This window comes from Camellia sinensis, chromosome 10, assembly GCF_055761805.1.
Source record: "Camellia sinensis isolate YWXY chromosome 10, ASM5576180v1, whole genome shotgun sequence".
Taxonomy (NCBI): domain Eukaryota; kingdom Viridiplantae; phylum Streptophyta; class Magnoliopsida; order Ericales; family Theaceae; genus Camellia; species Camellia sinensis.
The window spans coordinates 21,413,055-21,556,907 of record NC_138970.1 but is presented as its reverse complement, the minus strand read 5'-3'; the positions used below and the strand labels follow the sequence as shown (position 1 = coordinate 21,556,907).

Here is a 143,853-nt window from a genome sequence, read left to right as displayed (position 1 = left end):
AGTCACAGTCAATGTCCAAGAGAATATGGGCATTCAGGCAAATCCAATCCCACCTCAAACCTCCAAGGCACCAGTTTACTAGATGGAGGCGCCATTTGAATTTGAGGTTAACCCTACTGCATTGAAATTCAACAAGCTAGAAAAGCTCTTCAAACGGGTGCAGGGTGTGAATTCAATCCCTGATATCGAGGATGGCTACACTGACTCGACAGTGACTTTGCCAGACAGATTCAAGATGCAGCAAATAGAACGGTTTGATGGCTCTGGAGATCCTATGGTCCATCTACGGTTATTTTCGGATATCCTACGACCAATAGGTCTCACTAGACTGCAGAAACCGTTGCTTTTTGGCTGGACCCTGTCGGGTATAGCGGCCATCTGGTATGCCAAGCTTGAAGACTCTGCGAAGAGAAGTTGGGAGGAAATGGTCGATGCCTTTATAGTGCAGTACTCCTACAATATCCAGATCGAGGTCACTACCCGTGATCTTAAAGTGACCCGCCAAGAACTAAAGAAGGGTTTCTCGAACTTTATGACTCGATAGAGGGCTAAGGCCTCTATGATGACTATCAGGCCATCTGAAAAGGACCAAATCAGAATGGTGGTCCGCAACCTGCAAGGGAGATTATTACAGAAGATTATAGTCTTTCCTTTGTTTACATTTGCTAAGCTCCATGAGATTGGGGTTCAAATTGAGGATGCAATGAAGCAGGGGCTGATAGATAATGAGAAGGAACAGCCCAAAAGGCCCTTTACGTGTAGTTCTAATGCAGTCACGAGTGGTAGCACCTCTACACGGCCTTCGGATGTGAGCATGGTCACTACCACACCCAAGACTGCAAACCCTTTTGTCAGTACATCTAACATAACTCCATAAACCCCAAGCCACCAAGCCCGAAACCAAAGGGTCTTTACCCCGCTCTGCATGTCTTTATCCAAAGCCCTAGGGGTTCTGATCAAAAAAGGGCATCTTAAACCGTTAGAACAACACCCACTACCTGATCCTCTCCCTCATAAACATAACCTGGCTAAATATTGTGCTTTTCACCAACAACACGGTCATGACATTGATTAGTGCTACAGGCTACGTCATGAGATTCAAGATCTCATCGACAATAAGGTGATAGCACCTCCCTAAAAGCCCAATGTCACTACAAATCCTTTCCCACCATATAACCAAGTCCCTCCACCCTGGCATGTAAACCTCATCTACACACTGGCCGTCTCTTATGACCCCATTATATATATCACCCCTTCCCACCTACCTAAATCTGCATTATTTATCCCTGAGAACATGGATTTGTGCATGATGAATACGTTTACACTCCAACCCGAACCAGTGGTGGTGACAGTGGAAGATAAAGGGAGGTCAACTTTGGTGGAGAATGTCAATCTGATGCCCGAGGGCTCTAAGGACTTATCTGAAGAGGTGTACAATTCGAACTGCTATATTGTACCAATCAATCAAGCAAAATCGAAAGTCGTGTTGCCGACTGGGATGGAGGTCGTTGTAGTTCGAGAGGATGGCCCAAGTTAGGGATTAGATAATCTGGACGACCTGGAGGAGGACATAGACAATTTACAGTTCTTTGATGAACAAGATCAAGGGGACGTGCATATTGATTGGTTCAATCTAAATGAGTCGACGGACAATTCTGGGTGGCTAAGTGATGAACCCGATAGAGATGAGGGAACTGAATTGAAGCCAGAAAAACAGAAAGCAAGAACTGCTGCAATGGCCAAAATGGCCGAGGGAAAGGATAAACTGTCGGAAAACATCAGTGTAGAACAATTGGCTCAGAAACTAGGCATTGTTAGTACTGTACATACTGACCAAGAAGATGCACTGAAGCGTTTTGTGTAAGAAATAGGTGAAAATAACCCGGAAGCTAGAAAAGCCTAACACCCTGCGGGGGAGGTTTGTAATGAAAAGGTAATCCGAACAGAGCTGGATGAGTGCTTGTCAGCTGCCGAAGGAGTCTAGTGGGATGACCATACTGATGAAGATTGGGGTGAAGACCTTCCTGACAACACATGGTACGTGGAAGAAGTCGACCATATGACAAGAAGTGGCTGATATTTCAAACCACTACATCTGGACCAACCCAAGGCATCCGGGAAGGATAAAGAGGTGGAGAAACAGAGGGAAAAGCAGTTAGAGGAAGAGGCTGTGCTGAAACAGTTGAAGAAGATTAAAGCTGACATATCTATCTAGGGTCTGCTTATGGCTTCGCGAGTGCACAAACAAGTTGTACTGTCGGCGATGGATAAAGCCAAGTTGTCCATCGAAACTATTCCTGAACAGCTAGTCGAACTAGTCCTCCCGGGAGGTGCTGCACCGACTTTGACCTTCTCAGACAATGAACTGCCACCGGAAGGCTCTACACATAACAAGCCTCTATATATATCAGTGGAGTGCCGAGAAAAGTGGATACTAGTGGTATTGGTCCACATCGGGTCAACAATCAATGTCTGTCCTTCTCGCACGGCTTATACTATTGGTCTGAAATCGGCCAATTTTGTGCCTACGGCCCAGGTGATCTGGGCGTATGACAATACAAGTAGAGAGGTGATAGGAACAGTACAGATCAAAGTACAAGTGGGCCCGGCTCAACAGGGTATTGAGTTCCACGTCCTTGATGTTCCGGCTACTTTCAACTTACTACTTGGGTGACCTGGCTGCATCAAGTGAAAGTTATTTCTTCTACTCTCCACCAAATGCTGAAGTACCCCCATGGAAAAGGAGTGGCCATAGTCTTCGGGAATTCATCTATACATCCTCCGCCAGAGGTCACTACACTTGTGTTGGAGATTGTGCATGGTGAAGAGGATGTTTTCCTTTCGGGGTTTACCTTGGCTGTGGCCCAGGTAGTGTAGAATATCTTGGCCGTTGATGAGAGCTTATATGTCAGTGCCCAATCTGTATATCTCATGAATAAGCTACAACATATGCCCGGAATGGGATTAGAAAGGAGTGGCTAGAAAAGCGTCACCGTATTGGCCGATGTGCCATATAACCCACATGCCTTTGGTCTTGGCTATACACCCACCAAAGAGAACTGGGTGAGAAAAGGGAAAGAGATGGCCGGAAGAGCCAAAGCTAAGAAAACCGAGAAGCGCTATGAGCTTATGCACTAACCAATCCGAGGAACCCTAAATGGTTATTTTGTTCGGGAGGGTGAAGACTTCCCATTTTGTGGTTTCCCCAAACCCTGGTTCAACTCTGAGAAGCAGCGGGTTCTCGGCTTTGAGATTTTCTTTGCCTTGCAGTTATAAGAGAGTGATACAGAGGAACAGACTGAACTAACTGCTGAAGTTGCAAAAGTGATTCTAACAGCAGGGAACTCAAAGTAAGAGCTACACTGGCATGTCTCCTTTCGGATCCTCAGATCGACTCAGAGAGCTTGGGGGATAACCTGACCGTTTCCATGATCGGGAACCAACCGGGCGTGAACCCTTCTAGCGGTATTCTGGATGCATCTGACGCACCCTCTCTCATTTGGCAACTGGAGGAGGGCTACCTGTCTAGTGGTTCTGAGTCGGTCAGTGAGCCAGAATCTGATTCCACAAATTCTGTGGAGTTGGAATCAGATTCTAGTTCCTCTGAGTCACAGTCTAGTATTCCTGGAGTTGATAACCTAGATGCCGAGGTTTTGCCTAGGTCGTCTTTTTCCTTTTCTTTTGAGTCGATTGTAACCGAGGAATTGGATGAGCTGGACCTTTTGAATGAGAATGTCGCTGTAAATTCTGAGTATTTCTCTATGCCTCTTGATTATTGCATTGATCATGATTTTCAAAATTTTAATGAAATCGATGAGGAAGGAATTCCTCTGGTTTTGAAATATTTAATTAATCGAGAGGAGGAGAGATTTGTAAAACCCCTTGTTGATGAAATCATTGCAATTAATGTGGGTACTGAGAAGGATCCACGTCTGGTCCAGATCGGGTCCACGTTGTCTTCGAAGAAGCGCGAGCACTTAATCCCTTTATTAAAAGATTTCAAAGATGTTTTCGCGTGGTCCTACGAAGACATGCCTGGAATCAATCATAAGATTGTACAACATCATATCCCTCTTTCCCCCGAGGCCCAACCCATCAAACAGAAGTTGCGGAGAATACGTCCACATTGTGCTTTGAAGATTAAAAAGGAGGTCACCAAGCAGATAGACGCAGGGTTCTTGCTAGTATCTGAGTATCTAACTTGGTTGGCCAATATTGTTCCGGTGCCAAAGAAAGACGGAAAAATTCGAGTGTGTATGGATTTCAGAGATCTAAACAAAGCCAGTCCGAAGGATGACTTTTCTCTACTGCACATCGATGAATTGGTAGACTTCACCGCAGGCCAGGCGTTGCTCTCCTTCATGGATGGAATTTCTGGGTCTAACCAGATTCTGATGGCACCCGAAGACAGAGAGAAAACTGCTTTCACTACGCTGTGGGGAACCTACTGCTACAGAGTGATGTCGTTTAGGCTGAAGAATGCCGGGGTTACCTATCAAAGGGCTGCAACCATAATTCTACATGATATGATCCATAAAAAGGTCGAGGTGTACATGGACGACATGATTGTCAAGTCCAAGGAAAGAGAGGGCCACTACACTACCTTGGAGAAATTCTTCCAACGGATCAAAGAAAACAAACTGAGGTTGAATCCACAAAAGTGTACTTTCAGCGTAACAGTAGAGAAAATGTTGGGTTTCTTGATCACACAGAGGGACATCGAGGTAGATCCTTCCAAAATCAAGGCCATCCTAGAAATGCCGCCACCAAAGACTGAAAATGAGGTGCAAGGCTTTCTGGGTAGAGTGTAATTCATAAGACAGTTTATTTCTACATTAACCTTGACTTGTAAACCACTATTTGGTCTCTTGAAGAAAGGAAAGAAATTTCAATGGGATGACCGTTGTCAATTCACTTTCGAGCAAATCAAGTAGTACCTTCAAAACCCGCCTGTGTTGTCGCTGCTAGAGCCAGGGAAGCCCTTGATTCTGTATCTATCAGTAACGGACACAACAATGGGATGCATGTTTGCTCAGGAATCTGAGGATAGGGTAGAGAAAGCCATCTACTATTTGAGCAAGAAAATGTTGGACTATGAGATCCGTTACACCCCCTTAGAGAAAGCTTACTTAGCCTTGGTATAGGCTATCAGGAAGTTGAGGCACTACTTGTTAGCTCAGTCTATAATTCTGGTTTCGAGATTAGATCCCATCAAATATCTCTTTGAGAAACCAACGCTTACGGGTAGGCTAGCCCGTTGGTTGCTTCTCCTCTCCGAATTTGATTTGAAGTATGTCACTCATAAGTCTGTCAAGCGGAGAGCTATAGCAGAATTCCTAGCAGATCACCCAGTGGAAGGGGATGAAACGATAGAATACCTATTCCCAGATGAAGCTATTTTGCAAGTCGAGGAAGAGATTGGGGCAATGTACTTTGACGGAGCGTCTAATCAATACGGTTATTGGAAAAGGGTGTTACTGATAGCACCTAACAATTTCCATATACCCTTAGCCTTCAAACTCCGGTTCTAGGTATCCAATAACAAAGTTAAATACGAGGCATGTATCGCTAGTTTGGAAGCCGCCCTGAAACTAGGGGCAAAAAGGTTGGACGTCATCGGGGACTCGAACCTAGTTATGTCTCAAGCAAAAGGAGATTGGAAGGTCAAAGAAGAAAAGATAAAGATCTATCACCAGACCTTGGATGTTCTAATTCCTAGGTTTAAGAAGCTGACCTTCACTCATCTACTAAGAGAGAACAACAGGTTCGATGATGCTTTATCAACTCTATCTTCTATGATGGACATCCCGCTTAGAGTTCAAATGCGTCCGATCATCATTGAACAGAGGTATACGCCGGCCTACGAGTCTATCGCCGCAATAGATGAAGTTCAAGATCAAAACCCTTGGTTCTAAGATATCTGGAACTTCTTGGAAAAGGAGGTTTATCCACCAAGGGCGAATGCCAAAGACAAAAGGGCAATACGGTGAATGGCCGCTCAATTTATCATCTATAGAGGTAAACTGTACAAGAGGGGTCATCTGGGAATGCACAAGTTATGTGTCGACGCAGAAGAATTGAAGTGCCTAATGGAGGCCATCCATAGGGGAGAGTGTGGAGCACACTTGAGCGGAGTAATGTTAGCCTAGAAGATTCTCAAGCAAGGTTACTATTGGTCTACCATGGAGGAGGATTGTATTGGTTTTGTTCGGCGATGCCACAAATGCCAAATTCATGCAAATCACATGAACATCCCGCCGTCGAAGCTGTACAACATGACTTTACCATGGCCTTTCTCATTCTGGGGAATTGACGTCATTGGGGCAGTTACACTGAAATGGTCAAATGGGCACAAATGCATTCTGGTGGCAATTGATTATTTCACAAAGTGGGTGGAAGCTCAGTCTTATGCAGTGTTAAAGGCAACGTATGTGGCTAAGTTCATCTGAAACATCATTTGCCGATATGGAGTCCCAAATGAGATCATTTCAGACAATGGCTCCCATTTCAAGAAAAAAGTGATCAATTTGTTGGAGAAATACAACGTGATTTTTCATAAGTCATCCACATACTAGCTGCAAACCAACGGAGCTGTTGCGGCCGCCAACAAGAACATCAAGCATATTCTACAGAAAATGGTTGAGACCTACAGGGACTGGCTAGACAAATTTCCATTTGTACTCTGGGGCTACAAAATTTCAATTTGGACGTCTACCAGGGCGACCCCTTATTCTCTTGTTTATAGGATGGAAGCTATTCTGCCAATCGAAATAGAAGTTTCGTCGTTGCGGGTTATGGCTGAGTGCTAGATAGCAGAGGCGGACTGGCAACAAAACAGGTTCGAAGAACTCATGTTGTTTGATGAGAGAAGGCTGAAAGCACTGTACCATCTTCAGGGTTATCAACGCAGGATTGCTAGGGCTTTTAACAAGAAAGTTAAGTCCCGGAATCTCAAAGGAGGGGATCTAGTGCCGAAAGACAATCGGGCTCCTATCCACCCTAGGGCCAAGTTCAGACCCAATTGGACTGGTTCTTATATCATCAAACTATCTAGTTGGGTGAAGCTGTTATTCTCATGGACCTAGATGGCCTAGAATTTTCCCAACTGATCAACATGGACAAGTTGAAGAAATACTATCCTTGAGAGGCTCGCTAGGCCGAAAACCCAGAAGGGTGACCTAGGCAAAAGTTAGAGCACAAAAAATTGGAAACAAAGAAAAACTGAGCTCGCAAGGTTGAAAACCCTAAAGGGCGACCTTGGCAAAAGTTAGAGCGTTAATACTCGAGTGAACCCGAACCGAACTACGTAAGGCCTAATTCCCATCTTTGGGATACGTAGGTAATTTCATCTCGAAATTCGGCCATAAACACCTCCAAATCAACTGTGTCCATATGTTAATCAAGCCATCTTTGTTTATTATCTGAAAGTTTGGCTGTGATCTTTGCTCTGAGAGAAGAGCTAATTACAATGCTGAGCAGTGCCACTCAGACAAGGGGCAATTTTTCATTTTTGGATCTGGGGTTGTACATCTCGAGGATAGATTCCATGCGTGTCAAGTTTTGATCCTTATCGAAAATGGTTTTGAAAAGTTTTGATAAAAGCTTATTTTTGCTCAAATTAATCTTTTTACAACTTAGACCATTTTTGGACCAAAAGGAAAACTTTCAGTGCTCACAACTTCAATTACATTGATTTCAATACAAAAGTTCTCAAACTCTCGATATAAATCAAAGTTGCTTTTATTACATGCATAAAACTTGAAAAGTAAAGATCAAAGCAAATAAACTCGAGGCATAAATGAGTCAGGTGTTGCTGCGTCCCACGCTTGTGCTTGTGGAAGCTTCTGATGCTAAAGTGGGCCCAGTTTGTGCCTCATTTTCGAGCCAAGTCAAGCATTCGCCAGAAAGGGCATAATTGAAACTCGGGGCAGGAGCCAAAATTTCTCTCGTCCTCCACGCAGTGGGATATCTAGCCAATTGTGAACCTCAGATTGGGAATGAAGCTGGGTACCCTACCCCCTCTTCTAGGCAAGTCTGGTCATGTCCAAACTGACTCTTGAACTGGAACGGAAAGTAGAAAACACAGTGTGTCAAGACAATCAACTGAATGCCAGGTTACCAAGTCATGTTGTAGCTCATCTCGGGTAGATCAAACTAAGGGTAACGCCAAGCAATGTTAACAGCAGACCTGTTGCATATCTAATGACACCACCATCCCTCGTTCGGGAAATCCACTAGGCGGTGGCTAAAGAAATAGCCCCATGTTGAGTATGCAGGGCAAGAATCCACTGCCTTTAACCTATCCATGAGCCACACCTAGGGAGGGATGAAAGAAAAGAGAGATTAAAGAATAGAGAGATATATATTGAGAGAAAAGTGAGAAAGGGTCTTTGAGAGAAAAACAGAGCATGAATGCCGAGTGATGTGAGAAACACATATAAGAAATGGTGAGAAACATTACCTGAAGAAGTAGTGGACTCCTTCCGAATTTGGTGGTCTCTCGCCAATAGAAGGCATCTAAGCCCATCAAAGTTTCGGCCAACACCAAACTAATGCAGTTCTTGCCCTCTTTCAAACCTTGTGTCACTTCAACTAGCCGAATGCTAGACCTGCTGAAACTAGGGGCAAGAAGGAAATGTGCTAGCATACACAAACAAAAAGTGTGTTGCCAAAAACCCCGCCAAAGAAGATCACCGTGGTCACCAATGGTAGAAAATCGATGAATTAGACTGGGGATGTCTAGCTCCCTATTGTGAACCAAGGATCGGGCCTCGTGTAGAATAAGCCTGCACATCCGTCCCAAGGCTTGGATGTGGCCAAAACGAGGCTGAGGTATGATTTCCTTATTGCGCCGGGATTCCAATAGTGCTTGAAATTCTTCGATTGTTGGGCATATCTCTTGCCCCCCGAAGCTGAAGACATGTGTGATCGGGTTCTAACATCTGGCCGTGACATGAAGGAACGAAAAGTAAAGAGAAGTGCAGCTCAAAGAAAAAAGGGCATTAAGGCCGAAGCCACAGAAATTCACTTTTTCTGAGCCATCCAAAGAGGTTATCCAGTCCCGAAGCTTGTTGACGAATAATATCTCCATTTTGAGAGCAAAATATCAAGAACTTATGTGTTTGCCAGAAAAGCAGCATGGGAGCCTTATTTATAGAGTCTGGGAAGGAGCTGAGCATGACTCCTGGACAACACTGACCAACATCACATTGATGGCCGGTCATGCATCAGTGATAACCGGCCGTGCATCAATGAAGCCCGACCAGGTCTTGGTGCTGACCTAGTGCAGGTCTGTTGCAATGAAGCCTGGCCTTTGTGTGAATGAATTACAATTGTACTTTTGAGTTTTGTTTTGTTTGTACCAAGTGTTTGTTAGCTTTTTCGAGTTGTTTTCATTTTGTTTTTTTTCATTATCGAGTTGTATTTTATGTTTTGATTGGTTGTAAGTTATTATCCGGTTCATGAATCAACTCAAGAGCAAGGCAATTACTGTTCCGAAGATTGCAAAAGCAAAGGCAATGCAAAGATCATATTGCACAAAGAAACCATTCAACAAAGATCATATTATACAAAGAAACCATTCAACAAAACTTGTTTTTCATAACTGATAGGCCCAACCCCGATCATTGTTTTATACAATCAAAATAAAAGAAAGTTTTTGAAAAACAAAAGGATAGTCCGAAGCTAGTTTTATAAACTACATAACAAAAATGAGAACAAAAGTGAAGAAAAGCAAAGTCATCATCTCCGTCAGTAGCCCATCCTCGCTCTCTTCCTCCTCGGTTGCGGAGGAGGTGCATCATTGTCATCACTAGGGCTACTCAACTGCAGGTCCATCGCCTCTCCCTCATCCTCAGGGGTCATGGACCTATCAAAAGACTCCTCGGAAGGCGAGCACTACATCACTCGACCTCTCCCCTGATCAGCACCTTGTGGACCACCCGAACTCGCTCCGCGCGTCCCCTTTTCGGAGAGGGCGCGAATTGGGTTCTAGCTACTACAGTTCGGACTCCTCTTACAGTTTTGAATCTAATCTCACAAAGTGCAATGTAAGACTGATAAATCACCAAAGAGTCAAAATCCGGCAATGGGTTTTGAAAAATCAATTTTGAATCAAAAAGCGCCAAACATGGACTACTTTGCCAGATTTCAGAGTCGCCACCTAAATATTTTGTTTTGTTGAAATTTAGGAAACCCTGACTCGTGCGTAAGGCCACGTGTCCGTCATCACCAAAGTTGTCTCGGCTCGGGAACTTGGGTACGAGAGGGAAAGGTCCTGAAATGAACACCCCCGCTCGCCCGACCAAAGATCGGCCTCTACTAACATGATATGTTGTTTTTGAAAACACATGTGTTCTTATTCCGATTATTGATCTAACATTACTATGTGATGCGCACAGCATACAAGTATAAACTCAATCACGAGAATTGGAACAAAACAACTCATGTTTATTTGTTTGAAAATGGTTTGAAAATGCTACTCACAAGTAGGCTAAAGCGCGAATTTGCCACCCTCAAAGTGGGCTTAGAAAAACATGATTTGCCACTCCTCAAAATGGGCTTAAAACTCACATTTATCGAATTGTTCCAATTCAAGTAATGAAGCCTTCATCCACAGGCATTCATGCAATTTAGCATCTAAGAAAATAGCCTCATGGCAAGTATGCTATCATGGCAATCACTTACACACATGTAAGGATGCTAAAGCGTAAACACTTACAGTGTACTCCAAGCCAAAACAGAAAACTAGTTAGAAATCATGCATGATCCTAACTATGTTAGATGCCTAATGCAACGCATGCGAAAATGTAACTAAATAGGCTCGGCTATCTAAGATGGCATATGAATGCAACACTTGAGAACATGTTGTTAAACACGTATTCAAATAGGTGTATTGAAATACAATGTAATTTGAATGATGCGCCGAGCCCGGTAAATGCAAGACAAATGAATGATGCAAACATGCAAGCATAAGGTATGCTAATCAAAACGTGCCCTAAACTAACCATCATAAGCTGATAAGTAAAAGGGAGAAAGACGTGAGGTTGGAAGATATTCATACACTCACGCACACTTGTTACAACATTTGCCCTCTCGACGGAGGGTCCGAATAAATGAGCTAAGCTACTCTAAGCTAAGCTACTTACTACAAACCAATTAATTAACTATGCTAAACTAATTAATTACAAACTGAATTGAAAACTAGCTATGCTAAGCTAATTAGAATATTACAAAGATGAATTAAATTAGCTAAGCATATTAACTAATTAAGTACAGAAACCGACAAATTTACTAACTAAGTAAAGCAATTAAAATGGCCTCGAGGGAAGGGAGACATGCATGCTCGTTTGCTTCGCCCAGAAATGCACTACCTTGCCATGAGTTGCCTCTGTTTGCACTTGCGGTGACCCTAGAGCATCAAACACACTTTCAGGTTGCATCTGCCCCAAAACAGGAGCATTTTGGAAAATTTTGCCACAGGTGGCCGGCCACCTGAACTGGTCGGCTGGCTACCTCAACTGGCCGGCTGTCTAGTACAAGTGGTCGGCAGGCTAGTGCAAGTGGCCGCTGGGCCACTTCCCTTTCCAGAATCCCAACTTTGCTACAATAGAGATCAACAAAGGCACAACAATGCATTTGCATGGAAATGTGTGTGCAACTACTCTCCTTATCATTTCTCAAGCTCAAAGGAGCATAGTACTCGGCTCTCAAGCCACCAATCACGTATCTCAATGCATGATAGCCAAAGAGTCAAGCTCGCACAATGTTAATTAATGGGCACATAAGACTCGAAGTGTCGTCACCCTATCATGCATGATCAAGGGTGACAACGACCAAGAAACACAACACGTTTCATCACTTTGAGTATGAAACGTACCGCATTCCTCGTGTTTGGATTAATGTCCGATCCAAACACAATGCAATGCAAACAACATGCTTATCTATCAATGCTAAAGTGGCATGCATAAGATTCCATCATGTAAGAAATGCATGCAAAACATGTTAAGGGGCCAATAGCACTAAAGCAAGTGAAGAACATTACACATGAGGCATGCACTATCAACCTCAAATGGTCAAACCAGCTATGGACAGACCTAAACCATGCTAAAATAGTGGCCAAAACAATTTGAAATGATGGCACAAAAAACAAAAAATGCATGCTCATGTATTGGCTTATGAACAAGGCATAAACCTCACCTCTCAAAAGCAATTAAAGAGCGATATGCATGAGAGTATGACATGGCTACATGCTCTGAAATTACATGTTAGATGATGCTATATCATGCAAACAACACAAGTATAGCATGTTAGGGTCCTTAGAACTCAAAGCTAGTCAAGGGCTTTACACAAGAGGTATGCAATACATAGCCTAAACAACCAAACTAGCTTTGGACAGAGCTCAACCATGCCAAATCAAAGGTTAAAACATGCTGAAATAGTAGCCCAAAAGCTTAGACAAGCATGGATACGTATTGGCTCATGATTAAGGCAAAAGCATAACTCTCAAAATCATCGAAAGAGTGGAATATGTGAGAGTGTGATCATGCTATATGCACTGAAATTACATGCCAAATGATGCCATATCATGCAAACATCACAAATAAGGCATGTTAGGGGCTTCAAAACACAACACTAACAAGGCCAACTATACTATAGCTATACAAAGCATGAACCACATGGCCAAAACCATTCAAAATAGTCCTAAAGCATGCTAAATCAAAGCCAAAAACATGCTGGAGTGGAGCATATACATGCTAGAATGAGAGGCATGAAGCATGTTAGGCCAACAAGTAGGATTGCACTACAAGTGTAAGATGCAAGAAACCAATGACCAAACCAACCCAACCCAAAACAGAGTTATGGAAAGTCCAAACAGTCACAAAAACATGCTTGAGCTAAGTCACAAAAGAGTAGAAAGGCATGCTCAAGTATGAGACCAACAAGGCATGCAAGCAAGACAAAAGGAGAGGGGATCACCCCCTCCTATTTTGACCCTCAAAACAAACTTTTTACCATTGAAATTCCTTTGAGTTTCAGTGGTTAAAAGGCCAAGCAAGGGGTGATTCATAAGCTTAGAGTGTTGGCTTAAGAGGCTTAACAAGCCAAATAGCAAAAGAGGGGGACCACCCCCCTAACCACACAAGATTCAAACCAACATTTTAAAGCCTTAAAATCAGAGTTTTAAAGAGGCCAAAACCATCCTTCAAATAGCATGCAAAGGTGGTTAAGCTATTAATCAAAACAAAGCTTTAAAAGGGACAAGTGCCTTACCCTTGAAGCACAGCAGTAAGGAGGCAACTTTAGCAACAATTCTGAACCAAAAGCAATCCAAAGACCTCAAATGAAGCTCCAATGGACCTCAACTCCAAAATGAAGGTGTTTAACTGTCTTAGTGAAAATGTATGAAGAAAACACACTTTAAGGCTCAATATAACACAATATAGAGAGAGGGTGAGAATTCTAGAGAGAGAGGGAGATTTTAGCTCTGAAAAATCTGAACCCTCAAATAGGGGGAGGAAGCTCCCCTTTTATAAATCAAGAAAGCAAAAAGCTTTCTCAATCCCTCCATACATGTGCATGGAGGATGAGTTCAGTGAGCCACTACTGGCTCAAAAGATCTGAAAATATCTAAAAAGGAGAAAAATTGGCCGCCGGCCAGTTAAGGTGGCCGGCAGATGCCAAAAGTGGCTGGCAAGGCCCTCTTCTCTTTAAGGCAAGAGGCAACAAGGTTTGGCCCAAAACCAAGGCCAAAATACAAAGTGTTAAGATGCTCAAAGACAGGGCACTCGGCCGAGACCTTCGGGTGCTCAAAACAGGCATAAACATGCACAATCATCGCGTGCACAAACAATGACTTCTAAGTCGTAAGGTTGGTCAAAAATGGGGTGTCTACACACCTCCTCGGCCTCTTACTGGGCCCTGTCTCCGCCTACTGGCTACGGAAGGTCCTGTAGGCAGTGCTAGTGTCGGTTCAAGCTAAAAAAGATATAAGATATCAAATAGAGTGATCTGAAGTGTGCAGTATGGCAATGATAGTAAGCTACACACAGAATGTACCTCAATCCCGTGGGTGACTAAGGCAGTCTGCCTCTTCCGCACCATGATGAGTAATCAGTCAATCGTCCAAAGGAGTTCGCCACCGTATGCTCGAGAAATCTGCAAAACAACAGAAACTAAGAAAAGCAGATAGAAGTAATTGGATAGTAAATAGTAATGGCTGAGGATAAGCTACAGTGCAACATGGACTAGCATAAAAAGAAAGTGTACCTGCTCAATTCTAGGGGCAAACACAAGTCTGCGATCCCTCTCCTCGACGGGCTCGAGCGGGATCTGCTCAATCACTCAATCTGGACGCATATACATAATCTCGGTGGGAAGCACAGGCAATCTAGGAATGGGAGCAGCGGCAGGCACACCTCCAATGGGCGCATCATCGGCCCCAGTAGTAGGAGCAGTAGCAACCTTTGGTACAACTCGAGCCACGCTTGGGGTGAGAGGTGCCATCACCCAAGTGTGCAAGAAAGTCATGAAGTCGCCGAGCTCATGGTGACGGTCGACGTTCTCACTTATCATCAAGAGGTCCAACTCAAGAACATCTTATAAATCATCTACTACCCTCATGCCGGCAGGAGGAGGATGTGGAATATCAAGGTCAGCAACACCCCAAGTCTGGCGGATGAATCTCTCTCCCAGGTAGAATGCCTGACCAAAAGGACCCTCGAATAGGATCCTCATCGTGGAAGCATGCCAGGAAGCGATGCAGGTCGCCCTCAACACGTGGGGAATGCCTGCCCAAGGGTGTAAGTCGACCTAAGAAAATCAGTGTAATGTCAGATATCAGGGCAGTGTCAAAATGGCAGTGCAATGTCAGATATCAGGGCAGTGTCAGAATGGCAGTGTGATGTCAGAATCAGTGCAGTGTCAGAATGACAGTGCAATGTCAGAATTGGTGTAGTGTCAGAAGTCAGTGCAATGTGAGAATGACAATGTGGTACAATGTAACGCCCTCAAAATAATAACATAAAACCCATCAATAAAGACATACATTGATATATAAAAGCTCCACATTCTTCCATTTATCAGAGTTTCATTACAAAAAGTATTACATGTTAACGACAAAAGTAAATGCCCTAAAGGCTTACAGCTTTCCAAGTTAACACTTGGTCACAACAAAAGAGTACTAACTTATTTACACATTAAGCCCTTGGCTTGAATTTACATGTAATACACCAAAAAAATAAAACGACAAAAGTGTGTCCACCTCTAGCCTCCCAAGCTATGTCCTTGGAGGTGGCATGCTACCTGTACCTGAAAAGATATTCCCATATAGGGTGAGCCACAGCCCAGTAGAGATATACTAAACCAACCATGAACAATGACTAAAATATTAGCAATTGATAGATGGCCAACACAGATACATCCACATAAAATCACATTTATGTCATACGACTTATGAGTCCAAGTTATCTTTCATTTTCCCTTTTTCAACAGATAAGCATATTAGCTCTATCATCATCTCAACAGATATGTATAAAAACTATATCCCACATTCACAGCTAAGCATATAAGCTATATCCACATTCTCAACAGATATGTATAACAACCATATCCCACATTCACAGATATGCATATGAGCACTATCACACTTCCAATGACAAGCATATGAGCTCTGTCAACATATTAATAGATAAGTATATGAGCTCTATCTATGGAGTCCATCCCCTATCTCCTCCCAACACATCCGGTTTAGAGGTCCATCCCCTATCTTCCCCTAAACCGTGGAGTACATCCCCTATCTCCTCCAACACAACACAATGCATATAAACAACAATTATACACATCATCACACAATACATAAATTTAATGTATTCTTTCAATCGTCAATCTCAATGACATATTCCAGTGATTAGTTTCAGTTTGCCTAATCATCATGCATTGTCTACAACAATCACGACTATCCTCCACCGATAGCCCAAAGCAGTTATTTCTAAACAGAAAATAAATGCACAAATGGATATTCAATCAACATTTCAATTCGGTGAGTGATAAATAATTCAACTACACCCTTTAACCCCATGCATTCCTAGTCTCAACAATTCCATTTCATTTCCTCGTTTCTCACAATTAATTATCCCAATTAATCAAACAATGTAATTAGGTCAACTCCCATAATTAACATTTCAACCCTTAGGTCCTATTTTCATCAATGATTCAACATTTATTCCATTTCTCTATGCCAAACATGCATCTAGGTTTATTATAAATAAAATCCCAATTTTTGTGAAATAACACAAAAGCCCCAAACTTTCACAAATTTACCAAACCAACCCCAGCTTCTCAAAATACTAAAATTTAAAGACAAAATCCATAGAGAGGAGTAGGATATTCCTACCTCAAATCCGGAGCCCCAAAGGAGAAGATGACAAAACCCAACGTGCTCCAAATCCCGAAATTTTCAGATTAAAATGTAGCCCTCGACGATCAACAACTTTTTTGTAAAGGCCAAAGATAAAGAGGACACTCTAACTAGATCAAACCCTAGAGAGAAGGGAGTATCTAGAGAGAGAGGCTCTCAAAAGGGTTTTTAGAAAAAGCAGGAGAGAGAAAGAAAAGCAAAAAGTGATTTGAAATCACCCCGCGGATAACTCATATACGTATGACCCGCTCGAGCGGAGAACACGACGCTCGAGCGCCAAGAACAAAAATCTGGACACGCTCGAGCGCAATAAGGCCCGCTCGAGCGCCAAGACACAAGAATAAAGCACTTCCGCTCGAGCGCGAAAACCAGTCCGCTCGAGCGCAGATTTCCACCTCCCAGAACTTACACCCAGAAAGTACTACCCGCTCGAGCGCCAAACGACCCGCTCGAGCGCCACCGCTCGAGCGTAAACAAACCCGCTCGAGCGCAGAAATCACATCTGCAGAAGCTTTGCAGGAACCTGAAATGCTGGAGGTGTGCAATACCCGCTCGAGCGGAACGCCTAAAAACTGAACAACAAGGAATTGAAACCAAGGCCTAACCAACCTGTAACAACCTTGTTCAAAACATCCTAAAACTCAATCAAGTGGAATTAAAGGACACAACAAGATAGATACCACTAACAACTTCACGGAACCGAGTCCGGAATACAACAGAACAGTAAAGGGATAACCGGGATCGCTATATACAATGCAACAGTGGTACAGTACAACAGTACAATAGTATAAGAATGACCATATGATATAGGAAACAGTGCAATACCTGATCTGTCGTGATAGTGTCGAAGAAATTGCGAAAATATGGGAATGTGCGATCTACAAGGCAACGCCACTCAAATCGCAAGTTGTAGTACCGAGAACGTGATACAAACAACTTGATCGGCCTCACTGGAATTGGGGCCAACGAAGTGAAATATGTGTAGACCCAGAGCTATAAATCCAAGACAGATAGATAACATAAGAAAACAGATCAAATAAGCAGGAAACACAATAGTGAACAGAATGTAAAGCATATCAGAAAAGTGAGCGTAAGATGTACCTTTTAAACCCTCCAGTAGTCGCCGAGTGAATCCGCATTGCGCCACCCCAATCATAATCCGCTACCCGAAGAAGATGTACCAGTGCCCCGAGAATGTATAATCCCACAGTATTTTCCCTGTTTGGAAACAAGATAGTACCAAGAAGATATATGAGGACACCACGAGTGTACTGAGCAACCTCATGTGCAGTGGCTAGCTGTGTGCCGGAGAAGTGCTCCAAGAACTAGCTGTAGCACACCATCCCATGGCTAGTGGTGTCCGGGATTGCCTCGAGAAGCTGGAGCTGTGCATCTCTCCACTGAGTCATATCTAGATCGAAAGGGACTGGGCCCCAACCCGCAGACTGGTCAACATCGAGAAGTCATACGGGGTTAGTGTCATCTCCTTGGTAGAAGAGAAGTGAAATGAGCTAGTGGTGTCCCACCATCTCTCTACCAAGGCCTGTAAAGCCAAGACTCAACCTTTATCTGCATGAGCCCGGAGTAAAAGAGCCCAAAACCAACAGTATCTACCAAAGTGTAGACCTTTGTAACGCCTCGAAATAATCCAACATAACTCTCATACATCAATCCACGTCCACTAAACAATAATAACAATACTCCTTTTATTGCACCATCAATCAACAAGGTTTATACAAAGTTCCACATGCAGATTATACATTCCATGATATAGAAATACATAAATCTATAGCATGTAGAGCATCATGTTCCAAAAATAAAATAATGCCCTCATGGGCTTACAATTTTCCAAGGCCTTAGCCCGGTTACACAAAAATGGCCTCTCGAACCCATACATGAATAGCCCTTGGCTAGCAACTAAATCACAACAAAAATAGAGTCATCTACTCTTCTCAAAATATATATCCACACCCTCAACTTGGCGGGATCACCACATCTTTTCCTGCACCAAAATCTCATAATGGTGAACATAAAGCCCAGTAAAGAATTCTTACAAAGTATATACATTTATGCAAGATTCCAAATGTCAAATGCAAATACCATGCGATGCCAATTAAAAGAGAGTTTCATTTATATGCCCTTTTAAAATATTGTAGGCACCCCATTTTTGACCGACCTTAAGACTCAGACGTCACTGATTGAGCGTTTGGTGATGTTGCATAATGTGCTCGTTCAGAAGTTTCAGAGTTGCGGCCGTGAGCCCTGCCTCCGAACTTCTGAACCTTCTTTTGTACCTTGCCTCGGTTTGCGAACCAGGCTCGATTTTCTCAGTTTCTTTTCCTGAGGGAAGGGAGAGGTCCCGTAGACCATCTCTCAATGTCCGTAGGCTACATTTTGTGGCCGCAGGCTATTTTGCCCATTTCGAAGTCCGATTTCCGGTTTTTCGGGATCGTTGGCCATGTGCCTCGGTTCGGGACCGCCTAACCATCTTCGTTTGTTCTGATTCTTGGCATACTTCCTTTATACTCCCTTTTGAGGGACACTGGGGTCTGAGAAACCCACTTCGTGGCCGAATACCACTTTCGGTGCTTAACAGCCCATTTTCGGGACCTCGAACTGCGCGTTTTGGCCCCCGAACATTCGTTTTGCAACGGTTTTCGTTCATTTTTGGCAGGTACCTCTGTTTTATCACTTGGGAGGATCCTAAAAGTTGGTGGCCGGCCAGTAATTCCACCTGACCCTTTTGAACCCCTCCTTCCGGGCTAATGTTGAACACCTTGGGGTCACATTCTTGAACTTTGAACCACATATTTGTGATGTACACACATGGGAGGACCCTAAAAATTGGTGGCCGGCCAGTAATTCCACCTGACCCTTTTGAACCCCTCCTTCCGAGCTAATGTTGAACACCCTTGAGCCACTTTCTTGGACTTTCAACCACATATTTGTGATGTACACACATGGGAGGACACCATCATGTGGTGGCCGGCCACTAAACCAGCTTGACCCTTTTGAACCCTAGCCGGCCGGCTATAGAGTGTGGCCGGCCGTAATCCTCACACTGTTCACTTTACAGCTGTATAGCTTTATCCCCCGGAAAATATCTGTATCCAGGGGATATTTTGTGGGGGAAAGTTGGCCTCCTTTTCCCCCACCTTTACACCCCCTTTTTGGTCCATACAACCAGCAGGCAATATCATATTTTGGGGTTAGAAAAAATTGTCTTCAAGCCTCAATACACATATCTCCCTCCATCTTCCTCATTTTCCTAAAAATCCTTAAGTCCTACACCTTGTTTTCTTCATCACCACCAAGCTCTACCACCACCACTCCATTTCAGCAGCAAGGGGAAGAATTCCAGCAGCTTAGAGTCATCAAAATTGGTCCAAGAAGCAACAAAAGACTTGTCTCCAAGGGTGAGTTGCCATTTCCCCTTTTTTGAGCTTTTCTTTGCAATATTTCTTAGCCATCTATGCTTTTTTCTTTGAGCTCCGGCCATAACTGAAAGTGGCCTTCTTTTGATCTCATTTTCATGTCTCATTAAGGGCTCAACCCTGTTTGAGCCCTCCATCTTGCACTTGCTTCATTATCCCTCTAAAATGTCATTTTCTTGCATGATATTTTTAGCTTGTGTGTGATTTGTTTTGGAGCATGTTGTAAACTGATAATAGGCTTATTTTGAGCCCCTCTTCAACATTGAAGAAGGTCTCAACACTGTTTGGGACCTCCATGCTATACTTGCCTTTATACTCCTTTTTTGGTCCCATTTTTGCATGCTTTGGCAGCCTATCATGCTTTCGTTTTTGGCCATTTTACAGTTCTGAAAATAGTCTTATTTTGGTCCATTCTTCATGTTTCATTTAGGTCCTTTCATGGTTTGGGACCTCCATATGCCACTTCATGTTATATCTCTCTTTTGGTCCCCATTCTTGCATGTTTTGTTAGCCTATCATGCTTTTGTTTTTGGCCATTTTACAGGCCTATAAATAGTCTTTTTTTGACCTTATTAACATGTTTCATTAAGGGTCTTTGGCTGTTTGGTGAATATTTTGCATACCTCATGTTATAGCCACTTTTGAGCCTCATTTTTGCATTGCATTTCTAATATATTTGTATACTGTTTTTGGGGCTGCCATAAACTGTAAAACATCATATTTTGGGTCCCTCTTCAACATTGTTGAAGGACCCTAACCTGTTTGGGGCCAGCAGCTATGAGTTTCTTTTTAATCTCATGTTTAGGGCCATTTCTTGCATGCTAGTTTTGCCCTATCTCGGTTTGCTGTTTGGCCATGTTTTGTACTGGTAAAATGCTAATTTTGGGACTGCCTTGCTTCTGTCTTTACATTTCATGTACCAATTTTGCATGTTTGGCATAGCTATAGGCCATTTCGGATGCCAAAATTCGTGTTTCGGGACTATTCTGTGCATCGGGTGTGTTTTCGCCTCATTTCGGGGCCGTTTTCCCCCACGTTTCATTGCTGAAAATCCATTAGCATGCTTATATGTCTTTTCCATGCCATTGCATTGCGTATGCCATTGCCTCGGTTTGCGTGCCCGTGTGCACGCATTTCGAGGCACTTCATTTTCACCCATCGGCCTCTTATGTGAGTGTGGATGAGGCTCTCTCATGTTAGTATAAGTCCATATTGCATTCTATATGCCATTTCCATGCCATTGCATTGCGTATGCCATTGCCTCGGTTTGCGTGCCTGTGTGCAAGCATTTCGAGGCACTTCATTTTCACCCATCGGCCTCTTATGTGATTGTGGCTGAGGCTCTCTCATGTTAGTATAAGTCCATATTGCATTCTATATGCCATTTCCATGCCATTGCATGTGTATACCATCGCCTCGGTTTGCGTGCCCGTGTGCACGCATTTCGAGGCACTTCATTTTCATCCATCGGTCTCTTATGTGAGTGTGGCTGAGGCTCTCTCATATTAGTGTAAGCCCATATCACATTTCCATGTCATTTAGATCGCATTCTGTCATTGCCTCGGTTTACGTACCCGTGTGCACGCATTTCGAGGCATCTCATTTTCACCGCATAGTGCATACTAGGTTGTATTTTAGATCGCATTCTGTCATTTTCTCGGTTTGCGTGCCCGTGTGCATGCATTTCGAGGCATCTCATTTTCATAGCATTGTGTATGTTAGGATTGTATCTTAGTCGCATTTCATGCATGTCATGCATATTGCATCGTGTTCGGGATAGGAGTTAGTCCGGGCACGGGAAACGAGGTGCATTTCGTACTCCGAGTGACGGAATGTGTCTCAATTCCCTAGTCATCGACACTCCGGATCATCCATGATGGAGTTAGGTTCTTATTGTGTTTATACGTGCATTCATTCTATATTGAGTTGCACATTTCGACTCCTCGGCCATCATGCATCGATATGCGTGATTGGTGGCACGAGGATCGAGGCATGCATATATCTGTGAAAATACATTGTTATGCCCCTTTCCTGCTCTCTGTTGCAGCAAATGAAGAATTAGCAAACTTTCGGAGTTTGGCGCGCATTTTAAGAAAAAGTGCAAACAGAGGCTAATCGGGGCATCGCCATGGATTTCCGCGCAAGGCAGCCCAGACATGCATCATTCATCAGAAGCAAGGCAGTCCCTGGCTTGCATGCCAGTTTTATTTGTTTTCTTAGTTAATTTGTTAATTAATTAGGAATTTGTATATTATTCGGACTGTAATATTTGGACTGTAATATTCTTTTATTCGGGACTGTATATTTATTCGGACCCTCTGCGCGAGGGCATAACTGTAATAAGTGTGCGTGTGTGTGTTGTATGTCTTCCAACCCCACGTCTTTCTTCCCTTTTATTTATCCGCTTATGATGGTTAGATTAGGGCATATTTCAATTAGCATACAGTATGATAGCATGTTTGCGTCATTCATCTGTTTTGCATGCACCGGGCTCGGCGTATCATACTAACTGCATTGTACTTTCAATTCCAAATTGAATACATGTTAGTTGTAGCATTTCATATGCTATGTTTAGAATAGCCGAGCCTGCTATAGTTGCATTTTTGCATGTGTTGCATTAGGCATTTTTGTATACTTAGGATCATGCATGATTTCTAATGTAGTTTCTGTTTTTGGCTTGGAGTACTTGGTAAGTTTTATGCTTTAGCATCCTTGCATGCGTGTGAGTGACTGCCATGACTAGCATGCTTACCATGAGGCTATTTGCTTATGTGATATAATTGCCTGAATGCCTGTGGGTGAAGGTTGGGTTACTTAAATTGGAATAAATCATCAAATGTTTTAAGCCTACTTGCGAGTAGCAAACCACCTTTCAAAAATAAACATGAAACGTTTTGTTCCAATTCAGGCGATCCAGTCTATACTTGTATGCTGTGCGCATCACATAGTAACCTAGGCTAATAACCGAAATAAGAACACACAAAGTTTTCAAAAATAGATATCATGGTTAGTAGAGGCCGATCTTTGATCGGGTGAGAGGGGGTGCTCACGAAGTGACCTTCCCCAATCGTACCCAAGTTCCCGAGCCGAGGCAACTTTGGTGATGACGGACACGTGGCCTTTGGCACCGAGTCAGGGTTTCCTAAATTTCCCAAAATAAAATATTTAGGTGGCGACTCTGTATCTGGCAAAGCAGTCCATGTTTGGCACTTCTTTCAAAAATCTGTTTTTCTCAAAACGATTTGCCGGATTTGGACTCTTTGGTTCAGACTTAGAACCGTGACAAATTTGAGAGTCTTGAGCTGTAGTGACCCCAATATGAACAGAACGGGAGCTCGTTCCTCCCGGGGCGTTCGGGGACGTCTACAGTTTCTGGCGACTCTGCTAGGGATTTAGAGAACTTGACTCGAACTCATGATATCTGTTTTTGACTACACTTGTGTCTTTCTTTGCATTGCATTTGTATTGGTGCGCCTAGGACACCGTGTTTGCCATCTGCTATTCCTGAACGGTTTGCCGGAGGCTTGTCTTGTCAAGGCATGACCATAAGGCTGACCGGTTGTGGGCTCTGCCAGTATGGGAACACAAACCCCGGTTTTACCGGGGCACCCTCTTTGACCATTCGACCTAGTACATATTCGGATCCATAGTGACCATTCCTAACTAGGACAGGTTGCTTACCCGTTCATAGGTTGTTTGAAACCGCTCTGTGCGTAGTGAAACCCTAGCTCCTAACAAAATAGGACAGGGAAACCCTACCCCAACATAGGGGTGTTTTTGGCTCTCACTTATCTGTTATGTGCTTTAGAGTGCGTCTCTACAGGAATGCATGTATCAGTATATGAGTTTGGGCATCAGGCCTGCGGGCATCAGTTCAGTATATGAGTTTGGGCATCAGGCCTGCGGGCATCAGTTCAGTATACAAGTTTGGGCATCAGGCCTGCGGGCATCAGTTCAGTATTATGGGTATCAGGCCTGCGGGCATCATCCAGTATTTGAGAATCAGTTATATCTGCGGGTATCAGATTCTGTTTTAGGAGACAGTGATACAGGGATAATAATCAGTGTTTGAGGACAGTGTGTATTCAGCTTATCAACTGTGTGTTGTTATGCCCGGCTGTGTGTCATGCATTTTATTTTAAGCTGTTATGCTATCCGTTTATCTGTTTATTTATTTCCTTTTCGTTTTATTTATCTTTTGCTAGGGTCAGTTCTAGCACAATTGCTTCCAACCCAGCAAGCATTCCCCAAGCACTTTGGACACGAGGTCGTCGACTCAATCGATCTGAGGATCTAATCGACGGACAGCCAGTGTTCCATTCTCTACCCCCTGTTACCAGAAAGAACCAGAAAAAGCGCAGTGTATCTGAACAGAGATCACCAGAACAGTGGTTTCCCCCATCAGTGGACAGTCGGATTGAGATCCCCATTGAGACAGATCTGCCAGTAGTTCAAATAGATCAAAACAGTATGGCAACGCCAACAGGAGTTGAGGAGATGGTGCGCCAAATGCAAGAAACCATGTGGGCCATGCAGCAGGATGTCGTTCGCCGAGATGAACTCGCCAAGCAACAGGCCGAGATTATGACCCAACAGGCTGAGCTAATTACCCGATTGCAACAGCAGAATGCTGCATCTGCTTCACATCAAGTCCCTCCTCCGGCAGGGGCTCCATTACCTGAGCAGGCACCTACTGTTCAGAACGCCCCACCAAATGCCCAGAATACCCTGCCGAATGTCCAAAACTTACAAGAGGACACAAATCTTCCAACGGGGCCAGCTCCGCCCCCGTTTCCACCACAACTGTCCAAGGTCCATGCACCCAATCGCCCCGACTCTCCCTTCGAGTTCGAGGTTGATCATACAGCTCTGAAATTGAGCAAACTTGAGAAACTCTTCAAGAAATCCCAAGGGGTCAAGGCTGTGCCGGATATTGAAGACGGATATACCGAGGAGGCCGTAACACTCCCCGATAGGTTCAAAATGCCACAAATCGACCGCTTTGACGGGTCCGGCGACCCCATGGTCCATCTCCGACTGTTCGCAGACATTTTGCGGCCAATGGGCCTAACATGACCACAGAAGCTTTCACTATTTGGCCGAACCCTGTCAGGTGTGGCCGCCCACTGGTACGCAAAGTTACAAGATGAAGTGAAAAGGAATTGGGATGAAATGGCTGAGGCCTTTGTCGCGCAATATTCGTACAACACTCAGATCGAGATCACAACCCATGATCTCGAAACGACAAGGCAAGAGCCCAAGGAAACTTTCTCGGACTTTGTAATCCGATGGAGGGCAAAGGCATCAATGATGACTTTAAGGCCCACTGACAAAGATCAAATCCGGATGATTGTGCGCAATCTCCACCCAAAATTGATGCAGAGAATGATTGTAGTCCCCTTTCCTACTTTCGCAGATTTACATGAGATGGGGGTGCAAATCGAAGACGCAATGAAACAAGGTCTGTTTGACCACGACAGGGAACAACTGAGGAGGACTTTCAACCGTAATAACAATGCGGGCCCGAGTGGCGCTGCAAATACAAGAGCCTCGGAAGTCAGTATGGTCACCACCACTCCCCCTCCCCCTCCAAGGCCCATAGCTGCCACACCCTTCTCCGGCGCGTCCGGAAGCAACACACAAACCAACAGATTCCAACCGCAAGGCCAAAGAACTTTTACCCCACTATATATGCCCCTGTCCAAAGCTCTAGGGGTATTGATCAGGAAAAAGCATTTGAAACCCTTGGAGCCAAAGCCACTACCGAATCCACTCCCTCCCTCTCATGACCCAGCAAAGTACTGTGCGTATCACCAACAACACGGTCACGACACCGACCGTTGTTACAGATTGCGTCATGAGATCCAGGATCTTATTGACAAGCAGGTGATCGCGCCTCCTGATAAACCCAATGTCACAACCAACCCTCTCCCACCACATAACCAAGCTCCTCCTCCCAATAGAATCAATTTTATCCAGACTGGGGTCGCATCTTACGATCCTAGCATCTATATTATGCCCACCCACCTACCCAAGCCGGAGGTGCTCCTCCCCGATTGCACTGACTTCTTGTGCATGGTGGACATCTCCAAAACCCAACCAGAACCGATGGTGGTGACCGTCGAAGATAGGGCAGGGCAGATTTTGGGAGAGAATGAGATTGTTGAATCTGGGACTGGACAGAGTTTTGCTGGGGGAGCCTATGATCCAAGAGAGTACATCCTATCAACGAGCCGAATTGGGCTAGGTATAGAATTGCCAGAGATAGGAGAGCTATGCATGATCCGGGGGGATGGATCTGGGCTATGGGCAGATGATCTGACAGCCGTAGAGGAGGACTTTGCCAACCTGCAATTTTTCGATGACCAGGAACCGAGGGATGCGTCAATCAACTGGTTCGACCATGAGGAATCGGCAGAGGCCACTGGATGGCTCGAGGATCAACCAGATGAAGTGGGGGAAGCCCAACCAGAACAGAGCCCGGCAGGGGCGGAGGTATCAGCTGTGGCCGGAATGGCCGAAAGTCAAGTTGTATCGCCGGAGAGCGCCGGTGCTAAGAATTCCGCTCGAGACTTGGGCATTATGGATACAGGAATTGTTGAACAAAGTGCTGTACTAATGCAGCTGGAACGAGAAAAGTTTGAGGAGGCTGAGAGAATTAGGAAAGCTAAAGGCCCTGAGGGGACCGAAAGTGCTGTGTGCACGAAGATAGAGAATGCAGCGAGCATGTGGACAGGGAGTACTGCGAGTGCAACTAAACTGGAGCCAGACAGGTGTCTATTGGCTGCCGACGGAATGTGGTGGGAAGACGATGACTTATGTCTTGCCCACACGGACGAAGACTGGGGAAATAATCAACCGGATGACACTTGGTACCTCGATGAGGTTGACCACATGATGAGAAGTGGGCGGTACTTCAAACCCCCACACCTGGACCAACCCGAGGCATCCGGGAAGGATAGAGAAGCGGAGAAATAGAAGGAGAAGCAGATTGAAGATGAAGCTGTGCTGAAACAGTTAAAAAAGATACAAGCAGACATCTCCATCTGGGGACTGCTAATGGCATCACGAGTACATAGGGAAGCTGTCCTATCTGCCATGGACAAGTCCAAACTCTCCATAGACACCACGCCTGAACAGCTGGTTGGGCTGGTTTTTCCGGGAGGAGGTTCCCCGGCATTAACCTTTTCGGACAAGGAACTACCGCCTGAGGGCACAAATCATAACAGACCTCTCTATATTTCTGTGGAATGTAGAGATAAGTGGATACCGGTGGTACTTGTTGATACCGGGTCTGCGATTAATGTCTGCCCGACTAGAACGGCATATGCAATCGGGTTGAAGCCCGTGGACTTCATCCCAACTACTCAAGTGATCAGAGCATACGACAGTACCAGCAGAGAAGTGATGGGGACTGTTAAAATTCAAACCAAGGTTGGTCCAGGACAACACAGCATTGAATTTCATATCTTGGACGTTCCTGCAACCTTTAACCTACTTTTGGGGCGACCGTGGTTGCACCAGGTCAAAGCAGTCTCTTCCACTCTACATCAGATGCTAAAGTACCCTCACGGGAAAGGGGTAGCGATCGTTTTTGGGAATTCATCAATCCATCCGCCGCCGGAAGTGTCCACACCTATCTTGGAGATCGAGCACGGCACGGAGGATGTGTTTTTGTCGGGGTTCACTTTGGCCGAGGCTCAAGTGGTGCAGAATGTCATGGCTGTGAATGAGGGTATGTACGTTAGTGCTCAATCTATCTACCTCATGAACAAGCTAAAACATACCCCCGGGATGGGATTAGGGAGAAGCGGCTGGAAGGGCGTCTCAGTGTTGGCCGAAGTGCCACACAACCCTCACACCTTTGGACTGGGTTATCTGCCCACCAAAGAGGACTGGGTGAGGAAAGGGAAAGAAATGGCCGGAAGGGCCAGAGCAAAGAAGGCTGGGAAGCCATTTGAGTTAATGCATAGGCCCATTTGGGGTACCCTAAACGGACGCTTCGTCCGGGAGGGGGAAGACTTTCCATTCTGCGGCTTCCCAGAGCCATGGCTGAACGCGGAGAAGAAGCGCGTGCCTGGTTTCGAAATCTTCTTCGATTTACAATTACCTGGGGATGACGTTGCCGAAGCGCAGACAGACCCACCAACTGAGGTTGAACAGTGTAGAGCAGTGGATCCTGAGAGCACAGAGCTTGAAATGGGGGTAGCACTGGTGAGTCTACTTTCAGATCCTCCGATCGACCAAGAGTGCTTGGGGGATAACTCTTCGGTTTCTATGATTGGAGATGAAATAGCTGCGGGCTTTCCAGCACCGATCTTGGATGCATCTATCGCACCTTCTCTCATCTGGCAATATGAAGAAGCCTTTTTATCTAGCAGCTCCGGGTCAGGTAGTGAGCCGGAATCTGATTCCACCGAATCTTGTGCGTCGGAATCAGATTCCAGCTCGACTGAGTCTGAGTCCGGTATTCCTGGGGGTGATAACCCGGATGCCACAGTCCTGTCTAGGTCATCATTTTCATTTTCTTTTGAGTCTGTTGTAACAGAAGAATCTGACGGCTTGGAAATATTTAATGAGAATGATGTGGATGTGGTTTCTGAGTATTTTTCTGTGCCTTTGATTTATTGCTTAAATCAGGATTTTCAAAATTTTGATGAAAACAATGAGGGAGAAATTCCCCCAGTTTTACAACGGTTAATTGATCAAGAGCAGGAAAGATTTGTTAAACCTTTAATGGATGAAATCACTACTGTGAATGTTGGTACTGAGAAGGACCCGCGGCTGGTCCAGATCGGGTCCACGTTGTCTTCGGAGGAGCGCGAGCGCTTAGTCGCTTTATTAAAAGATTTCAAAGATGTTTTCGCGTGGTCCTACGAAGACATGCCTGGAATCGATCCTGAGATTGTACAGCACCGGATCCCTCTTGATCCCGAGGCCCGTCCTGTCAAACAGAAACTCAGAAGGATCCGCCCGGACTGGGCTCTCAAAATTAAGGAAGAGGTCACCAAGCAAATTGACGCAGGGTTCCTGCTGGTATCTGAATACCCAACTTGGTTGGCCAACATTGTTCCGGTGCCAAATAAGGATGGCAGAATTCGGGTCTGTGTAGACTTCAGAGATTTGAACAGGGCCAGTCCGAAGGACGACTTTCCCTTGCCACACATTGATGAATTGGTGGATTTCACGGCAGGACATGTCTTGCTTTCGTTTATGGATGGTTTCTCAGGCTATAATCAGATATTCATGGCACCCGAAGACCGGGAGAAGACTGCGTTTACTACCCCGTGGGGTACATATTGTTATAGAGTGATGCCATTCGGGTTGAAAAATGCTGGAGCTACGTATCAACGGGCAGCAACTACAATATTGCATGATATGATCCATAAAGAGGTCGAGGTGTGTGTGGACGACATGATTGTCAAGTCCAAAGAAAGAGAGGGCCACTACACCGCCTTACAAAAATTCTTTCAAAGGATCAAAGAGTTTCGGCTGCGACTGAATCCCCAGAAATGCACGTTTGGTGTTACAGCAGGGAAGATGCTAGGGGTTTCTGATTACACAAAGGGGCATCGAGGTCGACCCTTCCACAATCAAGCCCATCTTAGAAATGCCACCACCAAGGACTGAAAAGGAGGTGCGAGGCTTTCTGGGTAAAGTGCAATTCATAAGACGGTTTATTTCTAAATTAACCTTGACTTGTGAACCACTTTTTGGTCTCCTGAAGAAAGGAAAGAAATTCCAATGGGACGGCCGATGTCAAGCAGCTTTTAAGCAGATCAAAGAGTATCTACAGAACCCGCCCGTGTTGTCACCACCAGAGCCGGGGAGACCGTTGATATTGTACCTTTCGGTCACTAAGACTACCATGGGCTGCATGCTCGCGCAGGAATCAGAAGACAAAGTGGAAAGGGCCATCTACTATCTGAGCAAAAAGATGCTGGATTACGAGACCCGCTATACACCGCTGGAGAAGGCTTGTTTGGCCTTGGTATGGGCAACCAGGAAGCTGCGGCACTACCTGTTAGCTCACTCTGTAATGTTGGTTTCGCGTTTGGATCCCATCAATTATCTTTTCGAGAAACCAGCACTTACGGGTAGGCTAGCTCGTTGGCTGTTGTTGCTCTCCGAATTTGATTTGAAGTATGTAACGCGCAAGTCAGTAAAAGGGAGAGCAGTAGCGGAGTTCCTTGCCGACCACCCGGTTGAGGGGGATGAAGCGGTTGAGTATCTATTCCTAGATGAAGCCATTCTGCACGTCGAAGATGAAACTTGGACGATGTACTTTGACGGAGCGTCAAACCAGTATGGGTATGGGATAGGGGTGTTGCTGATAGCGCCTGACGATTCCCGTATCCCTTTAGCATTCAAGCTCCAGTTCAAAGTCTCGAACAATGAGGCAGAGTATGAGGCATGTATTGCTGGCCTGGAAGCAGCCCTAGAACTAGGGGCAAGACGGTTGGATATTATTGGGGACTCGAACCTTGTTGTGTCTCAAGCAAAAGGAGATTGGAAAGTCAAGGAGGAAAGGATGATAATTTCCCACCAAACCTTGGATTTGTTAATTCCTCGGTTTGAGAAGCTAAATTTCACCCACCTCGTAAGAGAGAACAACAGGTTCGCAGATTCACTAGCAACTCTATCTTCTATGATAGACATCCCGTCCGGAGTCCGGATGCGTCCTGTCATCATTGATCAAAAGTTTGCGCCAGCATACGAGTCAATTTCCGCCATAGATGAGGCTCAAGACGGCAACCCTTGGTATTACGACATCTGGAACTTCTTGGAAAAGGAGGCGTATCCACTAGGGGCAAATGCCAAGGATAAGAGGGCCATCAGAAGAATGGCTGCTCAGTTCATTATCTGCGGGGGAAAGCTATACAAAAGGGGTCATCTGGGAATGCATAAGCTCTGTGTAGAAGCTGAAGAGTCGAAGCGCCTGATGGAGGCCATCCATGGGGGAGAGTGCGGTGCACACATGAATGGGGTAATGCTGGCTAGAAAGATCCTCAGACAGGGCTACTACTGGTCAACCATGGAGGAGGATTGTATTAGTTTTGTTCGGCGATGCCACAAGTGTCAAATTCATGCAAACCGCATGAACATCCCACCGTCAAAGCTGTACAACATGACTTCACCATGGCCTTTTTCGGTTTGGGGAATTGATGTGATCGGAGCTGTTACCCCGAAGGGGTCAAACGGGCATGAGTTTATCCTAGTAGCGATAGATTATTTCACAAAGTGGGTCGAGGCCCAATCATACGCGGTGTTGAAGGCGTCGCACGTCGCAAAGTTCATCAGAAACAACATCATCTGTCGCTACGGGGTGCCAAACGAGATAATTTCAGATAATGGTTCCCACTTCAAGAAAGAAGTGATAGACTTGTTGGAAAAATACAATGTGGCTTTCCATAAGTCATCTACATACCGGCCGCAGACCAACGGAGTGGTTGAGGCCGCCAACAAGAATATCAAGCATATACTGCAGAAGATGGTGGGAACCTATCGGGATTGGCCAGACAAGCTGCCATTTGCTCTGTGGGGCTACAGGACTTCAATCAGAACTTCTACTGGAGCAACTCCATATTCATTGGTCTATGGAATGGAGGTTGTTCTACCCATCGAGATTGAGGTTCCGTCGTTACGAGTATTGGCTGAGTGCCAAATAGCCGAAGCAGATTGGCAGCAAAGCAGATTCGAAGAACTCATGCTCTTTGATGAAAGAAGACTGAAAGCACTGTACCACATCCAAGGCTATCAACGCAGAATTGCCCGGGCTTTCAACAAGAAGGTTAAGTCCAGGAATCTGAAAGAAGGAGATTTGGTGCTAAAAGACAACCGAGCTCCCATCCACGACCCAAGGGGCAAGTTCAAACCCAATTGGACTGGTCCTTACATCATCAAAGCTATCTGGTCAGGTGGAGCTGTGGTTCTGATGGATCTAGATGGCTTGGAGTTCTCACAACCGATCAATATGGACAAGTTGAAGAAATATCACCCTTGAGAGGCTCGCTAGGCCGAAAACCCGAAAGGGCGACCTAGGCAAAAGTCAGAGCACAAAAAAATTAGAAAATATAAAAACTGAGCTCGCAAGGTTGAAAACCCGCAAAGGGCGGCCTTGGCAAAAGTTAGAGCGCAAAAGGAGAGTGAAAATACTCGAGTGAACCCGGGCCTGAACTACGTAAGGCTTGATTCCCATCTTTGGGATACGTAGGCAACTTCACCTTGAAGTTCAGCCATAAACTTTTCCCCGATCAACTCTGTCCATTTTGATCATCTCAGTCATCTTTATCCATCAGCATTTATCGCGATCTCCGGTACAGTGCTGCTCAGACTAGGGGCAACTTTCCGTTGCCACGATGGTGCAAAGTTACTCAGACTAGGGGCAACTTTCCAGTTGCAGGGATCTGGGGTTGTGCATCTCAGTGACAGATCTTCGGCGTGTCCAGTTCTGATCCACATCGAAAATAGTTTTGAAAAGTTTTAATAAAAGTCGACTTTGTTCAAATTAATCTTTTTACGACTAAGACCATTTTTGGACCAAAAGCGGAAAATTTTCAGTACCACAACCTTCAATTTCATTGATTTCAAAATAGAGTTCTCCTGCTCTTGCATACAATCGAGGTTGCTTTTTAGTACATTCATAAAGAAAACTTGAAAATGCTAAATAAGCAATAAATTTGGGGCATAGTTAAATCAAGTATCTCTGCGTCCCCTCCCAGAGCTGGACGAAGCATCTGATGCCAAGCTAGGCCCAACCTGTGCCTCCTCATTGAGCCAATCCAAGCACTCATCGGACAAAGTGCAACTGAAAATGGAAGCAGGGGCCAGGAGCTCTCTAGTCCTCCATGCTGTGGCATATCGGGCAAGCTGTGCACCCTTGACCGGGAAAGCGGCTGGGTACTCAATCCCCTCCGGTGGGCAGGTCTAATCATGACCAAACTGACGCAGGAACCGGAACGGAAAATAAAATACGCAGTGGGTTAGACCAATCAATTGGATCCCAATCAGCCGGGACATACTATAGCTCATTGCCGGGAGGTTGAGCCAAGGACAACGCCAAGCAATGCCGTCTGCAGACAAATTGCACATCCAATCGAACCACCACCTTTCGTCAAGAGCATTGACTAGGCGCTGTCGAAAGAAGTAGCCTCGAGCTGAATAGGCCGGGCAAGAGTCCACAACCTGCAACTTGTCCATTAACCATACCTAGGGGAGGGATGGAAAATGAGAGAATAAAGAACAGAGAGACGTACGATGAGAGAAAAGTAAGACAAGGGTTTTGTGAGAAAAAAAAAACCGAGCCTGAGGGTTGAGTAATGTGAGCAAATATATATGTAAGGTCGGGTGGGAAACATTACCTGCAGCAGCAGTGGACTCCCAGCAAACCTAGTCGCCTCCCGGCGATAGACAGAATCTAAGCCCATCAGTGTCTCGGCCAAGGTCATGGCAATACAGCTCTTTCCTTCTCTCAAGCCTTGGGCAACTTCAATCAGGCGAATGCTAGCTCCGCCGAAGCCCGAGGAAAGTAGAAAGTGAGACAACAAACATAAGCAGAGGGCGTGTTGCCGGAAACCCTGCCAATAATGGTTGCTGCGGTCACAGGCGTCGGAAAAACGATGGATCAAGCCGAGGATGTCCAGTTCCCCACTGCAGATCAGAGATCGAGTGTCATGCGCCGTGAGCCCACACATCCGCCCTAAAGCCTGAGCATGGCCAAAACGGAGCTGGGGCAAGATCACTTCAGAGCATTCAGACTCCATCAAAACCTGAAAATCTTCGAAAGTAGGACATACCTCTTGACCGCCGAAGCTAAAAACGTGCGTCACTGGGTTCCAGAACCTTGCTGCGGCATGGAGAAAAGGGAGCTGTAGTGGAGTACGGCTCAGCGTGAATAGTGCATTCAAGCCAAAACCCCGAAAGTTCAGCTTTTCCGAGCCATCTAGAGAAGAGATCCAAGATGTGAGATTTTCCGCAAGAAACGCCTCCATCTTTGTGTAAAACTAAGATGAAATGAATGTTCCCGAAGTTGAGGCTTTTATAGAGGGAAAAACACTATTCACGGGGACACGTGTCAAAAACCAGGTGGCTGCAGGAATAAGTGGCCGGCCGGCCACCTTTTCTGGCTGGCCAGCCATTTACTTTTTACAAAACTGGCCGGCCGGCTCCCTCTCTCCACAAAATTGGCCGGCCGACTCCCAAAGGTGGCCGGCAATGCTGCAGTGTATCCCCTTGGCCCTGTTTTACCCTTCGAGGGAAAATTTCAAGCATTTCCATGCAACGGGAGAGTCAAAGGCCTTCATTTCCCTCTGTTTCGGATGCGTTCCGGTGCCCAGATCGTCCGAAGTACACTCTGTTGTTGCCAAGTTCTGTTTATCGAGTTGTTGTTTTACTTATCGAGTTGTTTGTCGAGCGGACGTGTTTCGTGTTTTTGAGTCATTGCGCTCTGTTTAAGCAATCTTTGTTTAAGTCTTGTTTATCTGCGTTGTCAACGTTATTGCATTTTGTTTATTAAGTTGTAAGCTTCCTAAGGTTCTATTATATCTTAGTAAGTTGAGTTGCGTAGTTTGTTGCGTCGGTTAACTACCTGACTTGGTGATTACACAATGCACATTACCATTCAATTTCATTTTTGTGCAAAATAAAATGATGCGATACGATGCTAAAGTTTAAAATACAAACACCTTTTCAAAAGCTGTTTCATTCCATCATGCTTTACAACAAACAAAGGTACAAGTTTTACAAAAAATAAAACTGCCTAACAATGTGCAAAGTGCTACAAACTACTAGCAAAAAGAAAAATAAAGCAGGAAACAGGAGCATCAATGTCCTCGGGAGCGGGAATGAGAAGCACTCCTCATCATCATCATCTGGGTCGGAGCTGTCATCCTCAGGATCCCCCTCAGCCTCGCCTCTATTCCCCGAACCAAGACCGGAGCCCCCCTTCTCAGCAGATGTCTCTGACTGACGGTCGGTAGCCTCCTCCTCCTCCTCATCATCCTCCTCCTCCTCCTCCTCATCAGGCTCCGCCTCTACAACGTGAGCCCTGCGTCTGCGGACAGGCCCTCCTCGAGCTCCTCGAAAAGGCCTAGATGGCCGGCTCCTCAGAAAGGCCGGGATGGCCCAGCCCCCTGAAAAGGCCCGGATGACCCAACTCCCTGAAAAGGCCCAGATGGCCCAGCTCCCCAAGGAGGCCCAGGTGGCCTGGCCTGCGGCTGACCGGACCATGAAGGCATCTGAAAACAAAAAGTTCAATTCAAATACATCAGTCCAAATATAAACATCAGATGCAGATACAAGCAAAGGCTACGTGAAGTGGGTGCATGTAAATACAGTGTACAAGTGGGGTGTGTGTCAGATGTGCTCTGCACAAGTAGTCTATCGATGCAGTAGAAATCAGCATGTCATCAGAAGTATGATAAATGCCAGAAAACTGAAGGGTACCTGAATGCCCGCGACAGACAACTGTGCCTCCCTACGCAGGACCATGCCCTCGAGTGTGGCCACCAGTCCAACCACCTCCTCCATGTACCCTCGCGGTGGCTGCGAAAATGAGCTCATAATCATCAGTGAATAAAAGAATGTCTAAACGTCTGAATGATGAATGAAAAAATAGTGGGGCATACCAGCGGTGAGTCAGGATCAATGGCGTACCGATCACTGGGCATCGGAGGCTCTAGCGGGATCGGGGTCGGAGAGATAGCCCCATACTGCCACGCCATCAACTCAGTTGGCATATCTGGCCATCCAGGATGAGGATAAGTCGACGGAATCGGAGGAACCGGTCTACCCCCACCTCTAGATGTACCAGCCCTACTAGTAGAAGGGGCGTCTGCAGCCCGAGCCCGGGCCTGGCCCGAGGATGACATACCAGCAGGCCTCGTCATCGGGGTACGAGCTCCCGTCAATGGAGGCATCAAATATATGTGACGGTAAGTGGCATAGTCCCCCTCCTCAAGATATAGTAAAGCATCACTACCCAGCATGGCGCCGACTACCTCCGAGAAAGAGAGCCTGTCAGCAGTCCGCATACTGACTGGGGGTACTGCGGGAGGATCCTGAGAAAGATACCCCCATACCTGACGTAGAAAGCGTTCCCCCAGGAACCATGCCCTGCCAACCGGCCCTTCGAGCAGGACCCTATACTGGGAGGTGTCTGACCCTCCGGTATATTGATGTCGGAGACCATCACCCAGGAGCGCCCAAGGCTGCCATGAGATCTGCGGATGATAAATGCATAAACCAATCAGAAATCAGGAATATACAGAGCAAATCAAAGATGAAAATGAAAGGAACTGAAAGTTCTGAAGTACCTCCGAATGTCGCACAGTGTCAAAGTACTGTCGTAGGTAAATGAGAGTCTCTCGGGGTCTCGGCCGGTGCGGGCCCTCGAACACTAGTGAATATGGGGTCATGGGAGGCCCTGCCACCTCCAACTCTGGGGCTAATGCTGGGAAGTATACATAGACCCATAGCTGAGAAAAGCAGTGCAGAATGTAAGTACAAAGTGCTGAGAACAGAATACAGACTGTAAAAGTGCGCTGTGTGTGCAATGTACAAATAATGAAGAGCAGAAATGTAAATCAAAGGGACATAAAAGTACCTCCCAGGCTCTCCAGTAGCCCCCAAGTAAATCTCCCCGCCCGCGGGAGGTCGCACTCATATAAAAGTAAAGGGTAGCCAGGCCGGCGCCACCCCAGTCGTATCGACTGACCTGTGATAGGTCAACCAGAGCACTCAGCAGGTATAGCCCGACTGTGTTCCCTCTATCGGCGAACAGGGTAGTCCCGAAGAGGAACATAAGGAAACCACGGGCGTACTGCTCCGTCTCCTCGGGAGTCTCGGGCACCATCTCTGCCCACCGGAAGTGGGAAAAGAACCAAGTGTATCGGACTCTCCCAGAAACCCTGTCAACAGGCGGGCGAGCCCCCAATAGATACATCCAAGCGGCCTCCCACTCGCCCATATCCTCATCATAGGGGATGGGCCAACCTCCTATGTCCAGGCCGGTCAGCACAGCAAAATCTAGAGGCGTCATGGTCATGTCTCCAGTGGCAGAGAAATGAAAGGAGTTGGTGGTGTCCCACCATCTCTCTACCAAGGCTGCCATCAAAGTCCTCCTGGCAGAACAACGTGACAACCCAATGCAGAAAGGCCCGAATCCTGCAAAGTCTACTAAATCCCGGACAGCCTCCGGGAGCTCAGCATACCAATCCCTCGCGGCAGTAGAGCCATATCCTCGTACACTGCGAGAACCAACCTGCATTCAGAATGAATACACGTGTCAATAATGAAATGAATGGGCTGCGTGCCGATGAAATGAAATGGGCCGCGTGCCAATGAAATGAACTGGGCTGTGTGCCAATGGAATGAAATGGGCTGTGTGCCGATGAAGTGAAATAAGCTGCATGCAAATAAAATGAAGTAGCCGTGTGTTCAGAAGTGAAGTGTACGGGTTGCATGTTCAGAAAATTTAAAGTTTGGGCTGCGTGTTCAACTTTCAATCAGTGTGGGCTGCGTGTTCACTATTCTAATCTGGGCTGCGTGTTCAGAAAATTTAAGTTTGGGCTGCGTGTTCAACTTTCAACTAGTGTGGGCTGCGTGTTCACTATTCTAATCTGGGCTGCGTGTTCAGAAAATTTAAGTTTGGGCTGCGTGTTCAACTTTCAACTAGTGTGGGCTGCGTGTTCACTATTCTAATCTGGCCTGCGTGTTCAGAAAATTTAAGTTTGGGCTGCGTGTTCAACTTTCAATCAGTGTGGGCTGCGTGTTCACTATTCTAATCTGGGCTGCATGTTCAGAAAATTTAAGTTTGGGCTGCGTGTTCAACTTTCAACTAGTGTGGGCTGCGTGTTCACTATTCTAATCTGAGCTGCGTGTTCAGAAAATTTAAGTTTGGGCTGCGTATTCAACTTTCAATCAGTGTGGGCTGTGTGTTCACTATTCTAATCTGGGCTGTGTGTTCACTATTCTAATCTGGGCTCCGTGTTCAGAAAATTTAAGTTTGGGCTGCGTGTTCAACTTTCAACTAGTGTGGGCTGCGTGTTCACTATTCTAATCTGGGCTGCGTGTTCAGAAAATTTAAGTTTGGGCTGCGTGTTCAACTTTCAACTAGTGTGGGCTGCGTGTTCACTATTCTAATCTGGGCTGCGCGTTCAGAAAATTTAAAGTTTGGGCTGCGTGTTCAACTTTCAACTAGTGTGGGCTGCGTGTTCACTATTTAACCTGGGCTGCGTGTTCAGAAAATTTAAAGTTTGGGCTGCGTGTTCAACTTTCAATCAGTGTGGGCTGCGTGTTCACTATTCTAGTCTGGGCTGTGTGTTCAGAAAATTTAAAGTGTGGGCTGTGTGTTCACTTTCGAATTCGGGCTGTGTGTTCAACAAATCAGTGTTTGAGCCGTGTGTTCACCTCTTAACTAATGTGTACTGTGCGTTCGCAATTAATTAATGAGCCGAGTGTTCAGAAATTCGAGTGTTTAAACTACATGTTCAGGATGCAAGCAAAGTACTATGTCATAAGCTAAACTGCGTGTTCAAGCATAGCAAAGGTGCAAAATATACGAAAAATGCAGAAAATGAAGTAAATACCTCTCGGGCCTCATGAGAGAGGTGATGCTCTGGCTCTCGGAGAAGCAGATCCCCAGGTGCTCGCTTATCAAAATTAGTGAAATGACGGAAAACGGCACGCGGAAGGACATGTGCTGGCGGATTGTACCTCCCGGGAATAAAAGGGCGGACCCTCGGGGGTAGAGTCATGGGATCAAAATCGTCCCCGACACCCGGAAAGCCTCCACCATGGGGAGAATTACTCGCCATTTTAAAAGAATCTGCAAAAGGAGCAAAAATGAGCGAAAATGAGCCAAAATTGGAAAAAGTCAACAAAAGTCAACTCTCGGGAAAGGAAAAAGTCAACAAAAGTCAACTCCCGAGAAAATCTTCCAAATATTAAGACAAACTTACCTCAAGTGGCGAAAATGAGAAAAGAAGCTCCGAAACCGAAATTTAATCGCTTCAAAGTGTTTGAAACTGAATATTTTTGCGAAAACAACTTGCGTGGGGCGTTGGAAAACGCGTATGGAACTCAGATCTGGAGAAGAAAATGTTGTAGGAGGCAAGAGAGGAGAAGATCTCGGCTGCATTATATAGGCTCCAAGTCTTGGGATAAAGGAGCATGGAGAAAGGAGGTGAAAGAACCAAAATGCCCTCGGATTTGGGCATATGGCCGGCCGGCCACCTTTTCTAGCCGGCCAGCCATTTCCTTTTTGGAAAACCGGCCGGCCAGCCAATTCCTTTTTGCAAAAGTGGCCGGTGGCCTCCCCTTGGGAAGATAAACGGCCGGTGGTGTCCCCCACATGCCCACCTAGCTCTCTGCAAATTTTGAGGAAGATTGGAGTTCCCGGAACCTGAAAAAATTCAAGAAAAGTGCACTTTCTGTCGCGAAATGATCCGCCGGGACTTCAGCTTCAAGTTCTGACATATGTCTCATCATCATTCATCGAAATTGAAGTGTATCCTTTTTTGAATGTGTTGTAGCCATTCCGGGAAGCGGATCGGAGGCCGTGATCGAGTTGCCTTCGCCGAAACACGCGTTCCCATTGCTCGTTGTTTCGTAACAAACGGGCACGTTGACTTATGCTCGCTTTGCACTATCATGCACATAACTTGCATTCTCATGCGCATACTTGCATTATTATGCACATTCCTTGATGTTGACCATACTTCTGTGCTTGAGCATGCATTGTCACGCATGTTCCACTCTTGCATTACGATGCATTCACTCATCGGCACTGCGTGTGTCAAACTTTCGGAATCACATTAAATATATGTTGGTAGCATATTGTACTTGTTGCAATTTCTCTCTTTTATAGGCACGATATTGTATGTACGGTTCAATTGAGGCTGGTGCGACCAGACGAATCGCGCAGGTATCGTATCTTCTCCGAGTGAGACGTGGCGGGGATTGAATAATCCTCCGCATTCTTAACTGCATGAAATGTAGTTGTTGCCTTGCATTCTTGCTTAAAACTGTTGCATCTATTTGCGAATACTTGCTTCATTACAGCTTGCTGCATTTGTATGACCATTGAATTACCTCCGGCTCTGTGCATATCATTTTGCATTTTGCCCCCTTTGCCTGCGGGCCTGCCTGCGGGCACATCTCTGTTTACTTTGTACGCTTGTCTAAGTCTTCGGCCTTGTCAAAAATGGGTCGTCTCTGGGCTTTGACATTCACTCCCGTCACTTGTGACTTTCGAGTTCTGTCAAAGAGGGGCAACTGTAGGCACCCCATTTTTGACCGACCTTAAGACTCAGACGTCACTGATTGAGCGCTTGGTGATGTTGCATAATGTGCTCGTTCAGAAGTTTCAGAGTTGCGGCCGTGAGCCCTGCCTCCAGACTTCCGAACCTTCTTTTGTACCTTGCCTTGGTTTGCGAACCAGGCTCGATTTTCTCGGTTTCTTTTCCTGAGGGAAGGGAGAGGTCCCGTAGACCATCTCTCAATATCCGTAGGCTACATTTTGTGGCCGCAGGCTATTTTGCCCATTTCGGAGTCCGATTTCCGATTTTTCGGGATCGTTGGCCATGTGCCTCGGTTCGGGACCGCCTAACCATCTCCGTTTGTTCTGATTCTTGGCATACTTCCTTTATACTCCCTTTTGAGGGACACTGGGGTCTGAGAAACCCACTTCGTGGCCGAATGCCACTTTCGGTGCTTAACAGCCCATTTTCGGGACCTCGAACTGCGCGTTTTGGCCCCCGAACATTCGTTTTGCAACGGTTTTCGTTCATTTTTGGCAGGTACCTCTGTTTTATCACTTGGGAGGATCCTAAAAGTTGGTGGCCGGCCAGTAATTCCACCTGACCCTTTTGAACCCCTCCTTCCGGGCTAATGTTGAACACCTTGGGGTCACATTCTTGAACTTTGAACCACATATTTGTGATGTACACACATGGGAGGGCCCTAAAAATTGGTGGCCGGCCAGTAATTCCACCTGACCCTTTTGAACCCCTCCTTCCGAGCTAATGTTGAACACCCTTAAGCCACTTTCTTGGACTTTCAACCACATATTTGTGATGTACACACATGGGAGGACACCATCATGTGGTGGCCGGCCACTAAACCAGCTTGACCCTTTTGACCCCTAGCCGGCCGGCTAGGGGGTGTGGCCGGCCGGCCACCTGCAACCAAAATACTTGGCCGGCCGTAATCCTCACACTGTTCACTTTACAGCTGTATAGCTTTATCCCCCGGAAAATATTTGTATCCAGGGGATATTTTGTGGGGGAAAGTTGGCCTCCTTTTCCCCCACCTTTACACCCCCTTTTTGGTCCATACAACCAGCAGGCAATATCATATTTTGGGGTTAGAAAAAATTGTCTTCAAGCCTCAATACACATATCTCCCTCCATCTTCCTCATTTTCCTAAAAATCCTTAAGTCCTACACCTTGTTTTCTTCATCACCACCAAGCTCTACCACCACCACTCCATTTCAGCAGCAAGGGGAAGAATTCCAGCAGCTTAGAGTCATCAAAATTGGTCCAAGAAGCAACAAAAGACTTGTCTCCAAGGGTGAGTTGCCATTTCCCCTTTTTTGAGCTTTTCTTTGCAATATTTCTTAGCCATCTATGCTTTTTGCTTTGAGCTCCGGCCATAACTGAAAGTGGCCTTCTTTTGAGCTCATTTTCATGTCTCATTAAGGGCTCAACCCTGTTTGAGCCCTCCATCTTGCACTTGCTTCATTATCCCTCTAAAATGTCATTTTCTTGCATGATATTTTTAGCTTGTGTGTGATTTGTTTTGGAGTATGTTGTAAACTGATAATAGGCTTATTTTGAGCCTCTCTTCAACATTGAAGAAGGGCTCAACACTGTTTGGGACCTCCATGCTATACTTGCCTTTATACTCCTTTTTTGGTCCCATTTTTGCATGCTTTGGCAGCCTATCATGCTTTCGTTTTTGGCCATTTTACAGTTCTGAAAATAGTCTTATTTTGGTCCATTATTCATGTTTCATTTAGGGCCTTTCATGGTTTGGGACCTCCATATGCCACTTCATGTTATATCTCTCTTTTGGTCCCCATTCTTGCATGTTTTGTTAGCCTATCATGCTTTTGTTTTTGGCCATTTTACAGGCCTAGAAATAGTCTTTTTTTGACCTTCTTAACATGTTTTATTAAGGGTCTTTGGCTGTTTGGTGAATATTTTGCATACCTCATGTTATAGCCACTTTTGAGCCTCATTTTTGCATTGCATTTCTAATATATTTGTATACTGTTTTTGGGGCTGCCATAGACTGTAAAACATCATATTTTGGGTCCCTCTTCAACATTGTTGAAGGACCCTAACCTGTTTGGGGCCAGCAGCTATGAGTTTCTTTTTAATCTCATGTTTAGGGCCATTTCTTGCATGCTAGTTTTTCCCTATCTCGGTTTGCTGTTTGGCCATGTTTTGTACTGGTAAAATGCTAATTTTGGGACTGCCTTGCTTCTGTCTTTACATTTCATGTACCAATTTTGCATGTTTGGCATAGCTATAGGCCATTTCGGATGCCAAAATTCGTGTTTCGGGACTATTCTGTGCATCGGGTGTGTTTTCGCCTCATTTCGGGGCCGTTTTCCCCCACGTTTCATTGCTGAAAATCCATTAGCATGCTTATATGTCTTTTCCATGCCATTGCATTGCGTATGCCATTGCATTGCGTATGCCATTGCCTCGGTTTGCGTGCCCGTGTGCACGCATTTTGAGGCACTTCATTTTCACCCATCGGCCTCTTATGTGAGTGTGGCTGAGGCTCTCTCATGTTAGTATAAGTCCATATTGCATTCTATATGCCATTTCCATGCCATTGCATTGCGTATGCCATTGCCTCGGTTTGCATGCCCATGTGCACGCATTTCGAGGCACTTCATTTTCACCCATCGGCCTCTTATGTGAGTGTGGCTGAGGCTCTCTCATGTTAGTATAAGTCCATATTGCATTCTATATGCCATTTCCATGCCATTGCATGTGTATACCATCGCCTCGATTTGCGTGCCCGTGTGCACGCATTTCGAGGCACTTCATTTTCATCCATTCGTCTCTTATGTGAGTGTGGTTGAGGCTCTCTCATATTAGTGTAAGCCCATATCACATTTCCATGTCATTTAGATCGCATTCTGTCATTGCCTCGGTTTACGTACCCGTGTGCACGCATTTCGAGGCATCTCATTTTCACCGCATAGTGCATACTAGGTTGTATTTTAGATCGCATTCTGTCATTTTCTCAGTTTGCGTGCCCGTGTGCACGCATTTCGAGGTATCTCATTTTCATAGCATTGTGTATGTTAGGATTGTATCTTAGTCGCATTTCATGCATGTCATGCATATTGCATCATGTTCGGGATAGGAGTTAGTTCGGGCACGGGAAACGAGGTGCATTTCGTACTCCGAGTGACGGAATGTGTCTCAATTCCCTAGTCACAGACACTCCGGATCATCCATGATGGAGTTAGGTTCTTATTGTGTTTATACGTGCATTCATTCTATATTGAGTTGCACATTTCGACTCCTCGGCCATCATGCATCGATATGCGTGATTGGTGGCACGAGGATCGAGGCATGCATATATCTGTGAAAATACATTGCTATGTCCCTTTCCTGCTCTCTATTGCAGCAAATGAAGAATCAGCAAACTTTCGGAGTTTGGCGCGCATTTTAAGAAAAAGTGCAAACAGAGGCTAATCGGGGCATCGCCATGGATTTCCGCGCAAGGCAGCCCAGACATGCATCATTCATTAGAAGCAAGGCAGTCCCTGGCTTGCATGCCAGTTTTATTTGTTTTCTTAGTTAATTTGTTAATTAATTAGGAATTTGTATATTATTCGGACTGTAATATTTGGACTGTAATATTCTTTTATTCGGGACTGTATATTTATTCGGACCCTCTGCGCGAGGGCATAACTGTAATAAATGTGCGTGTGTGTGTTGTATGTCTTCCAACCCCACGTCTTTCTTCCCTTTTATTTATCCGCTTATGATGGTTAGATTAGGGCATATTTCAATTAGCATACAGTATGATAGCATGTTTGCGTCATTCATCTGTTTTGCATGCACCGGCCTCGGCGTATCATACTAACTGCATTGTACTTTCAATTCCAAATTGAATACATGTTAGTTGTAGCATTTCATATGCCATGTTTAGAATAGCCGAGCCTGCTATAGTTGCATTTTTGCATGTGTTGCATTAGGCATTTTTGTATACTTAGGATCATGCATGATTTCTAATGTAGTTTATGTTTTTGGCTTGGAGTACTTGGTAAGTTTTATGCTTTAGCATCCTTGCATGCGTGTGAGTGACTGCCATGACTAGCATGCTTACCATGAGGCTATTTGCTTATGTGATATAACTGCCTGAATGCCTGTGGGTGAAGGTTGGGTTACTTAAATTGGAATAAATCATCAAATGTTTTAAGCCTACTTGCGAGTAGCAAACCACCTTTCAAAAATAAACATGAAACGTTTTGTTCCAATTCAGGCGATCCAGTCTATACTTGTATGCTGTGCGCATCACATAGTAACCTAGGCTAATAACCGGAATAAGAACACACAAAGTTTTCAAAAATAGATATCATGGTTAGTAGAGGCCGATCTTTGATCGGGCGAGCGGGGGTGCTCACAAAGTGACCTTCCCCAATCGTACCCAAGTTCCCGAGCCGAGGCAACTTTGGTGATGACGGACACGTGGCCTTTGGCACCGAGTCAGGGTTTCCTAAATTTTTCAAAATAAAATATTTAGGTGGCGACTCTGTATCTGGCAAAGCAGTCCATGTTTGGCACTTCTTTCAAAAATCTGTTTTTCTCAAAACGATTTGCCGGATTTGGACTCTTTGGTTCAGACTTAGAACCGTGACAAATTTGAGAGTCCTGAGCTGTAGTGACCCCAATATGAACAGAACGGGAGCTCGTTCCTCCCGGGGCGTTCGGGGACGTCTACAAATATCATCATGCTCAACAACCATTTGAAGTTTCAACAATTCTGAAATTTACAATTTTATTCAACGGGGGTGGTAAATACGACTCAGTAATCCCTAGGTTGGTGTCTGCAAGTAGGCTTTACAAGCACTACCAAATATCCCACTTTACCGGTTGCTAACCGGAAGGGAAGTGGTACCTCCTCCGCGCGTGTTTTCGGTCTTCCATCCCAGACACTTTGGCCAACTTAACCAATTACATCTATGAGTATTGCTGCAGACCCCTAGTGGGGGTCGCATCCCCAGTGAGGTGGCGAGCCCCCACTGGCTGAAACTCAAAAAAAATAAAAATAAAAATAAAAATAAAACAGCTTTTTTTTTGTCCAATCACGACGCGCCACCTCACTGGGGGTCGACCCCCAGTGGGGGTCCGAAGCATTTTTGTTACATCTATACCTCCTATCAGGACTTATCAACGTATTTACCCCAAAAACGTTTCCATGATCCACTTTCTCATCAATTCTTTCTCAATGTGAATGTTTCCAATCTCAATTCAAAATGCAAATTTATCAATTGAATGAGTATGTAATGCAACAAATTTACCATGCCTCATAGTATTTCTCCATTTTCAAGTTATTCCAACAACATTACCATAACAATCACATTTCTCATTTTCCTCTCCTCAATGTTATTTCATAAAATGGTCCAAAGTTGCTATCATAGATCATTATATGTAACAATGAACCCACAAATTCAAATACTTCTATCATTATAACTATTTCAAAGCTATAGCAATACTTGGACAATAATTTCCTTTCCCAACAATACTCATATATCGCGGGACCCAACAATGTGCTATTTCATAATTACATATGTATATGTATTTAACAAAAAACAAATATTCAAGTGAGATTCCCAAACCTCCATACACCTAAAAATTATCACATTTACAACAACATTATGAAATTCTCACTCACCCTTTTATTTCATTCAAGAAAAATCCATTAATCCCCCACATTATTCCCAAAACCCCCAATTTCTAGGTTTTTCACAAAAACCCCAACATTTCCTTATCCCTTTTCAAAACCTCATTTAAATACCTCAATCTTCACTCATATGATTCAACATTTCAAGAAAATCTTCAAAAGAGAACAAAAGGTGAATTTCTTCTACAAGACCAACAATTTCTTGAGCCAAAAACCCATTTTCGAAATAGACAAAAGTGAGCTCTCAAAATCAATCAAAACTTGCAAAAATATATATATATATATATAATTCAAAGTAATTCCCTACCTGAAGTTTGATGAAGAAAAGAGATGAAATCCTACAGCCAAAGATGAGGAATCTTCGATTTCCACCACACAATGTGAAGTTCTAGCTTTGATCTCCAAGATTTGTGAGAGATGATGACTCTAGACCCAATGGATTGCAAGAAATCAAAGAGTTTTAGTGTTTGATGAGGGCTTTTAGAGAGAAGGAGGAGCAAAAGTGTTTTTAAAGAGAGAGAGATACAGAAACAAATGAGATACAATCAGCCTTAAAAGGAAGAAAAAATAGGGTTTTCGGACTGCCCAGCATCCGGCACATGCGAAGCCTCCTTTCCGTACGTGTGGCCTTCATTCCCGCACGCACCTAGCTCCGTACCTACATATATTGCAGTGTGCTGCCCCAAACCTCCCCTGAATTCTGCACATGCGGCTCAGCCCTCCAGCCTAGAAAATTTTCAGTTCGACTCCCGACACTCCGAGCCCGACTTCGCACCCTCCGAAACAAGTGGAACCCAACACCAGAACAAACAAGAATAAGAATTTTGAGGAAAAGCTTCCGAACACAACAAACCCAAATGATTAACAAGGCTCTAAGTGAAACCTGACACACTAACGAGGCAAATTTGAGGTTAAACAAAATAAACATGACGGATAACACACCAGGTCATCACAACCTCTAGGGGAAGCTGCTCATACCAACGCCGAGGGCCAGAGATAGAGCCATAACCACCTATCCTCCTGGCAATCACCTATCAATTGGGAGTTTTATTAGTATATGTGCAGCACGGACAAGTGTTTTGTTCATCAAAGCTCAATATTTCAATATGTGTGCAAAGTAAAATGCAAAGTAAAATGAGGGAAGAGTTGTGTACCGTGAAAGCGTCGGCAAAGATATGCTCCGTGGGCTCTCGCAGTAAAGTATCCTCATCCAATCCAGGAATGATGCCCTCGAATCTCAAGATGTCGCCAAAAGGTGGCAAATATGTACACGGCTGGTATGTGGCCACATCAAAAGGCCTCTCAGCAAAAAGGAGTAATACAGTGGCTTCCTTCGCCTCTATGTCTGCGCCAAGGGTGGCACCAGCACCTATAGCACGCTCTGGAATGGGAACCTCATCACTAGCCATGGAAAAAGTGAAGGAAAAATGAAGGGGATGAGTCAAAGTAAGTGAAATCTTAAGGTTCAAATCCTAAGAGAGAGAAAGTGAAGAGGGGATGAAAAATCAAAGGAGAATAAGAAAAGGTTGGGAAAAGATGTGAGAAAATGAGAAAAAAACAAAGAAAAAACCCAAACTTCAACCAAAACAATTTTCAATCGATTCAAAATGAAGAGGAGAACAAGTTGTTTTAGGAAATTTTTGTGAGGATTGTTGGAAAAACTCAAGAATGAGAGGAAATCTAGAGAGAAAAGAGGTTTAGAGAGAGAGGGAGGATTTTCGACCTAGGTTGTGATCTAAATGGGAGCTATTTTGTGTTTTAAAGAGCCATGGGTTTGGCTTTTACCGTACTGCCCATCGTCGCTATTAAAGGTCGGCCGTCGCTATCGAAGCCCAGCGCATCGCCAAGGCCCGGCCGGTCTTTGGTGCTTTCAATTATGTGTTGTGTGTTTTTTGTTTTATGTGTTGCTGATTTCTCTTATTTTATTTTGTTTCATCATTATTTTAATTTCTAAGTTATAGTCTCAGGTTTTAATTTTGAGTTTTAATTTTCGGTTTTAGTTTTTGAGTTTTCATCATTGGTTTTGATTTAAATCAAATAAGGAGTTGTATGTTAAAAAATGAGTGTTTAAAAGAAAGCAGAAACATAAAGAAAAAGTGGAAAATATAAATGATGAGTGAAAAAAAAAAGAAAAAAAGAGAGAGGAGAAAATAAAGAATGAAGGAGAAATAACAAAGAGATCAAAGGAAGTGAAGAGATGGAGTAAGATGTCCATTTCGTTTCGTTTTGTTTCGTTTCGTGAGCACATAATTTGATTTATGTTGTTTTTATCTCATTAGTTTAACTTCATGATTTATCTTGTTTAAACTGTTCTAGTCATTGACGACTTGTCATGTTCAGTTCATAATTCATTTCATCATTTCTTACCGCAAGATATTGTATGTGCGGTTCATTCAGAGGAGTTCCAGGTGAAATCACTCGTGCCCTTTGAATTGTATCCACCACCTTTTCTCCTCTCGCATGAGACGCGTTAGCATTGATTACTTTCGGTTAAAAACATTCGGTGTTCACACCAACCCTCTCGGTTAAAAACATTCGGGTGCGTCCCGGTGTTCATACCAACCCTTTCGGTTAAAAACATTTGGGTGCGTCCCGGTGTTCACACCAACCCCCTTCGGTTAAAAACATTCGGGTGCGTCCCGGTGTTCATACCAACCCCCTTCGGTTAAAAACATTTGGGTGCGTCCCGGTGTTCACACCAACCATTTTGGTTAAAAACATTCTGGTGCGTCCCGGTGTTCACACCAACCCTTTCAGTTAAAAACATTCAGCTGCGTCCCGGTGTTCATACCAACCCTTTCGGTTAAAAACATTTGGATGTGTCCCGGTGTTCACAGCAACCCCCTTTGGTTAAAAACATTCGGGTGCGTCCCGGTGTTCACACCAACCCTTTCGGTTAAAAACATTCGAGTGCGTCCTGGTGTTCACACCAACCCTTTCGGTTAAAAACATTCAGGTGCGTCCTGGTGTTCACACTAACCCCTTCAGTTAAAAATATTTGGGTGTGTCCCGGTGTTCATGCCAACCGTTTCGGTTAAAAATATTTAGGTGCGTCCCGGTGTTCATACCAACCCTTTGGTTAAAAACATTCGGGTGCGTTCCGGTGTTCATACCAACCCTTCGGTTAAAAACATTTGGGCGCGTCCCGCTGTTCACACCACCCTTCCTCCTCTTGCGTGAGACGCATTAGGATTGTTTGTTTCATTTAAAAACATTCGTGTGCGACCTGGTATTCGCACCACCCTTCCTTCTCACGCATGAGACGTGTTAGGATTGTTTGTTTCGATTTAAAAACATTTGGGTGTGTCCCGATGTTCCCACCACCCTTTTCCTTTTCATGCGTTCAACACGTTAGGATCTTAGTTGAAGCCTCGGGTGTCCTCGACTGTCGCTCTTTGCCATTCCCACATGTTGCGTAGTTTGCATAATTTTCTTACATCCTTTCTGCATGAAATGTAGTTTGGCTCGGGTTTTCGAACGTGGCACGTAGTCTTCTATTCATGATTGAGGTTGCTGTACTTCATTCCAGTTTGTTTAACTGTAACATTTTCTTTGTATCGCAGTTGCATTTAAAATGTTTCATTGCATAGCCTCATTGCATGATCATAAGTTATGTTTTTGCATCATGCATATCATTTGCATCTTACCCCAGAACTACGCTGGTTTGATTCCTTGCAAAGGGATATGTAGGTAGCCTGCGGCGCTACCATTTTAGTTTATGTCTTGCTTTCTTGTCCAAGTCTTGCGGCCTTGTCAAAATGGGTCGTCTCTGGGCTTTGACATTCACTCACGTCATTTCATGACTTCGAGCTCTATCAAAGAGAGGCAACTGTAGACACCCTCTTTTTGACCAACCGCAAGACTCAGACGCTTGGTTCAATGCACTCGATGATGAAAGTTAAATTATGAATTCGCAGTGATTCCGAATCAGTCGGGCTTCCAAAATAACCTTACATCTGCAACATTTACCTTGTTTGAACCCTTGGGTTTCATTTTTGGACCATTTCTCACCCTGCGTTGAGTTTGAACCAAAAAAATAAGGGAGGCCATCAAGACCCAGTTGTGCATCAGTGATGGCCGGCTGGCCTTTGATGGCGATAAACACTGTTCTGGGCGGAAGGCCGCCAGCTATCCATTTCTGAAGATATTTATCACCTTTTGAGCTCGAATTCTATTAAAACCGAAGCTCTGGGATTGTTTTGAGGGTTGAACAAAATTCTAGAAGAGATATATACACCTTGAGAGCCTTGATTCCTCCTTCTTCCATTGCAAGGCATCCTTTGAGCTAACCTAGCAAGCTTACACCACCTATATACATCATATACAACCTTGTCTTACCATCCTAAAGCTTTGGTTGATCTTGAGGAAGTGTAATTCAAGCTTGAAAGTGCATTGAAATTGAGTTTGAAACTCCAAGAACAAGCTTATTTCTTGAAAGGTATAAATTTGTTTTCTCTTCTCTTGCCTTCATTTCTATCCTTTACTTCATTATTCTTGCTATTTTGGTTGGTTTTGAGTTTGTTTGAAGTGTTAGAGTTGGGTTTGGAGAGTTACCAAAAGGATAGAGAGAGCTTGCTCTTTCTACACCTTTATTCATAACTCAAACCTTCTCCTTTTCACTCTTTTTCTTTTGTATTTACATTGATTTTCAGAGGTTTGAAAAGGCTTAAAAACCATACTTTGAAGCTTCAAAAATGGAGGGGTTAGCCACCCCTCCTTATCCTTGTTTGTTAGCTTCAATTCTCATCTTTATTGGCTAGCTTTTCACCACTTTTCATGCATGTTTTACCTCTGATTTTCATGTATTTAAGACTGTTTTGAGGTTGTCTAGGCTTTTTCAATTGATTCATGCCTTGTTTAATACAGTTGTGGTCTCATAAGTTGGCATACTTATTGTTTAATATACTCTCTTTGCTCATTTTCCATGTTTGGAGCCTTGTTTACTAATCAAGCAATTATTCCATATCTTTCATTCATGAGAATGGTTTCAACCAATTAAGGTTGTTCAATACATGTAAAGGAGAACTACACTTAATGGCTTAATCTCTTCAGAGATTCATCGTCAACGGTGTAGTCTCCTTCTCATGTTTTTAGAAGGACCTCTTGCTTGACATCACTTCTTGTTTAGAGGACTTTAACATCACATTTGGACAAATGGACTAATGAATGGCAATGACTAAAATAATTGGCTTAAAACTTGGATCAACACACTTAAACAAAATGGCTTAAATAGCTTGAACTTGGCCGGATGTTATGCCAAGTTTCTTGTGTCAAGGGTCATCAAGCATCAATCCATAGTGTTTTTGATATCCTTGAAGCGTCTCAACTTCCCTTTTTGAGTTCATTCCATGACAAAAAGGGATGGGTGGTCATTTGCATTACATTTATTGATTTTTGTCCAAAATGATATCTAAGATCATCAAGCAATCATATTGCTCATTGATGGTTTTGGAGTCAAGCCCTACCTTCTCTTGACGCTTTCCTATGACAGAGAAGGAATGAGGGACAAACAGAGCTTGAAAATGCTCTATCTGCACTGATTTCACCTCAGAGCACAGAAACAGAGTTTGCACCAAATCAATGCACGGCCAACCCTCTGTAGGCCCAGCTGACCATCAGTAATGCACGGCCGGCCCTTGGTGTGTGGCCAGCAGTGCAGTTTTGCAGAAATAGAGGCAGTGGCTGAAGGTGAAACAGAGTCAGTCTGGGGGCAGACAGAGCAGCTTTCAGGCGATGCGCATGCAACCTCTATCCATCTTCCTTGGTACTCATGTCAAATGCGTTTGTCCGTTTAATTGTCTCATTAGCATAGCAAATTGTGATGTAATATTTAATTAGTCTAATTAGTTATAGCTAATTAGTTGATGTTGTAATATTAAATTAGCTTAGCCTAGTTAATTTCTTTTAATTAATTAGCTTAGATAGTTAATCAATTATTCATTTCAAGTGTTGTAATAATTAGTTAATTAGTTTAGCTATTTATTCAAGTTTTGTAATAATTGGCTTAATTAGCTTAGCGTAACTAGTTGGTAGCTGGTTAACTTATTCATTCGAACCCTCCTTCGCGAGGGCTAATGTCGTAATAAGTGAGTGTGCGTGCATGTGTGCATGTTTTCTAACCCCACGTCTTTCTCCCTTTTACTTAACCGCTTTTGATGGTTAGATTATGAGCATCATATTTCAATTAGCATATCGCATGCTTACATCCATTCATCTTGTCTTACATGCACCGAGGCTCAGTGCATCATTCAAACTGCATTGCAATTTCAAATAATTCTTTGAATACGTGTTTAATCGCATGTTATCAAATCGATCCATATGCCATATTAGTAGTCGAGCCTATTAATCGCATATTGCATGCGTTGCATTAGACAAATTGCATAGTTAGGAATCGTGCATAGTTTTCTAACTCATATTTTCTTGGCTTGGAGTACTAGGTGAGTTTTATGCTTTAGCATACTTGCATGAGTGTGAGTGATTGCCATTATAGCGATCCCAGTTTTCTCTTTCTGTAATTGTTGTATTCCGGACTTTGGTTCCGTAGGGTTGGTGGTTGTTTATCTAGTTGTCATCCTTTAATTCCATATGTTTGAGTTTTAGGATGTGTTGGGCGTGTTTCGAACAGGTGGGTTGAGTTTTGGTCTCAAGTGTTGTTGCCCATGTTTTTGGTGTTACGCTCGAGCGAGTCATTATGCACTCAAGCAGATTTTGGTTTTTGGTTGTCCGCTCGAGCGGGCCTTATTGCGCTCGAGCGAGGTTTACACACTTCCAGTATTTCGTGCCTCTGCAAAAACTTTTGCTGGTGTGTTTTTCAAGCTCGAGCGGATTTTCTTACGCTCGAGCAGGTAGTGCTTTGTCTGTGAAAGTTCTGGGAGGGGGAAATCTATGCTCGAGCGGACTGGTTATTGTGCTCGAGCGGATGTATTTTATTCTTGTGTCTTAGCGCTCGAGTGGGACTTCTTGCACTCGAGTGTGTCCAGATTTTTGTGCTTGACGCTCGAGCATTCTATTCTCCGCTCGAGCGGGTCATGCGTATATCAGTTGGCAGCTGGGCATTTTTGAATCACTTTTCAACTTTCACTCTCTCTCTTACTTTTCTGAAAAGCCATTTTTAAGAGCTCCTCTCTCTAGAATCTCCCTTCTCTCTAGGGTTTGATCTAGTTAGAGTGTTCCCCTCTCCTTCGACCTTTGTAAAAAGTGTGTTAATCGTCGAGGGCTTCGTTTTGATCCAAAAAGTTTGGAGTTTGAAGCACTTTGAATTTGGTCTTCTTCTTCCTTTGAGCTCCGAATTTGAGGTAGGGATTCCTACTCACTCTTATGGGCTTTCACCTAGATTTTGAGCTTTTGTATAAATGGTTTTGGGTTTTGAATGTTAGGGTTTCAAATGTGTAATTTTGAAAAGAGGGTTATGTTTATTTTGAACTATAAACATGTATTTGGGTTTCAAAATAAGTATATTGATATTGTTGGTAATATTTAGACCATCGGGGTTAATATTAAGAGATGGCGGAGAAAGCCCTAAATTGTGCATAAATTAATTGGTGTAATTAATTTGGGAAAATTATGGGTTTGTGAAATTGAGCTGAATATAACAAAATTGGCTCATTATGAGGTGGGATAGTGGAGTTGGATTTATAAATCACTCACTTTTGAAAATGCGGATAATTTATCTGTTAGTGCTTTTATTATCTGTTTCGAAATAACTGCTTTGGGCTACCGGTGGAAGGTAGTCTTAATTGTTGTAGACAATGCATGATGATTAGGCAAACTAAACCTGATCAATTGATGTGTCATAGAATATGACAGTTGAAATAATACATTAACTTTATGTATTGGTTGGATGTGTATATGATCTATGTTTATATACATTGTGTTGTGTGGGATGAGATAGGGGATGTACTCCACGGTTTAGGGAAAGATAGGGGATGGACCTCTAAACCGGATAGTGTTTTGGAAAAGATAGGGGATGGACTCCGTAGATACAACTCATATGCTTATCTATTGAAGTGTTGATACAGCTCATATGCTTACCTATCGAAATGTTGATACAGCTCATATGCTCATCTGTTGAAGTGTTGATACAGCTCATATGCTTATCTGTTGAAGTGTGGATACAGCTCATATGCTTATCTGTTGAAGTGTTGATACAGCTAGTATGCTTATCTATTGTGAAGTAGGAAATGTTTAATATGAGTTACTGTCTCATTTAAATCGTTTGGCCGGGTTCCGAGCCATAGTTATAAAATTGAGAATTGGAAAGGAAATGGAAAATGAAATGAAACATGGATACATTTGTCATGTAATGGAAATGATTTGTGAATTGATTTATGTGAGTCAAACATTTATCAATTGCTAATGTCTTAGTTACTGCTCATATTATGTTTAGCATATCTCTACTGGGCGTTGGCTCACCCTATATAGGACATTATTTTCAGGTACAGGTAGCATGCCACGTCCAAGGACATAGCTTGGGAGGCTAGAGGCAAACAGACTGTGTTGTTATTTTGCTTTCTTTTGATGTATTACATGTAAATTCAAGCCAATGGCTTAATATGTATTGAGTTAGTACTCTTCTTTTGTGTAACCAAATGTTGATTTGGAAAGCTATAAGCCCGTAGGGCATTTGTTTTTGTTGTTAACATGTAATATTTTTGTAAGAACTACTCTGATAAATAGAAAAATATTTATTTCTCTAGATCATTGCATGTCTAAAATGAGGAGTTTTGTGTATTATTTTGAGGGCGTTACAGCCATGATTAGCATGCTTGTCATGAGGCTATGTGCTTATTTGCTAAACTGCTTGAGTGCTTGTGGATGAAGGCTTGTTGTTTGAATTGGAACGATTCAACGGATGTAAGTTTTAAGTCCACTTTGTTGAGTGGCAAATCATGTTTTAAGCCCACTATGTTTGGTGGCAAATTCGCAAACCTTAATCCCACTTGACGTGGCAAATTTAAATCATTTCGCAAACAAACATGAGTTGAATTCTAAAGTGAGCGAACTAGTCTATACTTGCTTGTACGCATCACGTAGTAAAGCTAGTTTAATAACCGGAACAAGAGCACATAATGTACGTAAAAATCATATCATAATTAGTAGAGACCGATCTTTGATCGGGCGAACGAAGGTGCCCAATTCATGACTTTTCCCCCTCGTACCCAAGTTCCTGAGCCGAGGCAACTTTGGTGATGACGGACACATGGCCTTTGGCACGAGTCATGGGTTTCCTAAATTTTCTCAAAAATAAAATATTTAGGTGGCGACTCTGTATTTGGCAAAGCAGTCTAATTTTGGCATTTTTAACGCAAAAATCAATTTTCCAAAAGATTTGTCGGATTTAGACTCTTTAGTGTTTATTAGTTTCACATTGCACTCGTAAGATTAGATTCAGAACAAAGGAGTCCAAACTGTGAGGCCTTCTTTTCAAAACCTTCCGAAAGGAGGCGCGAAAAAAGGCGAGCCGCAAAGAGTCTTATCTTGGCTTGTGGGCTCACCACTGATCTATTTTGACGATTCAAACCAGTTCAGGCCTTATATATATATATATATATCATTTATAAAAATAAAAATACAAAATTAGATCGATCTGATATTTATATAACCTATTTATTTTATTGTATTTGTACCCAAAAAAATAGATAGTCTATTTTAAAAATATATTGACTGTTAATTTTTTTAAAGACAAAACTTGATAAAATGAATGAATTATGAATATCAAATCAATTTAATTTTTTTTTTATAAATAATATACCCACACAATTAAAATTCAATAAAATAAATAATTTAAATCATAAAAATTGAACCCACAAAAGACTCTGCAGTCTGAACATTAGAAAATTATTCAATACTTTCAGAGCACTGCGTCGTCATCCTCAAAATCAATCATCAATTACTTAGTTTCATGTTATTCCTTCATTCTTAACATAAATTATGAACCCTTACACCTTTCCATTAATCAAAATTTTATGAATTACTTCGTGTGCATACTGTACTGAGTAATCAACCCCAACATCACTCACAATTTTTCAAATCTAGATTTTAGAACTGTACAGTACGGAACTGTTTACAAATTCTCCTAAATAATATAAAAATATTATTTCTCTGATTTATTTCTTTTCAATTCTTCTCCCCCTCTCTCTCTTTCTCCAAAGCCATCAATGGCAGCAGCAACCACAAATCTCGGCATTGTAGACTACCAGTTATCGGACGACACCCACAACCTCTACGACGTAACCTTCTTCACCGATCACAACCATCCATCATCCCCGACTCCACCGCCTCATCGTCAGCTTAGACATCAAGTGGCGACCTAATAACTGTTTCCACGACAACCCCGCCGCCACTCTCCAACTCTGCGTTGGCCGCCGATGCCTCATCTTCCAACTCACCTACTCCCCTCATATCCCCCCACATCCCCCAATCTCTCTTCGACTTCCTCAACAACCCTATCTACTCTTTTGTGGGTGTGGGTATTCACATCGATGTCCAAAGGTTGATTAAGGATTATGGGTCGTCTGTGGCCACCACTGTTGATCTTCGCTCCTTGGCGGCTGACTGCAGAATGATCGAGCTTCGCAATGCGAGTTGAAGGACTTGGAGAAAGAGGTGCTGGGTAAGAAGATTGAGAAGCCCAAGAGGATCACGATGAATACATGGGACAATGAGTGGCTCTACCTTGAACAGGTTCAGTATGCTTGTATTGATGCTTTTCTTTCTTTTGAGATTGAAAGGTGCTTGAATGCAGCTGGGTTTTAGATATATTAGGAGTAATATGGGTTCGAATTTGTAATTAGGAATTTCTTGTTTTTTGGGGTTTGATGGAGATTTGGTATGGTTTTGTTTATATTAGGGATCTCTGTTTCATGGATGGGTTTTGTTTACTAGTTGGACAACCTTATTATGATTTGCAATTTGAATATGCTTGATGATTGATTGATATGTTCTATGTACTTCTATCTTGTTGGGAAAATACATGGTTGTTGATGCCTGAGTTGCATTGTCCTAGCATATAAATGGTTTTTTATTTTTGTCTTTAATTAGGGAAGATATTGTTGTGCTTAGTTACCAAATTATTTGTATAGCAACTGATACCATACAATAGATATTGATGGTAGTGTGGTGGATCCCAAATTTAGAGCGAGTATTTTTACTATTTTTGCACTTGTTGCCATATTTCTATGGATATGGAGTTGAGAGCAGTGGGGGGTTATCTCTGTATCTCTTGTGTAATCTTTTCTAATCATATTGGAACAGCAGAGACCATGGATGCAACTCTAGTTTCGGGTGTATGCGTTTGATTTACAATTTTTATATATTTGTTTTTCTTTGTTTTTTGTGTCTCACTGATCCTAATCAGGTGTTTGTTATGAATTCCTAACATGTGATGTGTATAAAACATTTATTTTTTTTTGATAACGCAGGTATCCCCAACCCTCCAGTTTTTCGGGCAGCCATGTGCTTAACCAATAGACACATGTGTCCTCCGAACGTCCAAAGAGTGTCCGAGTCTTTAAAAAAAATTAAAAAATAAAACACGTTTTGAAGAGTGTAGAACACGACATGTATATGTCATCTTTTTAGAAGTGTCCATAGTTCTTAAGTGAATTCTTTCATTTTTGCTTACGTTGAAGTTTAAATTATTAGGCTATATTAATTTTTATCTATTTTTTTTTACTTAAAAGGTGCCTTACTTCAGTGAAGCGTGCACCTCGCTTTGCGCCTACACCCCAAGAGACCTTTGGCGCCTTTGTGTGCCTTGAGCCTTTAAAAATAAGTGCGATATCAGTAATGGTGATTAAGTAGTGGAACTAGTGGCAGAATACTGGTGTTGTGGTGCCAGGGTTTTTTATGATAAGATGAGGTTATTAATCAAATTGTCAAATATTTGAATTAGGCAATGTGTTAATAATATTACCATGTCGCTCATTGATTGATTACTAGGAATTGATTATGACATCATTTGGAGTAGGGTTATTATCTAAGAACTCGTTTGGCTCTAGAGAGTTTATTAGGAAATGGAAGTTAGAAATCCAGTAAGATTACTTATAGTAGGCAGACCATGGGTGGCTTAGTAAGCCCTACCTGGTTACAGGTGTTTCATTGATATTTTTATTTGTTTCCAAATTGATAGTTTAAATGCAGGGAATTGGAGTAATGAGTTTATTGTGGAAGTACACCTCCCTAAACCTGCTGACAAAGGCCAAAACCACCTCCCTCACTGGACCACCATATCCAACTATAGGGGATATTACGAAAAAGAAACAGAACCTGAAGCCACAATGGTGTAGGTAGATTGCTTGTTTTGGAATTTAATGGAAAAGATGAACCAAGTTTTGAGGAAATCAGTGGATCATGAAGAAAATGATAATCACTTCCTCATCAGTGATGTCGGGAACCTTCTAAACTCAGATTCTGTTTGGAAGAATATTTGATGGAGTGTAGTAATAAATAGATTCCTTATCTATTGGCATATGTGCGTATGAACTAGCTAAGAAAATTAATACCAAAAATAAGATAAGTAAAGAAAAACATACAAATAAATTATAAACTAAACCATATACCTACTTGATTACAGAATATTTGGATCAAGAGAAAAATGGGGCAAGAGTTTGATATTAATATTTTCTTTTTCTTTTTGTGAAGAAACAAAAAAGGAACAAGCTCACACATGTTTTTTGTGTGCAAATAAGTTGTGTGTAAGATTTTTTTCAAAAAAAGTTCTCTATAAGATAAGAATTTTTTTTAAGACTGTATTTGGTTCATAAATTTAAGTAGAAATTTAGAAACAAAAAAGAAAATGTGTATGAAATGTAGTTATATTCTATTCACATTTCACTTACTCTTTTTTTTCTCTTTCAAATTTCTATTTAAATTCATGAACCAAACATAAAGTTGATTATATCATGTTTTTTGAGTTCAGAGTTTGTTCTCCTATGCAATCCTTTCAAGCCATAAGTTAAGTAGTGACTCAAGCAATACCATTTTTTCAATCTAGAATATTCTTTTGTTAATTTAGAAATATTTACTCTCTAACAAGTTACATTTTTATCAATTTTCTCATAACATACAATTCATGGTTATGAATTAGCTAAAGAAAGATAGTAACAGAGGCTAGATAATAAATTGCATATTTAAAATATGCAATTTAAAAAATAAAAAATAATCATATTTAAAAGAACATCAACAATAAGTCATATTTAAAAAAAAAAAAAAAAACAACTCACATCAAATAATAATGGCATTGTTGCAATTACACATAAAGCACACTAACATATTCAAACACAAATTATTACATGGCTAATAATAAAGTGAATTCAGTTGTACCACAAAACAAAAAGCACAATCAACCTAGCAATACACAAAAAAGACACACTAATAAAAACCTAGCAATACCACATAATAGCAAACAAATTATTCAAGTTAGGACTATAGTTTTTTTTTTTTTTTTTGGTTTTGTTTTTTGTTTTGTTTTTTTTTTTTTCAAGTTCGAACAAAAGTTAAAATGAAATTATAAAAACCAAATGATTCTTCATAAATAAGAACACCTTGACCTTGTAAAGTTGTAGCCGGTTTCTGCATAAATATGGCTGTTATCTACTTCTCTAGCTTCTTGATCTTCATAGAAATTGAGTAGATCCTCCCACCTACTAGTTATCAAGAACAACACACCTAGCAAAACATTTGCGATCAAATTTTGAAAACAGATACATGCTAATTAAAAGCAACTACTTTCAATGTGCTTTATACAAACCCAACAATAGATAAATGTAATCATAACAACTAAACAGTTTGTTCATATATAAGAACACCTTGTAGCCTTGGTTCTTTAACACATGGGGCCAAAATCTCTTTCTCCAACTTCTTTATTAAGAAAATCATACCTAGGAAATCAGCAGCAATCAAATTTTGAAAATGAAAGACATTAAAGACTAGTTAAAACCTATTACATTCAACATGCTTGTGTATGTTGGGTGAACGTGTTTTAGGCTTGGCAATATTTATTATCAAGTTAATAATGGAGGTCAAACATATATGCAATATAGATGCTTGGCAATATATATTACATCTTTTGTTACATCTCAAAGGAGGTTAGTGTAATTTTTCCTAATAAATTTTTGTTTTGAAATTTTGAAAAAGTAATTGGGCAAAATATTTATACCAAGAATGGGCTTGTCGGCAATTTTTCCATTTGGATTGCACAGAGCTCTCATTGGGCTTCTCAATAGTTCTCCAATTATTTTTAGGAGTAATGCCACAATGATTATGTCTTTCTATCTCATTTGGTTTATTTTGAGATGTGTCATCATTGTATTGGTAATAAAGATTCATTCAACCAATGTAATTATGACAAATGAGATACTAAACCCTATATGGCATAAAGACATGGTCATTATAGTATTACTCTATGAAGCACGGACACCTCTCCGAGGGCTCCGTACCAGTGTTGAACTCGGATACGCGGTGGACACGTGTCCGACACGCAACAGAGAGTGTCCTTTTTTTCTTTTTTTTTTGCAGCCAGACACGTTCCAACACTTGCGAGACACATTCAGGGGTCAATTTCAAAATTTATAAAACATCTTTGGGGTCAATTTGTAAAAAAAGAAAAATAGAACCATATCTACCCTACATCGAGTTAGGAACAACAGAGAAAGAAAGAAAGAAGAGAACAAAAGAGAAAGAGAGAAGACGAAGAGGACAAAAGAGAAAAAGAGACCTGGTCGATTTTCGGTGGTCCCTCGTCGCTCCTCATCACTCATCGTCCATTGCTCGTCGCTCGTTACCTAAGGCACACCTGTTTTGATCTTCTTCGTTCTTCTTCTGCTTCGATCTTCTTCTTCTTCTTCTTTTTCTCCGATCTTCTCTTTGTTTCAGTCTCTCTCTCTCTTTCTCTCTCTTTCTCTCTCTCTCTCTCTGTCACCCTCTCTCTGTCTCATTTTATTTTTTCTTTTATTTTATTATTTCGTTTATATGCTGAGTGTAGTATGTCTCTCTCTGTCTTCCTTTTTTTTTCCCTAATTTCATTTTATATTTTCTTTTTTCTCTCTGTGCCTCTATCATTTGAGTATATAATTTATTTATTTTTTGTAGATTAGTTTTGTTAATTTTTTTTTTTTATCGGCATTAGTTTTGTTAATTTTTAATAATGTGTGTTTATTAATTTTATTATAGGAACAAATTTTTCATGCATTTTGTAACAAATGATGGTTGGTAGCGTCAAATGACATGTTATGTATTGATGAAATGCAATTTTATGTTATTTGTGAATGATATATATATGATGTTAAATCAATTAAATGTTTATTTTTTTTATAATTTTAATAGTGTTATTTTGTATTTTTTATTAACTTTTAATGATTTTTTAAATAATTTTATGACATATAATAAATAAAATTAACTATATATATTGAACGTGTCCCCAGCGTGTCGTATCCTCTATTTTTTGAAAATTTACGTGTTCGCGTGTCCGTGTCTTGTCAGTATCGTGTCACGTGTCCGTATCCGTGCTTCATACGTATTACTCCTAAATATAATTAGATTGATTTGATAACTATAACATGATTTTATCATCTTTATCTTCAGAAAAATAAATTTCATTTCTTTTGAAAGCAAAGATGTCATGTTGTTATGATTATCAAATAAATTTGAATTTTTATGAATGACTTACCCACCGTGTTTATAAAATGAAAGGTTCAAATCCTCATAGTGGAATCTGTAAAATCCAAAAGGCCAACTGTTGAGAAGCCTATTCATTGTACAATGTTTCTATTTAAGGTAGTTTGGAAAGAAAATTGCTTTAGCAAAGAATTATTCATACAAAAGTTTTTATTGAGAACAATACCTATATGACTTTCAAAATTAGATTAACAGCAATAGATTGTCATTTCTTCAGAAATGTAACCTTATGAGTCACTGAACCTAAGATGAAATTTCGGTATGAAAAAACTTAAGTGGTATTTGATCTAACTAAACTAAACTCATATCCCAGTAAGTTTTTACCCATTTCTTTGGGACTCAATTGGCATTGCTTTTAAAGACAAACTTTTTTCACTGAATTAGTGATAAAGAGTTTACTCTCAATGATTTTGTATATATATATAGATATGAAACACCAGCTAATAAGACTTCATCTTGGCACAATTTCAGATTAATATGTTTGTACTATCCATAAATGTAATTAATTTTATAAATTTATGCTCCGTTTGTTTTGGTAAAATATTTTATGTGAAAAGATTCTTTTTTTTTTTTTTTTTTAAATGTCATGGCTAGAGAATAATACATAGAAAATATTTTCCAATATTTAGTTAGAACTCTGAAATAACGATTAGTGGTGGTAGGATGTTGGGGAAGAAAAAAGAAATAACTTGTACAAACATATTGGTTTGAGAATTATTTGTGATAATTAAATCATCATAATTTGAACAAGATAAACTTACATTAAATTAGAGAATAAAAATAAACTCTTGTATTTGATGTAAGATCAATTTATTTTGAACGTACCTGGCCAATGAAATGAATTTTGTATGTAGTAACATGAAAATTGTACTATATGAAAAGAAAAATTGATGAATTCTGTCTAAAATTTGGCCAACCTAACAGTCTACTAATTTATCCTTGTTCAGGATCCCTCAAGCAATTTTAGGAGAATTGGACATACTGCAAAGGAAATTTCTCTCTTTAATACAATTTTTTCTTAGCTAATAAAAAATTAAAATTAAAATAAAATAAAAACTATTTCTCTAATTCACACAAACAAATTCTGTAAACAACCAAAGAACAGAAAATACAGCCCTTTACTTCACACAATGAAATGGTTTAGCAGAGTGTTAAGCTTCTAAAAGGAAATAAGGTGAATTACACTAATACCCTCTACATTCTACTCTTTGTATCATTTTTGTTACACTTTTAATTAGCTCAATTTTAATACTTAATTTTTTATTTTGGGTCAATTTGCTTCAATTGATAACGTATGTCATTAGGATTTTTTTAACAGAGAATTATCACTGAGTTTATTGAGATTAACTTATTGAGTTAATCTAGTTTACAATTTCACCCCAAAAGCAAGACACACGTCTTTCATGTGTGTATTTTCCATTAAAAAAAAATGCTAACAATTATAATCAATTGGACCAAATTAGGATAAAATTATAATTCCGGATAAAAATCAAATCGGTTGAAATTACAAGAATCAAAATGACACAAGAACCAAAATATATGGACTATCAGTATAATTTCTCCAAAAAAATATTATTTGGAAGGCCACAAACCAAATATAAATATATTCACTAAAAATTTAAAGATATGAACCTAAACAGATAAACCCACAATATATTTATCAACAGAATGAAGAGGCATTTGGTGTAATGTTTTTTTTTTACTTTTACTTTATTATGATTATTTTTTTTATTTTTTATTTTGTGTGTATGGCAATAATGCATACCTTTTTTTTACCAACAGAATGAAGAGGCATATTAATCAACAGAATGAAGATAAACCCACAGTATATTTAAAGATATGAACCTAAACAGATAAACCCACAGTATATTTATCAACAGAATGAAGAGGCATTTGGTGTAATGTTTTTTTTTACTTTTACTTTATTATTATTTATTTTATTTCTTTTTTATTTTGTGTGTATAGCAGTAATGCATACCTTTTCTGTGAAGAGATTGGCGTTGCACCGCAGCAAATGGTGAATATTACTCCTCTTCCACATCACAACCTGCATGTGGCAAGTATCAAATCATTACTAAAACTAAAAATATATATAGCTAACAATCAACACCACCTCTCGAATCGAATATCATTTATCAGAGAAGTGATTTAATTATTAGGTCATTTAAATTATCACTTTTGACCCACAATGAAAAGAAGAAAAAAAATTATCTAACGACTCAACTTTTTAAAAATAGATTGAGACTTCGAGCGTCAATCACCACACTATATTTATGCTTATATAATGGTATAGATAGATAAATTTTTAATTTTTAATTAATCTTCTGCCTAGTGGCAAAAAAAAAAAAAAAGGACAAAGATAACTAAATACATACTTTTGTGTTATATTTGAATCATAAATTTGGATAGAGATAAAATGAAAAAGGTAAATTGAAATAGATATAAAAATAAAATAAAAATAAAAATTAACCTATATTTTCATTCACATTTTACTCTCTTCTTTCTTCCTTCTTTCTTTTTCCCTTCTAAATCTCTATCCAAGACTATGATTTGTGTTTTAGATCATGAATTCAGGTAAAGATTTGGAAATGAAAATGAAAAATGAAAAATGTGAGAATAATCTAAATGAAATATGAGTTAATAATTTTTTAACTTTTCGTTTCCAAATCCTTCTCTAAATAACCAAACAGAGCATAAGTTAATGAGTTAATCTATTGCTAACCAATACTATATTAGTTACAATCACGTTATTAAGAAATCAGTGTATACACAATGCTCAAAATCTGGAGGATATATTATTAATTTCCGAAATATACCAATTGTTGGAGACAATAATTGTATCTTAAGATTAAGAATATGCACATAGTTTATTAAGGGTTTAGCTTCTCTCAAATTAACCATCTCAACTCAAGGATAAGTATTTTTGGAGACATTATTATTATTATTAAAGCAATGCTATATGTAATTTCATTTCTGATCTCTTTTTATCATTCCTAGGCACACAAAAATGAGATTCATATTCATAAATGCATATAGAATCCATTTATTTGTGTATGAGAAAATGAGATAATTAGAAATATAATTATATGTGGCATCTTCTTATTATTGTTAAGACAAATGAAGCCAACAGGTTTGATCGGGTGTAACCGGATGACAACAGCTAAATCGTGGATTTGGATGCTCTCTAGCACTTCTCCATCCAACAATTCAACAATTAACCCTTATCACCAGTTGTGGCTTTTGAATCAACTATTGAATGATGAATGGATAAAGAAAATGTTGGAGAGAATCTTCTTCATTAAACCGCTCCCATTTTGGGAGATGTCGGTGTGGCAAGTATATGAGGTAGTGAAGTTGCTTTCTTGAGAGTATTTTATTTGGAAAACCACTAGAACAAAAGAAGCATATTTGCATGGAAGTATAATTAATTGGTTACCTCGATACTTGGGGCAGAAATCTACACGCAATTTGGAGATACGAATTTGGGATTTTGGAATTCCAATACACACGAGACTAGGAAGATTTTCAAGTTCCGCACTGAAAATATTGATTTTGCCCCCTTCATCATTATTGTTGTCATCGTCATTGTCATCGTCATCTTCATCATCTTTGTCTTCTTCTTTTTCTTCTTCTTCTTCTGCTTCCCTGGTGACAATCTTTTCTACTTTCTCACAATTTTCAATTCTTAGACATTTTAGATACCCAAGGACCTTGACCATGGAAATTGTGAATATATATCTCAGGTTGTCACACCTCTCCACTTCTAGGGATGTTAGATATTTGAAACAATGAGTTTGTTGAGAAACATTCTTCCATATATGCGTCAACTTGGGCAAATACATCAATTTCAAATCTCGAAAGTAAGTACTAGCGCATACCGACCCTTGGAGGTTGAATATTGTTTCAAGTGAATCACACCACCATACCTTCAGCCGTTCTAGACGTCGTAGTCTTTGCATTAAATTTGACGAGATCACATTTGATAATGTCTCACAACATTGGACCAACATGAATCTCACTTTGTCCAGGCGGTCAACTTCAAGTTGGTTGTGCCACATCTCTGTTGATCCATTTATGTCTGTGATAGTAAGTTTTCCAACGTTGAACACACACCAGACATTGAAAATAAACTGCAAGTCCATTAAACTTAACTATTAGTGTTAGTGACATAATTATTTTACCAAAGACTTCATTTTATTCAAGAGTTTTGGGGATAGTTTGGAAATAAAATAAAATTTTACATGAAATTTTGTTGTCATATCAACAACTTTCATTTGATCATAGACTGCAATTAATGGTGGTGGTAAAATTAATTCAAAATCAGTTGATATTATTAAAAGAATAAATGTTAAATTAATTTTTGAGTAATAATTTGATGACAAAATGATATTTTTTGCCCTATAAAATACTTGCATAATGTAAGATACCCAACAATGGTTAAATCTTTCTTGGTAAGTCAACATTTAAAAGATTAAATCATTAGTATCATTTACGCTGCTTTTTGGATTATGAATTTAGATAGGAATTTAAAAAGGTAAAAGAAAAAAAAAATTGAAGAAAAAATTAACTTATACTCTATTCACATTCTCCTCACCTTTTTTCTTTCCCATTTCAAAATTCCTACCTAAATTCCTAATTCAAAACACAACCTTAGTGTTTGAACAATAGCTAAGGAAAATGAAGCGTTTAAACTTAGGACACGACTTGTTTTGTGCATGGAATTTAATAAAATAAAAACAACAACATCCAAATAGTCGTATACTGTGTTTGGTTCATCGATTTAAGGAGAAATTTGAAAAGAAAAAGAGAAAATATATGTAAAATATAAATGAAATATAATTATATTTTACCTACATTTCTCACATATTTATCATTTTCCTTTCTATTTTCAAATCTCTATCCAAATTCATAAACTAAATACAACCTTAAAATAGAATAGACAGACTCAATATGGTACAAGAGCTTGTATGGAATCTGAAAATGAATTTTAGAATACGGTAGTTTGTCATCTAGAAAAACTGTAGTAAAGCAGTGCTTCAAGCCAAAAATTAAATAGAGAAATTGCCCTTTCTATTTAAATTTTACACATCCAACTCTCTCCCCTAACATCTGTTAGACAATTACCATTCACTCTGTGAGTATTATAAAAAAGGCAAAATTACATAGTAGTCCCTAAATTTTGCTACTCCTACCTAAATTTTTTATAAGTTGTATATATAAAAATTTTATTAATAAATATTTTTTATTTTTTTTTAATATCATAGTTAAAACTTTTATAGCTTTTATTCCCCCCTGAAGAAGACTCCACTCATTAAGAAACAAGATCCAATAAGTCATTGTCACAATATCACGAGTAACAATATAAAATTATGGACTTTAGAAAATCAAAAAAAATATATATATATTATGCACTTTGAATGGAGAATTTGAATAGGGATAAATCAGTAAGATTAAAGAGACTTAAAAATCTTTAATAATAGATCTAATTAGGGTAATGTTTTTATTCAGTTGGCAAAATTAATTGAAGGTGTTGTTGGGCTTCTAGGCCTATCACGAGGCCAACCTCAATGATCTGAGCTATTCATATCGAAGAACCTATTTGGACAACTATAATTACATAGTTAAATTACATTTGTCATATAGAAATGAACAATAATTATAATTTTATTATATATCGTTTATTATTTTGAAGACAAATATAATATAATAATGTAACTATAATATTCAAATCAATTTAATTTTCTATAAGAATGATCTTTTCAACTTGTGATAATTTTAACGAATACGGCAAACAAGCTCTGACAAAAATACCATAGGACACATTTTATACATTAGACAAAATTAACACAAATTGAGTGCATGGCATGAAAATGAATTTGTTCATACAATAAAAAAATACGCAAAATAGGATTCCTCTAATATGTAAAACTTTATATCCAAAAAGTGTAATGATCTCACCCAAACTAATAAGTCTTATTATTCTGTATCAATCAAAATATATGTATTGTTTACACATTCAAAAAATGTGAATAAAATCGGACTAGATGGATATTGATTGACTAATTAGACATTTCAACTAGACCTAGCCTAATTGGCCACCATATTTTCCTTAAGGCTTAGTCCCAAGGAGGTCGTGGGTTCAATTCCTTTAGGGGGGTTGAATTAAGGGAGTGCAAACACTTAGCTGTTTTGCCAAGGGTGAGGAGATTTTCTCCCATAGGTAACAACTAACATTTGTCGATAAAAAATAAATAAAAATAAAAAAACTCAACCCGTTCAAATCGTGTGGGAGTTATGATCAAATCACGGAGGGGAATTAACACAATTTATCATCTCATGTATTATCAATATATTAGTTTAATAAAGAACACTCTGGTCAATCATTTAAATTTAAAATTAAAATTAAAATTTTGGGGGCAATTGTGTCAAATTATATTTTTTTTTAATCCATAATGATAACAACAATCTGAAATATCATATAACATTTACCTATCCATCTATCTATTTATTTACAAATATGTCATTTTGTGCACGTGCCCATCTATTTGTCCATTTATTGTTCATCAATAAACTAGAATAGAGAACTCCAAGAATTGATGTTTACAAATTTGTTTACCTAATATTGTTAAAAAAATTGAAAGAGTGGTTGGGCTAGGTAGGGCAGGGGTATACGTTTATCACAAGTCTCACTTTGGTAATTTAAATCGTTTATTTTTATAATAATAGTCTTTGTGTATAGATCATAAAATATAATAGTAATAAAATAATCATATTGATTTAATCATTAAAACAATATAATTTTATCATCTTTATCTTCAAAAAATGGATTCAAAAAACTAGACGATCTTCCATTTTTTTGAACATAAATATGATAAAATTATGGTGAATTTTAAAGTTAATTAATGTACCTTTCCATCCAAGAGATGGTGATGAGATGAGGTTGAAAAGTCTGCCCTTTGTTGGTCTAGCTTGTGCTGAAATGTTGATTGGAGTATCTTCACTTTAGGACAGTTGATTACTTGTATTGTTTTCAACAAAGATCCCTCAAACGTACAAGCCTCGGAGCAGAAACTCCTAAGGTTTGGCAAATCACTGAGTTTGAGACTACTCAGTTGAGGAAACATGATCATATTTGTTATCACTGCATCATCTGCATTTGGTTCACTTCCAATGATTGATTCCATCATACCACATTCAGTTACCTCTATTTCTTGTAGTTTCACAAGAAGTTTGGCTAGAGAGTATGAGAACAGATTTCTTAAACTGCCACAATCATTTACTATTAAGGATATTAGATTTTGAAAGCCTTGAATTCTTGCTGAATTGTCCTTCCAAACATGTGTCAACTTTGGTAGACAGCTTAATTTCACCTTTTTTAATGAAGGGAGTGGCATATCTAATATGCCTTCCCAAACAAGTCCTTCAAGGTCAAATGCTACTCCAATAGATCGACAGTCACGTACTTCAAGTAGTTCAAGATTTTGCATGCCCTTAATTGAATTGGATAGGAAAAGAATGTTTGAGAGCCCATGACAATTGTCAACTTTTATCGTTCTTAGTTTACCTTGAAGTTGTCCAGGCCAAATCTCCATCAGATTCTCCATGTCATAGATGCTCAATTCTTCAATGGCAGTCAATTTGACCTGTGAGTCCATTCACATGCTTACAAACTTAATTAAGCACAACAAATGTTATTCCCATTAAACATCATCCATTTAGTTTCGAAATTAATATACTTCATATTTGACTAATTAAACATAAAACAGTTCTTACACATCAATTACAATACATTTTTAGATCCGAATTAAGCTAAAAAGTCCAATCCATTTTATTATATTCTTAAATTTACCAAATATAAAAATACACATTAAATTTCATTTTGGTATAGTGGAGGGTGATCAAGGTGATGGGGAGTCGAATCAATCAATAGATAATGAAGTACAAGGATTCTCATCATGGTTATCATAATCTTATTATTTTACGATTTCAATTGGGTCAAATGATTCAAATCACAATAAGATCTTAAATTTATTAAAATATGGAAGTGACTAAGATCAGGGGCAACAGTAGGAAAAGGGTGATGGGTCCCATCCACCCATCACCCTACCAAAAAGCCTTGAATTTTTTTTTTTTTTTTTTTTTGTGACAAAAAATTTATTTGATGACTAATTGATCCTATGAAAAAAATAAGAGACCCTATCATTAGAAACCAATACTCAATAGGAATCTAGTCTCTCTTGTCAATTCGGACATGAGAACTATGTGGTTTTCCTTTGTAAGTGGTAGCTTTTCGAATACCGTACTTCTTCTCTGGTTCCTTATAATACCCAGGGATAGGAATTTCCCTGCAAAAGTCCAAATTTCGGAGTGACTTTTGGAACGCCGCATTTTTGCATTCAGCTTCCAGATACTTATAGGCATAAAGAATTCGAGGAACGACGCCAATTGTATTTGCTCCATGTCGTTCTGCAAATCCCTTCTTGATCCGTTCTCCAAGGTCGCCGGGCATTTTTGACCATAACTTAGCAGATAGCTCTTCTCCGACGAACAACCTTCCTGACTTTGTAGCAAGATGAAGGTAGTCATTCAAAAACTTTATGATGTCCTTCACATCTCTACATGAAAGTCTTTCAAGGTCACGATAAGCTTCTTCTTGCATTAGGGTTGAACCTTGATAAGGATCCTCCAAGGTGAACACAGTTCTCATTTGAGAAATGATATTCTGTGTACCTTCATTCCCATCGCCTATGGAAATAAGATTAGCATATTCATCAGCGTATCTCATTCGCCATTGCGTCCATATTAACTTCTCTGTTTCTCCAAGGAGATTTTCCATAAACATGATCTTATCACGAACATCTGTAAATCCTTGGGAGGCAACATAAGATCGTGTGATTGATTCCCATCTCATGAATGCGTCATCAAATCTTCCAAGAGCCTGTGGAATGACAAACATAGCTCCTGTATGATGCATGGCAGATGGTAAGTTCCACATCTCATCTTTGTGACCGCGTCGGAAATTTGATCGTCCTCCTGTGTACGAGGGCCTTTCCGGAATGTTTATGGATGGACCTTGTCCTGTTGCCGGTGGATAGCCTGGGGGACCCATCATTGAATCCTGTGGAGGATTATAATGAGAAGTAACTGCTGATGATGAGGATAACAGATAATGAGGTTGTTGTCGTCGTGCGATCAATTCCTCCAATTTCTTAATCTGTGGATACTCCGTCTCCGCTTCCTCCTCCATCACAGCAATTATGTTGAGGGTAGAGTCAGAGTCTGAATCCTCTGGTTTATACTCTATAGCCTTCGCTTTCCTCGTACTTCCAAATCCTTTAGTGCTCCGTCGAGTGTCACATAGATTTTGGGCATCCTTTTCCACCATTCTTGGCATGGAAACCTTCTCAAATATGATCTGAGCGATTTTGTCTCCAGCGTGAATTATAAAATCCTCCTGATTATGATTAAAAAGAAGTATTTTAACTTCTCCCCTGTAATCAGGATCAATGACTCCTGCTCCAACATCTATTCCATGTATCAAAGCAAGTCCAGATCTGGGGGCGAGCCTTCCATAAAGTCCATAAGGAATTTCCAAGGCTATGCCGGTGGAGATTAACATTCTTCCCTGGGCTGGGATTATATACATGGCTATTGATGTTAAATCATAACCAACAGCTCCGTCAGTTGCTCGAGTTGGTCTGGTTGCATGTGGTAATAGTCTGATAAAGTGAACAGCATCAAAGCCTTCATATTCACTCATAGGGTAGCAAGTTCGACAAAGTCTGTCCTGCTTTTTCTCCTTCTTTCTTGACCGTCGTCGCTGAGGTTGTGATGATTCAGAGTCAGATTCTGGCGGCATGCTTCTTTCACCACCTTTCGTCTGTTGCTGTTGAAAAGCGTCATAGCGAAGACTAGCTTGGTCAAGTGTTTCTTTGAAAACTGCTGGTTGTTCTTCAAAGAACAAAAGTGTCTCTTGCCTATTGTGAGCTTCATTCTGAATAGAGTTAACATCTTCTTCAGAATCCATGATTTCATTATCGTTTGAATCATAGTGGACTGGATCCGCTCGTTGGGCGGCTACATAGTCACCAAATCGTAAGCTGAAATTTCCGCCAGGCAAGTTGCGAGATACAGCAGTAGTGGGCTGTTGAGGATGTATCCTTCTGATTGGTGGACGTATAATCCAATTTCGTCCTCGCAAGACATCAGTAGAAACCTGTTCTCCTGGGATTGCTTTTACACCTCAGGATGTGAGAAATTCAGTAACTCCTTGAATTTCATAGGCAAATCCAACATTAGGAGTGTTAGATAGTCGCCCAACTAATCCTCGTGTAATTAACAGGTTGGCTTCTCCTCCTTGCCAATTTTCATATCCCCGTGTCTGAATCACAATCTGCACGTGATTATAGAAATCCCCGATAGTCATCATCGTATTTGGAATTACGTAGACCATCTGTATTCCTCGCGTTAGATCAACCTCCATGGATGCAAAAGTGGCTTGATCTCCTGTCCATCTTGTGTCTCTGAGAACTAAGACAGCAAGATTTCCTTGTTCAATTCGATGCAGAACTTGAAGTCTTATTTGAATTACTCCAAGATGAATGTACTGCATATGACTTCTTCGTAATTCTTCGTAGCTTTCTTCCTGAATGAAGGGCCTTTCAATCTGCGTGTCGCCTACGCAGAGTAATGCTTCTTCAGATCGATGAACATAAACTCGATGATGTGCATCATCTCGTCTAGTTCTGTATAACACCTCTGCTGGTGCTATGTTTGCTCTTTCCGCCATGGACAGTTGTAGCTGTACTTCTGGAGAGATCTGTTGCTCCAAGGTATTTGTTGTTGAAGGGCGTCCCCTTATCCTTTGAAGTGCGTTTCTGGCTCTTCGTTGCAAGACATAATTCCTTCGTTGGTCTTGCCGATATTCTCTGATCTGATCTTCAAATAGTGGCGCTCCAGGTGTTGCTATTGTTGGCCTGGGTTGGTTAGTAACTCGTGGTAAAGTCACCGTCCGAGTTCTCGAGGTTGAGGCCATCATGAATTTTTAAGCCTGAGTTTGTCAAGCTCTTCCTGTAGCAACTTGTTTGGATCACGATGAACTCTGAGGAGTCCTCTTGTTTCCTTCGGCTTCTCGTTTGCTCCCAACGAAAGATTCTTGAGTTTAGCAACAAGGTCGTCAGTTGCTAATACTGGTGACTTCTGAGTCTCTAAAGCTCGAATCCTTCCTTCAAGGGATTCCACCTGTTTTGCCAACTTAACACAAAGTTCAATTATAGTGTTATTTTGACGGATCAGGGTTTTTACTCCTAATGGCACAGACAATTTGTCAGAGGAAGTTGATAAACCGATTCCTGGTGCTTCAGTTGTTTCAGATGCTTTGAGAGCTTCTAAATACACCAATTCGTTATGACTCATTCAACTAACGCTCTTTTGAGTTGTTGAAGAATCTCTTCAATCGATTTAAACCTTTGATCTTCCTTACTCCTAGACTGGTTTTCCAGGCAAACCTGTGTTAAAGAGTTTATTTCTTTTTCCAATCTTTCTACTTTCTTGGCAAGCTGTTGAACAGAAGTTTCTAAAAGCTGAACTTGAATTTGTTGACTCCTAAATTCTTTTAGATTGACTTTACTGGAAAGACAGGTACGATCATAGATGACAGCAATATTATGAGCTAGTTCTTTAGTACTGGGTTTTTCAATATGGGCTAAATCAAGATAGCTCAGGCGTGATGTATCTGATTTTTCATACCATTCCTTTATATTTTGTTCCCAAATATTTTTCATAAAATGTTAGTTTATTACTGGTCTGAGAAGAATAATACAGAAGTAATGTCAGTCCTCATTTTGAGCAAAATTCTCAGCAATAATGGAGCAGCTCAAAAACTATGGTATCATAGGAGATGATCCTATGAAATATTGGTCACTGAACCAGATCACCTGCAAGTTGGACCTGAAAAATCCAGAGTTCATAATCAATGACCGGCCAATGAAGCATATCACTCCAGCAATGAAGGAAAGCTTTGGGAAACATATTGAGCAACTTCTACAGCTGAAGGTGATCAGGCCAAGTAAAAGTCGGCATCGTACCACTGCATTCATTGTAAATTCTGGTACGTATATTGATCCTGTCACAAAGGATGTCTTGCGAGGACGAAATTGGATTATACGTCCACCAATCAGAAGGATACATCCTCAACAGCCCACTACTGCTGTATCTCGCAACTTGCCTGGCGGAAATTTCAGCTTACGATTTGGTGACTATGTAGCCGCCCAACGAGCGGATCCAGTCCACTATGATTCAAACGATAATGAAATCATGGATTCTGAAGAAGATGTTAACTCTATTCAGAATGAAGCTCACAATAGGCAAGAGACACTTTTGTTCTTTGAAGAACAACCAGCAGTTTTCAAAGAAACACTTGACCAAGCTAGTCTTCGCTATGACGCTTTTCAACAGCAACAGACGAAAGGTGGTGAAAGAAGCATGCCGCCAGAATCTGACTCTGAATCATCACAACCTCAGCGACGACGGTCAAGAAAGAAGGAGAAAAAGCAGGACAGACTTTGTCGAACTTGCTACCCTATGAGTGAATATGAAGACTTTGATGCTGTTCACTTTATCAGACTATTACCACATGCAACCAGACCAACTCGAGCAACTGACGGAGCTGTTGGTTATGATTTAACATCAATAGCCATGTATATAATCCCAGCCCAGGGAAGAATGTTAATCTCCACCGGCATAGCCTTGGAAATTCCTTATGGACTTTATGGAAGGCTCGCCCCCAGATCTGGACTTGCTTTGATACATGGAATAGATGTTGGAGCAGGAGTCATTGATCCTGATTACAGGGGAGAAGTTAAAATACTTCTTTTTAATCATAATCAGGAGGATTTTATAATTCACGCTGGAGACAAAATCGCTCAGATCATATTTGAGAAGGTTTCCATGCCAAGAATGGTGGAAAAGGATGCCCAAAATCTATGTGACACTCGACGGAGCACTAAAGGATTTGGAAGTACGGGGAAAACGAAGGCTATAGAGTATAAACCAGAGGATTCAGACTCTGACTCTACCCTCAACATAATTGCTGTGATGGAGGAGGAAGCGGAGACGGAGTATCCACAGATTAAGAAATTGGAGGAATTGATCGCACGACGACAACAACCTCATTATCTATTATCCTCGTCATCAACAGTTACTTCTCATTATAATCCTCCACAGGATTCAATGATGGGTCCCCCAGGCTATCCACCGGCAACAGGACAAGGTCCATCCATAAACATTCCGGAAAGGCCCTCGTACATAGGAGGACGATCAAATTTCCGACGCGGTCACAAAGATGAGATGTGGAACTTACCATCTGCCATGCATCATACAGGAGCTATGTTTGTCATTCCACAGGCTCTTGGAAGATTTGATGACGCATTCATGAGATGGGAATCAATCACACGATCTTATGTTGCCTCCCAAGGATTTACAGATGTTCGTGATAAGATCATGTTTATGGAAAATCTCCTTGGAGAAACAGAGAAGTTAATATGGACGCAATGGCGAATGAGATACGCTGATGAATATGCTAATCTTATTTCCATAGGCGATGGGAATGAAGGTACACAGAATATCATTTCTCAAATGAAAACTGTGTTCACCTTGGAGGATCCTTATCAAGGTTCAACCCTAATGCAAGAAGAAGCTTATCGTGACCTTGAAAGACTTTCATGTAGAGATGTGAAGGACATCATAAAGTTTTTGAATGACTACCTTCATCTTGCTACAAAGTCAGGAAGGTTGTTCGTCGGAGAAGAGCTATCTGCTAAGTTATGGTCAAAAATGCCCGGCGACCTTGGAGAACGGATCAAGAAGGGATTTGCAGAACGACATGGAGCAAATACAATTGGCGTCGTTCCTCGAATTCTTTATGCCTATAAGTATCTGGAAGCTGAATGCAAAAATGCGGCGTTCCAAAAGTCACTCCGAAATTTGGACTTTTGCAGGGAAATTCCTATCCCTGGGTATTATAAGGAACCAGAGAAGAAGTACGGTATTCGAAAAGCTACCACTTACAAAGGAAAACCACATAGTTCTCATGTCCGAATTGACAAGAGAAAGTATTTGCAAAAGTCGAAACACTGCAAATGTTATCTATGTGGAGAAGAAGGACATTATGCAAGGGATTGCACGAAGGAGAAGAAAAATGTCAAAAGGGTGGCTATGTTTGAAAATCTGGGAATTCCTGATGACTATGATGTCATGTCCGTCCAACCAGGTGATGAGGACTCAGATGCGATCTACTCAGTATCGGAAGGATTTGATGATACTGAACACATTGGTGGAAGTCTTATGGAAACAATTTACATGTTCCGAGAAGCTGATAAACATTATTGGCTTGGAAAAGAAGGAGGATACAGGGCACAGGTTAAAGTCACACCGGAAATTTACCATTGTCAACATGAATGGGATCAACAGCACCCATTACCTGAAGATAGAAGACCGGAGTGCACAACATGCAAAAGAGACCTGACCTCATATTCAAAGGCTTTCTGCAATAAATGCAATGCTTTGACATGTGCATTATGTGCCAAGCCTTACTTCAATCTCACGACGTTTGTCACACGAAAGGCTCCAATTCCTTATAATCAAAAGCCATTACTCCAGGAGCAACAAGAGTACATTCGATGGTGTGAAGCTGAAATGAAGAGGCTTCGAGAAGAAGCAATTCAATATAAGACGGAGCTTGAAGAACTCAAGCTAGTCATGAAGCTTCAGGATGATGAACGAGAACTGAGAAGTAAAGGAAAGTATAAAGAGGATGAACTCCATGATTTAGAAGCAGAAGCTTTGGAGCAAGAAACTCATGTTAGGGTTGAAGAAATTCCGGAAATAGCTCTTGCTCTTGAAGAAGTGATAGCTAGAGGAGAAGTAAAGGAGAAGAGGAAGAATATGCTCTATAACCTCACAGTGGAACTTGAAATTCCTAACCCTCAAAAGATCTCTTTACACGCAATCCTAGACACTGGAGCAACAACTTGTGTCGTGGATTCTGAATCCGTTCCAGCTGATGCCTTAGAAGAAAATTCATATACCGTTGAATTTAATGGTTTGAATTCTAAATCAAAGGCAAACAAAAAGTTGAAAGGTGGAAAAATGTACATAGGGGATAATTGGTTCAAAATCCCTTATACGTATAGTTTCCCATTCCACCTTGGAGGTCGAATCCAGATGATTATCGGATGCAACTTTATCCGAGCAATGTATGGAGGTGTCAGAATTGAAGGAGATAATGTTACATTCTACAAGAATGTAATAACAATTCAGACTCGACAATCAGTAAATCTTCTGGAAGGACTTGAAGAAGAAGACTTGACAGTGGACCATTATTATGATCCTTCATCTGAATGGATATTCCACTCCACTAATGTCAGTCCTCATTTTGAGCAAAAATTCTCAGCAATAATGGAGCAGCTCAAAAACTATGGTATCATAGGAGATGATCCTATGAAATATTGGTCACTGAACCAGATCACCTGCAAGTTGGACCTGAAAAATCCAGAGTTCATAATCAATGACCGGCCAATGAAGCATATCACTCCAGCAATGAAGGAAAGCTTTGGGAAACATATTGAGCAACTTCTACAGCTGAAGGTGATCAGGCCAAGTAAAAGTCGGCATCGTACCACTGCATTCATTGTAAATTCTGGTACGTATATTGATCCTGTCACAAAGGAGGAAAAACGTGGCAAAGAAAGAATGGTGTGTAATTACAAAAGGCTGAATGATAACACCCATAAGGATCAATACAGTCTACCTGGTATAAATACTATAATGACAAAAATTGGCCATAGTAGCATTTATTCCAAGTTTGACTTAAAGAGTGGATTTCATCAGGTTGCTATGCATCCTGATTCTATTGAATGGACAGCATTCTGGACGCCCCTTGGACTATATGAATGGTTAGTCATGCCATTCGGGTTAAAGAATGCTCCAGCAGTATTTCAGAGAAAGATGGATTTATGCTTCAAAGGAACTGAAGATTATATTGCAGTCTATATTGATGATATTTTGGTCTTCTCTCCCGATTAAAAATCTCATGTAAAGCATATCCAATCTATGATTGAAATCTGCAAAAAGAATGGGCTTATCTTGAGCCCAACAAAAATGAAGATCGCAGCAGCTCAGATGGATTTCTTGGGCTCCACAATTGGGCAAGGGGAAATAAAGTTGCAACCTCACATTGTTACAAAGGTAGCCCAATTCCCAGATGATACTCTCAAAGAAACTAAGGGCTTACGCTCTTGGTTGGGCCTTCTCAACTATGCAAGAAACTATATCAAGGATTTGGGCTGAATGTTAAGCCCATTATATTCAAAGATTAGTCCAAATGGTGAGAAGAGGCTCAATGCTCAAGATTGGGATCTAATCCACAAGATCAAAGCCAAAATTCAGAAGCTGCCAAATCTATCAATTCCTCCATCAAAATGTGTCATTATCCTTGAGACTGACGGATGCATGGACGGATGGGGAGGAATCTGTAAGTGGAAGCCAGCTGCGAATGATCCTCGCTCCACTGAAAGGATTTCTGCATACGCAAGTGGGAAGTTCAATCCCATCAAATCAACAATTGATGCCGAAATACATGCATGCATGAATTCTTTGGAATCTTTCAAGATATATTATCTTGATAAACCACAGTTGACTCTTAGAACTGATTGCCAGGCCATAATCAGTTTCTTCAACAAAACAGTGGACCATAAACCTTCACGGTCTAGATGGATAGCCTTTACAGACTACATAACCGGTCTGGGCATAGATGTATCTTTAGAACACATCAATGGTTCTGATAATACTCTAGCTGATGCTCTTTCAAGGCTTGTATATTCACTGTTTTCATTTACAGAATGGCCAACAAAGGTGGTGCCGGAAGATATGGAGGTTCTAGTCGGCCTGCAGCAAATAGAAGAACTTATCCACTTCTGCGAAGAGAAGAAAGAATCATCCTCGCCGAAACTGAACCATCAAGCCGTTGGATTGATCCACAGTTTCATCCCCATGCTGTACAATACCAATCTCTTCTCCAGCAGATTGAAGATCGATTCACCTATGACTCCGGAATCACATTTGAAGAAATGGCAGAAATCCAAGCACAACTCTCTAATGAAGAAGATGACGCCATTGAACAAGCCCGAACCGCTCTACAGCAACTCCTCAAAATCCAACAACTCAAGTTGGAAGCCATTGCCAGAGCTGCCACTAACGACAATCAGTACGGAGATAAGCTACCCGAAGTTCACCAACAAACATGTGAACTAAAGGAGATCGACAATGAATTATTCGACGTCGTCATGCTGATGAGGTTATTCCGTTACTGATAAGATTCGAAGTATCTCTATTATTGATCAATAGTGTCTGTCAATAATGTTGATCAATAATACTTGAATAAGGAAGAATGTGGTGGGTCCCAGTGTCTGTCTCAGTGTCTGTAATAATATTCCACTTCAATCACTACTCAGTCGACCACTGAGAAAAGCTGTTGGAATAATAGTTTGTCGTATGTATGATATTTTTACAAAAGCGGTTTTACATTATTTAGTTCTGTAATGATAAGATTCTTGATAAGGTTTGCGATAGTGCGACGATGAGGCCCAATGAGCACTCGGCACGTATCCTCTACCTTTATTAAGCTTATCTCTTATGAGTCTATAAATAGAGTCGAAGTTTAGTATCTCAAGCATCAAGAGAAGTTAGAACAACTACACTTGTATACTTGAGTAATCAGTCTTCCGCTTGTAATTTCGCACTTGTAATCTCAGCTGTTCAGGTCTGTAAAAGTTTCTATAGTTCTTATTTTACTTATCCTGTTCGGTTGAGATTGTTTTATTATCGATCCCCCATTTTTTCTATTGAATGGACAGCATTCTGGACGCCCCTTGGACTATATGAATGGTTAGTCATGCCATTCGGGTTAAAGAATGCTCCAGCAGTATTTCAGAGAAAGATGGATTTATGCTTCAAAGGAACTGAAGATTATATTGCAGTCTATATTGATGATATTTTGGTCTTCTCTCCCGATGAAAAATCTCATGTAAAGCATATCCAATCTATGATTGAAATCTGCAAAAAGAATGGGCTTATCTTGAGCCCAACAAAAATGAAGATCGCAGCAGCTCAGATGGATTTCTTGGGCTCCACAATTGGGCAAGGGGAAATAAAGTTGCAACCTCACATTGTTACAAAGGTAGCCCAATTCCCAGATGATACTCTCAAAGAAACTAAGGGCTTACGCTCTTGGTTGGGCCTTCTCAACTATGCAAGAAACTATATCAAGGATTTGGGCCGAATGTTAAGCCCATTATATTCAAAGATTAGTCCAAATGGTGAGAAGAGGCTCAATGCTCAAGATTGGGATCTAATCCACAAGATCAAAGCCAAAATTCAGAAGCTGCCAAATCTATCAATTCCTCCATCAAAATGTGTCATTATCCTTAAGACTGACGGATGCATGGAAGGATGGGGAGGAATCTGTAAGTGGAAGCCAGCTGCGAATGATCCTCGCTCCACTGAAAGGATTTGTGCATACGCCAGTGGGAAGTTCAATCCCATCAAATCAACAATTGATGCCGAAATATATGCATGCATGAATTCTTTGGAATCTTTCAAGATATATTATCTTGATAAACCACAGTTGACTCTTAGAACTGATTGCCAGGCCATAATCAGTTTCTTCAACAAAACAGTGGACCATAAACCTTCACGGTCTAGATAGATAGCCTTTACAGACTACATAACCGGTCTAGGCATAGATGTATCTTTAGAACACATCAATGGTTCTGATAATACTCTAGCTGATGCTCTTTCAAGGCTTGTATATTCACTGTTTTCATTTACAGAATGGCCAACAGAGGTGGTGCCGGAAGATATGGAGGTTCTAGTCGGCCTGCAGCAAATAGAAGAACTTATCCACTTCTGCGAAGAGAAGAAAGAATCATCCTCGCCGAAACTGAACCACCAAGCCGTTGGATTGATCCACAGTTTCATCCCCATGCTGTACAATACCAATCTCTTCTCCAGCAGATTGAAGATCGATTCACCTATGACTCCGGAATCACATTTGAAGAAATGGCAGAAATCCAAGCACAACTCTCTAATGAAGAAGATGACGCCATTGAACAAGCCCGAACCGCTCTACAGCAACTCCTCAAAATCCAACAACTCAAGTTGGAAGCCATTGCCAGAGCTGCCACTAACGACAATCAGTACGGAGATAAGCTACCCGAAGTTCACCAACAAACATGTGAACTAAAGGAGATCGACAATGAATTATTCGACGTCGTCATGCTGATGAGGTTATTCCGTTACTGATAAGATTCGAAGTATCTCTATTATTGATCAATAGTGTCTGTCAATAATGTTGATCAATAATACTTGAATAAGGAAGAATGTGGTGGGTCCCAGTGTCTGTCTCAGTGTCTGTAATAATATTCCACTTCAATCACTACTCAGTCGACCACTGAGAAAAGCTGTTGGAATAATAGTTTGTCGTATGTATGATATTTTTACAAAAGCGGTTTTACATTATTTAGTTCTGTAATGATAAGATTCTTGATAAGGTTTGCGATAGTGCGACGATGAGGCCCAATGAGCACTCGGCACGTATCCTCTACCTTTATTAAGCTTATCTCTTATGAGTCTATAAATAGAGTCGAAGTTTAGTATCTCAAGCATCAAGAGAAGTTAGAACAACTACACTTGTATAGTTGAGAAGGCCCAACCAAGAGCGTAAGCCCTTAGTTTCTTTGAGAGTATCATCTGGGAATTGGGCTACCTTTGTAACAATATGAGGTTGCAACTTTATTTCCCCTTGCCCAATTGTGGAGCCCAAGAAATCCATCTGAGCTGCTGCGATCTTCATTTTTGTTGGGCTCAAGATAAGCCCATTCTTTTTGCAGATTTCAATCATAGATTGGATATGCTTTACATGAGATTTTTCATCGGGAGAGAAGACCAAAATATCATCAATATAGACTGCAATATAATCTTCAGTTCCTTTGAAGCATAAATCCATCTTTCTCTGAAATACTGCTGGAGCATTCTTTAACCCGAATGGCATGACTAACCATTCATATAGTCCAAGGGGCGTCCAGAATGCTGTCCATTCAATAGAATCAGGATGCATAGCAACCTGATGAAATCCACTCTTTAAGTCAAACTTGGAATAAATGCTACTATGGCCAATTTTTGCCATTATAGTATTTATACCAGGTAGACTGTATTGATCCTTATGGGTGTTATCATTCAGCCTTTTGTAATTACACACCATTCTTTCTTTGCCACGTTTTTCCTCCTTTGTGACAGGATCAATATACGTACCAGAATTTACAATGAATGCAGTGGTACGATGCCGACTTTTACTTGGCCTGATCACCTTCAGCTATAGAAGTTGCTCAATATGTTTCCCAAAGCTTTCCTTCATTGCTGGAGTGATATGCTTCATTGGCCGGTCATTGATTATGAACTCTGGATTTTTCAGGTCCAACTTGCAGGTGATCTGGTTCAGTGACCAATATTTCATAGGATCATCTCCTATGATACCATAGTTTTTGAGCTGCTCCATTATTGCTGAGAATTTTTGCTCAAAATGAGGACTGACATTAGTGGAGTGGAATATCCATTCAGATGAAGGATCATAATAATGGTCCACTGTCAAGTCTTCTTCTTCAAGTCCTTCCAGAAGATTTACTGATTGTCGAGTCTGAATTGTTATTACATTCTTGTAGAATGTAACATTATCTCCTTCAATTCTGACACCTCCATACATTGCTCGGATAAAGTTGCATCCGATAATCATCTGGATTCGACCTCCAAGGTGGAATGGGAAACTATACGTATAAGGGATTCTGAACCAATTATCCCCTATGTACATTTTTCCACCTTTCAACTTTTTGTTTGCCTTTGATTTAGAATTCAAACCATTAAATTCAACGGTATATGAATTTTCTTCTAAGGCATCAGCTGGAACGGATTCAGAATCCACGACACAAGTTGTTGCTCCAGTGTCTAGGATTGCGTGTAAAGAGATCTTTTGAAGGTTAGGAATTTCAAGTTCCACTGTGAGGTTATAGAGCATATTCTTCCTCTTCTCCTTTACTTCTCCTCCAGCTATCACTTCTTCAAGAGCAAGAGCTGTTTCCGGAATTTCTTCAACCCTAACATGAGTTTCTTGCTCCAAAGCTTCTGCTTCTAAATCATGGAGTTCATCCTCTTTATACTTTCCTTTCCTTCTCAGTTCTCGTTCATCATCCTGAAGCTTCATGACTAGCTTGAGTTCTTCAAGCTCCGTCTTATATTGAATTGCTTCTTCTCGAAGCCTCTTCATTTCAGCTTCACACCATCGAATGTACTCTTGTTGCTCCTGGAGTAATGGCTTTTGATTATAAGGAATTGGAGCCTTTCGTGTGACAAACGTCGTGAGATTGAAGTAAGGCTTGGCACATAATGCACATGTCAAAGCATTGCATTTATTGCAGAAAGCCTTTGAATATGAGGTCAGGTCTCTTTTGCATGTTGTGCACTCCGGTCTTCTATCTTCAGGTAATGGGTGCTGTTGATCCCATTCATGTTGACAATGGTAAATTTCCGGTGTGACTTTAACCTGTGCCCTGTATCCTCCTTCTTTTCCAAGCCAATAATGTTTATCAGCTTCTCGGAACATGTAAATTGTTTCCATAAGACTTCCACCAATGTGTTCAGTATCATCAAATCCTTCCGATACTGAGTAGATCGCATCTGAGTCCTCATCACCTGGTTGGACGGACATGACATCATAGTCATCAGGAATTCCCAGATTTTCAAACATAGCCACCCTTTTGACATTTTTCTTCTCCTTCGTGCAATCCCTTGCATAATGTCCTTCTTCTCCACATAGATAACATTTGCAGTGTTTCGACTTTCTCAAACTTTCTCTATTATGTTTCTGTTCTCAACACCCAAATCAAATGAGAGATCAATGGTTGAATGGTTACTTGATTATGTGTATAAAAAGAGGATATGTTTGCACTATTGACAATGAAAATTTCATGTAATAATTCAAAAAAATGACACCTCGTCAAATACGACTGTAAAAGTTTTTTTTTTTTTTTGTTAAGACTAATTATTTATTAAAGGATAAAAGATAGTTTTAGTCCCTAAAGTATACGTTGTTTTTCACTTTAGTCCTTTAAGTTTCAATTTTATCATTTTGGTCCTCAAAATTATCAATTTGAATCAATTTGGTCCTAGGTTTAACTTCCGTTAACAGAAATATGAATAAAAGATAATTTTGGTCCCTAAAGTATGCATTTCTTGTCATTTTAGTCCTTCAAATTTTAAATTTTTTCATTTTGGTTCTCAAAATTGTCAATTTGAGTTGGGATCAAATTGACTCAAATTGACAATTTTGAAGATCAGAATGACAAAATTTGAAACTTGAGGGACTAAAATGAGAAGAAATGCATATTTTAGGGACCAAAACCGTCTTTTATTCATATTTTCGTTAACGGACGTTAAACCTCGGACTAAATTGACTTAAATTGGCAATTTTGATAACCAAAATGACAAAACTGAACTTAAGGGACTAAAATGATAAAGAATGCATACTTTAAGAACTAAAATTGTCTTTTATCCTTTATCAAAAGTTAATTTTACTTGAACTTGAAGGTGGAGATGGAGAAGTTTAAATGTTTATTAACTTAATTTTTTTTAATAAAATTTGTGAAGTTGAAATTTTTTGAGTGATCCCATTTATAAAAATTTCTAGAGTCATCGACTACTATCCTAATTAAAAAAATCGTATAGAATCGCACTATGAGTCCGATTCTACTACAATCCCAATCCTACTAATTATTTTTCTTATTATTTATTTCTATAGTGGACGTCGTAGGACGAGATGATGAGACCTAAAAGGGAATAAATTATAAATATTTAAGAATAAAATGGATAAAGAAAGTACTTGGAACTTGGAAGATGATGCTAACACTATGTGGAACTCAATGGCCAATTGTATTAGGAGAATCTCAAAGGAAGTCCTTGGAGAGTCAAAAGGAAAGGGACCCAACTCTAAGAAAACTTGGTGGTGAAGGGAGGAGGTTCAAGTAGTAAAGACAAAAAAAATAGTGCTTTAAAAATGATAGAAGGATAGAACTGAAGAAAACCTTAAGAGTTACGGATTGGTTAACAAGGAGGTCAAAAAAGTAGTAAGAGAAGCTAAGTTGAAGCCTATGATGACCTATACACTAAACTAGATAGTAAGGAGGGAGAGAAGAGAATATACAAACTTGCCAAGACAAATGAGAGGAAAATAAGAGATTTTAATCAAGTTACATGCATCAAAAATAAAGACTCTAAGGTGTTGGTGAAGAATAAAGAGATTAAGGAGAAGTGGACGAACTATTTTGAGAAGTTGTTAAATCAAGAACATGGAGGAAGGTCAAAAGGGAAGGAAGTAGCCAGTAATAAAGAAAACTAAGACTATAGGTTTTGTCATAGGATTAGGAACTTTGAAGTGGAGATTGCGCTTAAGAAGATAAAATTGAATAAGGCTTTAAGACTCGATGATATCTCTATTGAAGCTTGGAAATGTTTAAGTAAGAAGGGGGTTGCTTGGTTGACTATGTTATTTATTAAGATTTTGTTAAATAGGAAAATGCCAGAGGAGTGGAAGAAGAGTATTTTAATGCCAATCTATAATAATAAATGAAATGTCCAGAATTGCAACAACTGTAGGGGAATCAAGTTGATGTTTCATATAATGAAAGTGTAGGAGAGAGTGATAAAACATCGATTGCGAGATAAAACAAAGGTGTTAGAGAATTAATTTGGATTTATGCTTGGTAGGTCAACAATGGAAGCGATCTATCTTTTGAAGAGAGTAATAAAAATGTAGATAGAAAAGGAATAAAGACATTCATATGGTTTTTATCGATCTTGAGAAAATATATGATAGAGTGCCTCGGGATATAATCTAGTGGGTGCTAAAGAAGAAAATGGTGACAAAAGATCACATTGGTGTGATTAGGGACATGTATAAAGATGTGGTGACCACTATTAGATCATTTGCTGGAGAGACAAGTGAATTTCCGATTAGTGTGGGGTTACACCAAGAATTAACCTTAAGTTCTTATCTTTTTGCTTTAGTTATGGATAAATTGTCGAGAAATATTCAGGATGATATGCCATAGTGCATGTTTTTCACTGATGATATTGTGTTAGTGGATGAGACTAGAGAAGGAGTTAATACTAAGTTGGAGATTTGGAGAAAAACGTTTGAATCTACAAGATTTAAGATAAACAGAACTAAGACAAAGTATATAGTATAATTTTAGTAATAGTAACAATGGAAGCAGAGGAGGAGTGAAGATTGTGACCCAAGAACTAACTAAGAATGAACATTTTCGTTATTTAGAATCGATTATCACAACGGCTAGGGAGATTGGAGCGGATGTGATCTATAGAATTAAGATGGGGTGGCTTAAATGGAAGAATGCGTCTGGGATACTATGCGATAAACGAGTACCCACTAGACAAAAATAAAATCCTATAGAACGACTATTAGACTAGCGAAGTTATATGGGACAGAATGTTGGGCAATTAAAAAACAATATGTAGATAAGATGAATGTTGTTAAGATGAGGATGTTAAGGTGGATGCGTGGCAAGACTAGAAAAGACAAAGTTAGGAATGAGCATATTTGTGAATGGGTAGAAGTAGCACCGATAGAAGAGAAACTGAGAGAGAATAGATTGAAATGGTTTGGGTATATATAATGGAGACCAATAGAGACAGTGGTAAAAAGATGTGATACATACAGTGTTAAGGCAAAGGTGTAGACTTAGATTGACGTAGACTAGTGTAGTAAATAAAAATACGAATCTCCTTGATTTGACTAACCAAATGGCCATTGATAGACTCAAGTGGAAAAAAATGATTTATGTAGCCAACTCCATTTGATGGGACTAAAGGTTTGGTTTGGTTTGGTTATTTTATTTATTTCTATATCTATATATAAAATTTAACTATAAACTCATTTCACACATCTCCTCTAATTTATGTTAATTTTGAAGATGTATTATATTAATTTAAATTTTTTTTAATAATTTCAAAATTATGTAACATACATTATCATTATCAATAATTTTTCATTTTGAATTGTTTTGTAGTGAAAGTAGAATCTTCCAAAGAAACATCTTCCAAAGTGACCACACTAACAAAAATTCAATAGTGTAAGAACTAAACTGGAAATAAAGTTTACAAACAAAAAAAGAACTAGCAATACTTTAGGGGCACACAGTGTGATTTTATCTTAAAAATTAAAAGTGCATTAACTTATAGATTTTTTTTTTTTTTTTATGATGTTTTTCAAATCTACATGGATTAGCCTTAATTTGTAATAATAATTTTAAGAACCTTCAACATATTAAAAATCTTTATCAAATTCTGACTTCATAAATAGGAATTTTTAATAGAAAATCCCATATTAAATTTGTACAGTAATAAGCCCTATATATTTTCTTATAATCCCTGAAGTTCGATCGAACAGATAGTTCAAGTCTTTCTTTTATGAAGTGTGACGACCGGATCTTTATTTTCTTTCTTTTTCTTTCCTTTTCACTCCGTTCTCTTTTTGCTCTCGTTAGGTTTGAAACGTCCGGAAGTAGTCCTCAAAATTTAAGTTCTTGTTCTGGTTTTCCTTCGAGGTTGAATTCCACTTATTCTGAAGGGTGCATGGCCGAGTCCGGAGTGAACGAGCAGATTTCTGAGCTGCTGGGCCAGGGCCGCACGTGCGGGAGCCCAGGGCTGCACATACAGGATGGGGCTGCACGTGCGGGGGAGGAGGGTGGCACATGTGGGAGAGGAGGAGTTGGGAGAGTTGCACACTGCCTAAAAGGCATGTGTGGGGACACGTGTGACAACCGGGTCTACTTTGTTTTCTTTTCTTCACTCCATCCTCCTTTAGTTTTCGTTGGGTTTGGAGGTCCAGAAAATAGTTTTCAAACAAAACTCTTGTTCTTGTGATGTTCGCTGACGAATTTCACGAGTTCCGAGAAGTGTGGGGTCAAGTCCAGGGTGCCCGAAAGTGAAGCGGAGAATTTCTGGGCAGCTAGGCGAGGGCCGCACTTGCGGGGCCCTATGCCGCAAGTGCGGGGAGTGAGGCTGCACGTGTAGTGAGAGGTGAGGGTCTGAGGGTTGCGCACTACCTAAAAGGCAGGTGCGGGCTGAGGTATGGCAGGACCGCCGCACGTGCAAGGGTGAGGGCCGCACATGCAGGAAGGGTGCTCCGCACGTGCGGGGTGGGCACCGCATGTGCGGCACTCTAGGTAGTCCAAATCTCTGTTTTAATTTCTCATTTTGGCCGAAATGTATCCCATTTTGAGGCTTCTCTCTCTCTCTCTCTAAACCCTATTTTCCTCCTCCTTCTCTCTAGAAAACCACCTCCAACCCCAAAACTCTTTGATTTAGCCATCCATTGGATCATCATCATCTCCCTCTCTCAAGCTTTAGGGATAAAAAACCAGAGCTTCTCTTGGTGTGGTAGAAATCAAAGCTCTCTCTCGTCCTTGAAGCTAGGGTTTCATCTTCCCCTCATCATCAACACTTTGAGGTAGGGATTTCTTGAGTTATATATACAAGTTTTGCTAGATTGATGTTAATTTAAAAGTGTTCTAGAAGTTTTTGTGTTAATTCTAGATGTTGATTCAAAATGTAGAGAGTTTTGAATGTGGGTTTGTATTTCAATCTTTTTACTATTTCTTGAGGGTTTCCCTCTATTATTCTCATGAAAAATAGTTTGATGGAGTTTTTCTTGGAAAATGAGGAAGGTTTGTTTTTAATGAAAACCCTAGAATTTGGGGATTTTTGGAAAACATAAAGATGTCCATGGAATTCTTTCTTCTCTTTTGATAAAAAGATGAGTGTGTGTAGATTCCATAATGTGGTTGCAAAGATGGAAAGCTTTTGACATATGGAAATGGAGAATTTCTTTTAGAAACTATGGTTAAAGACATAATGATATATGGTTGTGAAAATTATAAACATGGGAATTAATGTTTTGGAAAAATACTACTTGTGGTCTTAAAGAGACTAGATTGTTGAGACTTGTGAATGTAAAATTATAACTATGTATTGATGACACATGGTCTTCTTGTGAAAGAACAATGAAGAAAGGAAATGGGAATTGTGATTGTTGGCATTATCGTGGAGACATTTGAAAATGAAGAGATGTTATGAGATATTGACCATTACATCATATTCTCATTTGATATGTTATCATCAATGTGCATGAAATGAATTACTACCATTACTGCATTCTCATCATGTTTACTTGAGAAGGATTATATTGTAATGAGAACTAATGGAAATGTGAAAGGGGTAAATACGTTGGTAAGTCCAGTTAGGGGGTGTAGATGACTTTGATAAGTTAGCCTAAGTATCCATGGTGAAAGACCAAAAAACCGCGCGGATAGGTGTCGAGCCTTCCGGTTAATACCGGTAAAAATGACAGTTTGGTAGTACTTGTAGAGTCTACTTGCAGACACCAGCTTAGGGATTACCAGTGTCGTATTTACCGTGCCTATTGATTAAAATTAGAAGTTTTTGAAATGTGATGAGATTGCCAACTTTTATTGAAATGGAAATTTTAAGAAGAGCATGAAATGGAATTTTCTTTAAGAGAGCATAGTATAGCATGAACATTTATATTTTATTGAGATTTGGCATAACTGTATATACTTTGATAGAATTCTCTACTGGGCTTTATGCTCACCCCTATGGGATTTGGTGCAGGTAAAGATGTGGTGATCCCGCCAAATTGAGGCGTGGATATTTTGTGAAGAGTAAATAGCTCTCTTATTTTTGTTGTAAATTTTTGTAAACCAAGGGCTAAACGTGTATGGGTTCGAGAGACCATTTTGTGTAACCGGGCTATTGCCTTGGAAGATGTAAGCCCTTAAGGACATTTTATTGTTTTGAGACTAGATGCTTCACATGCTATAGATTCATGTGTACCCTTATCATTGAATGTATACCCGCATGTAAAACTTTTGTATAAACTCTTTTATTAACGATGTATAGATGGAAGGATTATTGTCCTGGTTTAGCGAATGTTAAGTAGTGTGGGTAGTTCATGTTGAATTATTTCAGGGCGTTACAACACGTGTCGCACATGCGGGACGTTGGCAGTCCGAAAACTCTATTTTTATTTCTCATTTTGGCTGAAATTATATCATTTTACAACCCTTCTCTCTCACTCTAAAAGCCATTTTTGCTCTTCCTTCTCTCTAAAAACCTTCACCAAACACTTAAAAACTTTGATTTCCTACAATCCATGAGGCTTTTATCTATCCCCTTTCACAAATCTTGGAGAGCAACTCAAGAGCCTCACTTTATACAGTGGAGATTGAATTTGGAGCATTTTGATTTCTAGGGTTTCCTCTCTTTTCTTCATCAATCCTTGAGGTAGGGATTTCTTGAGTTATATATACATGTTTTGCCATATTGATGTTGATTTTAAATGTTTTCTTGAAACTTTTATGATGATCTTTTTTTGAGATTTAAAATGTAAAAAGTTTTTAAAAAGTGGGTTTAAATCTCAACCCTTTTGTTAACCCTAGAGGATTTCCTCTTCATTTGACTTAAGAAATGTGATTTTGGGGTGGGTTTCACCATGAGATGGAAAGTGTTGGGCTTTTGATGAAAACCCTAGAAATTGGGGATTTTGAAAATGTAGAGGGGCCTATGGAGTTTTTTCTCTCCTTGTGCTAAAAGGGTGAATGAGTATTGATTTCATGATGTGGCTTGCAATTGGTAACTTCTTCGCATATAGAAAAAAAAAATGGAGACTTTATTATATATATATTTTTTTAATCTATTGAAAAATGCATGAATGTGTATAATTGTGAGATGATAATTGTTGAGAACCATGGATTATGAGAATTGAAATCTTGGAAAATTGATGCTTGAAAATGTACATAAAATCTTGGAATGACAAGAATGTTAAGAAATGTGCATAATGAGAGATTATTGCTATGTGTTGATATATCGGTTGAGCTCGTGGTTTTTTTTGTGAGATGGCATTGGAGGAAGGATGAATGGAGGAATGTTTGAGATATTAATTGTTGTATCATATTCCCATTTAATTTATTATCATTATTTGCACCTCTTGAATTGAGTTGAAAAATGTTTACGTTGAGAAAAGATTATATTGTAACGAGAACTATGGAAATGCTTAAGGGGTAAATACGTAGGTAAGTCCTGATAGAAGGTGTAGATGAATTGTTAAGTTAGCCTGAGTGTCCGGGGTGAAAGACCAAAAACACGCACGGAGGAGGTACCACTTCCCTTCCGGTTACCAACCGGTAAAGTGGGGTATTGGTGGTTACTTGTTGAGCCTACTTGCAGACACCAACCTAGGGATTACATGAGTCGTATTTAGTGCCCCTATTGATTAAAATTGGAAATTTTCAGAAATTGTTGAGATTGTAAACTTTTATTGAAAAATGGTGATCTTCAAGAAGAGCATAAAATGGGATTTCTTTAAAATGGCATTGACATTTGCATTTTTCATTGAGAGTTTGCATAACTGTATATATTTTGTAAGAATTCTCTACTGGGCTTTATGCTCACCCCTATGGGACTTTGGTGCAGGTAAAGATGTGGTGATCCCGTCAAACTAAGGGCGTGGATATGTTTTGGTGAAGAGTAGATTGCTCTTATTTTTGTTGTGAAATTCTTTGTAAGCCAAGGGCTAAACGTGTGTGGGTCCGAGAGACCATTTTGTATAACCGGACTATTGCCTTGGAAGATGTAAGCCCTTAAGGGCATTTTAATTGTTGAGATTAGATGCTTCACATGCTATAGATTCATGTGTTCTTCTTATCATTGAATGTATATCCGCATGTGAAACTTTTGTATAAAACCTTGGAAATTTATGATGTAAAGGTTGGAGAATGGTTATATTTAATTGATGAATGTGGCTTGATGTATTATACATATGGGGTTTATTTCGGGGCGTGACATGAAGTGCAGATATATATTAACTTTTGTTTAGCAAATCTTTATGGTCGTTAGATTAATCTTCAGAACTGTTTAGATGGATATTTGTCATATATATTGACTGATATTTTTCTTATAAATTCATGCTATGGTACACACTTTCAAAAATGTGTAAAATATGCAACTTATGACATTTGTAGAGTTGATTATCACAAATATTATAACTGAATCGTTTTTAGTCATAACTATAAAAAAGGAAAAAAAATTAATTATAACCAAATATATTTAAAAAAATAACTAAAATAATATCATAATCAATATCACGATGAGTCATTACTAACACCAGTATAACCAACTCATAACTAATGAGTCATACCTAACCACAAACGTTGTTACTGGGCATATATATAACAGAATTTTCCATAAGAAAATGAGATACAAGTCTACTTTCTAAATCCAATAATATGTAAGTGATATGATTGGTTGATGATTAGAAAAAGAAAAATAATATACAAGTCTACTTTTTAGATCCACTTTATAGACCCGGTGATATGTCAAGAAGATGATTGGTTGATAATAAAAGAATATTTAATTATCAACAGAGAAAGCGTTACCTTAGATGTCCTAATTGATTGCCACATGATTGGACTTGAAAATTGGATTTAATTTTTAGACTTGAATAGCAATGTTTTAACAGAAAAAATAAATGAATTGAATTATTAGTATTAAAGTAATTCTGACATAAATTTAAAATAAAATGACACTATGCCTATTTCTAATGGAGGGTCCTAAATTTTATCCAAATTTAGGGCTCAGCTTAGGGTCGGCCTTGAATTGAGCCAAATGATATTATAAATACCAAAATGATACAAAGACCAAAATACAAACACTATTAACGTACTTTGCCCTAAATCTTTTCTTATATAATCACATTGACTAGATATTACTAAAAAAATGCATAAATGCTAAAATGTAGCATACATAACCCAGTTAGACTTCTTATTTTATAAAGTTTAATGTATCAAGCTATTATTAGAACAAAATAAATTAAAACTCAAATTTACACTAAATTCATAATGTTTAATCAAATCTCATTTTAATAAGTTTTAGTAAAGTTAAGAAATTCAAAATTTTCCCCAAAAAGAAAAAATTAAATCTCTATTCATTTATGATCGGTACAAAATGAATGAAGGATTAAGTTAAATGTATAATTTTTAAATTGATGGGTGACCTAGTGATTGTGCAGCATTTTTTATGATGTGAGATCTCAAGGTCAACTTTTATGAAAAAAAGTTTGATTCCTTTTGTGGTGATTGGTTTATTTCTCCCATATTATAGAGTTGACTTTCTAGCTATTATGTACTAATGATCTGTTTGATAATATAAATATTTTTTATAACATAATTATCCTTCGATCTAAAATTTTGTCATTGTTGTGCTCTATGGGTCCCACGTCAATGATCTCAATGATCTTTTACAACATATAAAAAATTTAACAAATATTTTTGTCCTCAAGCAAAAATATTATTACAAAAAATAGGATAAAAGATAATTTTAGTCCTCAAAATATGCGTTCTTTGTCATTTTAGTCTCTAAAATTTTAATTTTATCGTTTTGATCTTCAAAATTGTCAATTTGAGTTAATTTATTCCTATCTCTAATGTCCGTTTACATTAATGACTAGAAATATATTTTATTCTTGAATAAAAGATAGTTTTGGTCCCTAAACTATGCTTTTTTTGTCATTTTAATCCCTCAAATTTAAATTGTCATTTGTCCTGAAATTTATCAATTTGAGTTAGGACCAAATTAACTCAAATTAACAACTTTGAGGACCAAAATAACAAAATTTAGAAATTGAGAGATTAAAATGACAAAAACAAACGCATACTTTAGGGACCAAAATTATTTTTTTATTCATATTCTTGTCATCAATGTAGATGAACGTTAAATTTAGGACTAAATTGACTCAAATTGATAACTTTGAAAACTAAAATGATAAAATTAAAATTTAAAGGACTAAAATAAAAAGGATAAAAAAAAAATGCATACTTTAGGGACTAAAAGTGTTTTTTATCCCAAACAAATATTAGGATGCAAATTTCAATCGTTCGGAAAAGGTGGTTCGAAAAAGTAAAAAAATGATTATTAGTGACAATTTTAAAATGTCACTAGTAAATGTCCTTCTAGAAACAAAACAATTTGATTTAAAAAAAGGTTTACTTATTTGACACAAAAATTTTGTTCCAAAATGATAGTAATTGATTATTAAATGTCAGTTTCATCGCTAAAAATATAATAATGATTTTTATTTTTGCAACTAAGATATTTAATTCCTTAATTTTTGCCTCTAAAAATTGTTGTAGTGCTCCAAACTGTTCATTTTGTATGACCCTCTAATAGGAGTGTAAAAATGGCCCGCAGCTCGCGATAGGCCCAAGCAGGCAGCTTAGGCCCAGGCCCGAGCCCCTGGGTCAAGGCCATCGTTTTAAAGCCTAGCCCGGCCTGCTTGGCCCACTTAAGGCCCACTTAGGACCCAACCCAAAGCCCGACCAGCCCGAGGCCTAGTGTATTTTTTAATAGAAAATAATAAAATTTTGATAGAAAAAATTTTAAAAAACAAAAACAAAACTGGTTAGTCCCACCCAAGGCCAAGCCCATTGGGCCGGCCTGCCCAAGGCCCAAATACCCCTGGGCTTGGACCTGAGTCGGGGCTTAATTTTTTGGCCCGTAGGTTGCCCGGCCTGAATTTTGGCAAGAGCCCACAAGGCCCAAATGGACCGGGCCAGATTTACACCCCTACCTTCCAAGAAGATCTATGTCAAAAATAAAGTTGATCGGATCTCATTTGTTTAAAAAAATTTGATTGACTACTTTGAAAATTCTACTAGTTGTTAATTATTTTTTATTCAAATGTGATATGATTTAGTGACTTGTAGTGTCCGATCAATCTAATTTTTACAATGAATAATCTACTCAACGGTCTAACAAAATGGACTATTCAGATTGTTAATATGGGACCGAGGTAGGCTCACAGTGGGCCGAATTGCTAGAGAGATCCATTCCTTATTATTTATTTGGACGCTCTGTCCAACAGTCCAATTCCAAATTTCTTTTGTCCAAAGGTTCAAGCCCAAAATTATTATGTCCATAAGGACATACTTCTATATAATGACTGAACTACTCCCATATATTTAAAATCACACGTCTTTCTATTTTATCATCAAACATGTTTCTCTCTATATATATATTTGATGTGTCTATTCTCTCTCTCAACTGTATTTCTCTCTATTCTCTCTCTCTCTCATGAGCATCATTGATGACCGGCGCGGGCAGAGTGTAGTGAAGCCGATCTGGGACACGATGAAGCCGTAGGCTGATGATACTGGTAAAGAGGCCAAGGAATAGACTGAGATTCAGATCCGAGTCTCCAGATCTAAGATCTAAGATCACGCCAACGAACAACGGCGAGCTTTGGCCTTCTCTGGACATCAGAGTATCAACGGTAAGAGTACCGACTGCGTTGGCCATGGGTGTTTCAGTCAATCGAAGAAATAAGTACAATAGAGATTAGGTAGCCAGTAAGGAAAAGAGGAAGTCGAGAGAGAAGGGGATATAAACCTTGGATCTGTCACTAGAGGAAGGATCGAAAGGGCAGCTGGACTCATCGCAATCGTCACTCCCGCAACTCTAAGATAGAGACATGGTAGGGCTACACCTTGTTGACTCGTCCTCCTTCTTCGCAGAGGCTAGGGCTAGCTTCAACCGCGGCTGGCATTGGCACCACCGTAGCATCTCCAACGACTCCAATGAGTGCTTCAGACGAAACACCAGCTTTACCACCACCGAGTCGTCAATTAGCGCTGTCGTAACCCACTTATTCGTCATCATCTTCAGCTTAGACACATAACAGGTAGAAAAAAGGCTTACCGACTGCATTGTCGATTTCATCGTCAACAACCACTCGGTAAGGTGAAGAATGTGGTTAGTGGAAAGGTCTTTGATTTGAAGCTGAATGGACATATCAATGTTGTGTGTGTGTTTTTTTTTTTTTTTTGTAATTTTTTTTGTTGTTGATTATTGTAATCATTGTTGTTGTTGTTTATCTGTGTGTGTGTGTGTGTGTGTGTGTGTGTGTGTGTGTTTATCTGTTGTGTTTTGGATAGAAAATGATAGATTATCTATTCAAATATAAGATAAATACACACACAACCACAATTTGAGTAGATCAAAATATAGGATCAAAATTTAAACATATAAAATCACAAAATTGAACAGATAGGATCAAAATTTGAACAAATAGATTTAAAATAAGCTTAGTAAATATAACATATAGATTAAAATTTTAACAGATAGATTCAAAAAAAATTCAACAGATTGAGAGAAAAAAAAGAAAAGAGAAAAGAGAGAAATAGATAGAGAAGGAAAGAAAGGTAGAGAGAGACAGTTTGAAAATAGTGCGAATTTGAACATATAGGAAAAATGAATTATAAAAATTCAATAGATAAGTTAAAAAAATTTAATAGATAGACAAAAAATTTGAATAGATAGAAAATAATTTAAACAGATAAAAAAAATTTTGAACAAATAAATATAAATTTGAACAGATAATGAACAAAAAGTCAAACAGATAAAAAAAAAGGTCAAGAGGTAAAATTGGAAACAAAATGTTCTCTAAAACTTCTCACCAAACTATTTACAAAACATGGACCTCTCATCAACAAAAAATATCCCTTGGATCTAATACCTTAGACAATTGTTAAAATGGGTTTTTCACCAATTTTTTCTACTTATTTTTATTTGGTATGATGAAAGATATATAAACACAAATATGTATGTAAACACTGAACATGACGTAAAAGTAACTCACACGATCTTATTATGCAATTATGAAAAAAAATTAAACCAGTAATAGAGATATAATAGTAAATAAAAGAGAATATTATTTCGCCTCCCAAACTTTTACATATTTTTCAATTTGACCACCAGATTTTGATTAATATCAATTTTACACCTAAAATTTCAAAATTTTGATCAATTTGGCCACTGCCATCACATTCTAACTACAATTCGACAGAATGTGACGTGTGGAGTAAATTGATTTTTAAGATATAGTTTAGGGGGTAAATTGATTTTTAAGATATAGTTTGGGGGGTAAAATGAAATTTCTAATGAACTTTGATGCCATGTTAGCACATTTCATCCAATTGTAGACGGAATGTGACGGCGGGGGCCAAATTGATCAAAATTTTGAAAGTTTTGGTGTAAAATTGATATTAATTGAACTTTAAGGGTCAAATTGAAAAATGGGTGAAAGTTTGGGGGGAAAATGATATTTCTTCAAAATAAAATGAAAAGTAGTTCACAAATTAGCAATTAATTAAGCTCTTAAATAAGAGAACCATACCTTGTTGAAGAGGGGTTGAATGATGGGATCACAATTACTCTCTGAATCTGAAGCAGCCCAGAGACGCTTCAGCTTTGGTATATTTGACAGTGACAAGGAACTCAGTTGTGGCAGCTCAATTTTATTTATCGCTTTGCAGATACCAGTAAAACTTGGCAGCAATTGAAGACGCAATTCCTTCAGTTTAGGAAACTCGATTTTACCTGTTGATATTGCTGCCATTTCATGCTCTCCTCCTTCACTCGAAACAATTTCTTCCATCACATAACATTTACGAATCTGAAGGACTTGCAGTTGCACTAGATCTCTAGCTATGGACAGTGAGAATATACTTTCCAGTTTCTTACAATTTAACACATCTACAGTCCTCAGGTTGCCGAGCCATAAAAGTTGGGTGGGACCTTTCCACAAATTTGTCAGTTCATGCAGGTTATTTAGTGTCAACTCTTTCAATGCACTGAAAGCCTTGTTCGGCAGTCGGCATTCATGACTAGTAATCCCTTTGAAATTATGTAGCTCATGAAGATGTAGACACTCTAACACAGGAAAAGCACTCTGTCGAACCCCATCTGCTGTACTGATGAGGTATTCCAAATCATACAAGTCATTTAGCAATAACACCATTAAGCATTCAAAACCATCTTCGTTGACCAAATCACACAGAATTTTCAAACCTATTATACTTCGGTGTACAGTCAGAATTTCAGTGCTCTTCAACAGCAAATTAAGCCTCGATTCAATAATGTCACACACAATTTCATTTCCGAGCTGCAACCGATTTGATAACGGATACGCAGGGAGAAATGATGAGTTAGAGCCAACAGTTATATCAAACTTTTTTACCTTCTCAACGACCAAACCTCTCGGCCAGAAGGCAATGTCTATTAGAGCAATATCCAAAGCCACTAAATTGGACAAGGACGCCAGCTCATCGATAATTGCTTTAGCACCTTCTTTGTTTTTTTCACAAAAACTATGAAAACTAGACCCAACATACAACTCTTCTAGCTTTGATAAGCTTGACAAAACCCCTGGGTAAACCAGTTCCACTACACATCCCGACAAATCAAGTACCTTCAAATGAGCAAGGTGACCTATTATTTCTTTTGGCAATTCCTTGATATAAGAGACGGCAAAGCTCAAAATTTCCAAATTCTCTAATGCTCCGATTATAGAGATATCATCATCAATAAGTCGGCAACAAAAAAGTGACAAAGTTCGAAGGTTGGTCAAGCATTGAATTGATGTTGGCAATGAGCTGTACATATCGGATAAAGCTAGCACTTTAAGTTCTTTCATTCCTTTGTAGAAACTATCTGGGGTCTCTTGTACTTTGACCTTCTCCATCCCTTTGTTGAGATCATATGATGAGATTGTTGGTAATCCAGCATTGCAATCCAGCTGTAGAAGCTGGAGATTTGGAAATTCTAAATTACTAGGAAGCCAGTACATACCATTAACTTTCAATGAAATTACGGTGTTTTTTTGAAGTCGGCTTTTCTGGGGCCATTCTGTCAATACTTCATCACATCTCACCAAAAACGAATGCTCCTCCCTAGATGCAATTGATATAGCCACGTCACGTACTACATCATGCATTTTGATACACTCTTCATTTTCACTTTCCATCAATAGATAGCATTTTTTTAAGTTATCAACTGTGGAATATACTCTGTTTCTTGCTTGGTGCACACTGTCAATGCTCTGAAACAACTCTATCCCAATCGCATATCTAACAAGATATTCAATTGGAATATCAAAATCCTCCGGATATAAAGAACAGAGTAGAAAGCATTTCTTGGCTTCATCACTTTCAAGCTTATCATAACTCAACTCCAGAGATTTAAACACCTTTTCATCCACTCCACTGATGCTTTTGACCATAGACTTTCGTAATTGTTCAAGAGCAGAATCCCATGAATACTTGTTTTTGCATCTAAGTGCCCTCCCAACTGTAACAATAGCAATCGGCAAGCCTCCACATTCCTCCGCAACTGCGATCTGCGTCAACTGTAAATTAGTTGGGTGACTTGTACCTTCGTCAGAAATTCCAGCCATCTCCTTGAAGAGATTCCATGCTTCTTCTTCATGTAAGACACCAACTTCAAAATTCTTCTGTGTGTCCATTCCGTTGCATACATCTTCACTTCTTGAAGTCATCACAATTTTGCAACCCTTGTGATTATCTCCAAATGGAATTCCAATGTCATTCAATTCTAGTCTCTTCCATACATCATCCAATATTACAAGGACTCTTCCAAAGCTCAATATTTTTGATCGTATCTTCCCTGCTCCAGTAGGTAAATTGTTTCCCCCAAAATTTTGTAAATCCAATATTTTGGCTATTTGGTCTTGAATAGTAATCAAGTTTTGGTTTTGGGACACTACTACCATCACAATAATATCGAACATTTTCTTTTCTTCTGCTTTCTTCGCAACTTCTTTCACCATAGTTGTCTTACCAACCCCTCCCATCCCACATATCCCAATCACATAGATACTATCATCTGTCAGTGCCTCCATAACTTCATTCATAATCGACCTTCTAGATTCAAACCCCTTAAATCCTCCCATGGATATGAATGTTGTCCCCACATGAGATGCAACTGCAGGGATGGAAACTCCAGAGAAATTTCCTTTCACACATAGCTCTTCCAAGCCTTGAGTTTTCTTTGTAGCTTTCCTGCTCAGTGAGTAGCGTGACTTCAGATTTGGACACCACCCATTCAGACACTCTTTGTTCGGTGTGACTTCATCTTCAAAGAATTTGTTGGCATCATTGCTGAGTTCGTCCGCCTGTGTCAACCACCGTTCAACAGTAGTTTTAATACTATCACTTCGACTTTTTGCTGCATCAACTTCTCTTAGTATATCAGATTTTTATCTTCTAGCTTTGGACCTGCTTCTCCAGATTCTTAATGTTTCTTTCATAGAAAATCAAATAACCAAACTGGCGGCCAGCTGGGGCAACCAGATATTCTCCAATCTTCATTACTACAGGAAGAACAAAGTTCACGACCATTTCTCTTACGTTTTTCTTCTGAGGATAGTGAAACTTAAAATGTAAAAGACTAGAACACAACAAAAAGGGGATTTGTACTACAATCAAAATGGAAATGAGGAAACTGAGCTTTGCAAATCAAAATAGAACACAGAGAGTAATACTATTTTGCAGAGGATATGAAGACAAGAAAGAAACACTTGGATGAAACTTGAAAAGGGAATACAAATTTTTTATTTTATTGACAAGCAGGGTTGAATATGGAGAATTATATTGTAATATAATGGGACTAGAAAGGGGAGCTTTGGTACTATAACAGAAATAGAAACCAAGAAAGGGAGCTTTGTAAAATGAAAACAGAACACACAACAGAATATTGTTCTGATAATTGTTCAACAAGAGTTCTACTAGAGTTGAAGTGGAGAAATAACAAGCTCTCTAAAATCAAAAAGGGATACAGAGTTTTTTTTTTTCTTCTGGTAAGCAACACTAGAACACGGAATAAAATTGAAGGAAGAAAGTAAAATTATAGCAAATTGAACACAGAATAATACATGATTAATTGAAGGAGGAAATGAAGAAAGAAAAACCTTTGAGATTTTGTTCCGTCTCTTACAGATAAAAAAATGCACTGCATAATCATTCGCCGGTAGTGAAGAGTAAAGCTTTTGAGAAAATCGAATAGAAGGAGAGTATCAAAAGCCAAACAATGAACTCTTAATTGTTGATGCAGACTAAGGGTCCGTTTGGCAAGGTTGGGGCTAAAATAGTTACAAAAGGCAAAATAGGGTATTTTAGCCACAACAAACAAAACATCACATCTAACCCATAATCATTACACTCTTCTCTCACAAAAAAAGTCAAAAAAGCCAAAAAGTCAAAAAGTCGTTCCCAAACCAAGCTTTTTAGCCCAGGCTAAAATAGTCAAAAAAGCCAAAAAGCTAAAAAACTAACCCACTTCCCAAACGGAGGCTAATTATACTCGAAAGAGGTTTGCCCTTTTGAGATAATACAATTAATCTTATATTTTGACATAATTATATTAATTTATTTTTTAGTATGGTTAAAACTATTAAAATTAATATCAATAATAGTTAGACACTGAAATAAATAATGGTAATTAAATATTTTAGTATGAAAGAAATTATACTATCATTTTTTTTTTATATGATGAAAAAGTTATTGATGAAAAATAACTTAAGTGTTATGTAAATTAAAATTTTGTAAAAAATTAATATAATTATGTCAAAAGTGCAGAATTAACTGTATTTTTTTCAAATCACATGAGAGATACATAAAATAAAGCACAAAGAATAAACTGCATCTTGCCTTAAAAATGTGGAAAATATTGTGACTTTTTAAAGTTTTTTTTAAGAGTTAACTAAAAAGTTAATTTACTAGCTAAAAATTAAAGCCTATAAAAAAAATCAATACTAAAATAATTAGTATGTTTTGACATATTATAGTTTGGGGTTAGCTTCTGGATTCGATCGTATTGTTTTTGTTCGTGGAGTCTATCAAGATTTTGTTTAAATGATTTGAACCGTTTGTTTTTTAGACTACAATATATAGATCATTCATAAATAAAATTAAAAAAAAAAAGTCAATCCAATAACCATAGGCACATTAGTTTATTATATTTGTTTCTTAAAAAATAAATGATCAAGTTTTTAAATATTATTTGTCGTTTATTTTTGTCATAAACTAATATAGTTATAATTATCAGATCAATTTAATTTTTTTATGAATAATTTATATATTATAATTTACAAAGCAAACCATTCAAATCATTGAGACGTGACAAATCCCCATAACCCAAACAACACAATCCAATTGAAGCTTATTGTTTTTGTTTTGTTTTGTTGGGAAGGGGGGTGGTTTTAATTTTCTAATTACCTTTATAATGGCTACGATGAGTTTTTTAATGGGAAATATATAATTCAAATGAGTTATGTTTTTTTTTTTTTTTTTTTTTTTTTGAGTAAAATGAGTTTTTTAGCCAATAAATAGCTGGGAGAAAAATCACTAAGGTTGTGTGTTTATTTTTAAATGTAAGATGAGTAAATCGTACATGGACAAAATTATAGATGCACCATTTAAGTTTCACATTTATTTATAATTTGGATTATTTGGTGTAATATTTTTTAGTTGTTTATATTTATGTATACAGTTATATTGTAAGAGACTATATTATAACTTTTATTTATACTTTATTATTCAAAGTTAGTTTTTATTTTTTTAAAGCTAAAAGTTAATTGAATTATAAAAGAAAAAATAAAACGAAAATACTTGTCATTTAAAGGAAGGGCATTTCTACTTCGATGGACCCCAACAAATACTGCAAACGAGTCGAATCGAATTTTAATATGTTTTGACTTTATTATTAAGATTTTAACAAGCTTGAGCTGAGTTGAGTTAGCCTTGACTCAAGTTGGAGTCTATTCATAAGCCTTAACGAGCCAAAAAAATTATAAATTCATACTTGAGTATAAGATTAAAGTTACAATTAAAAATTTAATTATACAATTATATATACAATACATATAAACATACTAAAAAAAAAAGTCACTATATTATCAAAATAATAATATCTACCACTACTATTATATAAATATATTATCTATAGTTAGTTATTATTTACATTTATATTATTTAAATATATAAAATATCGCCAAATTAGTACAAATTTATGTGTGTTTGGAGAGGGAAAAAATTAGATACGCACCTAATCTTTGACATAGTGCACAAAATAGTTGTCACAAAACTTAAACTCATAACTTCAAATTTATTAGTTCAAAATTTTACCATTGAACCAGTAATTACCTCTATTTTTAAATGAAAAATGCCTCATACACCCACTGGGGGTTGACCCCCAGTGAGGTGGCACTCCATTATTGGACAAAAAAAAACTATTTTCTTTTTTTTTTTTTTTGGGTTTCAACCAGTGGGAGCGCGACACCTCACTAGAAGTATGCAGCAGTGTTGTTTTTAAATATATTTTTTATATTATTTAATATATAAATAATATATTAATTTATTATTTAAATAATAAATATTAAACGAGTCAACTAAGCCAAACTAACGAGCTAAACTTTAATTATTTCAATTTATTTATTAAAATTTTAACAAATTAAAGTACAATAAAAATTTAACAAATGAGCTGAACTTAAACCAACCCTTTTCAAACTTTCAAGCCTATTTAGAGGCAATTATAATTACAGCAATGGTAGAGGGCCCAAATTTTGTGGCTCAAATGTGGCTCAAATGGCCAAAACGACGTCGTTTTGAGTACAAAACAACATTAAAATGGCCAAAACGACGTCGTTTTGGCCATTTGAGCCACATTTGAGCCACAGAATTAGAGCTCCCAAACATTTTTCTTATAATTATGTTCATTTGAAACCCCAATCCAAGGCCAACAGCCCATGTGAAGGGAGTAGCCGACTTTGCTTTTGCTTTACAGCCCATGTGATGGGAGTGGCCGACTTTGCTTTTGCTTTTGCTTTTACTTTTGCTTTGGTTTTTACTTTTGCTTTTGCTTTTGGACCATTCATTAATGAGAACAGAAATGATGCAGCTGTTTAATTTGTGAGTTTTAAAAAAGTACAAGTAATATTGAATATTAAAAAATATATATTACATGGGATCTACACATCAATTAAAATTTAATTTTAGTTTTTAAAAAATAATTTTCAGAAAATTTTATTTTTTTATTTTTTGTATTTTAATGTTTTTAATAAATTTTTTTAATATTTTAAACATTTTTTTTAATTTTTAGACACACCTAACATAAATACACTTAAAAAGTATAGTATTTGTGAAAAAAATCTTTAAAAATTACACTAAATACCAAAAAATACAAAAAAAAATTACAAAAATTCAGTATATTTTCATATTTTTGTATATTTATTAATTTTTTTAAATATTTTTTTATAAATATTTTACTATTTAGATACATCTAAGTAATGTGCATCTAAAAAAGTAAAAAAATTACTTAAAACTTTAAAAATATTCACTAAAAACAAAAAAACACGAAAAACAAAAAACTCAATTTCAAAAAATTGAATTCAGAAAATTGAAACCAAACACACTGATTAGAGCTCTTAATTTAGAACGTTCAATCTTTTTCTAATGAGAAATAACATATCAGTTGAAAAAAAAAAAAAAAAAAAAAAAAAAAGGACAGTAGAGTTAGGTCCATAAGGTAAAATTTGAATTTTTTAATATATAAAATTTAACGAATATTTCATCTATACAAAATATTACATTAATCAGTTATCGATAACCTCTCAATCTAATCATATTTTTGTCAACAGTAAATATAATTTAAAAAATAAATTATTGACAAAAATATATTTTGATCAAAGGGCTATCGATATTGATCAATATATTTTTTGTAAGATGAAGTGCTCGACAAGTTCTACAGATTAAGCAGTTCGGATCATTAAAATAAGACATATGGTGGGTTCTATAGGCCCATCAGTATCATCCAGTCCACAAAGTGGACTAGAAAAAAACCTTGCTCAAGAAAAAATTACAGATTAATGATAAATAAATAAGCAAAAACAATATATTTCCATAAAATTTTAATTAAATTAACGGGTCAAGATTTTTGGAAATCCAATCCAAACATCTTATGTCGTGAGATTAAGATGACATTTTGTGTAAGATGTAAATTAGCATGATGTATCCATTATACAAAATTTCAATACCATTCACTGGTTTGCTTAACTCTTCAAAATTTTAATTTGAAAAATTACTAAAAGAAAAAAAAAATTCAATGTTTTACTTTTATAATAAAATAAATCTTAATTTTTTTTAATTTTATGAATTTAATTATAATCTTTTGTGTTATTTTCAATTTAAATCATTACTTATGTTTTTGGTTCAAAAAAAAATCATTATCTATTTTTATTAAATAAAATTAAAAAGTATATTTTAATTAATAAACCCAATAAAAAAGAGTATCATAAACCTCTTATATGCAATTTACTCCTACATTGTGTTGTGTTGGTGGTTCTTTGCTGGATCAGCAGAGCAGAGCAACGTGGTGGCAGTGCTCCACACGCGTGCGACACGTTTTTTATGCTATGAAACAGTGTACTCCAGGCGTGGGTCTTGGCATTGGTTTATGTGGTTTGTTGAAAGGAAGAGTGGTGTTGCTTTTGGTGTAAATGAAGCGTGCAGTAGTAACCTTAGGCGGTAGCGCAGTTGGCTTGGGAGAGAGTTTTAAGGTGAGGCTATGTAATAAATTGGTGTGGATTTGACTCTACTTTGTTGTGCGAATCTTAACTTAAATGGGACTTATATTAAGGAATCAATGCAAATTCTCATATTATAGTATCTCATTTAGAGCGGGCAATAAAACATCTTAATGATCTCGTCATGAGCACTACCTTAGATCTGCAGAAAGAATGTGAAGATTTTCCTTTAACAAAAATGTTTGGTTTGTTTTTGGGAGAGTTGTTTTAGAAATTTTTTTGGTTTGTTTGGTTGTATATTTTGGGAGAGTTGTTTTTTTTGGCGTTTGGAATGATTTGATATTTTGGAAGAATTTGAGTAGATGTGTATGAGAGAAAAAGTGATTGATTGATGTGTAAGAGAGAGAAAGTGATTTTGAAAATTTTTTGAGAAAAACTCAAACCAAATAATTTTTGGGAAATTTTTTTCTAAAACTCATCTCTGAAATACAAACCAAACATACCCCTTGTCTTTTTTCATTTTGAAATCTCACATCTAAGATGATTTAGTTCCAAACAGTGTTGAAGAAAAGAAAAGTGGATGTGAAATAAAACTTCTGGTATTATCTATCTAAACGCAGTACAGAGTTGAGAATTACAATGGTCTTTCTTCTTCATTGCACCTCTATATGTCAACAAATCCACCAGAGGTCCCTGGCAATCAGTATAAAATGTAATCCACAAAATACAACCGGAACAGTCCTCATAAATGACAATGTATCAAACCTTTTCCTAGCTGCGAACACCAATGGCATAATAGGTTGTGTTGTCCGAGAAGTTGAGGATCTTGGGGGCACTGTTATGGTAGTGGTTTCTGCAAACATGCTCTCTGTGCGAAGCACTGGAATTGGTGTTGCAATGTTGCCGACAATGGAGGTCGGTGGTGCCGCTACCCATGAACAATTGTAGAGAGAGAAAGTGATAAAGAAAAAGTGAGCATGAACAATCGTAGAGAGAGACAGAGAGGTGAGAGATGATCATAGTTTCATTGGTTGCCTTTTGATGCAAAATTTCAAATTTTGATTTTTGAAATCTGAAGCAACAACTTGAAACATTAGAAAATAGTTTCTAGTGTTAAAAGTTAACGTCGGTTAACGAAGTTTGAGACCTTAAGATGGAATGCTGACAAGGTAGTCAAAGTGCCAAAATGCTTGAATGGCACAAGCTGGGAGCACCACCTCATGATGATGACCTGGAGTTCCTGAAGTACTGAATAATTTCCGTTACTATACTTGCACCATGTGATGCTCTTACAATAAAATTACAGCTTAGGTTGTGATATAAAAAGTTCTTAAAAAATCAAAAACTTCATATTATTTGGAAAAAGCTTGTAGAAAAGTTTAGAGGGCAAAATTATTATTTTGTCTTTTGAATTTAACTATCAAAAAATTAATAAGTTAGAAGTCAATAAGGGTAGAATGGTCATTTTTATTTTATTACAATATTTTATTACATATTTTTTCTTAAAAAGTTAAAAATTTATCCCAAATATACATATTTTTTCTTTACTTTTTTAACTAAAAAGTCAAAAAGTATACTTATATAGCATATTTCAAACAAACCCGTCATTTTGGGCTGTTTTCTTTTTTTTATTTTATTTTATTATTTTTTTGACTAAAATAGCATTAAAAGAAAAAATAAATTAAAATAATCAAATAAAATATCACATCAAATTTATAATTATTTTAATTTTTTTTTTACAAATATCATTTGTAATTATAAAAAAATTCAATCATCTTCTCAAATATAATTATTTTAGGAGTTGTTTGGGATGTTCTAAATAAGTGTACTTTTTGACTTTTTATGAAATATGAATTGATTATAGGTTGGGTTTGAAATAATGTGGTAAAGAAGTGATGTGACTTAAATAAGACAATATAAATTAAATAGGATAGTGACTTTTTGATTTTTTTAGATTACAATAAACAAGACCTTAATTTATTAAAATAATCAACTTCCCAAACACTCATAGAGTAACAATTACATGTAGAGAGGAATTCAAAAAATAATATAAATATTAATAATTTAAATTATAAACTTTTTAATTATTTTATAATAATTTTTTAAAATACCTTTCGAACAAATTAATTTTTCGTTGACTGCTTGTGTCTTTGTTGACTCTGTACTTTCAAAATTTGCTTTGCGATTTTTTTTTTTTTTGGAATAATTACATCGATTGATGTCAGGAAAAAAATATAAATTAATAAAAATTTATGATTTTAATTATTAATATTTATAAATTTTTTCATTGATTTATAATTATTTTTTCAATATACCACTGATGTAATTTTTTCCTTTTGAAAAAAAAAATCTTGATGATCCTAATATATATATATATATAAAAAATTCACTGATGTGATTTTTTCCTTTTTTTTTTAAAAAAAGAAAAAACTCTTACTAACGACATGCTATCAATAAAAATTACAATGTAAAAATATTTATGATCCTAATATATAGTTTTAAATGCAGCATATAGTCTCTAGTTAAAAAAGTGACCAATACTGTTAACGCTCGTGGGGTTTGCCACGAATCCTAGCTTAATAATTCAAATTACTCATTTTTATATATCATTTATAAAAAAAAAAATCCCATATTTTATATTTTTTATATATTTTTGTTGGCTATTTTTTATATAAATTTTTTTTATCATTAACAACAACTCTTGTACACATTTCACATACTAGGAGTGTGAGCCCACCTAATGGACGTGCTTAAAATATAAATTTTAATTTTAAACTAGAAACACATGTTTTATATTGTTTAAGTGGTGAAAGTGTTTTTTTATGAAGTCAATAGTCATAAGTTGTGATTGAACCGCGTGTTCGAATAATTAGTGAGAATAAAAACATGATCGTTGAAACTAAAACCAGCAACCACGCAACTTCGTCGGAAGAGCAAGACCACCTAGATCGGAGCAAGAAAAAAGTGAAACCTAGCGATACTAATGGTGGGGAATTGTTGGAAACTCAAGCTAGTAATTTGGAGAAGCCAGACGAACAGATGGGGGAGGAAGTTGATGTCTGTAAGGGCAACATAGTTAAGGGTCAGGAAGATAATCTGGGAGCTCAGAGATTTTTCAAGCAAGCCCTCTTACGATCTCGTTTTAATGAGACTGAGAAAGAAAGAAGTTTTGACTGTGAGGCTGCCTATCTTTCATCCGATGAGGAGATGGACAATGAAATTGAAACAGAGAATACATCGGAGAATTACGGAAACACATCGACTCCGATTATTAAGCTACCTGCTAGTCTCCTAAAAAAGGTCCGAGAACCATGGAAGAAATGCCTTATTGTAAGACTTTTGGGGAAGAATATTGGATATAATTTGTTTGTAAACAGGCTGCGTAAATTGTGGAACCTTCAAGCATGTTTTGAAACTTTAGATATTGGCAATGGTTTCTTCATTGTGAAATTCGAGGTGATGGAAGATTATTCCAAAGTATTCACCGGGGGCCCATGGATAGTGATGGATCGGTATGTGACAGTTCGAAAATGGCAACCGGATTTTAAATCTGATGAGGCGGATGAGGACACCACTGCTATTTGAGTGAGGTTCCCGAATCTGCCTATTGAGTATTACGATGAGAAAGTACTGTATCACTGTAATAACCCTCACCACTGATTACCGTTAAACATTGATTACCGTTAAACTGAACTGATTATGACTAATAATTGGACTTGTTAAAGTACTGAACTGACTGACTGAAAACTGGAACTGAATTGACTGAGTATGTACGTTTGAATTGCATTCTATCTGTTGATTGTTTATTTGATCTGTTTGTATTTTAGTGTTTAAACTGCTAATTGAAGGCCTTATCGGCGGCCGAATCCGGAATTGATTGATGTTTTATGATCATCATAATTAATGTGATTTTATGGTATATTTATCTGAAAACTGATTAGGTATGATTAAATTAGATTGAAATGCGTTTAATTGTAATAGTTGGACTTATTTACACTTAGACCACTTAGTGGCCACTACCTAGTTAACACTAGAGCCTTGCATTGAATCTAAACATCTTCCTCAGCCTTATCTCTTGTTTTGCCGACTTAGAGGGTGTGAGGGAGAGAATTGATGTGTGTTTGAGGAATTGGCTTATTCAACTTGGAGAATTGCTTTCTAATTGAAGTATTGATTTCATAATCGAACCTCTAGACTTGCATTCAAGGAACCTAGGCATGAATTTCATCTTTTTGATTTGTCTTTAAGTTGATTCATGCATGGTTCATGTCTAATTGTAGAGCTAAGTCATGAATTGGTTCATTAATGGTGCATTGAAGCTCATTTCATGCATGCATGTTTGAATTGTTGAGTTGTGAGTTGATTTCATGGTAAAATGGTACATGCATGTCCATACTTTTGTAATGGTCCATGTTTTCAACTTGTTTTTGGATTAATTGGCTCCTTAGAGCATCAAATTGAAGCTTTGAATTGATTTGAATTCATGCATGTTTGCTTGTTCTCCATGTTCATGAAATTGGTTTGAAATTGGGTTTCAATTAAACACCCTTGGGCGTTGATTTCTCAAAATTGAGCTTTGAGCCGTGATATTCTATGTGTTTACAAATGTTTTCTGGAAATTTAGCCCAAGAGGTCGAGTTTTGAATTATGAAAACTTGAGTTTGAGCTTAGAGGTGCAATCTGGGAGAGGTGCAATCTGGGATTTCCAGATTTTGCACTCCCGCTCGAGCGGGGTAAGTGGCGCTCGAGCATGGAATCCGAGCATCCAGTATTTCTCTGCACTGTTTTACAGTTCGCTCGAGCGGATGACTGAGCGCTCGAGCGGAGTCTTGTGTCTCAAGCTCGAGCAGGCGTCGAGCGTCCGTCGAGCGGAGATTTCACCCATTCAGTACTTTTACAGTACGCTCGAGCGGGAAAGTTGACGCTCGAGCGTGTACCTTTGTTGCATATCCGCTCGAGCGGGTAAACCTGCGCTCGAGCGGGACTCTGTCTTTCTGAAACTTCTGAAACTGCTTTTCGAATACATCTTTGCATCCTCATCCTATCCTAGGCATTCTTAGGCCTAGTTTAAGGCATCTCATTGAGGATATAGATGTAGAACACACCAAGGCAAATTAGGGATTAAGTTATGATATTTCCCAACTGTGTAGCTTAGTGTGTGTTCAACCTATGAACTGTGTAGGGTTGGCGACTGGGGAGACACGCTCTAGCATACTGTAGCCCAACTCTGTGAGTAACAATTGTGTAAAGATATGTTCAAATGATTATCTTCTGAATACTGAACTGAACTATTTACGGAACTGATATTGTTTACTGAATGAATGTATGTCCTATATTCTAAACTGTGCTGTGGCATCCTTGGCATCTACTGTTACTGTTACTGTTACTGTTACAGAGATCTCTGTCGGTTCCCTTGTGGAACCACTACTGTTTACTGATTGATGGCCATCATGACTGTTCGGTCTTTAAGACCTACTGTTTACTGCTATGCTAATGGATATACCACATATGACTGAATAACTGTTCTGACTGAAAGACTGAAGTATTGTTTAATGAACTGCTTTCATTACTGTAAGGACATTTCATTCTTAACCTCTTTATGCATTATGTTATTCACTGGGCTTTAGCTCACTGTTTATATATATATGTAGGTGCTCAGCCACCAGATCGGAGCTAGGAGCGTGGGTTAGACTCCAGTTTTGTCAAGCCAGCCTTTGTGCCTCACTGCGAGGTTCCGAGTTGCCATGCTATGGCTTTGGGGTGTTTTGTTTTTCCCCCGTCTGTCCCCATACTGTTTGGATTACTATATAGACTGTCAGCTACTAACTGTATTGTTATCAAGGGATTAGGTCCCTGTACTGTGTGACTGTAAATTTTGTATAGACTGTACTGTTTGTATGTATGAATGCATGAAAAATCTTTTTGGCATACAGACTGTCACAGCTCAATGGACATTATTTATTTACTGTATTGGCTTCCGCCGGGCCCTGAACTCTGTTTTACTATACTACTGTTAAGCAGGCCTTCGGTGATCTCGGATTACTGGCCGGTTACGGTGCTAAACCCATAGGGCCGGGTTTGGGTCGTGACAATCACATTGCGAAGGTGCTTAGAAAGCCTTTAAAAGTAGACATTAATACTGTCATGGCAGCACGGGGAAAGTATGCAAGGGTGTGTATTGAGATGGATCTACGCAAACCACTTGTCTCACATATTACCATTGGCCGTTATAACTACGTGGTGGAATATGAACATCTACATCTTCTATGTTTTTCTTGTGGCCGGGTTGGTCATCGGAAGGAAAAATGCCCCGAATTTCTAATGATTCAGTCGGAGAAGATGACTCAAAATATGACCGTTAATCACCTGGAAGCAGCCTCTGGGCTGAAGGAAACACAGCCCAATCGGCAACCAATTAATGAATTATCAAAAGATAAAGAAGCTCCTGGTTATGGGCCGTGGACCATAGCCACAACTAGAAGGAAATACCCTCATGGAAAGCTTAAGCAGAAGACCCATGTCCATAAGAGCAATCGTTTTGAAAGTTTACAGATGGGCCAAGACCACGGAGAAAATAGTGCAACCCAGGGCAAGAAAGAAGTTAAAGGCAAATATGTGAATCTTGACATGGGCCCTCAGATTTTTCACGGAGAAGGTTCGCATGTGCAACAACAAGGCCCTATAGGCCCAAGTAAGCACATAGCTGGGGCCAAAGACAAAGAGAGATACGACTGTGTTAACCCAGAATCTTCTCAACAATCCAACCCACAACCCAGCTCTTTTGTCCTAAATGCTCCAGGAAACCCTAAATCTCTCCCCGATAATACAGTACCCTCCTTAGATAACAGTCCCAATATCTTGAATACGGCCACTGCCCCAGATAACCGAGTGCAACTCAGTAAAGAGAAACCACCAGACTTGTTGATCAGAAGGGAGGGATGATCTAATGGAGGAAACGGCAGAGAACATACCCATGGCAGAACACAGAGTGGACCAATACAGAGCACCGATGTTCTTAGAACTAGAGAAAGAAGTGTATCACCACGTCGGCATCGACTGGTGGTTAGAAGAGGTGAAGCTCCTGATTCAACCATGGTGGGAGATAGATTCACACAACGTGAGGCACATGGTGCTAGTGAAACCAACGAAGCCAATGGAGGAAGATCGGACAACTGTGCGCAGAATTTTGGGACTGTCTGAGACTGAGGATTGGCCAACCCACAAATTGTCGTCTATGGATATGCTGATATGGAATTGTAGGGGTGCTGGTAATGCTCGGTTCCGGAGGAATCTGAGGGAATTAGTAAGACTTCATAATCTAGACATGATTATTCTCATGGAAACAAAAGTGGAGCTAAACACCATGGGTATGTTTTTCAATAATCTGGGGTTCACAGCCTCAACCCATGTAGACCCTATTGGAAGAAGTGGAGGTATTTGGCTTCTTTGGAACCCTAGTCAAGCCAATGTGAGAGTTCTTGATGCTTCTTCCCAGATGATCACAGCAACTATTTCAAAACAAGATTATCCTGACTGGGTTTTATCTGCAATTTATGCTAGTCCGAATATTCGTATGAGAGATGACCTCTGGAATAATTTGGCAACTTTAGCTCAACATACCCAGGAACCATGGCTGGTCGCAGGAGACTTTAATGATTACTCAAGCTCTGAGGATAAAAGAAGCTTCTCAACTTCTACATCTCAAAGCTTAAGTCAGAGTCAAAGAAGGAGTCAAAAATTCGCTGATAAAATCAGTAGTTGCAACCTCATGGATTTAGGTTGTGTTGGCCCTAGACTCACTTGGACTAATAATAGGAAAGGGTGGGCTAATACTATGGTGAGATTGGACCGTGCTCTATGTAATACTGAATGGCGAACGTTATTTCCGGAGGGCTATGTTCGTAATCTTCCTCGGACATATTCAGATCATTCCCCTCTTCTTCTTTATACTCAAGGTACACATCCTACTAGTCCTCTTAATAAGCTATTTAAATTTCAAGTGGCTTGGCTATCGCATGAGAATTTTAGCACCTTTGTTGCTAATAACTGGCCCAGGCATAATAATAATCTTTTGGGGAAGTTGGATTCCATGGCTTCTGTCTTGCAGGACTGGAACAAACATACTTTCGGTAACATTTTTCGGCGTAAGCGCTGGTTGCTTGGCAGAATTAATGGGATCCAAATTTCCCAAGCCAAGAACTACTCTCATAATTTACATCAACTGGAAAATGAGCTTACTTTTGAGTATAATAAAGTTTTATATCAAGAAGAGTTATTTTGGTTTCAAAAATCCCGTGTTCACTGGATTACTCAGGGTGAGCGGAATACAAAATATTTTCATTTGTCTACCCTTATCAAGAGAAGAAAAACAAAAATTGAAGTTTTGAAAAATGAGGAAGGGGTTTGGGTGGATAATCCCATGCAGTTAAAAAGTCTGGTTAATGCTTATTTTCAAAACCTTTTTGCCCATACTCACACTATTGAACTTGATCATTGGAGTAATCTGACTGTAACAACCCTCATACTGTTTACCGATTAATGACTGATTAACCGCTAATTACTGTTAACCGATACTGATTTTGACTGATAATTGAACTACCTAAGGTACTGAACTGACTGACTGAAAACTGGAATCGAATTGACTGAGTATGTGTGTGTTAAATTGTGTTCTATCTGTTTGACTGTTTGACTATCTGTTCCTGTTTGTATGTTTAAACTGCTAATTGAAGGCCTTATCGGCGGCCGAATTAGAAATCGACTGATGTTCCGTGACCCTCATAATTAATGTGATTTTACGGTATATTTACCTGAAAACTGTTTAGGTATGATTAAATTAGATTAAAATAAGCTAATTGAAGAGTTGGACTTAATTACCGTTTTGCCATTGTTAGTGGGCCCTTATTATAACATGTTAGAGCCTTGGTATGCTTGAATCAAACATTTTTCCCAGCTCATTTCTTGCTTTTGCCGACCAAGAGAGGAGAGTTAGAGAGAGAGAGAATTGTTCTTGTTGATTTTGCTGGTAAATTGCTTGGTAATTGAAGAATTGTTGAAGTGATTGCATATTTGAGCTCCCTTCTTGAAATACAAGACTAAAGGTAGCTCCATTGTCTTCTTATTCATGTTTTGAGTGGATTCTTGCATGATTCATGCTTCCTTGTAGAACTAAGTCATGTTTTGGTTCATTGTTGTTGAATTGAAGCTCAATCTTTGCATGCATGTACATATATTGAAGTTTTGAGGTTGTAGTTCATAATGCCTCACATGCATGTCCATCTTTTGGTCATACTCCATGAGTTCATCTTGTTTTTGAAGGTTTGAGCTCTTGAAACAGCATTGAAGCTTTGAAAATGATTTATGATCATGCATGTCATGTTTGAGGATTGTTCTTGGGAAATGGTTTGAAATTGGGTTTGAATAAAACACCCTTGGGCTTTGATTTCTCAAATTGAACCTTGATTCATGTTATTCTATGTGTTTTTAAACGTTTTCCAGAAAATGGGCCCAAGAGGATTGGTTTTGATGCTTTTGAGCTTGGTTTTGGACCTGGAGCTCGAATCTGGGATTTCCAGATTTCAGTCGTCCGCTCGAGCGGGGGAAGTGCCGCTCGAGCGGGAAAATCGAGCTTCCAGCATCTTGCACTGTTTTACAGTCCGCTCGAGCGGAAGATTGGGCGCTCGAGCGGAGTCATGTCTCAAGCTCGAGCGGGCGTCGAGCGGGGATTTCACCCATCCAGTACTTTACAGTACGCTCGAGCGGGAAAATTTACGCTCGAGCGTGTACCTTTGTTGCATGACCGCTCGAGCGGGGAAACCTGAGCTCGAGCGGGACTCTGTTTTACTGAAAATTCTGTGACTGTTTTCTGATCGCATTTTTGCATCCTCATCCCATCCTAGGCATTTTTAGGCCTAGTTTAAGACATCTTGATGAGGATATCGACGTAGAACACACCAAGGCAAATTAGGGATTAAGTTATGAGATTTCCCAACTGTGTAGCTTAGTGTGTTCAATCCGTTAACTGTGTAGGGTTGGCGACTGGAGAGACACGCTCTAGCATACCGTAGCCCAGAACTCTGTGAGTAACAATTGTGTAAAGATATGTTCAACTGATTATCTTTTGAATACTGAACTGAACTGTTTACTGAACTGGTATTATTTACTGAATGAATGTATGTCCTTTATTTCTGAACTGTACTGTGGCATCCTTAGTACCTACGGTTTACTGTTACTGTTACTGTTACAGAGATCTCTGTCGGTTTCCTTGTGGAACCACTACTGTTTACTGACTGATGGCCATCATTACTGTTCGGTCTTTTAAGACCTACTGTTACTGTTATGCTAATGGATGTACCACATATGACTGTTTACTGTACTGAGCAACTGAAATTCTGATTGAAATGAACTGTTTTCATTACTGTAAGGACATTCATTCTAAACCCCTTTACGCTTTATGTTATTCACTGGGCTTTAGCTCACTGCTCATATATATATGTAGGTGTACAGGCACCAGACCGCAGCTAGAGGCGTCAGGGTTACTCCAGTTTTGTCAAGCCAGCCTTTGTGCCTCACTGCGAGGTTCCGAGTTGCCATGCTATGGCTTGGGGGTGTTTTGTCTGTTTTTCCCCCTTCTGTACTGTTTTACTGTTTTGTATAGACCGTGCTGTTTTGTACAGACGGAATGTTTTCTGTACTGTTCTGTAGGGTTGAGTCCCTAGTTGAATGATTGTAAATATTGTGTATACTGTTCTGCACTGTTTATGTATAAATGTGTGAAAAGTCCTTTTGCATACAGAATGTCACAGCTCAATGGACACTATTTATTTACTGTATTGGCTTCCGCCAGGCCCTGTACTCTGTCTTACTGTATTACTGTTCTGCAGGCCTTTGGTAATCTCGGATTACTGGCCGGTTACGGTGCTAAACCCATGGGGCCGGGTTTGGGTCGTGACACTGACCAAACATATCAGCCCTGAGGACCAATGTGAAATGAGCTGAAATGTGTCTGCTGAAGACATTTGGAGAGCTGTCAAGAATATCAAAGCTTTTAAGGCACCAGGTAGGGATGGGTTCCAAGCTATATTTTACCATACCTTTTCGAAGATTGTGGGACAATCTGTCATCAATTTTGTCCAAAATTGTTTTTCTTCTTGTAGCATCCCTACTGAGATTAATAGAACTATTGTAGCCCTTATCCCGAAAGTGGCTAATCCTGAGAGTGTGCAACAATTCAGGCCTATTAGTTTGTGTAATGTCACTTACAAAATCATTTCAAAAATTCTTGTTAACAGAATTAGGCCTGTCTTGAATGATATTATTAGTCCTAACCAGAGTAGTTTCATTCCGGGTCGTTCCACTCATGATAATATCTTAATCACCCAGGAAGCCATTCATACTCTGAATAAGAAAAAAGGGAAGGTGGGTTTCATGGTTTTTAAAATTGATCTCGAAAAGGTCGTATGATAACATTTCTTGGAATTTCCTTCACCAAACTTTGCAAGAATTCCACTTTGATCCAAATTTGGTGAATCTGATTATGAGCTGTGTCACTAGTGTGAACACAGCTATCTTGTGGAATGGTGAACCCCTTGAAGAGTTCAAACCAGCTAAGGGCTTAAGACAAGGGGATCCTCTATCCCCATATCTATTTGTGTTATGTATGGAACGTCTCTCAGCCATGATTAGCCAACAAGTGCAAGATAAACATTGGATTGGGCTTAGCTTGGCTAAGAATGGACCTAACATATCACATTTGTTTTTCGCGGATGAGCTGATTTTGTTTGCCAAAGCTAATGAGCATAATTGTAACACTATTTTGCAAGTCTTGAATGAGTTTAGTGAAATCTCGGGATTGAAGATTAACCTTCATAAATCACATTTATTTGTGTCTCCTAACATTGCCAGAAGAAAAGCAGCCCAGTTCAGTAATATGTGTGGCATTCCTTTAACCTGTAATTTGGGGAAATACCTGGGGACCCCTTTGTTGCATGATAGAGTGTCCAAAAATCATTTTATGTTTATTTTGGAAAAAATGAAGAATAAACTTACAGGGTGGAAATCTGGGATGTTGTCCTTGGCAGGGAGAGCAACCCTGATACAATCTTTCACTAGTGCTATCCCAAGTTATACCATGCAAACTTTGGAACTCCCAAAGAAAGTTTGTGATGAGATTGATAAAATCAATAGAAACTTTCTTTGGGGTGACAGTCTTGAGAAAAATAAAGTTCATCTTGTTAATTGGGAGCAGGTTTGCAAGATGAAAAAATATGGGGGTCTTGGGATCCGCAAGGCTAGAGATCAAAATCTAGCTCTTCTCTCCAAATTGGGATGGAAAATGTTAATTGGAGAGAATTCTCTCTGGGTTGATGTGTTAAAAAATAAATACTTGGGACAACAGCCTTTCTTAATTAAAAAGAAAGGCAAGAGTATATCACACATTTGGAAAGGTATCCTTAATACCAGGGAGCTCCTGGTTCAGGGAGTTCGCTGGAAGCTTGGCAAAGGTAACAAAGTGAGAATTTGGAAAGATTGGTGGTGTGGTGATGGGGCCTTTGAATTGGTTGTGGACACACTTACCAATCAAACTACAAATTGTGAGCATACTGCTGTGGAGTCTCTTCTTGATACTCATGGTGATTGGGACTTAAATCATTTGCAAAATTCCTTTCCATTACCTATGGTTGAAGCTATTGTAAAGCTACAACCACCTAGGTTTACTGCTGGAGAAGACACTCCCAGATGGATTAAATCCTCCGATGGGGAATTCTCCACATCCAGTGCATATGATTTAATTGTTGATCATCATATGATATATATCACAACGTATATATCATTTATAAAAAAAAAATCCCATATTTTATATTTTTTTATATATTTTTGTTGGCTATTTTTTATATAAATTTTTTTTTATCATTAACAACAACTCTTGTACACATTTCACATACTAGGAGTGTGAGCCCACCTAATGGATGTGCTTAAAATATAAATTTTAATTTTAAACTAGAAACACATGTTTTATATTGTTTAAGTGGTGAAAGTGTTTTTTTATGAAGTCAATAGTCATAAGTTCAAGTCTTGTGACTCTCTTGTAATTATTATTATTTTTTTGTCAGATGGACAAATTGACACTTCACGCCAAGGACAAAAGAGGATGAGAAAATTCATGGAAATCAAGTGACTTGTTCACTTTTAATAATAGTATAGATTTTTATGTGGCATGTATGATGAGTCTTATTATATTTTAAATATAGTGAATTATATATATGATATTATTTTTATTCTATAAATATTATTATAAAATTAAATAAAAAAATTAATTAGATGATAAATATTGCAGTAAATACATTGACCATCTTTCAGATTAAAAAAAATACAATAAGTCTCACAACTTTAACATAATTACATTGAACTCTTTGAAGATTTTAATTTATATAACAGTTGGTCTCAATTTAATCAAAAATTCAATAGTCGTATGAATAAAAAAATAATAATGTCATTTCTTTGATAAGAAATATGCATTTTACATTGTGTATTGTTGTATTTGCACACCATCTGCATTATTTTTTGCCTCTTTAACATTAACTATTAATAATTAAAATTGTGTAATTATGTCAAAATCATGGGTATTATTATATTTTTTTCCCCAAATCTCAAAAACAAATCAGTGTAATTTACCCTAAATATTCGATCTCTATAGAATAATAATTAAAGTAACGGTTTAAGATTTTTAGAAATTCAATCCAAACTTTAAACAGTAGTTATACAAAAAATTAAGGCCAAATTACCAACACCCCACAACGTTTAAACAAAATTTAAAAAAAAAAAAAAAGAGTTACTATTAGTACTTAACTAATTTCTTTAGACCCTCCACTTCTTTGAACCCCCATCCACCTAAATGAGCCTCTCCGTTTTCTATTTGAATCCCCACTTTAATTCCAACTATACTCCTCATCTTTTGAATCCCAACTTTTCTTTGTAATGTTCTTACTGTCTGTAGGAAGCCAACTTCCTACCGACAGTCCCCCTCTTTTCTCTCTCCCTCTCTAAGCTAATCCTCCATAGTCATCTTTGTCTTCACGATCATCAATTTTACTTGCACGCTTCAATTCTTCGCTCGATTTTGATTTGTCATTGTCACATCCAATGGTTTGAACTTGAAATAGTCTTCGACCGGTAACAACTCATTTTGCTACTCTCACTTTTCTATTTTTCGATCATTCTTTTTGAGCTGTTTTAGGGTTTTGACTGTGAATTTGAAATCATAAACTACCCCCTTCCTCTTCGTCACCGCTTCCACCTCTTCATGCGGCTTCGAATTGCCCAATTCCGCCGTTTCCACCCTGTCGTTTCCCTTTGGTTTCAACTCTTCTGCCTTCACCCCTACCACCACTGTCGCTTCATCTCCATTTGGGCTCCTGGTTTGTTTGGGTCATCTTCGACTACAAACTTGTTCGGATCTACTAGGGTTTATGGATGTAGACTTGCGAGGGTTTGGGGTTAGGGAAAGTAGTCTGAGATGAAGGAAATGGTGCCAGATGAGTGGAGTGACGCCGGCAAAAGATGCAGAAGTGTTGACGGAATTAGGGTTGGGGTTTGGGAAATTAGGGTTAGTGGGTTAAAGATGAAGGTAGAAATAAAATTTTATTATTGGACAAAATTGGAATTAAAAAAATAGAAGAGAGGGGTCCAAAGAAATAAAGTAGGTATTAATAGCAGCCCTCATGTAAAATATCCCTTGTGTTTTCAAAAATTACAAAATACCCCTGTCAGATAACTACATTAACGGAGTAGTAAACTTACCAAAGGGGTGTTTAGTTTCAATTTTCTGAATTCAATTTTCTAAAAATTGAGTTTTTTTTTTATTTTTCTTGATTTTTTTTATTTTTAGTGAATATTTTTAAATTTTAAGCAATTTTTTACTTTTTTAGATGTACCTTATTTAGATATATCTAAAAAGTGAAACTAATTGTAAAAAATTAATAAATACACAAGAATACAAAAAATGTACTGAATTCTCATATTTTATTTTATTTTAATATATTTTTGGTATTTAGTGAATTTTTTAAAGATTTTTTCAAAAATATTATACTTTTTAAGTATATTTTATGTTAGGCATATCTAAAAATTAAAAAAAAATTAAATATTAAAAAAATTTCAATGAAAACAAAAAAATAAAAAAATTCAATTTTCTAAATAATAAATCCGAAAAATCCATACCAAACAAATTACAATCTGCAAAGAGAAGTGATGTCACGTTCATTCCCCCATTGGAAAAACAAAAGGGGAATTACATGTGGATGGCATAAAGAAAAAAAAAAAAAAATTCTAAAAATATGAAGATGTAACTCACTCCATAATAGAGTGAAAATAAAAAGTTGTGGCCGGTCCATATTTATGTAAAAATTCTAACTCCCACCGGTATGTAATTCCCTAAAAACAAATTGTACTTTGAATGGTAAAATTACACTTTTGCCCATCAACTTTGAATCTATATTACATGCTCAATGATTTTCCAGATCATTCTACATTGGGTAAATTACACTTATACCTCATAAGATTTGAATTTAATACATATCATCCCTGATATTTAAGAAATTACACTAACTCCCCTGTCATTGTAATTATTTAGACAGAATGAAGACATTAAATTCATGCACTCTCTCTTTTATTGTTTTGTTTTACTTCCTTTGTTTTTTTTTTTTTTTCCCTTTCCTTTCCTTTGCTTTACTTTTTATTTTTTATTTTTTTTATCAATGTAATTTTCTCAGTTTTTCAATTATGAGTTGTTGCCTTTTATACAAGTAGGGGGTTTATGAAAAGAGACTATAAATCACAGGGGTGGAAATGTAATTTTCAGAACGTCAGGGGATGAGATGTAATTGGACCAAACCTCAGAATGACAAACGAGAAGGAAAGATTATTCGGTGCTCCTGGAACACCACGTAATGGTACTCTTTACCAATAACAAATTCTCATGTCATCTCATATTTTTTAATCATTTAACACAAAAACGTGAGTCACACTTTCTCTACCAATCACAACATCCTTGAAACATCATGTGGCAGTGCTTCAGGACCAACCATTAACTTCTTGAAAGAGAGAAAATTTATTGCAAATATTCAAATTAATCAAATAACAAATTAATGACATAAATTGCTTCTTAAAAAAGAATGGCTATGTTTTGTTTGATTTTCAAATTCTTATTTTAGAAAAATTTTCTAAAAAATTAAAAATTAATTTGGTGAAAGAAATAAAAAATAAAAAATACTTATTTTATCTTATACGAGGTTATAAATAATTTTTATTTTTATCTTATGTTATCTTTTGAGAGGTTATAAATAATTTTTAAAATTTTAAATATTTTTTAATATTTATTTTTATCAAATTAATTTTTATTTTAAAAAAAAATTAAGGAAAAATTATTGAAAAGTCCTGATTTGAAAAATGTTGCACCAGTTGGCCCCACGGTCCAAATGTTTGATTGGCAAGTCCTTTGTAATGGTAAATTGTAACAAAGAAGTCCCGTTTCAAATGTAGCTTCGTATGGGTGGGACGATTATGCCCTCTTTAGTTTATTTGCAGGAAGTGAACAATGTTTGGAAGGAATCCGACAGATCGACTTTGCCGATCAATGTTTGGATTGACCAAGCAAACGTGAACAATGTCACAGAAGATGGACTGACGAAGCAAACGAAATAAAAATGATAGATCAACGTGGACAATGTTAGGAGGGAAACCGTCGAACAAATAAAATCGACGTGAACAATTTTTGGAAGGAATCCGACAGATCGACTTTGTTGACGTGGTACACCGACTTGACGATGTTCACGCTAGAAGCAATAATGGCGGACTGTCACAACAATGGCGGACTGTGTGAATCTGTGAGATTTGGTGTTTTTTATTTGGGTGACGTAGATGACGATTACGATTGTGTTGTTGGTAGGTGGTGTTTGGAAGGAATCCAGCAGATCGACTTTGCCGACGTGGTACACCGACTTGACGATGTTCACGCTAGAAGCAACAATGGCGGACTGTGTGAATCTATGAGATTTGGTGTTTTTTATTTGGGTGATATAGGTGACGATTACGATTGTGTTGTTGGTAGGTGGGCGTTGGAGTTTGGGGTTTGGTGGCTAGAGACGACATTTTAGGGTTTACGGTGTGCGACGATTGGGGCTGATGGTGTGCCGACAGTGGGCTGACGTAACGAATTTCTAACCCTGTGATACTGACTCACAATCGTAAGTTTTCCTTCTTGAATCCTTATGTTGGTGAAGTATAATTGCAAGGTGTCAATGTGTATACATGTTGTAGACAATAGTTTGTGAGTCAGATTGTCCCATTGTCTGTCAAGCGTATGTGTGTATGGTGTGTGAATGTCGTCTGGGTTAGGTTGTTTGTTACCTTGTGTGTGTGAAATTATTTTGCGTGTTCACGTCACGTACGAAACAATACTATGACGTTATCACGTTTCATTTCTACGCATGTTACAAACCTACTAAATTAAAAAAAGTATTAGTGCGCTTTTCCGATCAACGTGACACACAAACACTCATTCACCTTCCTTATACATCCCACGCCAATCAACCAATAATATTAATAGTGGCAAAATAGTCAACAAACAAATTAAGGGATCATTTAGTCACCAAGAAAACATTTAGGATCTCATGGATTATAAGTCCACAAAATGAGATTTATTGGTTAATTCCCCAAAAATTAATTCTGAATTTTTTTTCAGAGAAAGAGAAACACTCCACCTGTGCCTACACTTTTTTACTTGTGCTTTTCTTCGATAATGGAAAACAATGGAAATGAGGTCTTTGATTTATGTAAGAATTAGCTCCAACGGCTACAGGTCCACCAGGCTATTTTTTTTGTGTTAGGTCCATTTTTAAATCCATTGGCGACTCAGGTAAACAACAATGTTATATTCTTTAATTTATTATTTTTAAATGACTATTAATGAAGTGATATTGAAATTATAACCCACATGATTAAATATTTAACAAATTAAAATTTAACACATTATTAAGAGTGATTTTTAAGGACTTTTGGATCCTCTATTCCTATACCTATCCTCATCTTTTGTACCAATTCTCTTAGACCGCCACGTGTATATAGTTAAATCCGAACCATTCAAGTGGATAGACACTCTCTCTACATATATATCTAGTGAACTAGACTCCACCTTCGGCTTCTCCAAGTAGCCGTGGGCAAACTATAGCTGACCTGTCACCACCACTCTCACCAATCAGACCTTCGTCCTACCTCACTCTAGAAACATCCCTCTACTGGGAGTCACCCTCCTCTTCTGGTTCCTTCTATCTCTATCTAAATTTCTTTGAACAAAAACATTTACATAGTTTCCCAACATCTACATTACCAGATTGTGATTGGTGATGAAAATATAAAATTTCATTTGTATTCATTGGGTTTAACCAATTCGGAGGGTACGCGTTGGTACTTAGTGATGATGGAGTATGTATTATTGTTCAATCTGATGCTTACATACTTTTATTTAGGGGTGGGCAACGGTTTATTCGAACCGCTCAAACCGCCCAACCCGCCCAACCCGCATATAAATGGGCGGTTTCGCAAACATAATGCGGGCGGATGCGGTTTGAAATATGACAAATTTGCGGGTTGCGGACGGGTCGCTGTTTAAACCCGCAACCCGCAAAAACCGCCCGCACTTTAATTATTATTATTATTATTATTATTATTTTTACTTTTTGTATACCAACTTTGTAATTTTTACAGGAGCACCATTATATTATCTATGACACTATAGGATCCTTATTTTTAAGTATTTCTCAACTTTCTTAATGCCGTAGAATTATCAAGTCCTAAACTTGGTTTCTCATATGATTTTCATTGGTGATCCATCCACTTTTTCCTAATAAAATTTTCCTTCTAATAGTCGATGGAACTTATAGTTTGATTATTGATTACTGAACTGGCAATTCTAATTGAGTACAACCTTTAATGCATTGATATACATTTTTTTCATAGCAAAAATGCTAGTGTAGGGTCTCTTTGTTTTGGGTACTTTCATTTAATGCATTGATATTCAACTTTTATTTGTAAACTCATCAAAAAATTGTTATCACAAATATATAAAATGAATTTGATGCCTAAATTCGCTGGGAAAAAAAAACTTGAAAATTAATTTTTAAAGAAAAAAAGTGTAAACCGCAAACCGCCCGCAACCGCCCGCACATTTGCAAACCCTATCCGCACAAACCGCAAACCGCACTGCGGGCGGTTGCGGGTTGACTTTTTCCCAAACCGCATAGATGCGGGCGGGTCAAAACCGAACCGCAAACCGCACAAAACCGATCCGTGAACACCCCTACTTTTATTTATGATCAATTCGTTGTTCAAATTCTTTGTTTTACCGTTTTACTATGATTCTTGGAGATTGTTTTTCACTTGGGACTGATATTTGAAAGGAGATTAAAGTGATGATAGTTCGTCGGCGACGATGTTAGGAGCTGTGGAATGGAATGGGTCCACCAAATAAGTATAGAGAGAGACGGGGAGTTAAACCAAGGATTGAGATTTAATTATAGACACGTGATAATTTAAGAGAAATTAGTACAGAAAACGGAGACAAGATATAGAAACAGAGGATCCCAAGTCATTTTTAAAGGTGATAAATCTTAAGTTAGGTTTATTTAAATTTCAGGTAAATTATAAACATATCTTTTGAAATTTACTTAAAATATAAATTGTTCTCTATAGTTTGAAAAATTACAAATATTTTCTTGTCAGAATTTTTTATTTAATAGAATTTAACTAAAAAAAATAAAATTTCTAACTGTTCTCCTATATAATAATAAAATTATCTAAATTATTAATTGATTTTTTTTTAATATCATTAAAAATTATCTAAAGTGAACTAATACTGAGGAAGGGATACCGATTGTCATATTTGTTTTTAAAATGAATCTCCAGATTCATAGTCAAATGAGGATATTAGCAAAGACCAAGGAGATTTGGTATTAAAATTTAATCCCTTGGCATTAGCTTGAAAAATATTATTTTGCCTTCATTGTCCTATCTAATTTACTTACTCCGCTTAGTTAGTGTGGTCTTTCCTTCATTATTATTTTTTTAATTTTCATCATTTTTGACTTCTATCATTCTTTATATCAAAATAATTTATATATTAAAATATAACAATATAATACTAAACATTTTAAACCCCCCAAAAAAAACAATATATTAAAATAATATACTACCAAAAAATAATGTATTTATGAAATAAATTTTTTAATATTATTGAGAATTGTAAATGCATGGTTCAAACACATTTGTTTGGTTCTAATTTCAAATTTAATTTTCTAAAAATCAAATTTTTTGTTTTTTGTATTTTTTATTTTTAGTGAATTTTTTTAATATTTTAAGTAATTTTGTTTTTTTACTTTTAGATGCACCTAACCTAGATGTACTTAAAAAGTAAAATATTTGTACAAAAATTTTTTAAAAATTAATAAATATACAAGAATACAAAAATGTGCAAAATTTTTATTTATTTATTTTTTGTATTTTTGGTATTTAGTGATTTTTTTTTAAAAAAAATACAAATATTATACTTTTTAATTGTGTTTATAATGATGAATTTCTCTTTGAACAATATGTGAAATGATATGGTGCTATTCATTTCTGCATGTAATAAATATTTTCCTTTAATGTTGAGCAAGTTTATATAGGGGCCTTGGTAGAGTAATATGAAATATTTGTATATTTTATAAAATTGAGCTAGAGCCAAGATGTGAGTTTTCCCATTGATAGAAGTGGCCCATTTCCACAATTTTGTGTGGCAACCAAACCTTCTTGATCATGCATTTTTTTCATTCTCATGTTTTGGATTCGTGTGGGAGGGGTTAGTTTTTTGGCTTTTTAATTTTTTGATTTTTTTAATTTGGAGTTAAAAAGTCTCGTTTGGGAATGACTTTTTGACTTTTATGACTTTTTGTGAGAAAAAAAATGTAATGATTATAGGTTAGATGTGATATTTTGTCTTATTAGACTAAAATACTTATTTTGCCTTTTTATATCTAAAATAGTTCTAAACCCAACCCAACCCTTCTTTCCAAACGAAGCCATGTCATCTTGCTTGTCATGTTTTGGTCTTATTCTACTTGACTTGATTCAGGAAAGGTTTTATGAAATGATTTTATTCGTCTCATTTGTTTCTTCGTTTTGGTGCAGGTTGCCACTGATGTTGCATCTCGTGGATTGGATGTCACTGGAATTGCTCATGTTGTCAATCTTAATCTTCCGAAGGTGTATGAGGGTGTTATTTTGAATTTTTTTGAGCTAACTTATAACTTTTAACTTTAGAAAAGTTATTTTAAACTGTTTAGTTAAACTTATTTCAAACAATTTATGATTCTAACAACTTATTTTAACTCAAAAAAACTGATTCGGAGAAGCTACTCACCCATTGCTTCTGATTATCAGCTTTTGCTGTGGACATGTTAATTTACGATTTTACTTTTAGATTTTTTTTATTTTTATTTTTTTTAAATTAAAAAAAAACCCAAATGGACTATAAATTATTTTTATTATTATTATTTTTTTATAAAAAATGTAGACAAGTAATGAATAACAAAAAATAAAAATTAATTGAAAAAATTACTTCACAGCTTATTTAACAAACACTACTCAGCAACTTAAATCTATAATCCAACAACAACACCAAACAGATTAACAGTTTCTGATTAAAATCATAATTTATAATCTGTTTTAACAATTACACCAAACAGGACCTATATCAGGCTGCAAGTTGGTAGCTTCTTTGAAACATTTTTCAAAAATTTGAAATTTTCTGTTTTCTGTATTTTTTTTTTGTTTTCACTGAATGTTTTTAATATTTTAAGCAATTTTTAAATTTTTTTTAGATACATCTAACATAAATACACTTAAAACATAAGATATTTTTGAATTTTTTTGAAAAAAATTCACTAAATACCAAAAATACTATAAAAAATTCACTAAATACCAAAAATATTAAAAAAATACGATAATACAATACATTTTCATATTCTTGTATATTTATTGAATTTTTAAAATGATTTTTTACAAATATTTTACTTTTTACGTACATTTAAGTAAAGTGTATCTAAAAAAATATAAAAAATTATATAAAATTTTAAAAATATTCACTAAAAATAAAAAAAATACGAAAAACAAAAAATTTAATTTCTAAAAAATTGAAACGAAACACAGGAAATTTTGGTTCATGTATGGCCATTGTAGTAATTGAGTTGTCTCTGGCAAAAAATATAATTGGTAGAAAAAGTCTTGAGAGTATTTGAGAGTATTTGTTCTGCAAATTAGTATGAACTTAATGTCATAAATCCTTTCTCCAACTCATTTTTTAGCTTCTTGTCAGCTGATCCCAGTCGCCATTAATTTACTTTTCGAATACCTAAACCTGATGCTTCATTTCTCGCTGCCTCAATTATAGACCATGGATTGTAAGTTTTCTAAATAAAATTGTATATCAGATTGAATTAATTGAACAAAGAATACACTAATACATCACTTATATAGAACACTAACTCCTAATCTTAAATGAATACATCACTGATATAGAATTCTAATAGATATAGAATACTAAGTACTAATCCTAAACGGAAATACTGAATAGGCATATTCTCACACCTCTGCTCAAACTCAATGTATTTTAGCAGAAAATACTGAGAGTTTGTCAAGAAAAAACCAAAATCGAGCAGTGATGTAAGTCTTGGTGAAGAAGTCAGCAATTTGCAGAGTCGAAGAAACAAAAGGAAGCGAGATAAAACCAGACTGCAAATGCTAATGGACGAAGTGACAATTAACCTCAATGGCCCTGTTTGGTAGAGCTGTGGAAAAGTGTTTATAGTTTATGCTTAAACAGCTTATAGCTTGCAACTATGAACATAAGCTGATTTCTGACTTATAAATTAAGCATCTCATGCCCCACTCAAAGAATAAGCTGATTTCTGACTTCCAAAAAGGTATAAGGTATAAGCTATAAGCTAAACCAAACACATCAAAATAACTTAAATTAAGCTGAAAGCTGAAATAAGCAGCTTTAATGTGCTTTGTCCGTTCATGAAAGACAGTGTTATAAGCAATTTGAATAGCACTTCAGTTGTCACAATAGAGAGAGGTCGGGGAAGACTGAGGCACACCCAAGTCAGATAAGAGACCACGAAGCTAGACAATTTCAACAGTAGCATGAACCATAGCACGATACTCAACTTCGGCAGTAGAACGAGCAACAATAATTTGTCTCTTGCTTTTCTAAGAAATTAGGGAATTACCAAGAAACATACAGAAATCAGAAGTAGATTTACGATCATTAATATCACCAGCCCTATCAGCATCAACGTAGGCCACCAAATCTAAGGAAGAAGTAGAAGAGAATAGCAAGCCCTGAAAGATAGTACTGCGAAGATAGCGAAGAATCCGAAGCAAAGCGGCCCAATGTGTAGAGCGAGGAGCAGAAACAAATTGACAAACCACATGAACAACATAGGCAAGATCAAGGTAAGTAACTGTCAGATAGACTAAGCAATCCACAAGCTTGCGATATAACGTAGGATTGTCTAGAGGAACACCATCAGTAGTTTGAGCTTTACATTAAGCTCCATGGGGGTATCAGAAAGCTTAGTGTCAGTAAGTCTGACACGATGGATAACCTCGTTGGCATATTTAGCTTAGGACAGAAAGTAACTCTTAGGAGAAGAAGCCACCTCAATGTCAAGAAAATACCGCAATGGTCGCAGATCTTTTGTTTTGAAGGTACGAAAGAGATGTTGTTTGACCTCAGAGATAGCAGAAGAGTCAGAGCTAGTGATAATCATATCATCCACATATAGTAAGAGAGTAACAAAACCAGCCGAGGTATGTTGTAGAAATAAAGCAGAGTTGGAAGCAGAAGGATGAAACTCAAGCTCGATAACAGCAGTCTGAAAGCGATCATACAAAGCACGAGGAGACTATTTCAGACCATATAGAGCACGCCGAAGACGACAAACCTGGCCAGAGAAATGGTGAAGACCAGGGGGAGGATGCATGTAAACCTCCTCAGTGAGATGTCCATTAAGAAAAACATTCTTAACATACATCTGATAAAGAGGCCAAGAACGAATAGCAGCGATAGAGATCGAAGTACGAACAATAGCCATCTTGGCAACAGGAGCAAATGTCTCCTCATAATCAATATCGTACTCTTGGGAGAAACCTTTGGCAACCAGACGAGCTTTATAGCGCTTAAGAGAACCATCCAAATGAGTCTTGACTTTGTAAACCCATTTGCAACCAACCAAATTCCTACCAACAGGCAAAGAAACTAACTCTCAAGTCCTAGTTTTCTATAGAACAAACAACTCATCCTCTATAGTTTGAACTCAATAAGGATCCTGACAAGTCTCCTTGTAAGACTAAGGTTCTATAAAAGAGTGAATAACAGACAAAAAGGTACGATAGGAAGTAGAAAAACAAGTATTAGACCAGCCCAACCTGTTTGAAGGATAACATGCTCGAGGAGGATATCGGTGTGCAGTAGGATCAGAGTCGTCAGAAGCAGGAGGATCAGCAGCAGGGGCAGAGACAACTAGTGGAAGAGGAGCCTTGCGACAAGAATAAACTAACAATGGAGGATGAGAATAAGCCGAAGGAGGAGAAGTAGCCAAAGGTGAAGTAGGAGGAGAAGATAGAACAAGCTCAGGAAGAACTGTGGAGATGTACTCATTAGATGGGACCTCAGAAGGAAGTGGATCAATATGAACCAAATCCTCTTTGGAAACTGGGGCGATAAGAGGAGGAAACTGAAAGTAAGATAAACGTTCGAGAAAGGCAACATGACGAGAGACATGAAGGTGACGGGAAACAGGGTCATAACAGCGTTAACCTTTCTGAGTGAGACTATAACCTAGAAAGACACATAGGCCAGACCGAGCACTTAGTTTGGTTCTATCTTTACGAGGTAAAAGGACAAAACAAGCAGACCCAAACACACGAAGGAGGGAGTAATTAGGAAGTTGAGAAAACAGAGCCTCATAAGGAGACTGACCAGAAAGAAGGAGGGTAGGCATACGATTGAGAAGAAAAACAACAGTAAGAACTGTCTCACCCCAAAATGGAGCCAGAACGAAGGTAGAAAGAAGGAGAGACCTAGCTGTCTCACGGAGATGACGGTGTTTACGCTCAGCTCAACCATTTTGGGCAAGTGTTTCAGTACAAGAAGATTGGTGGATGGTTCCTTATTTGGCCAAATATTCACAGAATTCGGTTTTAAAGTATTTCCCACCCAAGTCAGACCGCAATAATTTAATAGTAGACCCAAACTGTGTAGTGACCATAGACTGGAAAGTATGGTATATTTGGTAGAAGTCAGACTTATGAGTCATAAGATAAACCCACGTGTAACGGGTGCAATCATCAATAAAAGACACATAGTATGCAGAACCCCCTTTAGTAAGAACATGAGAGAGTCCCCAGACATCAGTATGCACAAGAGAAAAATGAGAAACAGAAATAGTTGTACTTTTATTAAATGGTAAGGCTGACATTTTAGCAAGTTTACACCCCCAACATTCATCAATTTGACTAGGAGAAACTTTACCCAACAACCCTGACTGAGCTAAAGACCGTAAGCGGTCAACAGACAAATGACCGAGGCGAGAATGCCATAAGTAAAACTGACTCGACTGAGAATCTAACCGAAACGAGAAAAGTGCAGCTAGAGAGGTGGATACGGGGAGATACAAGTTTTCAACCACATAGAGATCTTTAACTCTACGACCGGTCCCAATCTATTTCTTGGACACCCGATCCTGTACACAACAAACAAAAGAGGAAAAGATAACATCAAAACCAGACGCATCAAGTTGACTGATCGATAATAAACTGATAGATAACTGAAGGACATAAAGAACAAAAAGAATAGTAATAGCAGACATGGCAGAGGGTAAGACAGACCCAATAGACAGAACAGACGTACCAGACCCATTAGCAGTATTAATAATAATAGAAACGGGTGGGGGAATACAGTTTTGAAGTAAGGAAATGTGAAAAGTTATATGATGAGAGGCATCAGAATCAAAAAGCCAGACAGAAGAAGGAATACATGAAGAGGATCCAAGCAAACCTGAATAAAGAGAGGTAAGAGCGGAGGCAGATGGGGATGGCTAAGAGATGGACAGGATATGCTGAAGTTGTGCAACCTGAACACTCAAGGAAGCCATGTCAGGATCAGAAGTCGGAGTAGATGCATTGTAAGGGACAGGAGGTCGGAAAGTACCTGAAGTAGGACTGCAGAACTGTGTTTGAGTAAATGGAGTAGGCTGACGTCCCTTCTTGGGACAGTTGTTCTTCCAATGACCCCTTGTAGACACCCCATTTTTGACCGCCCTTAAGACTTGGACGCGACTGATGGTTTACATGGTGGAGAAAGGTGTGCAGGGGAAATGTTCAGTTTCTTTGGCAAGGAGAGAGTCAAAACTCAACTTCATACCCCTTTTTTGACTAAAACAATCTTGATCAAAAGATTTTAGACCTTAAAACCCTCTCTTTCAAAATGTTTTTGAAATAAAGTTTCTACGATGTTCCAACGCTCGCATTTTGTTAAATGTTGCGCTTTTCGGTAAACCAAGTAAGGACAAAACAGAAATGAATGAAAGAGAGATGAAATCTTTGAAAAATCTTTCAAAACACCTTACTTAGAGGTCTGAAGTTGAAGAAAAGAAGAGAAGAGGGAAGAAACCCAGTTGGGAGAGAAAATGAGCATGAACTGTTAAGAAAGAGTCGAGCAACCCTCGCCGAATCAGGCCTATTCATTTGCATACTTGGAATCAAGCTATGAGGCCACCACCGTTGGAAAAAAGACTTCTAGGGCTTCATTTTTCACTCAAGAATCTCCTAAAGCCAATTCCGGACGAGGGATATATGGTTGATTGAAGTAGGGCATCACTCCGGTTGGACCGAATCTGCGCGGCTTCACCAAAACAGGCATAACTTTTTGAACATGAGGAATTTTAATGCAAGGTTTGCGCCATTGGAAAGATAACTTCTGGGGCTTCAATTTGGACACCTGGCCGGCCACCATTGGACTTTCCAATCACTGGCCGGCCACCTTTCTTTCCGGCAGATCCATTTTTGTCCTGAAAAGTAGCAGGCCGACCATAAAAGGTGGTAGGCCGGCCACTTATGCCCAGAAAGCCCAAAATTGATAGATGTCTTCCCTCCAGCTGTCTTCCACAACCTCCAGCTATCCCTAGCTCAGATATTTGCTATATATGATGATATATCTCCCATTTTCCAAGAAAGACAAGTTTTGGCTCCATTTTTGAATTTGTTTCCCCCCCCCCCTTTTCTTAGCCTCTCTCCCTCTATATAATACACACTCCACCACCATTGTTAAGGGTTAGACACTTTTGGCTTAGGCTCATAACCCTCCTCCTCTATTACTCTCCATTTTCAAGCTCCAAACACCCATTTTCTTGCACCACTTGTACTACAACCCCTAGCCTACCCCCTCCATCACTCATTCCAGCACCTTGGAGGACATTTGAAGAGGTTGAAAGTCCAGAATTTTGGTCCAAAAGTTTCTGATTTGCTGCTCTTCAAGGATAAGTGTCTATTTCCCTCAAACTTGCATTTTTTTGTTTCATTTATAAGCTATACTTTCAAGCATTTTCGGACTTTGTTGTGAACTGAAAAAGGTCATATTTTGAGCTCCTATTCATGTTTGATCAAGGACTTTTTACTGTTTGAGGTCTTCTCCTCACCCTTTGTGTTTAATCTCTCTTTTAGGCCTATTTTTGCATGGTATTTTAGTCTTATTTTTGAGCTGTTTTGGACTTGGTCATAAACTGTAAAATGTCTTGTTTTAAGACTCTCTTAAACTTTGTTGAAGGGATCTCCTCTGTTTGAAGCCAGCTGCTACCACTTGTCTCTTTATCCCTCTTTTTGACCTTTTTCTTGCATGTTGTTTTACCCCCACTTGTGTTTATTTTCGAGACTTGATATAAACTTTAAAGTACCTTTTTTTGAGCCCCTCTTCAACTTTGTTGAAGGGCTCTTTGCAATTTGGGGCCAACTGCTGTCCCTTGTCTCTAATCTCTCTTTTACGGCCATTTTTGCATGATTGATTGGCCCTATTTGTGTTCACTTTTGAGATTTGTTATAAACTGTAAAAAGTCTCCTTTTGATATCATCTTCATGTTTTATTAATGAAATTTTCTTATTTGAGGTCACATGCTTCCTTGTATGCTTGATTCCCTCTTATTTTGAGCCTTACACCTAAGCTCTTGTTGCATGCTATGTTTGGCCTTCTAGCCACTAAAATCCAGCAGATTTTCAGTGGCTAGCACACTATTTTGAGCCTCCAAATCAGAGGGGGGTGACCCCCCTCTCACCTTGACTTGTTTGGTGGCCTTTTAGACCTTCCAAAGAGACCCTATCTTGCATGCTTTGAAGTCACATTTCAGGGTCAATTAGGTGAGTTTTGGGACTACCATATTTGATTTCTAGAGTTGTTTTGGTCATGCTTCATGTCTATCTTGTATGTGCCTAATAACTCCTTGCATGGCCCTCTAAAGGAGCTCCTCATTTCTGCACATATTGGCTGCATTTCAGTGATTATCTGGTCATGTTTTGGCATGTTTTATTCACTGATTTTTGCTGGTTTGGTGAGATTCCATATGCTTCATACACTTTCCATGTAAACCATGTTTGCTAGTCAAAATTGCATGCTACTTTAGCCCATCTTGCTAGCACCTTTTGGCCATGCTTCGAACTAAGAAAGTTCATGTTTTGGGACTGCCTTGACTCTATCTTCATGCTTCATGATCAAATAATGCATGCTTTGTATAGGTCATTGCGTATGCCTAGTTTTGAGTTTCAGGGTTCATCTCGTGCATCGGGTGCCATATTGCCATGTTTCGGGGCTGTTTAGCATCATATTTTAGTGTTGGAATTTGCATGTTTGTATGACATATTTTGTGCCTTGCCATGCTTTGTTAGAGTGGCATTTGTGCCTTAGGATCGGTCCTCGGTTTGCGTGCATGTGTGCACGCATTCGAGTGTCTCATTTTTCATCTTATGGCTACTGATGTGAGTGTGGCTGAGGTCCACTCATGTTAGTGTAAGTCCATTATCCATTGCGTATGCCATTTCATTTCATAGCATTGTGTATGCTAGGTTGTATGTTAGAGCATTGTGTATGCTTCGTTACATCGTGCATTGTGTATGCCATTTCATAGCATTGTGTATGCTAGGTTGCATGTTAGGGTTGCATTCACGCATATCATGCATATTGCATTGCGCTTGGGATATGAGTTAGCCCAAACACGGGAAACGAGGGACGTTTCGTACTCCGAGTGACGGAACGTGTCTCAATTCCCGATCGCCGACATTCCAGATTATCTATGATGGAGTCTAGGCCTTGTTGTGTCCATATGTGCATTCATTTCATATTGAGACATGCAATTCAACTTCTCGGCCATCATGCATTGAGATGCGTGATTGGTGGCACGAGGATCGAGGACTACACTCCCTGAAGAGTAGTCATGCATACATATGTGAAAATACTTTGCCATGCCCTTTTGTTGCTCTCTGTTGCAGCAAATTAAGAATCAGCAGCCTTCCGGAGTTTGGCACGCTTTCCAAGAACAATTACAAACAGAGGCAAACCGGGGCATCGCAAGGGATTCTCCGCACAAGGCAACCCGAGCATGCATCATTCATCATTTGGAACAGAGCTGAGGCGGTCCATGGATTTGCGTGCCAATTTACTGCTTTCCTAGATTAATTTGTTAATTAATTAGGATTTTGTAATTATTTATTCGGGACTGTATTATTTATTCATTTGGGACTGTATTATTCTTTCGGACCCTCTGCGCGAGGGCAATGTTGTAATAAGTGTGCGTGTGTGTGATGTATGTCTTCCAACCCCACGTCTTTCTTCATTTTATTTACCCGCTTATGATGGTTAGATTAGGGCATGTTTCAATTAGCATACAGTATGATAGCATGTTTGCATTCATTCATCTGTCTTGCATGCACCGGGCTCGGCGCATCATACTAACTGCATTTGTATCTCAATTCCAAGTTGAATACTTGTTAGTTGTAGCATTTAGCATGCCATCTTTAGAATAGCCGAGCCTTCTATAGTTGCATTTTTGCATGTGTTGCATTAGGCATTTCTGTATAGTTAGGATCATGCATGGATTTCTAATTAGCTTCTGTTTTGGCTTGGAGTACTTGGTAAGTTTTATGCTTTAGCATCCTTGCATGCTTGTGAGTGACTGCCATGATAGCATGCTTACCATGAGGCTATATGCTTATGTGATATAACTGCCTGAATGCCTGTGGGTGGAGGTTGGGTTATTTGAATTGGAATAAATGCATTGACTGTAAGTTTTAAGCCCACTAGATAGTGGCAAATCATGTTTTTCTAAGCCCACCCGAGGGTGGCAAATCCACGTCTTAGCCTACTTGCTGGTAGCACCATCAAACCACTTTCAAAAATAAACATGAAATGTTTTGTTCCAATTCAGACGATCCAGTCTATAATTGTATACTGTGCGCATCACATAGTAAATCTAGGCTAATAACCGGAATAAGAACGCATAATGTTTCCAAAAATAGGTATCATGGTTAGTAGAGGCCGATCTTTGATCGGGCGAGTGGGGGTGCTCACGAAGTGACCTTCCCCAATCGTACCCAAGTTCCCGAGCCGAGGCAACTTTGGTGATGACGGACACGTGGCCTTAGGCAACGAGTCAGGGTTTCCTAAATTTCCCAAAAATAAAATATTTAGTTGGCGACTCTGTATCTGGAAAAGCAGTCCATGTTTGGCACTTCTTTCAAAAAATCTGTTTTCTCAAAACGATTTGCCGGATTTGGACTCTTTGGTTCAGATTAAGAACCATGACAATTTGAGAGCCCGAACTTGTAGTGAACCCCAAATGAACAGAACGGGGCCTCATCCCTCCCGGGGCGTTCGGGGATGTGTACAGTTTCTGGCGACTCTGCTGGGGACTTAGAGAACTTGACTCAAACTCATGATATCTGTTTTTGACTACACTTATGTGTTTCTTTGCATTGCATATGCATTGGTGCGCCTAGGACACCGTGTTTGCCATCTGCTATTCCTGAACGGTTTGCCGGAGGCTTGTCTTGTCAAGGCATGACCATAAGGCTGACCGGTTACGGGCTCTGCCAGTATGGGAGCACAAACCCCGGTTTTACCGGGGCACCCTTTTGACCATTCGACCTAGTGCATATTCGGAATCCATAGTGACCATTTCAAACTAGGACAGGTTGCTTACCTGTTTGTAGGTTGTTTGAAACCGCTGTGTGCGTAGTAAATCCCTAGCTCCTGACAAAATAGGACAGGGAAACCCTATCCCAACATAGGGGTGTTTTGGCTCTCACTTATCTGTTATGTGCTTTTAGAGTGCGTCTTTACAGGAATGCATGTATCAGTTTACAAGTCTGGTCATCAGGCCTGCGGGCACCAATTCAGTATTTTGGGATTCAGTTTACCAAAGGGTAACAGTTTACAGGCCGAATTTTGGGGCAGAATTCAGTAGAGGGCACAGTCATCCTGTTATGCTCATATCTGTTTTAGTGAAATCAGGCTGAGATGCTGCATGTTTTCTCTTTTGCTAGATAGTCCTGGAACTATAGCTTCAGAAGGCTTCGATATCCCCCGGGTACATTGGACTAGTGCTGATAGACTTTGTTAGGTCAGAAATTCAATTCAAGGGCAACCAGTGTTCTTTCGCTGAGGCAAGGCAAAGAAAAGCCAGTCAGGGCTCACCGATTCATCTGATCCGTTAGTCGCAAGTCACATCACTTTTGTTCAGACTCAGCAGACCGTGATGGCACAGGGTTCAGAAGAATTTGTGGCCGTGATAGCAGCGCTAAATCAAGGAACTGCCATGCAGGTTGAGACCAGTATTGAAACGCAGCGCCCATCTGGGGCGTCTGCTTTACATCCAGCTTTGGGACCCCAGCCGAACTTTGACCCACTTCTGCCAGCTAAAGATTTGCAGGGTCCAGATCCTCGAGAAGGGTTAGCTCAAGCCCGAGTTTTCAGACCCCTGGTGCAGCCTAATGAGAGACTTTATTCCCTTGATGCTAATGACCTCGATCTGACCGCAGTGAAAATTACGAACCTTGAGAAGCAATTCAAAAAGGCACAGGGCCTTAACTCCATTACCGACATTGAGGATGGGTACACCGAGTCTGCCGTATGGCTCCCAGACAGATTCAAAATGCCATATATTGACCGTTTCGACGGGTCTGGGGATCCAATGGTACATATCCGACTTTTCTTGGATGTCCTAAAGCCGATGAGTCTGACTAAGCCACAGAAACTCTCTCTGTATAGGAGAACCCTGTCGGGTGTAGCAGCCACTTGGTACGCTAAGTTGGAGAATACAGTGAAGCAAAACTGGGAAGAATTGGCTGAGGCCTTTGTTGATCAATATTCTTACAATACCCAAGTTGAAATGACCATCCAAGAGCTTGAAGCAACCCGCCAGAACCCAACAGAGCCTTTTGTGGAATTCATTGCGAGGTGGAGAGCAAAGGCAGCACAAATGACAAATCGTTGCCCTTCTGAGAGGGATCAAGTGCAGATGATGGTGCGAAACCTCGAGCATGATATGTTGCAAAAGTTGATAGTCGCTCCACTATTCACTTTTAAAAGTCTACATGAACTGGGGGTTCAGGTCGAGAATGCGTTCCACAGTGGGATCATTCCCAGAACAAGGGAACCGACAAGGAGGATGATTTCAAGGAGTACCAATGCTGGAAGTAGCACTATTTTCGAACCCACTGAAATCAATACAGTCACCACAACCAACCCTTTTGCCAAACCAAGCCTACAAACCGTCGGCCCAGCCCGAGCTCAGGGCAGAACTTTCACCTCTCTCTATATGAGCCTGACTAGCGCACTAAAAGTCCTGATGGAAAGAGGGCATGTCAAACCCCTCGATCCTCAACCTCTGCCTGATCCACTCCCAGCCAGACATAACCCCTCCAAGTACTGTGTGTACCATCAGCAGCACGGTCATGGCACCGACCGTTGCTACCGCCTTCGTCATGAGGTCCAAAATCTCATCGACAATCGGACGATAGCTCCACCTTCAGACCCCAATGACCAAACATCTCCTGCCTACCTCAATCTTATCCATATACAGCCATCCACCTATGACCCTAGCATATACATCATCCCAGCCCATCTATCCAAGCCTGAGGTGTTTATCCCAGAAAGCATGGACTTATGCATGATGGGTGCACCTGAACCTCAATCATCTCAAACCCGTGAACCCACTACTTCTGAGCTGAAGAGAATGATCGAAGATCTTCAGAGAACTGTGACAGATTTGGCCTCCGGGACATTGGCTCCGTCATCAACCACATCACATACCAGGGAGTTTGTGTCAAAAGGCTCCCCAGTCTTGGAACGGGCTGTATTTGAGGAATGTCAATCCCTTGGCAAAGTGGAGGCAAGTGGAAAGAACAAGATAGGGGTGGACATGGATCCCCATGAACATCTTCTGTTGGCTGTTGAGGCTTTGAAAGCCGAGGGACTGAACAAAGAGCAAGTGCTCGCAGTTGTTGCAAAAACTGTGGACAACAATTTCGCCACTCAAGTTGGGGGCAGTTTGAATCAAGGGGCAAGCCGGGAGAAGGGTCGTTGTATCAGAGACGTTCCTTTCAGCTATAATCCTGCACTCAGAAGAGATCAACAAACCAGGCCAGCACCTGCCAATCCCTTTACTCGCAAAAATCCACAAATCTTGAAGTACCAACCCCGAGGTCAGAGGGTCTTCCATGCCCTCTATATGTCTTTGTCCAAAACTCTCCAAGTCCTTGTTGGACAAGGCCATCTCAAACCCTTTGAGCCTCGGCCTCTCCCAAATCCTCTTCCGGCTACGCATGATGCCGCCCAGTACTGTGCCTTCCATCAGCAAACTGGCCATACTACCGACAACTGCTTCCGTCTTCGCCATGAAGTACAGGATTTATTTGACAACGGGGTCATTGCCGCGCCAAGCTCTGCAAAGTCTATCGGCACTGGATCGGTGAACTTAGGGGATAATGTGATCATGTGATCGGGGGATGAACCAGCTGCAGGTGGCACTCGATTAAACTCCAGACGTGGGAATGGCACGCACTGTTTTGAGCAATACGCAAACACCAGTTTTTGTGCTTTCTAACTTGGGCATTGAGTCCGTCTTGTTGTTTTGTATAGAGTCAGTCTTTTCTTATTGAGTTAGTTGGGCCTGTCTTGTTGTACCGAGTCAGTCCTATTTTGTTGGAGTCGGGTGATTTTGGGGGTGTTACCTCGGACATCACTTGCTTGTTTTGTGTTTGAATTTTCATTTTCTTTTGAGTCTGTTTTTGCCTTGGAGCCAGTAATGCCAACAGATTTGAATGAACAGCAGTGATTTTCGCATTCTTGTGTTCACTTCTGCCTTGTGCCAGTTGTGCCAGAAGTTCTGAATGAAATGGCAGTGCTTTCCACCTGCTCTTCTGTGCCTCGAACTCATTGCATTGACCTAAGTTTTTCAAAACCTTTTGAACACTGTGATGAAAACGAAGAGGAAAGAATTCCTCGGGATTTGTAAAAATTTGATCAATTGAGGGAAAGAGAGGCATGCTAAGCCCTTAATGAATGAAATCATGTTTGTTAACGTGAGTACTGAGAAGGATCCTAGCTTGATCCAGATTGGTTCTACATTGTCTTCCGCGCGAGCGATTAGTCGCTTTCTTAAAAGATTTCAAAAAAAAAATGTTTTGCACAGTCCTGCGAAGACCTGTGTGGAATCGCTCTTGAGATTGTGCAGCTTAGGATCGCTCTCAGCCTTGAGACTCGACCCCCCTTCGCTTTCCGATCTTGAACCTTAACTCAGAATGTTCAACGGTCAACCGCAATGTGAGGCCTGTTTGGCCAGATTCGAATCAGCCCTCGACCTAGGGGCAGAAAAATGTCAGATGTGCTCGGAGAACCGAAGATGGATCATCTTGCAAATCAATGAAGACTGGCAAGAATGCCAAATCCCAGAAGAGAAGAAAGAAGAAAGTATTGCTGAAGAACAACTGAGTTCCTATCCACAACACTAGGGGCAAATTTAGCCCCCATGGCATGGATTCCTGCATCGTGAGCGAACAACAGTCACTCTCCTAGATTTAGACAGATTCGAGATCTCAGAACCATTTGACATGGACCAAGCTACACTTTTACCCTTGAGAGGCTCGTTGGGCCGAAAACCCGGAAGGGCGACCTAGGCAAAAGTTAGAGCGAGAAAAAGAGAAAAGAAAAGAACAAAAGAGAAAAATGCAAAAAAAAATAAAAAAAGAAAATGCAAAAAAATGAAAAGAAAAAAAAAAGAAGAAAAAGATGGAAAAAAGAAGAAAAGAAATGAAAAAGAATTGAAGAATATAGCTTGCAAGGTTGAAAACCCGCAAAGGGTGGCCTTGGCAAAAGTTAGAGTGCAAAAGGAGAGGTTAATACCCGAGTGTACCTTAACCCCGAACTACGTGAGGCTTGATTCCCATCTTTGGGATACGTAGGCAACTTCATTCTGAAGTCCAGCCGTAAAACACTGTGTCCATGTAATGGTTTTGATCATCTTTGCTTTCTCTGAATCCGAAAATTTGGTTGTGTTCGTCACTCTGAGGACTGACTACAATGCGCCGCGGTGCTATCCAAACAAGGGGCAACTTTCCGTTGCCATTCAATACGTTGCGGTGCCGTTCAAACAAGGGGCAACTTTCCGTTACCAGGAAGCTCTCTTCAAGCACGGGGCAATTTTCCTTCGGATCTGAAGTTGTGCATCTCAAGAGCGGGTTCCGTGCTCGTTGAGCAGTGGCCGTTTGCAAAAATAGTTTTTGTGAATTTTTAATGAGGTTGACTAATTTCCTCTAAAAAATTATTCTATTTTTCTAAAACTGGACCATTTCTTGGACCCAAAAAAGGAAAATTTTCAGTGCTCATGACCTGACTTGCATGATTTTAAATCAGGAAATTGAACAAGCAAGTTAATCGAACTCTCATTTTGGTCAAAATTATCTTAGTAGAAAGCCAAAAACAAAAAAATGGTCGAAATGATGAACTAGGGGCACAGTTGAGTCAGGTGTTCTGTCTTTTCCCTATTGCCACAATACTTGCCAAGAAGGGCACTCTACCTGCCAGAAAAGGGCACAACTGAAGTTAACAGCAAAAGGACTGAAAGCTCTCTCACCCTCTGAGCAACGAGGTATCAAGCCAAGTGCGAAGCACGAACTGGAATGGATCAAGATATTCCACTCCCTCATCTGGACAGATCTGATCACGTCCGAACTCCCCAGTAGAGCATCGTCAACCGATGTCAGTTGCAGATTTGCTACACACCCAGTTGTAGCACAGCCCCTCTGTGGGAGAAACTCACTAGCCGCGTGCAGAAGAAGAAGAATCTAGCGGAATGCTAGGGGCAAGAGCCCACAACTTTTTGTTTATCCATCAACCACCCAGGGGAGGGATTTAAAATGAGAGATTGAAGAATAGAGAGGTGTGTGCTGTGAGAAAAAGTAAGGAAAGGGCTTTTTCAGAAAAACAGAGCTCGAGGGCCAAGTGATGTGAGAATCACAAATGAGAAAGGGTGGGAAATAATACCTGGAGAAACTGGCTCCTCGTGCACCGAGAGGTCTTTCACCTTTGTAACACAGCTGAGTGTTGTGTTTGTGTATTTTGTTTGTCTCGTTTCTTGTTTTAAGTCGTTTGAGTGTCAACAAATGTGTTTAGGTCATTTTACCTTGTTTTTCCTTTGTTGAGTTGTGTTTAGGTCGTTCTACCTTTGTTTTCCATTGTTGAGTCGTTTTGGCTATGGTCAATTATAGGCTCAATACCCGGTTGAGAACCCTTTTTCTCATTTCAATTTCAAAAATCATTTTGTGCTCAGAGTGCCGTGTCGTTCTCCACATTTGTGCAAAAAATGATCAGTTCTTTCATAAAGTCGCAGGGTTCAACCCAGGTCATGTCAGAATAGAAAAACAAGGACCTATCTGAAGCTATTTAGGTTCCAGACTGCAAAGCAAAAGAAAAGAGGGAAAATTTGGAGCATCTTAGCATGTTTCAACTTTAGCAAAATTCGAGACTGCATTCCAGGTGCACCTTCTCAGGCCTCGCTGTTTCTCTGGAGTATGAGTGTATCTCGACCCCAAGTGTAAGCCTGCTTCAAGTCAGAATGGCAGTCCAAGCAGCACCCGAGGGTTTCACATGCAGATGTTATCTCTCACCAATATGAACATGGTGTGCCCTTTTTGAGCTGAGTGAGTTGCGAAGCCCTCTAAGAGGCAAATCAGAGGCACCAAAGTACATATTTGATGCTCCTCTATTGCGTAGAATGTGAACTTTCATAAACCCTGTTGTTGCATGTGTGCCGCGCATCGTTATGATTCATGCATAGAATATGCTTGCTTTCGATTCTGCATAGAATATGCTTTGCTTGTTTCATGCATAGAATATGCTTGCTTTCAATATTGCATAGAATGCGCTTCCATACTTGCATAGAAAATGCTCGTATCTTTTGCATGGAAAATGCCCCCATACTTGCATAGAAGATGCATTTTATCGCACTTTCTTGTGCATTTTATCTCGCTCGCACTGTCTTGTGCACTTACACTTTGTATCTCACTAGCACTGTCTTGTGCATCTTGTGGTCGTATCTCACTCGCACTATCTTGTGCATTTCAAATCATTCATGCTGTTTAGCGTATCGCGCTGTTTAGCATATCACACTGTTTTGTGCATTTCTAATCACTCGCACTGTTTAGCGTATCGCACTGTTTTGTGCATTTCTAATCACTCGCGCTGTTTAGCGTATCACACTGTTTTGTGCATTTCTAATCATTCGCGCTATTTTGCGCACCTTAATTGCACTATTTTGTGCAGTTTATCATTCGTGCTATTTTGCGCACCTCCGTCGCACTGTTCTATGCAGTTTATCACTCGCGCTATTTTGCGCACCACAATCGCACTATTTTGTGCAGTTTATTATTCGCGCTATTTTGCGCACCTCCATCGCACTATCTTGTGCATTGCATTCATCGCGCTATTTTGTGCTTTGCATATCACATCGCACTATCTTGTGCATTTCAAATCAATCGCGCTGTTTAGCGTATCGCACTATTTTGTGCATTGTATCATTCGCGCTATCTTGCGCACCTCACCTGCACTTGTTAGTGTATTACATTGCGCTATCTTGCGCTGTGACCATTACTTGCATTGTGCATGCATTTTATCACACTATCTTGCGCACCTCACCTTTAGCATCGCACTGTTTTGTGCATTCACTCTACTCGCATTGTTTTGTGCACCTTTAGCTCGCACTATCTTGTGCACTCACCTGGTCCAGGAGACCTTAAATCCTCCGGTCTAAAGAGACCTTAAATCCTGCATCATCACTCGCACTGTTTTGCGCATTGCACTTGCATTTATTCGCACTATCTTGTACACTCACCTGGTCCAGGAGACCTTAAATCCTCCGGTCTAAGGAGACCTTAAATCCTGCATCATCATTCGCACTGTTTTGCGTATCATACTTGCATTTTACTTGCATTTCATCGCATTATCTTGGGCACCTTCGCTGGTCTAGGAGACCTTAAATCCTCTAAAGGTGCAATTCCTTTAGTGTTTGTCGTACCCGAATGACTTCCAGTAGTCTGGTATAGCCACTTGCCTGTGTTAGCAGTGAGTTCCTAG

The 143,853-nt window shown here is 39.2% G+C and overlaps 3 protein-coding genes, 1 long non-coding RNA gene and 1 pseudogene across 9 annotated transcripts; 2 read left to right on the top strand and 3 right to left on the bottom strand.

Moving 5' to 3' along the window:
• Window positions 1–34,536: 34,536 nt before the first annotated feature.
• On the bottom strand, window positions 34,537–36,065 carry LOC145801006 (uncharacterized). The gene is made up of 3 exons (XM_082891031.1): window positions 35,478–36,065; window positions 35,296–35,394; window positions 34,537–35,087 (listed from the first exon to the last, which is right to left on the bottom strand). Exons 1-3 carry the CDS (start codon window positions 35,880–35,882, stop codon window positions 34,956–34,958), a joined length of 636 nt encoding a protein of 211 aa, XP_082747157.1. The 5' UTR covers window positions 35,883–36,065; the 3' UTR covers window positions 34,537–34,955.
• A 19,747-nt stretch (window positions 36,066–55,812) lies between these two features.
• LOC145801007 (3'-5' exonuclease-like) lies at window positions 55,813–56,684 on the top strand (annotated as a pseudogene).
• Window positions 56,685–58,989: 2,305 nt separating this feature from the next.
• Window positions 58,990–100,652, bottom strand: LOC114298178 (disease resistance protein At4g27190). Of its 6 annotated transcripts, none has more exons than XR_014341787.1 (6): window positions 96,891–100,627; window positions 68,371–69,105; window positions 64,899–65,592; window positions 63,441–63,509; window positions 59,596–59,667; window positions 58,990–59,455 (listed from the first exon to the last, which is right to left on the bottom strand). XR_014341787.1 is itself a non-coding variant. In XM_082891023.1 (6 exons), exons 2-5 carry the CDS (start codon window positions 99,462–99,464, stop codon window positions 63,487–63,489), a joined length of 4,026 nt encoding a protein of 1,341 aa, XP_082747149.1. In that variant the 5' UTR covers window positions 99,465–99,884; window positions 100,482–100,652; the 3' UTR covers window positions 58,990–59,455; window positions 63,441–63,486. The 6 variants fall into 6 exon arrangements, 5 of the variants coding, with proteins under 5 accessions (XP_082747149.1, XP_082747152.1, XP_082747148.1 ...); XM_082891023.1 differs by lacking the exon at window positions 59,596–59,667 and having other exon boundaries at window positions 96,891–99,884; window positions 100,482–100,652; XM_082891026.1 differs by lacking the exons at window positions 59,596–59,667; window positions 68,371–69,105 and having other exon boundaries at window positions 96,891–99,884; window positions 100,482–100,652.
• Window positions 94,550–96,124, bottom strand: LOC145801009 (uncharacterized). Its single transcript, XR_014341789.1, has 2 exons — window positions 95,105–96,124; window positions 94,550–95,001 (listed from the first exon to the last, which is right to left on the bottom strand). It is a non-coding gene; the product is annotated as an uncharacterized LOC145801009 (long non-coding RNA).
• Window positions 100,653–112,038: 11,386 nt separating the features above from the next.
• Window positions 112,039–116,552, top strand: LOC145800205 (uncharacterized). Its single transcript, XM_082889854.1, has 2 exons — window positions 112,039–113,407; window positions 116,104–116,552. The coding sequence occupies exons 1-2, from the start codon at window positions 112,039–112,041 to the stop codon at window positions 116,550–116,552; spliced, it is 1,818 nt and encodes a 605-aa protein (XP_082745980.1).
• The last annotated feature ends 27,301 nt before the right edge of the window (window positions 116,553–143,853 follow it).

What these genes read in the sequence shown, in the direction of transcription:
- LOC145801006 (XM_082891031.1), bottom strand. Translation starts at nt 35,882, where the DNA reads ATGCGGACTGCTGACAGGCTCTCTTTCTCGGAGGTAGTCGGCGCCATG. An exon ending in TTGATCCTGACTCACCGCTG is followed by an intron (nt 35,395 to 35,477) that starts GTATGCCCCACT and finishes TCATTTTCGCAG; the next exon opens with CCACCGCGAGGGTACATGGA. An exon ending in TGTCTGTCGCGGGCATTCAG is followed by an intron (nt 35,088 to 35,295) that starts GTACCCTTCAGT and finishes TTTTGTTTTCAG; the next exon opens with ATGCCTTCATGGTCCGGTCA.
- LOC114298178 (XM_082891023.1), bottom strand. Translation starts at nt 99,464, where the DNA reads ATGGGAGGATTTAAGGGGTTTGAATCTAGAAGGTCGATTATGAATGAA. An exon ending in ACCATCTCTTGGATGGAAAG is followed by an intron (nt 65,593 to 68,370) that starts GTACATTAATTA and finishes ATGGACTTGCAG; the next exon opens with TTTATTTTCAATGTCTGGTG. An exon ending in TTTCTGCCCCAAGTATCGAG is followed by an intron (nt 63,510 to 64,898) that starts GTAACCAATTAA and finishes TGCCACATGCAG; the next exon opens with GTTGTGATGTGGAAGAGGAG.
- LOC145800205 (XM_082889854.1), top strand. Translation starts at nt 112,039, where the DNA reads ATGGAGGAAACGGCAGAGAACATACCCATGGCAGAACACAGAGTGGAC. An exon ending in TGTTCACTGGATTACTCAGG is followed by an intron (nt 113,408 to 116,103) that starts GTGAGCGGAATA and finishes TGTCTGCTGAAG; the next exon opens with ACATTTGGAGAGCTGTCAAG.